Source organism: Dipodomys spectabilis, unplaced genomic scaffold (genome assembly GCF_019054845.1).
Source record: "Dipodomys spectabilis isolate Male_0828 unplaced genomic scaffold, ASM1905484v1 ptg000066l, whole genome shotgun sequence".
Taxonomy (NCBI): Eukaryota; Metazoa; Chordata; class Mammalia; order Rodentia; family Heteromyidae; genus Dipodomys; species Dipodomys spectabilis.
The window spans coordinates 5,734,744-5,876,828 of record NW_024870743.1 but is presented as its reverse complement, the minus strand read 5'-3'; the positions used below and the strand labels follow the sequence as shown (position 1 = coordinate 5,876,828).

Sequence of the window (142,085 nt, the reverse complement as noted above, 5' to 3'; positions counted from 1 at the left end):
CTGAGCGATAATGAACAACCACCCTTGGGGAGAGACATCCCTGGGAAGTTTAACAGCCATTCTATAGGCTTCCACATAGAAAAATAAATCGAGGTCACCTACAAAGGCCTAAGACTGTCAGGTGGTATGCAGAGGACATCAGCTGTTAGTAGGCCACGGGACAGCGTATTCACCATTCTGTGAAGATGAAATACCAACCCCAACTTCAAAATCCAACCCAGCAAGCAGGTGCAAAGCCAAATGAGAAGATTTACATGTATATCTCCTATCTATTTTCCTAGGAGGTTCGCTGGAAGTGTACCCTAGATTTTACTGTTTTAAAAGTGGTCCTGAGATTTGAACTCAGGACCCTGTGCATACCAGGCTAGCATAACACAGCTAAGTCACACCTCCTGTCTTTCACTCATTATTTTTAGGATGGGGGGGGTCTGGATTCACACCCAGGTGCATACCTGAGTCTCGATCCACCTACTTTTGGGTTTCCTGTCATTGAAGTAAGGAGGTCAGGTCTGGCGGGCGCCATATGCCATATGGTGGATGACAGGGTCTGGCATCTTGTCTTCATGGTGGGGGAAGAAAACACCCCCCCACCCCACCCATCACCTGCCTCCCAGGTGATGGGCGTGCGTGGACCCCTGGAGGCAGGAGTGGGCACTTGGCTGATAGGTTACTGAATCTGTCAGTCCAGTGCCTGGGACTGGGAATTTCCTGTGGATCTGCCCCCCTGCCCTGACCCTATTTAGGGCTGGACCAGTCTAGCCACCATTATGCCTTGCCACGTGTGTCTCTGTGATCGTGTCCTGCGTCCTGTGTCCTGTCTCCTGGCTCATCTCCAGTCATCATGGCATCCCAATTCAGCTCTCCATTGAAGCTGAATTTGCTTGTTGATAATTGTTTTTGTTATTTCTTTCCCCTTTAGCATGTTTCCTAGCTGTGTTCTGTGTATTGGGGGGCCTTTGTAACAATGGGCAGCCTGCAGGCTGTTAACTGTATAATAAAGACTCCAATATTCCATATTTTCCAAATGTGGCTTCTGGGATGATTCCCCTTACAACATCATCGCTGGGATAACAAATGTGTGCCACAGCCGCCAACTTCCCCTCTGCGCAGGTACAATCTCCAGGACTTTTCTGTCCTGCCTAGCCTCAGACCTTGATCCTCCTGTTCTCAGCCTCCCAAGGGGCTAAGATCACAGGCATGAACCACTGGCTTTACTTATTTTTAAGAAAGAAAGAAAAAAAAACACTAGCAACAGTGGGTGTTGGGAAGGCCTCCGAGGACAGCTTGGGGAAGGACTTTGGTGGAAGCAGAAGAGAAAGGGCTCTGGACAGACATATGAATCCCTTGGGTAAATCCCTGGACAAAGTTGTACTTCCTCCCCTTACCATCCTCCTCCCCCCCTCAAAAAAAAGAAGATAAAAGAAAGCGAGAAAACTAGAAAGCCCAGTCCTCTATGAAACATAAAGACAACAATAACAGTAACAATAAAATAATAAGGAATAAACAGATTCCAGTTTCCAGTAACCAGGAGAAGCTGGACTCCTGGGAATCCCGGCTCCTCTCTGGGCACGGTGGCACTCAGCTACTCAGCTGCCCTCTACAATTCCCAGCCTTGGCCCTCAGGGATCTGGGTGTGTCCTCCACGTGGAGGGGAGGGGCGGAGGTTTGCCTGTGGGTGGTGTATTCTGGGGATTTCTGCAAACTATAATTCTTCAGACATCCACTCTCCTGTTCTTCATGGAGCAGTCCTCGGGCCAGAGAGGAAGGAGGCCAGACAGGAAGGAAGGCGGCTTCTGGGTGCACTCTACTGCTGCCACCCAGTGCCACACGCAGCCCATCCCCTCGACGCAAGTGAAACCAGCCACCGCCCAGAACTCCCGGTGTCCCCGGCACCCAGAACTCTGAGCCTCCCAAGTGCTAGGATGTCCAGGCGCATGCTACCACAGCACAGGCTCCTTTTCTACCTTTCTTGGCACTAAACTTTTGGGGACTATATAAACCAGCTGCGGGAAGACAAAGGAGAGCAGTGCAGCGGTCGACCGCTGGGAGGAGAGGCTGGGCTGACACCTGCCTGTGTGCCGCGCTGCCTGCCGGGGAACAGTGCTCTCCTCAGCCCTTCCTCGCATTTCCAGGCCAGCACAAAGTCCCAAGCAGAACCTCCCCCCTCACCAGACTGCAGAGCCGGGCCTGACATCATCTGCGTCCTTCCGGGGACGATGATCCCCATGGAGGAGTCCAAGGCCCTTCGCCAAGTGGATGAGGCCACCCACTCATCGGCACCCATTGCCCCCTTCCTTCTGTTCTTCCTACTTTCCCTCCTCCTCCTCCTGCCTCCTCCTCCTCCTGGCTTCTCCTCTTCCTCTTCTCCTCTCCCCCTTCCCCCTCCTCCTTCCTCTTGCCTTCTTCCTCCTTTTACCTTCTCTTCCCTTCCCTCTCTTCCTCTTCCTCCTCCTCTTTTGTCAGCTACAGGACTTGAACTCGGGGCCTAGGAGCTCTTCCTGAGCTGCTCTGTTCAAGGCTAGCACTCTACCGCTTTGAGCCACAGTGCTTCTCAGCTCCTTAGTCAATTGCCAGTGCTGTCCACCCAGGCAGCTTGCTTTTCCTGGGGCTTTTCTCCGTAACCGCTCCTCCCTTCTCTTGCTCCCCTCGGGGACCGCTGAGATACTGACTCTACCTCTCCTCCTGTGGCTTGAGGTAAACAGCAACTGCTCCCTGCTTTTCTTTTTTGTACATCAGTTCTGAGGCTTGAACTCAGTGCCTGGGCGCTGTCCATGAGCTTTTTTTTGGTTAACAGGAGAGAATCTGTCTATAGACTTACTACCCAGGCTAGCACTGAACTACAATCCTCAGATCTCAGCCTCCCACGTGGCTAGGATTGTAGGCGTGAGCGGCCAGCACCTTCACTAAATGCTTTGGAGGAACCGATGCACTGGACACACAGAACTCGCTCAGCATTGCACACACAGAACTGTGACCGGGATCTGGGGCTCCATCCCCCGCCAGGCGTGGCAAGGATGCTCTGCCGTCTCTCCTGCTCCTGACGCCGGGCGTCTGCTTCGATGTCCTGCCCACTGCTGCCTGTCCTGCTAGCAGCTGCGCTCAGGAAGGACAAGGCAGCAGAGGCCCCTGCCTCTCCTGTGCGTCTGAGAAGTGGGCCTAGAAACCTGGCAGTGTTCAGAACGGGGCCGCAGCCACCGGAAGCCGCCTCGAGCCTCCTCTGTGATACCTGTGGGAAGGGCCACCTTCCAAGACTTCCCGCCCCCTCGCCTCACAGAGAGGGGCTCTTCACTTCTAACTGCCACTAACTGCCTACTGGAAATAGAATTTCTGCTGCTCACCCCGTCCTCAGGCCCGGCCTTGTGGGCCAATCTTCTCCACTCAACTCACTGAGGTCTCTTGCAGCCACTGAGTTAGCCTCAGGTATTCTCCACGAGCCCTTAGCCTGCCATTGGCCGCCCGGTCCCTCTCTGAGCTCATCGAGGGCAGAGACCACCTGACACCTGCATGCTTTTGGTACAGACCACAGGAGTCAGATAAGTCCATAGGCCTTGTTGATTTTTCCCCCATGGTGCATTGCAGTAGCATCCCTATCCCCGTCAAACCTGTTCTCTCCAGCCTGGGATGCAGGCCTGCCCATCTCAGGGCTTATCCACATTTACGATGCCACTGAAGCCTGAGGCCACGCTGGACCCTGGGAGCCGAGCTCTGCCACAGGGCTGCTCAGGTAGGATGACCACGTCCCAGAGCACGGGGGCTCAGAGAGCGGGTCAGAGGAGTCCAGGAGTGCTCAGGAGTCTCTGTGAGCATGCAAGAATGTGAATGGTGCTGGGCCTCCATGCACAGGCAAAGCCTGCAGTACAGCCTCAGACGCGAACTGAAAGAGCTAGGCCTGAGCCTTGCCGTCAGCCACAAGGACAAAGGAACCAGTGGATACCAATGACCAAGCAGGACCTGGAGAAAGTATAACTGCAGCAAAGACAACCACAGGGCCAGGGGCCAATGCAGACCTTTCTCCGTGGGCTCAAGGGAGCCCTGGAATGCTGATTTGTTAATAGGAGGGAATGTGCCCGGGGCAGGACGGATGGGATGGAGAGAGTAGGAGAGCTTTGAGCTACACAGAGTCTCAGAAGCATTTGCTGCTCCGGGGGCTGCATAAACCCTTGCGGGACACCAGCCCGTGTCAAGGAGGATTTTCACTCCCAAATGCAAAGATGCGGCAGTAAGAGCACATTCACGTCAGAGGAAGCACACTCACGTTAATGTTTGAGGGCCATACATTTCGGATCCACCCAGGGTCTCTCATGATTGGAATCTGCAAGACAGAAACGCCAGAAGTTCATCAGCAATGTGCATGAAACCAAATCGTCACATGGCTGCCTCTTCCTCCTCCTGCATAGCTTTGATGTCTCCGGCTGGAGCCGGGCGGCCCTGAGGGTTACGAGGCCTTGTGAGTGCACTACGAATCACTGGACTCGCATTGTCACACCGCTCATTTGCCGCATGTGAGCTGGATTTGGGGGGAAAGTACAGGATTTGGGGACTTTCCTTCACAATACCTCAGCTGCAAAGGATGCACAGCTAAGTCACAGACAGGCTGCCGCCACCTCCTTCCTCCATCCTCTCCTCCTCCCATCCCAGCCTCGTGGGGGATGATCAGGGGACCCGCACTCAAGTGCTGCCTGCCCTGAGCCTGCTCTTCCATCTGTAAAATGAAACCCACACCCATCTAACTGGTGGTTGAGTTTAGATCACCTACTGTTGTCTCCGTGAGATGAAGGACAAAGCCTAGCTCACGGCCAGCTGTCAGGACCCCACATGGAGTGGCATCTAGCCAGGAGGATCCCAGGACCCAGCTAACACTGCCCACCACTGCCACCACCACAGGGCCCCTTCCGAAGGGCCATCGCTGGTTGGTCCCGAGTCTTAGATTGTACATTAATGTTAATCAGACGTGTGCTTTGGGTTCCATGAAAACAATGGAGATAAACCCAGCAGCACGTCAGCCACCAACACGCTATCCCTCTGACCCAGCTAGTTTCTCCAGCCCATGCTTGTTGATTGACTAATGGTTAATGGTGATGTGTTGCATTATGTTGAGTGGCTTTGGGAGCCGTTGCTAAATACAGGGAACAGAGATGAGTGACAGAAATCTCCTCCATGAGTCACTTGCCCCTAGAGACTGGTAGGTGGTTAGAAGAGGTAGTGTGGCCAGCACTATAATCAAGACATGTCCGGGAGGCCACAGGAGGGCTGAGGAAGAGGTGCCCTCTGCCCGAGGGAACACAGAAGGCGCCGTCCCAGCCACCTGTTAAGGTGGTGTGGGAGCCCAGGAGAGAAGGGGAGCAGACACAGGGTGAAGGCTGCACCACGCGGGGCACAGATCGACTCAGAGAGAGGCGGCAGTGGTGGCAGCTGCAGACAGAAACCACAGCCAGGACCACAGAAAGCCGCAGCCCGTGCAAACTCGGGGAGCGGTGTGGGGCGGGAGGCCCAGGAGGCTTCCAGAGAGCTCAGCCTAGGTTTGCTCTAGGCCTTTTATAGCTTGAAGACTGACCTCTTCAAGCAAGATCTTTGTAGGAACCCATGGTGAAGACAGACAAGTGGAAAAGGACCCAGGAGCCCACTCCCTCCGTCTCTAGGCTACAGAAAATCTGGGGAAATCAGAGAGGTTCAGGTGGACGCCGCCACACAGCAGGGAACCACATTGCCCGGGAAGGTGACCCAATGAGCCTCAGGCTCATGCCGACCCCTGAGTAAGAGGATGCACTGGAGGCAGAGGGGCCAGCTTGAAGGTCACTTGAAGGTCATTTGGACAGTGGAAGTTCTCCTTCCTCCCCACTGTGGGCGGGAGGAAGGAGAGCTCTGAAAGACCCCAGGAAGCATTTCCTGGCTCTCACCTGAGTGACTAGTTCATTGATGGCATCATTAACCAAGTTAGAACAACAAGACAGATAAATTTGGCAAGGAGTGATGGTCTCTCCTGAAACCACATCTGTCCGCATCTTCCTCTAGGGCCGAGCCTGAAGGTGAAGGAGAGATGGCATCCTACCCAAACCCAGATTCATGCTGGGACAGCCGGAGGCGGCTATGGGTTCCTTTATGGAAATAGTGCTAGTCGAAATCTTCATTTCACCATTTCACGAGAACCGATGCGTTTGCTAACCACTCCCTCCTGCCCCCCCCCCCCATTGGCTTGCGTGGAGCATTCTGGCTGTTTTGGGAAGACATGCAACCTGCCCACGGGTGTTCCTGAGCATCCAACTCAAATTGTCCAGGGGTCACTCACAAGGCCACGCAGCGTGGGCTGGCCATAGCGGTTAGCTGGATCTCCCGCTCACGCTCAGCCTGGAAAGCTGCCAGTGTTCCAACTCCCCGTGCGTGGAGCCATGCTCACTCAAATGGACTCAGAAATCCAAGACCAAGTACATTCTTTTACGGCTAGGGAAGAATGCCTGTCTCCCCCACAACCCATGACCAAATTTGGTTTGGTTTCCAAGATTCTACACAAGAACACCAAAGACGGGGAAACAATGTGTTTCTCTGTGAGAATTTCTTGCAAAGCTAAGAAGAAAATCTCATTCTACCCCCAAAGTATTGGTTGCCTTTTGAAATTCACACACACACACACACACACACACACACACACACACACACACACACACACACACACACACACCCCTGAACCTATCAGCAGCTGGGCTCTAGACACCAAGCCGTTTGGTATAGCAGGAGCCAGAAATGCACTTGGGTTCGAATCCTAGATCTCACAAAGAGCTATGTGGCTTTGGACAAGGAATGGACCTTAAGCTTCCATCTTCTCGGTGTAAGGAGAAGCAGGCCACAGGACCACGCTGTCTCACACGGTGTTGGTGTGAGGAGGGACACCCAGACACTGCTGGAAGGAGACTCGGAAGAGGAAGGCACGGTGAGGATCTGCTGGCAGCTGGGCTCGCTCGAGTCTCCTCCGTAGACACCCAGCCACGCTTCTGTCCTCCTGGTGGGCAGGACCCTCTGACATACAGCTTGTTCGCCTCACTGTGGATTCAACCTCTCTCTTCCTTTAGTCACTTAAGAAGGCCCGAGTGAGCTCCAGCCTCCTGGCTCGTGTGTGGAAGCCCTGGCCTCTGACGGGACCAGGGTATGAGAGACAGGGCCTTGCAGAAGTGATTAAGTCGAGGATGGAGTACTACTTAAGGACTAGCATCCTGGGGGCTGGAGGTGTGGCTCAGTTGGTGGACCACCATCCAATGAGCAAAGTTGGAGTCCAGTCTTGGAACAACAAGAAAAGGATTAGTGTCCATCAGGACAAGAAAAGAAAGAGATGGTCCCCTCTCCACTGTGTCAGGGAAAACTGACCACCCCCAGAGGGTCCCCACCAGAACCCAGCCATGCTGGTGCCCTAGCTGACACTTCCAGCCTCCAGAACTATGAGGAATAATTTTTTTTCTTTGAGAGCCAAGCAGTCTATGATATTTTCATTATAGCAGCCCAAGATGGCTGAGCTAGAAATTCTGTTGTGTTCTGAGCTCTTTTATCTATGGTATATATACCCTTATATACTCCCAAAACAGCACCCCTGAAGTTCAGGCTGCTCCCAATTCTCAAATGGAGTATCTACTCGTATAATTTTCAAATGCAGCTCCGTGTGTTCCCCTAGATAGAATACCCCAGGCAGCTTTTCCAGGGAAGGGAAGACAGAGAAAACCACAGCAAAAGAAGGGATGGGCTTGCGGTGTACTTCCATAGGAAAGTTCATCTGCCATCCAGCCAAGGACTCTGTAGACACATGGAGCTTACCAGGGTATGTGTGAAGAAGCATAGAGACAATGTGGTATTAGTCCTGCTAGTCAGCTACCTGTTCTGGAATCCTGGCTTGTCCATCTGGTACCCAGGTATATCCTGAGTCATTTTAACTCTAAACGCATAAGCCTCCTAGATTAGGACTCCAGAACTAGCCCTGTACCCTGGATCAACAGGATGTGGGAGGAGGAGGAAGGGGAGGAGGGGGGAGGATCACACTGCAGGAGTAAGGACTTCATGCCACAGTGCTCGAACATCAGATTAGAACATAGGGTCCACAACATGGTCTTTGGAGTCAACTGATTGAGCCCACAACCTGCCATCTGTGAGGACTTAGGCAAATCAACATCTCGGAGCCTCAGGTGCCCGGTATAAAAGGAGAATTTGTAATCTCAGCTACTCAGGAGGTAGGAACAGGAGGATCAAGGTCTGAGGCTAGGCAGGACAAAAGCACAAGGCCCTACCTCAAGAAAACTAAAAGCGGAAGGACTGGGAATGAGGCTTCGATTCATAGGTGCTTACCTACAAGTGTGGGGCTCAGTACAATCCCCATTACTGCCTCCCAAAAGAGGGAATCCTGACAGTACTTTTGTCACTAAGATGTGAGGAGTAAAACATATTGAAAGCCAGGAGCTTAACACACATGATCAGTTAGCATCACCACAACCACCACCACCACCACCACACCACCACCACCACCACCATCATCACCACCATCATCATCACCACCACCACCACCACCATCATCACCATCACCATCACCACCACCACCACCATCATCATCACCACCACCATCACCATCATCATCACCATCATCATCATCATCATCACCACCACCACCATCACCATCACCATCATCATCATCATCACCACCACCACCACCACCACCACCATCACCATCACCATCACCATCATCATCATCATAGCACCACCATCACCACCACCATCACCACCATCAACATCACCAGCCCTTCCTTGAGATCAAGGCTGGATACCTCAGGCTATGTCTCTAATCTTGCTCAACCACCTTGTGACACCCTATCTCCTCTTGGCTTTCATTTTCATGATCTTCATCCACATCTGCTATTACATATTATTAGTTTCCTACTAAACACAGGACCTTCCTGTATCTGCTGACAGGTCCCCAGCAAGTAATAAAGCCTGCAGTTAACATCTCTCTAGTAATAGTCACCACGTAGGTATCAGTGTTGTTTGTGTGGTTGATTCTTCAAACCATTTCCTACACCATTTCCTACCTGCTGAATTTAATCTCTCAGACATAATCCCATTAGCCTTTCAACCCCTCTTCTTACTCCATCCAGCCACAGGGACTTTGCACATACTAGACCTTCTGCCTGAGACCCTCTTCAGTCCACTAGCTGCTTCTCATCTACAGACCACAGCCAAGGGTCAGTTCCTCAAAAGAGCTGTCCCTGGCATCCTCACACAGAACCATGGCCTGTGCAGATCCTCACGGCTCCTAGAAAACTCACCATGAGTTTGCTTGTGTAAGTCTTCAGCGAATGACAGGCTCCACCATCAAGGACAAGGCCTGTTCTCATCTCTATTTCCCCAGCTGGGTCTGGCCCATGGCAGATCAGTGGGAAAATAATGGTAGAAGTTTCTAGATCTGTAGATGAGGACACTGGAACTCAGAAGGTGAGATGAAGAGGCAAGGTTGCACAGCCAGCCAAGACGTAGGGGGCTGGGAGCTGGGAGGAGGCTGGGGTTTGCCTGGCTTCAAAGCATGAGCCCATGTCTCACGCCTGTAATCCTAGCTACTCAGGAGGCTGAGATCTGAGGATCACGGTTTAAAGCCCACGCAGGAAGTCTGTGACACTCTTATCTCCAATTAACCACCAGAAAACCAGAAGTGGCGCTGTGACTCAACTGGTAGAGTGCTTAGCCTTGAGCTGAAGAGCTCAGGGACAGTGCCCAGGCCCAGAGTTCAAGCCCCACAAAATGGGGAGGGCGGGGGGAGCATGCTAAGAAGCAGTGCCCAGGGCCTGAGTTCAAGTCCCAGGATGGACACAAATACAAAATGGAAAAAAGAAGAGGCCACAGTCCTGAAGGCTGTGTGGTTGGTCTCGACCTTACCAACTGCACAGCCCACAGCTGCGGGGGATGTGTCTGCCTGTTCCCCTGTCCAGCTATGAGCTCCACGTGCCTCACTGTTGACCAGCAATGCCTGCTCCACCCCCAGTGCTCAGCATCCCAGTAAGTGGACCTGGTGGGAGACTCCGCGGCTGGGAGCCCAAGCCAAGGAAGTTTCACAGCAGAGGAACCTGAGGAGGGCGCCCTGTAGGAACGCAGCAGTTTGCCCTGAGCTTCCGCCTAGTGTCCCCAAAAGCACTAAGAGGGCTGGGCTGGCCAGGAAGTGTACGACCCTGCACAGAGGGGACCCAGGCCTGAGAACACCACACAGGGCGCCCCAGGACCCGCAGCATGCCAGCCCTGGAAGGGTCTGCAGGGGGCCACTGCTCCTGGCCCCGCTGAACCCCAAAAGGGTGCTGAAAGGGAAGGCCTGGGCCCCCACGGGCTGTCCAAGCTCTGTGTGAGTGTGCACGTGTGTACACACGTGTGTGCGGTTAAAGACGGCCTCAGATTTTTTGCGAATCTCTGAACCAGCACCACATAGGACAAGAAATGTGTCCCCCCCCCCCTTGCCTTCACAAGATTTCATGTCACAGTGGCCTCCTCAGTCCCTCACGCTTTCTGGGGACCCTGGTCCCCGGGGGTGGGGGTAGGGGCTGGCTGGATGAGCACCCGAGGCCTGGGTGTGGCTCCTGTCAGGCTCCGTGCAGCCAGGCCTGCATGTGCCAGCGCCCCCGTCTCTCCAGACCAGTCCTTCAACTCACAGGTACCACTGAGTCAGCCCAGCCACCGCCACAAAGTGTCAGAGTCACCAGCCGGGCCCTGACCACATTCCTGCTGCAGTTGCTGGATTCAGCACTTCCCAAGCATTTGTCCCAAGGTGTGGACACGAGTCCATGCGAGTCTGTGGAAGATGACAGACTCTCGAGTGTGAAATCAAAGCCATGGCATTTACACCCCTGGCCCATGATGAAAAGCACCCAGGCCAACCATGCATGTATGCACATGTGTGTGTGTACACACGCATCCACACACACACACACACCTGTGTGGCAGGGAATCAGGCCAAGCTCAGACTCAGGACTCCGAGGCGCTCCAAAGCCCAGCCTCTGCGTGTGAAGGCGGGCAGCTGGCTGGCAAGGGCACCTGGGGGCCCCACGCAGGACAGCCTCCCAGGGGAGGGCGTGTGGGTCAGCAGTCAGTCATTACCAAAAAAACCCAGCTCCACAGCGGCCGGGGAGGGAGGCAGGGAAACAGCGAGATGAGAGAAGGACTGACAGGGAGGGGGAAAGAGACACAGACACCGAGACAGAGACAAGAGAGATGAGGGAGAGACAGACAGATGAGGGAGAGACAGAGACAGACAGAGATGAGGGAGAGACAGACAAGAGAGATCGGAGGGGTGAGAGATATGGAGATAGGGGGAGAAACCAGGAGAGACAGAGAGAGAAATAGAGACAGAGACCCAGACACAGAAAAGGAGCGATCAGGAGGGGAGAGAGGTAAAGAGAATAGAGAAATAGAGAGACAGGGACAGAGAGGAGCAGAGAGGAGGAGGGAGAAATATAAAAACAGAAGCGAGAGAGAGTCAAGGCCGGGCCGTGTCTCCTCCCCCCGTGGCCTGTGATAGTCCCATGGGCCTGCGTGAGCTGGGTTCTGGGTCTGCGTGCACTGGGTTCTGGGCCTGCGGGCGCTGGGTTCTGGGTCTGCTGCAGGCGCTGGGTTCTGGATCTGCGTGCACTGGGTTCTGGGCCTGCGTGCGCTCGGTTCTGGGCCTGCATGCGCTGGGTTCTGGGCCTGCATGCACTGGGTTCCAGGCCTGCGTGCGCTCATTCCGGGCCTGCGTGCACTGGGTTCTGGGCCTGCGTGCGCTGGGTTCTAGGCCTGCGGGCGCTGGGTTCTGGGTCTGCTGCGTGCGCTGGGTTCTGGGCCTGAGTGCGCTGGGTTCTGAGTCTGCTGCGTGTGCTGGGTTCTGGGCCTGCGTGTGCTGGGTTCTGGGCCTGCGGGCGCTGGGTTCTGGGCCTGCGTACGCTGGGTTCTAGGCCTGCGGGCGCTGGGTTCTAGGCCTGCGGGCGCTGGGTTCTGGGCCTGCGGGTGCTGGGTTCTGGGTCTGCTGCGTGTGCTGGGTTCTGGGCCTGCGTGTGCTCGGTTCCGGGCCTGCGTGCGCTGGGTTCTGGGCCTGCGTGCGCTGGGTTCTGGGCCTGAGTGCGCTGGGTTCTGAGTCTGCTGCGTGTGCTGGGTTCTGGGCCTGCGTGTGCTGGGTTCTGGGCCTGCGGGCGCTGGGTTCTGGGCCTGCGTACGCTGGGTTCTAGGCCTGCGTGCACTGGGTTCTAGGCCTGCGGGCGCTGGGTTCTGGGCCTGCGGGTGCTGGGTTCTGGGTCTGCTGCTTGTGCTGGGTTCTGGGCCTGCGTGTGCTCGGTTCCGGGCCTGCGTGCGCTGGGTTCTGGGCCTGCGTGCACTGGGTTCTGGGCCTGCGTGTGCTGGGTTCTGGGCCTGCGTGCACTGGGTTCCAGGCCTGCGTGCGCTCAGTTCCGGGCCTGCATGTACTGGGTTCTGGGCCTGCGTGCGCTCGGTTCCGGGCCTGCGTGCGCTGGGTTCTAGGCCTGTGGGCGCTGGGTTCTAGGCCTGCGTGCGCTGGGTTCTGGGCCTGCGTGCACTGGGTTCTGGGACTGCGAGCGCTGGGTTCTGGGTCTGCTGCGGGCGCTGGGTTCTGGATCTGCATGCACTGGGTTCCGGGCCTGCGTGCGCAGGGTTCTGGGCCTGCGTGCTCTCAGTTCCGGGCCTGCGCACTCTTCCCTCACTAAGCCAGGCCAACGAAGTCAAAGTTTATCTTTCTCAAGCGTCCCAGTTACTTAATAGCTCCTTCATGTTGTCTTCTTTTCTGCATTCTGGTACATTCCTTGGTCCCCAGGGCCTCGCTGAGCCTTACACAAATCAGCCAATCTAGAATCCAGGCCTAACCACCTCCTCTCCAGGGACTCTCCCAGTCCAGGCCACCCCCCTCCCACCCCCACCTGCCCTCCCCACCCGGGACCGGGTGTCCATGGAGAGTCTTCATACCACCAGTCCCACAGCTGCCAGCCCTGCTCAGCCCTTCTCTCCCAGGGATCCACAGTGCAATGTGTGGTCCACACTGTCCCTCCCTCCTTTCTTTCCTTACCCTCTGCCTTTTGACCCCCCCAGTACCCCTGGGCACCCACCCACTTGCAGTTGGCATGCCTTGCCAGGCCCAGTGACAGCTGACCTCTGTGCCCATAAAACACGTGACATCTGGGCCCGCAGAACTAGAGGCAGACCCTGGCGAGGCAGGACATGGACGATTACCAGCTGTTGGAGGGCGATACTCAATAGCTCAGGAAGAGGCTGAGCCCAGGCACTCACAAAGCGGAACCCCACTGACTGAAAGATACATAGCACAACAAGTAGTGCCGGTTGTGCCTGTAGTCTGAAACACAGGCTCTAGAATCTGGCCAGCTGAGCTCAGATCCCAGGTTGGCCACATGCTCTCTGTGCGACCTTGGGTGACTCATTTCACTTTACTAGGCTTCAGATTTCTCATCTGCAGGGAAGTGGGCTTGATGATACCTCCTTACTACATTGCAGTAAGAATGTGAAGCAAGTCAAGCACCATGGCTCATACCTGTCATCCTAACGACTCAGGAGCCTGACCTCCAGAGGTGGAGGAGGCGGGGCGTTCAAAGCTGTAAGCCTCTTGTGGACAGAAAAGTCCATCTCCAAAATAACTAGCAAAAAGCTGAGCTGGAGGCATGGCTTAAGCTGTAAGAGTGCCAGCCACGCCAAGTATGAGAGCTTGAGTTCAAGCCCTAATACTGGCACAAAATACAAAAACAAATCCACAGTCCATACTAAAAGAAATTTCCTAGCTTAGGAGTTCATTGCTATGGTCACTGCATATAGCTATATAATAACAGGATGAGGTGGGAACTCACTCCCATGCTAATCCTTCATTACGCCGCCTACGCCAGGTGCTCTGGACAATCTCAAGGCCATGAATAGAGAGAGAATAGAGAGGATTGCACACACCTCTCTCCCACTGCCTTTGTTTTGTTTTGTTTTTTTACTCTGTAAAGCTATCTGTACCCCACACCCACCCCAAAGACAATGGATGATGAATGGAAGTGTTGTCTTCCATGGCACAACATGCCTGCTCACAAAGTCTTTCTCGGCCCTACCCCAGATCTTTTGGGCAGGTGTCTGGCCCTGCCGTGATGAAGGTTTGGAGTTTGGACAGGTGAAAATTTCCAAGAGAAAGGGGTAACACTGTCCAAGAAGAAATGTAGCCATTACCTGACTTGTGTAACTGTAACCCCTCTGTACATCACCTTTACAGTAGCAATTTTTTTTTAATTCCTAGAGTAAGGTGGAGAGTGGAGGGAGGAAGACATCGCAAGAGAGTCAGACAAACAAGAGAGGTACAGCAAGGAAGAGTCAAGACCCCAGAGGCAGGGAGATGGGACATCTTGGTAGCACTGAGTGCCGACCAGGATCTTTGCTCCTCTTGCTCCCAGCTGGTGCTTGACCACTTGAGCCACCCCTTCAGTCCAGCTTTTTGTTGGCTAATTGAGATAGAGTCTCGTGGATTTTTCTGCCTAGGCTAGCTTTGAGCCTCAGTCCTCCAGGTCTTAGCCTTCTGAGTAGTTACAATTACAGTGATGAACCGGTAGTGCCCAGCTCAGAGTTTTGTCCCTGAACTGCAGGTGATTGTGACAGTGCTGCCAGCCCAGAGTCACACGTGGGTGGCCATTAGAGGTCACTGGTATAGCCTGTGGGCCACCACACAGGCAGATGGCCGGACACACAGTGCCCTCACCCTACAACGATTATGACAAGTGCTCATCACCAGATGCTGCGCTGCATGTACAGTTCATCTAATTCTCTGAGCATTGTGGGTATTACAGTCATGCTTGGGTTTTTTATTTTGTTGTTTTGTTTTTAGAGATGGTCTCACTATGTAGCTTGGACAGGCCTCAAACTTGGAATCCTCCTGTCCCACCCTCCCCAGAGCTAGGATTACAGGAAATCATCACCATGCTTGGCAACCATCCTTGTCTTTGTTTGCAGAGCAGAGGATCAAACTCAGGACCTTGTACTTGCTAGGTAAGTGCTCCTCCACTGACCTAAATCCCCAACCATCAAGGGTTTGTTTTGTTTTGTTTTGTCAGTCATAGGGCTTGAACTCAGGGCCTGGGCACTGTCCTAAGCTCTTTGCTGAAGGCTAGCGCTCTACCACTTGAAGCCACAGCACCACTTCTGGTTTTCTGGTGGTTCATTGGAGATAAAGAGTCTCATAGACTTTTCTGCCAGGGCTGGCTTTGAACTACAATTCCCCAGACCTCAGCCTCCTAAGTAGCCAATGCAGACACGAACCCCAGCACCCAGCTCATTGTGTTTTTTAGAGAAACCAAATTTCAAAAAGGTTGAGTGATTTTTCCCAAGGGGACATAGCACTACTTCCCTTTGCCCCACTGCCCTCCTCCCTCTCACCTGATACCATGAGTAAGGTCCAGATCACCAAATGTCCCTATCTGGTGTGTGTGTGTGTCTGTGTCTGTGTCTGTGTGTGTGTGAATGTGTGTCTGTGTGTGTCTGTGTGTGTACGTGTGTGTGTACCAGTCCTGGGGCTTGAACTCTGGGCCTGGGTGCTGTCCTGAAGTTCTTTTGTGCAAGGCTGGCTCTCTATCACTTGAGCCACAGTTCCACATTCAGCATTTTGGTGGTTCATTGGAGATAAGAGTTTCACAGACTTTTCTGCCTAGGCTGGCATCAAACCACAATCCTCAGCTCTCAGCCTCCTGCGTAGCTAGGATTACAGGTGTGAGCCATCAGCCTAAAAAGAGCCACCACGCACTATCTAGCGCAGCTCCTGCAGGTGGACAGAGCTGCTTCCACCACCGCTGGTTCACGTTACCAGGAGCTCTCCACGGGCCGCCCTGGCTGCTTCCTCTAGTTCTGCAGAGCAGGCACACACAGTGTGGCCAGTGGGCCCCGAGCTCTTGTTGGTGGCTTCTCAGCAGGGTGAGGGGCGGCATCTTCTCAGTGGCGCCCCCTGGAGGAGGAGGGGAGCTGCTCTCAAGCCTGGATGGCTGAGGAACTTCTGGAAGCTGTTGATGAGTTGGGATTGGAGGGAGAGGAACAGGCTGTGCTGTGGGGACGCTATCAGGAGGCAGGGGCCAAGGCGGGTGACAGAGGCTGGACCGCATCAAAAGAGCTTGTCAATGAGGACGACAAAAGAGCACGGAACCTTGTTCCAAGTGGGTTAGGAAGGGGGAGGGGCCCGGGGAGTGATGGGCGATCAACCGGAATCCATTACGTACACGCTTGGAAACGGCACCGTGAAATCCTTCCTTTAGAGCTAATGTGTGCTAATTACTAAATAATAGGGAAAAAAAAAGAATTAGCTAGCATCAGAAGGGATACAAGATCTGCCCTCGACTTCTTTCCCAGGCCCTCTTTTTCTCCATCATCCCCCACAAAAAGCACTTTGTACCCCTTAAAACTATGGTGCTAGTACAGTCATAGGGGTGGGTGACCCATAGAACTTTCCAGAAAGTGCTGAACACCACCTGACCCATTAAGTAAAACCTCATCAATTTGTACCCAGTAGAGGTGAGGTCAATTTGTCACATTCTTTATTCTTTTGAACTGAATGTAAGGAATTTGTCTTCCTCGAGTAAGGGCTCCCTGGAAGGTCACTGTGGATTTAACAAAGAGATTCAAGTTACGTGACATCATGCAGGTAAATGAAGGTACGTGAGGGCTTTTTATGGATTTCCAGCAGGAAGAACACGAATTTAGGGGAGAGACGAGCTACAACCACTGACACATGACTCACCTACCCAAAGTGGCAGCTGACACACACATTTTATACGCCAAGTTCCATGCCAAATCTGCTCACAAAATGTTCCAAGCCCTGACGGGTCTAAAACTCCAGCTTCCAGCTGGGTGCTGGTGGCTCACAGCTGTCATCCCAGCGACTCAGGAGGCTGAACTCTGAGGATCATGGTTTGAAGCCAGCCCAGGACAGGAAAATACATGAGATTCTTATCTCCAATGAACCACAAAAAAGCCAGAAGTAGAGCTATGGCTCAAGTGATAGAGCACTAACTAGCCTTGAGCACAGAAGCTCAGGAATCGCACTCAGACCCTGAGTTCAAGCCCCAGGTTCCACACAAAAACAACCCAGATGTGAAGAGCTTGCTGTTTTCCAGGGAGGGTATTTCAGTCCCTGCTTGTTACCCCTGCATTTCTAAGAAGAGGCGGGCTGGGTGGGGCCATTCCAGCAGCCCTGATTCGGGACAGGTTGTAAATAAAGAGCTCTGAGAAAGCTCCTGGCCCGGGACGTCCAGTCCCTCCTGCGAAAGCATCTGGTCCCCTGAGATCACCCCTGTGACACTGGCAGGCCTGAGGTCACCTGAGGTTGGCTGGGCCGGAGCCAAGGCCGGCAGGGGGCCGGGCAGTGAAGCCCAAGACTCAGCCAGAACAGGATGTGAAAATGGCAGCCGAGTTGCCTAACCCAACGGACAGTGCCCTTGTCCCCAGCGAACCAGGACTTGGAGGGGGTGAATGTGACTCTGGAGAAAATGATGACGCAGACCACATGGCACAGAGTGACAGCCCGCAGTGACCGCAGCCCCTCGAGGAGAAGAAGCTGCCCAAAGCCCAGGGGGATGACAGACCGGGGCCGTCCTCTCCTTCCCCCGGGGACCCCCTTCGGGAGAGCCCATCTCAGGGCCTGCTGGGTCGGTGGGGGTGGGGTTGCTTCTGGGCTGGTGACCCAGGGGGCGAGGAGCCCAGGAAAGCAGCCAGTGCCCATCCTGCCAGTGCACCCAGATGCCCAGAATAAAGGCTGAGTCCACGAGACTCCGGGTTCCACACACTATGAAGCCCACCTACCAAGCCCCTCTCCACGCCTCCCACTCGTGTACACATGTCCTTTTCCTGCCCCCAGCCCAGGCCACCACCGCTGGCGGGCAAGACAATGACTGATAGGTCACCGAGGCTCAGCAGACACAGCTGTCCACGCTGGGGAAGGAGGCTTGCTGGCATGGACACACACAGGGCAGCCGGCAGCTGCCTGGCCGGGCAGGAGGCAGCAGGCAGAAGCCCGCCTCCACAGGCCCTTGCTCCACCCCAGGGGGCTGGAGGAGCTCAGGAGCCTGGAGCCTGTGGCTCACGCCTGCAATCCTAGCTACTCAGGAGAGTGAGATCTGAGGACTGAGGTTCCAAGCCCACCATGGCAGAAAAGACTGCAAGACTCTTATCTCCAGTTAACTACCTAAAAACTGGAAGTGGAGCTGTGGCTCAAAATGATAGAGCACGAGCCTTGAGCATAAAAGCTTAAGAACAGTGCTCAGGCCATGAGTTCAAGCCCCATGACTAGAAAGGAAGGAAGGAGGGAAGGTAGGGAGAGAGAGAAAGAGAGAGAGAGAGAGAGAGAGGGAGGGAGGGAAGGAGGGAGGGAGGGACAAATGTTTCAGGGTACACCCAGCCCCATGGAAACTTAGACAATGTCTAGACTGATGATTCCTTCAGAGTAGTTTTACCCATAAGATCCCATTCAAGTCCCAGGACGCCAGCTCAAACATCAGAGATAAAAAGTGCCAGGACCTTTAGAAACTTCATGGTTCCCTCAAATCAAAGAATGAGGTTCCATCATTCTTCTCCTTGTTGAAAATTAGAACGAGGGGTAGAGATGAGAGGGAAAAGCTGGAAGAGACTGAGAAAAGGGGTGACATTACCCAAAAAGAAATGTGCTCTACGGGGCTGAGAAGTTGGCTCAGTGGTAGAGCGCTTGCCTTGCATGCCTGAGGCCCTGGGTCAATTCCTCAGCACCACATAAGAAAAAAGAAAAAAAAAAGCTGGAAGTGGCGCTGTGGCTCAAGTGGTGGAGCGCTAGCCTTGAGCTGAAGAGCTGAGGGACAGCGCCCAGGCCCAGAGTTCAGGCCCCACAACCGGACCCAAAAAGAAAAAGAAATGTGCTTTTTACCTGACTTATGTAAACATAAACCCTCTGTACATTACCTTTATAATAACAATTTTTAAAAGAAAAGAAAAGGGGGGGGGAGAGAGAACTAGAATCTCCTTTGTGTACACCGGAAACCCCTCCAGCCTCTTTCACTGTGAGAAAGTGACTGACTTGCTGGGAGAACCAATTGAAGCCAGCTTGTCTCCTTACTTGCCTCTGTAGAGTTGAACACGGCCAAGGAAAACATGGCGTCAGGCTGGTGACACTTCAAACGCATAACCACTGGATTGAAGTGTTCCTCAGTGCTGACCACTAATCAGGTGGTGTCTCTTCTTCCATCTCTTTACTACCCCAGTCTCCTAAAAAAAATCATCTCCAGTCTTCTCTTCCCTTACCACCACCACCTTCTTCCCCATCTTCACTCTGTCCTTCAGAGAGAAAACTTGTGCTGCTTCTGCTCTGTGAACTTCCATAGCAGGCTTTCCATAGCATCCTTTGGCCTAATTCCTGCGTGTGTACTCAGCGACTCTCCTCCCTTGTAATCTTTTACAATTTTCCCATCACAGTGAAACCCACTCTTCTCCTACTGGTTTGTTTGCGCATTACAATGCCTCCTCTTCACTCCAACTCCCCTGCTACCTCCACTCCGTGATTTGTTTTCCTCCAGCAAGCTGCCCTTATTTCCATGTCCATTTTTCTCTCTCAAAATTCCACTTGGTCTACAGGGCACCAGTGGCTCACGCCTGTAATCCTAGCTACTCAGGAGGCTAAGATCTGAGGATCAAGGTTTGAGGCCAGCTGGGGCAGGAAAGTCCATAAGCCTCTCTGGAGATGTGGCTCAAGTGGCAGACTAGATAGTTTAGCAGGGTGCCAGGATCACAGTGATCTTCTAGAAGCTCACAGATTCATCAGCCTGGGGGCATGTCACAATCACATTGGCAACTTGTTCAACACAGACACAGCTTACTGCTGGGAATGTTGATCCCACAGGGATTTGATCTGGGAATCAAGAGTCTTCAAAAAGGAACAAAAATTACTTTGAGGAGAAAAGAAAGAAAGAAAAAAGAAAAAGACTTTGCTCAGGTCCTTCTGATGACTCAGCCTTTGGACAAAACCAGCTTCCTGGCCCCTCTGAGGACCTGAGACTCTCTCGCGCCACCTACTGGGACTTCCGATGAACAGTCTAGAGAAAGCCTCTGGGGAGTTTGTCCTGTGTGAGAAGGAATGACCTCTGCCCCATTTCTCTCTGACGTCAGTTGCTTTCGGCACCCTCAAGTTCTTAGGCTGCAGTATGTGTTTGAGATCCTGGAGCAGTGCCAGAGTCCTGTTTATCTCTAGCGCACAGGGTTTAGCAATGGGTGCAGGTGATGATACGCCCAGTAGATGGGGAGGGGTTTAAATGGAAGCTTTGTGTTGGACACTGTCATGGTGTCTGAATCCTTTATGAAAGGAAATCGCCCACAGATGGGCAATTTTGGTGAGTTTTGTCCTATGTTTCTCCTCTGGCCCATGCTGGGTAATCCAAGGGCTCTGGGTGCTTCAGACAGAAGCAGAGGCAAGAAGCAAGGAATGGGTGGGCAAGGGGAGGAGGGGAACTGAGGTGTTTCTAGAGCTTCTATTAAACTCCGCGCACTGTTTGCTGAGCACCCTGCAATTCTGCACCACAAATTCTGAACTTGTCCTTTTTTTCATTTTTTAGTAGTCAGAATCAGCTGAAGAATTGCCCTCTATTATGAATTCCCAGCTGCCCCCCTCACCCCAAAATCCACTGAAGGAAGCCTCTGGGCTTGAACCCCGGGTCTCTTCAAAGCTGTTTGAGGACTCTGGTTTGGGGAACCACTCCATGGCATTGCTTAATTCTCACAGAAACCCAGTTTTACAGATGAGGCCCCTTGACCCCACGGAAACCCACCCAAGCCACACAGCCACGGACAAGGAAACCGGGCCAACTCCCACAGCAAGTGAACGGCCCCGATCCCAGGGGAGCAGAGGTGCCAGCCTTTCCTCGCTGAGCCCGGCAGAGTTGGCTAAGGACGCAGACATCACAGGTGTGTGCGCATCCCTCCCGTCACTGCCAAGTGGGTTACTCTCCGTCTTGGAATGCCAGAGATCTAAACTCCCTCTGAGAAAGTAGCAGCCACCAGAATTGGCAGAGAACCACTCTGCAAACACTGTGCTTTTCAAGGGCAGGTGCTACGGCTCACGCCTGTAAATCCCAGCTATTTGGGGAAGTGGAGATCAGGAGGATCGTGGTTCAAGGCAAACTGGTACAAAAAAAAGTGAGACCCTCCCTCCCCAACATACACACACATTTCAACCAATAAAGCTGGGTTGGATGACACCCATCCCCGTCACCCCAGATATGTGAGAGGTTTATAATAGATAGGTAGACTTGAGAAATACTGTCCACATGCACATTTGCACACACACCACAGTATATAACGGTTCCAGCAAGGCATTTGATAAAAGCATGAGGCCTTCAGGGCAGGCTGGAGAGCTTGGGTTCTTATATTCTTGTAACAAGGACAGCTAGTTGAACTTCCATTCCTAAGGAATATGGAAACCGAATCAGCTTGCACTGAGTCTCAAGATGTCACCCTGGTCCGGCTCTATTCTTACTCTTTCTCCATGAACATCTCATCCCTGCAGGGTTAGGAGAGATGCCGTGTCGGGCATGCAAGCCACCATTGGCCAGGGCCAGAGGAGGCTGGGACACCATGCAATACTTCCAGGCACCAAAGACAAGACTGGGAATGTAAAGAGGAGCATGGGGCTGATGTCCCAGGCCAGCGAACTCTGATCCCAAGGCACGTGGTGGCTGGGGAGTCACCTGACAGGAGACGCCCATCAAATAATTCGGAGAAGAGGCTTCCCAGGCCGGGAAAGAGAGACCAAAGCATTCCCACTGCTGAGCTGGGGCGGAGGTGACAGCCAGCAGCTGGAAGGCCAGCATGGCGCCTCTGCGAGGACCCCACGGGAGCTGTCTAACTCAGAGCCTACTCTGCAAATGTCCCAGCCTCCCTGGGTCACACCAGAGCTCTGCCCAGCCCTTGCAAAAGAAGGAAGGCTCTGGTGTGCTCCTGGTCAGGAGGCTAGCTGGTCAGGAAGAGTAGGAGAAGGCTGGGGGAGGGGCTGTTTATGGTAAGTGTGTGTGTGTGTGTGTGTGTGTGTGTGTGTGCGCGCGCGCGCGCACGCGCGTGTGCTTGAGAGACAGAGAGAGAGAGAGAGAGAGAGATCAGAAATAGTCTATTGAAGATGTGTCTCTCAGTCAGCCTTGATGTGGGGAGCCGAGGGCTGGCTGGGGCCTTGGTTCTATCTATTTTGACATGTACATTGCTGTTAACTGGAGTCACCCTGCTATCTTATCAGAGCCTCTTTCTTCTAAGTAACTTTGCACCCATTGTCTCCCCCTCTTCCCTTCCTCCTTCCTCAGTCTCTAGGAATCCTATCAATACAGATAACTATTGTATTTCCAGTAAAATATCTTAAGGAGGGGAAAAAAACCAATACAACTTTATAACCCACTCAAAACAAACTCTGGCAAAACTTCTAACACTTAGGAACTCTTTATGTGAAGTACATACAAAGTAAATATTTGGACTGTGGTTTTACACGTCTTCTTAGTTTACAACTTGACAATACGTTTTAACTATGAATAAGTAGGATGCATAAAAACATAGATTAAAAAATAACAGTGTTCCACTAAGAAGAGAAATTATAAAACCTGTACCCTGTAATCCCAGCTACGTGGGACACAGAGAAAGCAGGGTCAGAGTTCACAGTCAGCCTGGACAAAAAGTTAGCAAAGACTGCCTCAAAAAAAAAAAAAAAAGCTGGATGTGAGACTTCAATTACGTTAAACAATTCTGACTGAGCTTCTCCGTGGTAAACCAAAGTTAAGTACCCACTTACACAGTTCTTATGGAAATGACAAAGCCATTTCAGAAATCTAGATAGTACTCAGGAAGCCTGGATGTTTTATCACGCTGAAAGAACTTTGAGCTATCAAATTTGAGAATGCTGGGCATCGGTCACTTATGCCTGTAATCTTAGCTATTCAAGAGGCTGAGATCTGAGGACCATGGTTCAAAGCCAGCCCAGGAAGAAAAGTCCCTAAGTCTTATTTCCAGTTACAAAAAGTTGGAAATGGCACTGTGGCTTAATATGATAGCCTTGAACACAAAAGTGTAGGGACAATGCCCAGGCCTTGAGTTCAAGCCCCAGGACACACACACACACACACACACACACACACATACACACACTTTTTTTTTAATACAAAGAACCCTATTATTATACTCTTGGTGGAAATACAAACTAGTGCAGCCACTATGGAAGGCAGTTTGGAGATTTCTCAAAACATTAAACATAGAACATCATACGCTTTAATCCAGTGATACTACTTTTAGGCATTTATCTAAAAGAAGACAAATCAGTATACAGGGAAGACACTTCCATGTTTCTTGCTGCACTATTCACCATATTCAAGTTATAGAAACAGCCCACATGCCCTACAATGGACGATGGATCAAGAAAATATGATATATATGTATGGTATGTATATATACATTCATACATATACATACAATGGAATTTTCCTCATCTATCAGTAAGAATAGTATTATGTTATTTTCAGGGAAATGTATAGATCTAGAAAGAATTATGTTAGGTGAAATAAGCTAGGCCATGTTTTTTCTCATATGTGGCAGTTGGATCTAAATTATAAACATAATGAAAACATATACATGGATATATGCATGTATTTATGTCTATATAGAGACAAATTGACTAAAATATGGTCAACACAGAGAAGAATTCCAAAGGTGTCTAGCTTACAGTTTAACAAGATGAATGCCAGGAAGCTGAAACGGATTTTTGTCAAGGGGAGGGAAGAGGGTTGGTAGACAAACACGGTCATAATATTCAATGTCCATGTGTGAAAATGGAACCACCTAGGATAGGCATGAGTTTGAGAGAGATGAGGAAGAATGACAGAAGGTTGATGCTGATCAAGACATACTGTCCTCAGAAACTGATTGAAACCCCTTTGCAAAACTACCTCCAGATAATAAAGAAGTAAAATCCAAAGGAAATTGGGACTAAGTCATACACTTGCAAAATACAGTTTCACAAGCTGTCCGCTCAGACCCAGAGTTCAGCATCTGACACTAGTAAGCGCTTTCTCTTTCCAGCCTGTGACCTCTTCCCCGCTGGGCATTTCTAATAGGATAAAAACTTGATAGAAACTTGATCCCAATTTCCTCACTGATAACTATGAAGTGTCTATCAACTGGCTATTAATAAACTCAGCCTCTGCCTGGGTTAAATCGGGTAAAGGCACTAACTAGCCAAGTACCTTTCTCCTTTATTTTGAACTGCTTTGAAATTCAAATCACCTTATCCTTGAAGAGAATTCACTTAAAGACTGGCACCAAAACCCTTTTCTTGTTGGCTGAAAGTGTTTTATGTAGTAATTTTCCATTTTCCATTTGTCAACACTCCCCACCGCTCTAGGGTGGAAAGCAGAGAAGGGATTCCAGCCCTAGGGAGCCCTGGCCTGGGTGTCGGCTGACAGCGCCCTCTAGAGGGAATTCAGGGCTAGGACAGCAAGACTCGGGCCTCCAAGATCATTTCTATTTGGGGACTGCAATTTGTCACAGAAAATGAGAAACAGGCAGGGTTTGGAGAATATGATAGGGCATGAAAATGGGTTCTCCCCGCCACTGCCAGGCAGGCAGCCTCTGTTTTCCCATCAGAAGCCTAGGGACTGTTACAATAGGCGTATCCAGAAAGAAAACTGCCTGAGCTCCTAGCGTGGTGAACGTAGCACTCTCCCAAGATGCCCCTTCCATGGGTCAGGACACTGTATGGAGGCCCGGAGACTGTGGGAGGAGGGGTCGGAGGTGGCAGGGCTGATATGAGTTCCCTTTGTCTGTAGAAATTGCTGTGGCCTCATTTTGTAAGAGGGTCCAGTCCTTCAAACCAGGTGCTGGTGGCTCACAACTATAATCCTAGCTACTCACGAAGTTGAGACCTGAGAATCGAGGTTCAAAGCCAGCCTGGAAAGGAAAGTCTATGAGATTTTTAATCTCCCATTAACTATCAAAAAGCTGGAAGTGGAGGTATGGCTTAAGTGGTAGAGTGCTAGCCTTGAGCTAAAGGGACAGCACCCAGGCTCTGAGTTCAAGCTCTAGCACTGACCACTAATTCTTTGTTTGTTTGTTGGTCGTGGGGCTTGAACTCTGGGTCTGGGCGCTGTCCCTCAGCTCTTCAGCTCAAAGTGAGCGCTGTACCACTTGAGCCACAGCGCCACCTCTGGTTTTCTTGCCTGGCTGGCTTTGAACCATGATCCTCAGATCTCAGCCTCCTGAGTAACTAGGATTACAGGTATGAGCCACCAGCGCCCGGTTTAATTCTTTTTTAATAGGTAATTTTATTCCATACTTTTGGTTCCTATTTGCCGCTATCCTTTATCAAATCCAAAACAACAAAAAAGTTTTTTAGCAGCTTAAGGAATGAGGAAAATGTGATAGAATTGTTTAAAAACAGATCCAAAGCCAAGAAGTGGAATTGGATTTAGAACGGTGGGAACCAACAGAGAGAAATACTCCTGAAATCCAGACTAGGGATAATCTTTCCACTGAGCAGCAAATCAAACTCTGCCCCTCCCCACCACCATGGGGGGGGGGGGAGGGGCAGAGGTCAGCGGAGGCACAGAGCACCCTTTATTGGATGCGAGGCTGCTTCCATTCTGCACAGACACACATCCCAGCCGCAGACACCGAAGGCTGCTCACCCATTCTGGTGCCTTTCATCCAGGAGAGCTGCCCACAAATGCACCGCATGCAGCATCTGTTCAACAGCCCCTAGACGCCAGCCTGGGTCATCCCAAAGGCCCTGTCCAAGCCTGAGCCTTGGTCCTGCGCCAGCTGCTTCTTCCCCAGCGCCCAGCAGCCCCAGCGCCCAGCAGCCCCCGCCCCGCAGTCTTGACCAGCAATTCCACCTGTGGCAGTCCATTCTACACATGCCAATGTGTAGAAATGCCAATGCATTTCCTGACCTTCTATCAGAGATGGGCCAGCTAACCCCTCCACGAGGGACCATGCTTCCCCAAGGGGCAGCCAGGGAGCTGTGGATGATCGCCCAGCTACCAAGTACGCGGTGGGGAAGGCCTAGCACGTGCACGGAGAGCAGAGCTGATCAGGCTGACTGGAAGCTCCATGATAGGTGAAGAGAGGGTGCATGCTCCATAAAGGGGGTAGATGATGATTGGCGGGGCCCAGCTGCGCCTCCAGGGCAGCTGTCACAAACAGAGCACACGGGCACACGGACACGGCCTTACAGCACTACTGACCGTGTCTATCTTGCCCTGGCTGGTTCAAGTACTCTGTTGAGGTTGGTGAACCATGAAAGAAGAAATGCAGTTGGAAAAGAAGAAGGCCCTAGGGGGCAGGGAACTGAAGGAAAGAGGCAAACATCTGGAAAGGGGAAGCGGCACCTCATGGGTTCCAAATCTAAATGAGAAGTGCTGTCTGGATGCCTGCACTTCTCTGATGGAAGGTCAGGAAAGGCAGGCCTAGCTGTTATAGGCGGGCCTCGAAAAGGAATTCAGGACTTCTGGGGGGGGGTCTCAATCTGCCTACCTGTAGGGACTGCACCAGACCTGAGGTTCTCAAATCTATCGTTTAAGGCCAAGTGTGTATTTACTTCTTGCCTAGATTGCTCCTCAGCCTCTGTTACAAGCTAACACTGGCCAGGCACCAGTGGCTCCTGTCTGTAATCCTAGCTATTCAGGAGGCTGAGATCTGAGGATTGTGGCTCAAAATCCACGAGTGAGACTCTTATCTCCAATGAACCACTAGAAAGCCAGAAGTGCAGCTGTGGCTTAAATGATACAGTGATGCCCTTGAGTGAAAAAGCTCAGAGGCAGTGCCCTGGGCCTGCTATGTCCGGGTCCTAACCATTGTCTGTTGCGATTGAGTTTGCAGCAGGCTCTCCACCAGCCCTCTCACTTCTGGCCCGCCAGGGGGAGCCCGGGAGGCTGAACCTTTAGTGTGCACCTCTGAGTGATGTCTGCGCCCTGTCCTCCTGAGACCTCCCAGTCCTCATGTGACCTCCCTGGCCCGCACAGAGCCCTAACTCCACTCCATCTGCCTTGCTGCAAGTCATTGTCTTCCACCCCCCACCTTCTCCCCTCAACAATGGCTGCATCAGCCTCTTTACAGCCCACAGTCTTCCTGACAAAACAGGCCAGACAGCTGTCACCTCCCACTACGGCCATCTCAGCATCATTCTTAGCTCTGGAAAATGTCCAGCTCCAGCAGCAGGCTGGGTGCAGGGCTACTACAGAAAACAGACTAGTGAGACACCTGTCTGAAAGCTCTCAAACTTCCCAGTTTACACAGAATTCTCCATTAATTTCCTCTGTCCCCAAAGTATAAGTTCAGCAGTTGGGCAAAGGAGTTTAAGTTCAACATGCCAGTTTATGAGTACAATGCATCTGGATCAATTCTACATGAGAAAAATATTCTAAGAGCATAAAAACAACGTTTCCCTAAGAGAAAAACAATAATAGTAAGATTCTTTGCCAGCCTCATCTCATTTATCTTGACCATAAGATAATAAAACGGTCCCTGAGCCCTAATTCTTTGTTTTGTTCTGCTTCTGAGACAAGATCTCATTATATTGCCCAAGCTGGCTGAACTCACTCGCCTCCAGATTCAGTCCTCTGCATCCTCGGTTTATAGGCACGCACTACCATGCTGTGCTATCTTAGCCCTGCGGATAAAGCTGAAGAACCCATGGTTCCAAAAGCTAAAAGCAGCTGGGGAAAAGGCAGTGACTCTGTTTATAAGCAGCAGAGTTGGGATCCCATCCAGACCTATGGGCTCCACAGCCTAGTGTTGGACCACAGTGTGTTGCACCCCTATGCAACAGGACATGAATGTTAAATACCCACCACGAGAGGGAAAGAGGGGGTGCAGGCTCAGTACCCATCACGCCACAGTCTGATCCAGAGGACCAGCTGGGTCACTGGAAAACAATGCCCAGAGATTCGTCCCCTGAACTCCAACTCCACAAAGGGAGACGAGATCATTCTCCACCAGAAACATAATAAACATCAAGCAAAGAAAATTTGGACCAAAAAAATGAGAAAACCCCAGCATCCACCACTGTGAACTGGTTCTGGAAGACTGGGTGGGGCTGACAGACCCACCTGTCACACAAGGTGACCAATACGCCTGTACACGGAGCTTCTGCGTTCATCCTAACTTCTGCTGGCTGGTGAAAGTCTCATCCTCCTATCTATCCCCGCGTTGTGTTGCTGATGGGTGGATGCATTTCCTGCCTGCAATGGCAGAGTCCACCTCCAGGGGGCGCTTGAGGCCTCCCACTCGCCTGGAGCTGATGGAGAAGCAAGTTGACCAAAGTCCTCCACTTTCCACCAGCTCCCTGGGGTTGCCTCCCACAGGTTTCCTCTGTGTCAGGAATGGATTTGATTTCTTGTCTCCATTACCCTCTCGGTGCCAGCTGTGCTGCCAGCCACCTTGTTGGTGACTGAGTGCCAGGATGAATGGCTTCGTTTTACAGGTGAGAGAGCGAACACTCCACCATCCCTTCCCCGCCACCCCCGTGAGTGCTGCAGCTGGGTGGCCAGCACCCCGACCTCCACTCTGGGCTTATATTTGGCTCATGACGACTTGCTGTCTATCACAGCCCGGCTGCCCGGCCAAGACGAATGTCACTGCACACGTCCCCACGAAGGAGAAAAAAGATCCTCAGCTTGGGGGTGAACACCCTGTACTCTCACGCCGGGCCTCTGCTGGGGCTCCTCCGGCCGTGTAGAAGACACCATGGTGTTTGCTGTGTTTATTGAAATTCTACTCCTGCCCCTACACCCCAGCTCCAGCAGCAGCTTCACAGAGATGAATTTCTGTGCTTACCAGGGTCGGGCAGTCCCTCTCGATCCATCTCCAGGAGCTTATGGCTGGCTACAGCCGACTTGCTCACACTCTGCCTGACCTCCTGCGGGGGCCTGCCCCCCTCCACCCGCCCCACCCCACCAGGGACTCTGCACAGTCCTATGAGCCCAGAAATGTTTGTGGTCTAAAGGCCAAAACCAGAGTCTCTGGGAATGGCTGGAGCCAGCACCACAGGTGGGCGGTGCCAACTTAGCAGGTGCCCGGGAGGGCTCACGTTACTGCCAGCTGCCCTTTCGGAGACCCGTGGTAGCTGAGCCACTTTTACCCTTCCCAGAAGCCAGCCAGCCATACCTGGGCCCCTGGCCAAGGCCGCTGCAGCCACGCCCTCTCCCTCCCCGCTTCGTAGACCCCAGACAGCATCCTCCAAGCTTCCCTGCTCAGTAGCCAGCCCACCCTGGCTCCTGCCTCCGTTTCCAGAGTCACTGTGCCTCTGCTTGGGTGCAGTTCCTTAGGGAATTGTCCCAGCCTTAGCCCCCACCCCACCCTACAGCAGAGGAAAGCATCGGTCTCGCAGAGCCCCATGCCAGATTCTTCTAAATACCCGCCATGCCTCAGACACAGGCCCCAAGCTGACACTCCTGCAGGGAGCCAGGGCTACGGAGCAGTGGAGGCCGCAGGACTTCACAATCCACACCACCCCTGCAGCCACAGAGGCCCAGAAGGGCCCGAGGTGGGATTTCGGCCATTCCAGAGCTTTCTGCCTGGGGTTTAGAGTTTCCTAAGTTAACAGACAGACGCTGAAGGGACTCACAAGGGGGGGGGGGGGGGAGGAGGTCATGGAATAAAAGGAGCAAGAAGTTCTTCCTTTCTGCTGTTTTTCTAAGGGCCTTCAAAGAATGAGCCCTGATGTGTTGAGCCGGCTCCAGGCTTCTCGTGCTGAGGGCATTTACGTTCATGTTATCATCTTGTCTATACTTTCCTACCCACAATCCACCTTCCACGCTGAGCATGGGTTTTCGTTTCGGTTTGGTTTGGTTTTGTGTTAGTACTAGGACTTGAACTGGAGACCAAGGCACTGTCTCAGAGGTCTTTTGCTCAAGGCGGGTGCCCTACCACTTGAGCCACAGCTTCACTTCTGGCTAGTTAATTGGAGATAAGAGTCCCACAGACTTTTCTGCCCAGGCTGGCTTTGAACCATAATTTAAGATCCCTTCTGAGGAGCTAGGATTACAGGTGGGAGCTGCTGGTGTCTGCCTGGGCATGCTTTTATAATGATGGAAGCAGGTATGAAGCCGGAGCCTCCTCAGGTTATAGCCTGTGGATTTTCCCTGGAGGACAGGACAAGGCTGGGCTTTGCACCAGACGACCTGAGTTCCTGCCACATCCTTAGAAATACCCAATACCCACCCCGTTGCCATGGGCAGTGTCCTCGGCTGTCAGATAGAAGAGCAACTGCACATCTGCCTGGGCTGGGACAGAGAGGCGTGCCGTGACGGTGAGGCCATGGAGAATGTTGGCCATTATGGTACATGTGAAAGTGCCACGTGGGGAAGAAGGTTCTAGAATGGCAAACACCAAAGCCATTTTCATCCCTGACTATCTACAACACGGCTTTGTGCCATCATAATGTGGGTAGCCTTGAACTTCAAAATTATGAAAGGGATCAGTGAAGAACAGGAAGAAACACCTCTCCAAGCATCTGTCCATCCATCCATCCATCCATCCATCCATCCATCCATCCATCCATCCATCCAGGAGACACCTGCCCCAGGTGCCACGCGAGGGCAGCCTCCAGGTCCCCCTCCTTCCTCCAGCTCCTCTCACAGCATTCCAGCCTGAGCTCCCCCTCCCCCACTCAGGAGGACCTCCTGCCCCTGGGGGCCATGGGGCTTCCCTGGTTCTGAGCATGTGTCACCATCATCCGGGTACTAGCAGCCCGGAGGACGCAGAGCCCGGCCCCATTCGGCCTCCCTCTGCAGGATCAGCCTGTCAGAGGCAGAGACGGGAGCATGGAGCTCCACAAGGTAAGTGGTGATGGGGGCGGAGGGGAGGCACCCCTGGGGAGGGGGCTCACTCTTTGTCATCTCCGCGCCCCTCCCCCCAGCCTTTGGAGGCACAGCCCCACCTGGGTTTCCAGCCCAGCACCCCTCCCCTCGGGGCTCCTGGCCAGCTTAGGGCCCCTGGCATGCACCGTGCTGGCCACGCTTGCTGTGGGTGCTCAGAGAAAAACAACTGCCTTTGAGCCACCTGGCCTCCCCTGGCATCTTCCACGAGGTTGACAGCAGGCAGGAGCTGGCCTCATTGTCCACAGAAGACCCACATCACACACAGACGGCGTCCATCAGAGCCGCTGGCACACCCCGCCTCTCTCCTTGATGAAGTAAAACCATCAGCACCCCGGGACCAACGCATCCACCAAGCTCTGCCCACCCCAGGCAAAGGAAACGGCCTCGGATATGTGAGTGCACGCTGGGCCACCTCCGGAACGGGGTCGCGCAGCGCCTGTCTGGAAAATACAAGCACATGACCCTCCAGTCCCATTAGCACCCAGCAGCCGAGGGGACCCAGGGACAGCAGAGCCCTGACTTCACCCTACCAGCCCTTACCCACGACCACGCCGAGTCCGGGGAGCTCTTGGCGGGCGCGGTGGCCCAACTGGAGCAGCTGCGGCTTTGCTTCGCCATGCCTGGGCTTTGGGGTGCAGCTCCTGCTCACCCCAGCAGAGAAGTGTCCCTCAGCAGCAGCAACACCAGCTCTGAACTGGAAGGCCCGGCCAAGGGACACCGGAGCCCAGGGCAAGGCAGGCAACCCGTGTGTCCCTGTACACCCGTCCGGAGGCCCGGCCAAGTCACAAGGTCCCACAGACAGCAGTGTTGAGTTGCAAATCCTCTCCCACCTGGAGGATTCCAGCAGCCGCCAGCTTCCGCCCACTTCATGAGAGGCACCTGCAGAAGGGGCCTGAGCCCCACAACCCCACCTGGCAGCCGGGACACATGGAAGCTCACCATGGCCTCCTTCAGCCAGGAGTAACATGCATCAGAGACTGAAAACTTTCCAAGGCTGCACAGCCTAAGGTAGAACCAGGATTCCAGCCCAGGTGTGGTCCCGGGAGGGGTGCGAGGGGGAAGTTCAGCTCCCTCTCCATCACCCCCCCACCCCCAGACACAGGAGTCAGTCTTCCACCTCCCCAGTGCCTCTCATAGCCACGCCCCCTTGGGGGTCATCAGGGGTCAGGAAATCTCCATCCTAGTTCTAGCCAAACTGAGGCTGCAGGGGTCAACTGGATGAGTCCTTAGTCTGATGGATGCCCCACAATTCCTACTTGATTATGCATCACGTCGTAGCCATATATTTAAGCCCATGGATGGCAACCTTGCACATGCGCAGATCCCTTCCAAAACTCTGCTAATCAGCATCCCTCATTCCCCTAAGGCCAGCCCACTGCTGTTACCAGGAGCTTCTCCCACATTGCAAATCCTACGCCCACCAGAAACAGAGTGGCTCCTTGTCAGACCTTCAGTGAGACCCTGCTCTCTTGTGGGCCCCTCTGCACTGCCGTGGCCTGGCCTGGGGTCTGCAAGGTGGGGTTCCGAGGCCTCTGCTGAGCTGCATCTCTTCCCCAGCCGCCCCACCTGTCCCTCCATGGCTCTCTGCTTTTTTTTTGCACACGTCAGGAACTCTGTGCCGCACTGAAGCAGCCTGGATGATTTTGCCCTTCTAAGGCTACACACAGAAAAGAGATTAAGCAGGGGCCCAGTGGCTTATGCCTGCTACTGGGTCATGGTTCAAAGCCAGCTTGCTCTTCTCCAGTTAATTAGTAAAAAGCTGGAAGTAGAGCTGTGGTTCAAGTGGTGGAGCATTGGCCTTGGGTGAAAAAGCTAAGGGACAGCACTCAGGCCCTGAGTTCAAACCCTAGTACTGACACAAAAAAAGGAAGGGAAGGGAAGGGAAGGAAAGGAAGGGAAGATTAAAGAGAGGGCCTCGGGTCACGAAGCAGGAAGTGTCCGGTGACTTGGGAGATGTCCTTCAAGCCAACTGTAGGCCTCTCACACACCTCGGATCGTGCAGGGCTCAGGTGGCCTGCAGCAGGGTACAGGGAAGGACGGTCATTCTCGTACATTCTAGGGGAGGCAGGAGGCACAGGTAGAAAGGAGGCACCTGCACGGCAGGGCCAGAAAATGAGGGAGGGGCAGGTTTCAAAATAGCGAGCGCACCAGGGTAAGTTGAGGCCTGTAGCAAGAGCAGGGGGCGTGGTAAGGGGAGGCCTGTAGCAAGAGCAGGGGCCAGAGGCCGGCCAAGCGATGAGCCGGCTCCCCGCCCGCCCGCCCTGCGCACGTCCTCAAGGCCCCGCTGCCTGTGCACCTCCACCCAAGTTCTCTTCCTCTCTGCTGTCATGGTATTCCTGGCTCCCTCCAGAGGGGCCCCACCACGGGGGGCTGAGAATGTAGTGGGGAACCAGTGAAAGCTCCCTGCTTTACTACCTCACGCGTGACGCGTCAGCACCCTCACTTTGCTGGCTCGGCATCCATGGCTTTGCCAGGCGCTGTATCATGAGTCAAGACTCCACCCCAGGCCTCTGCCAGCCTGGGCCAGTGAGTCACAACTCTGCCACCCAGCGCTAAGGCCCCAGCCCTTACCCCAGGAAGGCACAGCGGACACAGCCTCAGAGCTGGTCCCTCCCCCCTGTCTGGGAGAAGCAGTGGCAGTCTGAATATCCCACACAGACTGCACGTGCAAGGGAGAAATAGTCAGCGCTCCTCAACCCTTTGCTGAGCAGGGTCACGGCCATCCATCCTCACTATTTTTGCCTATTCATGTGTTTTTGTCTTGTTTATTGATTTGCCAGTACCAAGGCTTGAACTCAGGACCTCATGCTTGCTTGGCTGGTGCTCTACCACTTGAACCATGCTCCTGTCTGGCTTTTTGATGGCTCTCTTGGAGACATAGTCTAGTAGACTTTTCAGCAGGGGTTGGCTTTGTTCTGTGATCCTCTGGACCTCAGCCTTCTGAGTCACTAGGGTACATGCATGAGTTACTGGCACCAGGATTAAATTTATCCTTTCTGTTTGGGGGTGGGGGAAGGGTTGTTTACTGTGTTAGAATTCAGGGCCACAGGCTTGCTAGGCAAACACTCTACCACTGAGCCACACTTCAGGTCCTCATTCTTACTATTTTTAATTCACCCTGGCAAAGTATTTTAGGAACCTCAGGCAGGAGCAGAGATAAGATTGCGAGGGGTCACGCTGGTCCAGTCCGGTGCTGGCGTGATGAACACAACACACAGGGCCAGGCGGCCATTGCCGGCCACAGCAGGGCTGGAGTCACTGCTACCTCGAGAAGACACGCCCGGGAGTCCTGGAGGATGGCCGCAGGCCACGTGGTGGTCAGGATCCCTGGCGCTCCAAGCCCAGGCCGGGCACCTCATACCCGATAGCAGATAAGCCAGAAGGCACAGGGTGGATGGCACATGCAGCTGGGAGCTGGCACTGGTGTTGATGGTGTGCCAAGAGATGGGGAAGGGGCGGGGCTCCGGCATAGTCCTTCCCCTCCCCCATGGCCCTGCCAGTGAATGCGGTGGACGGCTTAGGGGTGTGAGGTCAGGTGGCGTCCACCCACAGCAGCGGCTCACACAGCCCGCAGCACCTGCACAGGCCCCTTTCCGACAAGGTCCAGGACTTAGGCTTTTCTTTTTTTTTTTTTTGCATTCTTACAATGTAAACTGAAGCAAAACTTAGAAAAGTGTCTATTTTTAGCAAATAGTGATTCATGAACCAGGAAGCACTGAATTTGAAAACGGTTTGAAGTTTCCCAAAGAGAATCGGAACAAACAGCTTTCGGCCTGGGGAAAATACTTCACTGGACTCAATTACATATTGACCTATTTGGTTCAGATCAGCGGACAGTCCTTAATTGTTCAAATCATTCCTTTGCAGATCCTGGTTAGTTAAGCTGAAGTTTCTTCTTCAACAGAAGGACTTTACATGATAGTTTTACAACTTTCTATTATTATTATTATTTCATTCCGTGGTGATCTGAAAAGAGACACAGGATGCATCCTGTATGTTTACATTTATGACATGCGTTTGATGGCCCAGAATGTGTGCGGCCCACAGGAGTGTGTGTGGGTGAGTAGGGGAGAATGTGCAGTCTGCAGCTGTGGGAGGCCACCAGCTCCAGAGGGGTGGCGGCCCTGTGTGATCTTCAGCATGCTGAATCTGTTCCTTCTGAGAGAGGAGTTCAGAAACCTACAGACACACACACACACACACACACACACACACACACACACACACACACACACACACACACACACGACAGTGGACCCACGCATTCCTCTTTAGTCCCATCAGCCTTTGCCTTCCTTAGTTGTGTGTTGTTTGTCGGCTGCACATGCTTTTGGTATTGCTGGAGCATTTTCAAGTAGTACCCTCGGATTACATAAAGAGCCCTTTGTCTTTATGTAATATTCTGTTTCATCACTGGTAATTGTCTTTGGGAGGAAATGTTTGCTTTTGAAAATTAACATAGCTACTCTTGCTTTCTATTAGTTTTTTTTAATGTGTCCTCTATTCCTTATTTATTTATTTTTTTGGTGCTAGTCCTGAGACTTGAACTCAGGGCCTGGGTGCAGTCCCTGAGCTTTTTTGCTAAAGGCAAGCACTCTACCACTCAAGCCACAGCTCCACTTCCAGTGTTTTTGATCGTTTATTGGAGATAAGACTCTCCACAGACTTTCCTGCCCAGGTTGGCTTTGAACTGTGATAATCAAATCTCAGCCTCCAGAGTAGCTACGATTACAGGTGTGAAGCCACTGACTCCTGGCTCCCTTTCCTTAATTTGTATCTGTTTTTATATATAAAATGTCAGGTCTTGATTTTTTTTTTCTTATGTGGTGCTGAGGAATCGAACCCAGGGCCTCATGCATGCAAGGCAAACGCTCTACCACTGAGCCACCTTCCCAGCCCCAGGTCTTGATTTTTGATCCAGAGTGACAATCTGTCTTTTAGTTGGTGTTCAGACCACTCGTATTTAAAGTGGTATAGTTAGAGTGCTGTCTACTGTATTTATAACTAGAATTTGTTGTCCTTTCTTCCTTCTTATCTTCCACACATTTCCTGCTATTTGTGGTTCAAAATGGGCATTATAGGGCATTATAGGATGTAGTTTTTCTTCTTTAACATTTCAATAGGTGGGGGCGGGGGGGGGGGGGGGGGGAGGCTGGGAAGGGATGGGAAGGGTAAACAAAGGAGGAGGCTGCAATGCTTGATAAGAAATGTACTCATTATCTTGCCCATGTAATTGTAACCCCTCTGTACAGTATGTTCACAAAAAATAAAAATAAAAAAAATTTCAATAGTTCTTTCCTAACCCCTTCTCTTTTGTCTTTTCCTCCTCCTCCTCCTCCTCCTCCTCCTCCTCCTCCTCCTCCTCCTCCTCCTCCTCCTCCTCCTCCTCCTCCTCCTCCTCCTCCTCCTCCTCCTCCTCCTCCTCCTCCTCCTCCTCCTCCTCCTCCTCCTCCTCCTCCTCCTCCTCCTCCTCGTGGTTAGCATTGAGTGGGTAAGACAGCCCTATAGCTAATCCAAGCCAGCTTTCAGGGAACTCTCTCCATAGACCCCTATTCCCAGCCCTTCCCTCCACTCCCTCACCATCACCATCATATATTTCACAACTTTGGTCCCCAACCTACAGTGGTGTGCCTTATGATCTTATAATGCTGCAGGCAATTACAGAAACCAACATTTTCTCTTCTGATCTTCTCCCAGGCTGGTGACATGTAATCATACCAGGCTCTCTTGTGATTCTGGGCAGAGCAGTGACCACACAAACATGAGAATGAGCAACAATACTCCACAGGGCACTGCGCTTCCACTGTGCTATGATGTGGGCAAAGTTCTTCCTTGACTTAGAATATCATCAATTTACAATGTTAGGATGTAACCCCTTCCTAATATACATAAGTATATATAATCAAACACAGGTTTGCTATTATTATTTTGGGGGAATGTTATTGATCATTAAAACAAGAAAAATAAAAGCTTTTATCTTCATTTATTCTTTCTCTGACATTCTTTTCTTTATGCAGCAGTTTCTGATCTTAAATCATTTTTCTTTTTTTTTTTTTTTCTGCTAGGTCCAAGACCAGGACTCATACTCAGTACCTGACACTTTTGCTTATTGGCTAGCACTCTACCAATTGAGCCACACTTCCAACCCCAACTCATTTTCTTTCAATTTTCAATTTCTTTTAACATTTCTTACCAGCAGGTCTACTGCTGGCAAGAAATCCTCCCCTGCCCCAACAAGTTTTTGTTACTCTGGAAAAGGCTTTATTTCTTCTTTACTCTTGAAGTGCAAGGCACAAAATCCTAGGTTGATGTTTTCCTTTAACATTAAACATCTCACCTCTATTCTCTTCTTGCTTTCCTGGTTTCAAGAGAAGTCAAACATCTTTGCTCTCTTTATCCCTCTCTTCCAGGCTTCTGTCAAGGATCTTTTTCTTTATCTTTGATTTTCTGCAGTTTGAACATTACGAGTAGTTTTGGTGTCATTTTGAGCATTTATCCCGTTCGGTGCTCTCTGTGCTTTTTGCATTTATAACTTTATATCTGCTATGGATTTAGGGAAATTCACAGTCACTATCATCTCAAATTTTTCTCTCTTCCTTCCTACTGCTATCCTCATTATGCATAAGAACGCACATTCTTGGATATTCTGCTCTAAAATCTCTAAGTTCCACACCCTTCTTACCCTTAGATTTTAAATTTTGGAAATTAACCTTATCAGATACTCATGCCCAAGAACTCCTTCCTCTGCTGTATTCAGTTGTCAGAGAAATCACATTCTTCACCTCTGTTACAGTAGTTTTGTCTCTGGTCTTATTTTCCTTCTTTCTTAGAATGTCCACCTCTCCAGGGGCTGGGAAGGTGGCTCAGTGGTAGAGCACTTGCCTTGCATGCATGAGGCCCTGGGTTTGATTCCTCAGCACTACATAAGCAAAAAGAAAAAAGCCGGAAGTAGCACTGTGACTCAAATGGCAGAGCGCTAGCCTTGAGCTGAAGAGCTGAGGGATGGTGCCCAGGCCCAGAGTTCAGGCCCCATGACCGGACCCAAAAAAAAAAAAAAGAATGTCCACCTCTCTGTTTAAATTGCCCTGAAAGCCCCTAGTGTGTACTATTAAATCCACCCAGGAAAAACAGCCCTTTCTCTTGTTATCTGTCCTCGAGAAACTGCACGTAGACCCTTCCCCACTTTGTTCTCCCTGAAAGACTGCAAGAGGCCCTCCCTACAAGTCTCTGCCCAGCACCTGTAACCCAGTAACTGGTACACCTGAGGGCAGTGGGAGGTTTCCCCAGGCTCTGAGGGGTCGCTTCCTCATCCTCTGAGGTCACTTCCTCATCCGCCCAATCAGCCCTCTTCAGAAAGTGGGCAGTTCCCCCGGGCTCTGAGGTCACTTCCTCATACTCTGAGGTCACACACACACACACACACACACACACACACACACACACACACACACACACACACACACACACACACACACACACACACACACACACACACACACACACACACACACACACACACACACACACACACACACACACACACACACCAGCGCTCCTTCAGACAGTGGGAGGTTTCCAGGGCTCTGAGCTCAGTTTCTCATCCTCAGGTGCAGCCTGGCGATTTGGTTCTCCTAATAAGCTCTCCTCTGCCTGAACCACAGAGCTCTCCTTTCTCCAACCTTTGTGGTACTAATCATAGTTTTTTTAAACTTACTAATCTAAGAACTCCAACATTCTTGCCACATCTGAATGTTGTTCATGCCAGTCAAAATGTGATTTTTGTCTTTTAGAAAGTTTGGAAGTTTAGGGCATTTAGTGGGTTCTGGTAAACTGAAAGGTGGACATGAGGCCCTGTGTAAAAGGAACTAAAGTGAGGCAGGACCTGGTGGTGAAGGAAAGAGGGAAAGAAGCATTCTATGGAACACGCTTACTCCTTAGGCCTAAGTAACGTTGACACTCCTGCAGTTCCATCAGCCTTTGTGGTTGTAGCTTCTGTGCTGTTGTCAACACAGGGAGACTAGCAATGTCTTAGGACAATTGTCAAAAGATGTCACAGTGCAGGTGATCATCCTAATTCCATGCATCATTTTATAAGATAGGGGAAAAGAGGCACAGAAACATGATTTGTGAACTTACAACAAAATCATGGGAAAGGCTGGCTGTTGCCTCTCAGTTTCTCTTTTTTACTAGCATTGAAACTGGCCAAACTAGATGTGAGTATAAATAAACTCTAGAGTCTTAGTTCTGGCTGGAGTAACAAAATACCATCTGGTAGGGAGCTTTAGAAGAGTTGTTTCTCACGGTTCTGGAAGCTGAAGTCTGCAAGCAGGAAGCCAGCAGGCTGGGTGCGGGTGAAGCCTCTTCTCATGGTGCCTTCTGAGCAGAACAAGAACCTGAGCTCTCTGGGGTCCCTTTTATAAGAGCACTAATCTCCTTCTTGAGGGCCCCACCCTCATGACCTTATCAGTTCCTAAAGGCTCCACCTTTTAAGTGTTGGGGGGAAGGGGAGGGGTACTCCAGGAGGAAACATTGTCATTCAGTCTACAACGCCTGGTGAAAGGAAGTAAGGAAGTCCAAACACCACAGCTCCTCCCCTGAGCAGTGAGCGGAGGAAAGAAGGAGCAGGGAGACAGGATGCAGGAAAGGGAGTTGAGGAAGAGTTGCTAGGGTACCAGTCCCAGCCTCCTCACTTGCCATCTCCTCCCTGCAAAACATTCCTGTGAGTGAACACTCATTAAACGGTCTTGCAGTTATGTACAACACACATATACTGGGATCGCTGACACTGGACATGGACATCATGACAGAACATAGAACTACCCTGTGGCCCAGCAATTGCACTCCTGGGCATCTAATAGAACACAAACAAGGTTTGTGTTTAAAGTAAATCCACCAACACAAACCATGCTCATTACAGCACTATTCACCATAACCAAGATATGGAATCAGCCCAGATGCCCTTCAATGGATAAATGGATCAAGAAAATGTGGTATATATATACACAATGGAATTTTGCTCACCCATTAGGAAAAATTTTATTCTATTCATAAAGAAATGGAAAGACTTGGGAAAAAATATATTAAGTGAAGTAAACCAGACCCAGAGAAACAAAAGTTGCATGGTTTCCCTCATTTGTGGTACCTAGAATGTGCCTATAAATGTACAAGTAAACACACTCGGGTAGTATGGAAGTGGTTCCACATTAAAAAACTGAAGACTGTATGGAGAGCACAAATAACATATTTTAGAAAGACTAAGTCAGAGCCCATCGAAAAAAGAAAAAGAAAGAAAAGAAAAAAGAAAGCCCAGGAAATGGGTACCTGCAAGAGGGTGGGTGGGGCCAAGGAGAGAGGGGTAGATGAACGGAAGGGGGAAGTGGAGGTGGGGGTATTCAGTAGAGAATTCATTATATATACCAATGGAAGGGAAAGGATGGGTCAAAGGTAGGTGAGATTGTTGAAGCAGGTGACACTAATCAAGATGCATTGTATTCACAAACTGCTTTGTTAAATAGCATCTCTGAGCACCAGTGGCTCACACCTAGAATCCTAGCTACTCAAGAGGCTGAGATCTGAGGATCACCTTTTGAAGCCAGCTTGGGCAGGAAAGTCTGTGAGGCTCTTATCTCCAATAAACTACTCAGAATAAGTTGGAAGTCTTGCTGTGGCTCTACCACTTGAGCACAAAGAGGCTCAGGGACAGTGCCCAGGCCCTGAGTTCAAGCCCCAGGACCAGAAAAAAAAATTTTTTTAAAAAATGACATCTCTTTTGTACAAGTATTTAAACAGAATTTAAAAAATGTAAAGAAGTATAGAGGCGTGTGAGGGAAGAAGAGCCACTCATATCAGCCTTGAAGACAGCAGAGTAAATATCACACATGACTTTGGCTTGCCAGCACAAGAACAAAAGTGTCCCTATTAAAAGAGGGAGCAGACAGACAACAGAGTCATAGATTGTTTGATACTAATTCCCAAGTCACTCCCCAGCCCAGGCCTTATATACTGAACACAAATCCTACTGTAGCTGGTGTGTTCTGGGGTCCCCCTCCCCCCAGCCTGGCCCTGGTGGAGTCCTGGGGTAAGCACAATTGAGCTTAATCATGGCAGGGACCAAGTAGGGATGCACACGGTGACTACTATTTCTTTCTTTGCCTCACAGTTCACACCACAAAATGGAAGAGTAAAATGTATAGCAATTTATCAACCCATTACACCCTGCTAAATATGCAGGATGCAACACAAAATTCTTCTACCTTATGTCACAGGAGAAAGAAGACTTCATGGCCTCTCTTGTTCTCCGTGTATGTCTTTTCTCCTTGTGCTTCGGAGTCATGATTTCCTTGAGATCACAAGCAATCAACTGGAGAAAATCCTTCTTCGAAAATAAAATCTTGGGGGCTGGGAAGGTGGCTCAGTGGTAGAGCGCTTGCCTCGCATGCATGAGGCCCTGGGTTCGATTCCTCAGCACCACATAAGCAGAAAAAAACCAGAAGTGGCTCTGTGGCTCAAGTTGGTAGAGCGCTAGCCTTGAGCTGAAGAGCTGAGGGACAGCGCCCAGGCCCAGAGTTCAGGCCCCATGACTGCGCCCCCCCAAAAAAAGAAAATAAAATCTTGCTGGGCACCAGCAGTTCATGCCTATAATCCCAGCTACTCAGGAGGCTGAGATCTGAGAATTACAGTTCAGAGGCAGCCCAGGAAGACAAGTCTGAGAGACTCTTGTTTCCAATTACCCAGCAAAAAGCAGGAAGTAGGTGTGGTACAAGCAGCAGAGAGCATTAGCCTTCTGGGGGGAAAAAGCCAAGTGGGAGCTCCAGTCTCTGAGCTGAAGCCCCTATACACTCTCCCTCCCTTCCTCCCCCCTCCCCTCCCCCCTCTCACTCTCTTCCTCCCTATCTCTCTCTCTCTTTCTCTCATACACATACACAATAAAATCTTTAAATAATATTTTAAAAATACAGTAAACTATTAAAACTCTCAAATTCTGACAAATAAATCTTTCTTTGTTGCTTTGGTTTTGTTAACTGCAAAGTAAATCAGGTCCAGCTGTTGCTGGGCTGACAGCTGTTGCTGGGCTGACCACTCTTCCTCGGCTTGCTTTCATTGTGGGATGCTCTGGTTGGAAATTTAAAGAACCTGTTGCAGAATTTACAGCACTCGGAAGCAACTCAAATAGCAGAGCCCCTGGTTCAAAATTTCAAGATGACAATAGTAAAATGAATCCCAGAGCAGGGTCCAAAAGCCTAGGGCCTGGTTCAATGGCCCAGGTCACATACCCATGATAAATCCAGCCATTCAACAAATGGTGATTCCTGTCATTTGTGGTGTTCAACTCAATAGAGTCATGGAGCTATTTCCTTGTGCTTACTCAGCCTTTTCAGTACAGGAGCAGAAGTAAAAGTAAGTAATGATCTCAGTTTCAATGTGATCTGCCAGTATCTCTAAACGAAGATTCAATTAATTATGCATCGGCCAAAACAAGTTTGTAGAAGACAAAAGCCTAAATGCACTTTGGACCCCAATAATCACTGGGTATCTTCAGGAAGGGGGACCAGGCCTCTAGAGGGCCTTCCAGTTCTAAAGCTGTGGTGGTGCACATGAGCTTAGCAAAGGGAACGTTTTAAGACAAACTAAACACACCTCTCATTCCCTCCTGCCTGGCGAGAGTCAGACATCTCCTAGAACAGCGAGCGTGTGAGTGCAGGCGTGCACCTATCAGCGACAAACGTGTCCCTGAGGCTTAGTGTAGCAGGACACAGCCAGACCACCAGACCCTTGATGCCGGCAAAGGGCTGACGCCTGGCAGAGTCTTCCTCAGGTCTCCAGACTGCACACAGAAAAAGCCCACAGCCCGAAGCTCCATGCAGGCCCATGTGTGCTGCTGCACAGCAGGAGATTGCGCGCCAAGTTTCTTCCGTTAATCTGCACAGAAATTCCAGAGGGGAGTCAATATTTTAAAGTGGCAAATGTCGTTTGCAAGAAGTTAAAGCAAAAAGAAAATCCTCCAAGCCAGGCGCTGGTGGCTCACACCTGTCATCCTCGCTACTCAGGAGACTGAGAGCCGAAGACTGTAGTTCAAAGCCAGCAGGCACAGGAAAAGTCCGGAAGACTCTTATCTCCAATGGATCAGCAAAAAGCCCCAAGTGGAGATGGGCCCCAAGTGGTAGAGCGCTCGCCTTGAGCGGAGAAAGCTCGGGGCAGCGCCCAGGCCCCGAGTTCAAGCCCCACGACCCCTTCCCACCATGAACCACGGTTCTCCAGGCACCACGGCGGGCGGAGCCGCGTGACAGCCGCTGGCAGGCTGGGCTCCGGTCCTCCCCGCTCTGAAGGTGCCGGCGCGGAGGAGGAGGAGGAGGAGGAGGAGGAGGAGGTGGAGGAGGAGGTGGCACCGGGCAGCTCGCCCGGGCTCCGGGCAGAGAGGGAGAGGGAGGAAGCGCGGGCCGCGGGAGCGGGATGGAGCCCGGGAGCCCGCGGCCGCCCAGGCCGCCCCGCAGCCCGGGGCTGGGCGCGGAGCCGCGGCCCTGGGCGCAGGTGCTGTTCACCGGCCTCTACGCGCTGGTGCTGGCGCTGGGCGCGGCGGGCAACGCGCTGTCCGCGCGCGTGGTGCTGAAGGCGGGCGCGGGGCGCGCGGGGCGCCAGCGCCTGCACGTGCTCAGCCTGGCGCTGGCGGCGCTGCTGCTGCTGCTGGTCGGCGTGCCCGTGGAGCTCTGCCGCGTCGTGTGGGCCCACGACCCCTGGGCCTTGGGCGACCTGGGCTGCCGCGGCTACTACCTGGCGCGCGAGCTGGGCGCCGGCGCCACGGTGCTCGGCCTGGCGGGCCTGAGCGCCGAGCGCTGCCTGGCCGTGTGCGCGCCCCTGCGCGCCCGCCGCCTGCTCACGCCGCGCCGCTCCCGCCGCCTGCTGGCGCTGGTCTGGGCCGCCTCGCTCGGCCTCGCCCTGCCCATGGCGGCCTTCGTGGGGCAGAGGCTCGAGCCGCGGGCCCACGGCGGGGAGCCCGAGCCCGCCTCGCGCGTCTGCACCGTGCTGGTGAGCCGCGCCGCGCTCCGGGTGTACGTCCAGGTAAAGGAGAGGGCTGGTGGGGAGGAAACGGCCCGGCCTCCCCTCCCAAGGGTCCCGGGGAGGGAAAGGCGGCCTCCACTCCAACATTTGTGACCTCCAGGAAACGGCTCGTTACTCTTCTTAGGAAGACTAATAGAGACAGACAGACAGACAAGATGGATGGATGGATGGATGGATGGATGGATGGATGGATGGATGGATGGATGGATGGATGGATGGATGGATGGATGGATGGATGGATTGGTTGGGTGGGTGGGTAGGTGGTTGTTCTGCTCCTGAGTCTTGAACTCAGGGCCTGGGCACTGTCCCCGAGCTTTTGTGCTCAAGGCTAACGCAGTCCCACTTGAGCCACAGCTCTGCTTGTGGCTTTTTGCTGGTTAATGGGTGATAAGAGTCACAAGGACTTTCCAGAGCGGACTTCGAACCGGGATCCTTAGATCTCAGCCTCCTGAGTAGTTAGGATAACAGGCGTGAGCCACTGGGACCGGCTTACAAAGATGTTTAGAAAGGAGTTAAGCATGGAGGAAGCGTGGAGAGGAGCCCAGCTCTGAATTCAGAATGAACTCGGACTCTGTGTTCTTCCCCTCTCTTCGGGACTGGCGCTCAGATGTTCCTGGGTTTGTGTACCAATTGGCTGGCGGGCCTGTGAGAAAGCAGGCTACTCGGTCCCACCCGGCTGTAGCATCAGCAGCCCCCTCCCCCTGCCCGGTGAGGCCACTCCTAGCAGGCGACTCAAGAGCAGCCCAAGGAGGGAGGAGGGGGAGGAGGGAGGGGGGAGGGGGAGGAATATGCCCTGGCTCCCCTTCCTAGATCCCTCCTCCAACCTCACCTCGGCACAGGTGTGTGGCAACAGCCTGTCCGGCATCCTGCTACTTTCCCAGACTGGATCTCACATGGCTCACACCCTGCCTTGCTTTTCACAGGCCGTGAGTTCACATTTCCAGCACGTTTGGTGGAGCCTGGCCATCCTGGCTCAATGCAAGTGGGGAACTCCCCCCTCGGGAGCCCCAATGCCTGATGGGAAGTTTTTTTTTAAAGTTTGAACCTTTGTTTATAATTAATTTATTCTCAAAAGAACTGGGTATTTAAACCTTCAGACCCCATTTCTGACACTAAGGAACGCAGCCATGGTGGAGGTGGGGAGAGGCGGGAGGGTTTGAGTCAGGGCTCCGAACTTTGCAAGGAATTACACAACTAAGACAAAGGAAAAAGAAGGGTTTAGGGCAAGGGTGTTGGGGCAGGCCTGGGCTCTCTGGTCACTGTCAGGGGCTCCCTGGCTTCCAGGAGACCATCCACTTCCCCTCCCTGACTCAGGAAAAGGTGTCTGCTCACTCAGGTTTGTCTTCACAGCAAGAACTTGGTACAGCAACCCTTTGGAAAGTCATGTGTTCATGGGATGGTGCCCAGGGCACAGAAAAGCCTGTCCCACAAACATCCTGCTTTCCTCCACTTCTCCCCGCTCTCCCCCTGAGAGTTTATCCCTAGCTTTTCTTCCCAGCCAAGTACAGTGCCTTGCTCACAGGAGCACCGAACCAGGATGTATGGCTGTGCTGAACCAGGATGGCTGCCTCTGAACCTCCCTCTCTGCCTTCCCTCCTGCCGCTTCCTCTTCCTACTCTGCTCCCATCAGCCTCAGCTCCCTGTCTCATCATCGCGTTCCCTCCTTCTCCTCTCCCTGTGTCACTCCTGAAAACCTCAAACTCCATTTTGTAAGAAAAGAAAAAGAAGGGCTGGGAAGGTGGCTCAGTGGTAGAGTGCTTGCCTTGCATGCATGAGGCTCTGGGTTCCATTCCTCAGCACCACATAAGTAGAAAAAGCCAGAAGTGACTTGAGCTATCGCTATAGCTCAAGCGATAGAGCACTCGCCTTGAGCTGAAGAGCTGAGGGACAGCGCCCAGGCCCAGAGTTCAAGACCTGTGACTGACAAAAAAAGAATAAAGAAAAAGAACAGACAGACTCTACCACTCTACCGACCAACAGGTTTTATTCAGTAGGAAAGCTTGTGATGGGTAACCAAATATCCTTCAGCCTGGCTGGAGGGGAAATGGCATGCCTCCCTTACAACTAGGGTGCCTTTAAATATGAGGCAGAAGTGAAGTCAGGAAGGGCAAGTGGAAGCGAAGCAGCTGCAATGGAGGCAAGGTGGGAGAGCAAGCTTCCCTTGAGTTGGAAGGGTATCAAGGCCTCAACTGCATCTGTATCCTGCCAGGGGTGTCAGCCTCAGATCTGGCCTTGGTCAAAACTGCAGGGCACAGTTGTTCAGGGGGAAGGGGAGGGGAGATGACTCAGCGGGGTGGACAGCAAGGACAGTTCTAAGCTATGGCTGTCAGAGGGGAAAGGTGAGTGCTTTCAGTTTAACTTCTTCCATCATATTCACTTTCCCCAGAGTTACTTTATAACCAAAGCTGTACCTGTCCTCTGTGTGTGTGTGTGTGCGCGCGCACACACACGCGCACTTGCATGCCAGTCCTTGGGCTTGAACTAAAGGCCTGGGCACCACCTTTTAGCTTTTGTGCACAAGGCTAGTGCTCTACCACTTGATTCACAACTCCACTTCTGACTTTTTACTGGTTAATTGGAAATAAGAGTTCCACAGACCTTTCTGCCCACACTGGCTTCAAACCACAATTTTCAGATCTCAGTCTCCTGAGTAGCTAGCATTACAGGTGTGAGCCACCATCACCTGGTGAATAGGAAATATCTTAACTATGGTAAAGTTAATGTCCTGAGAAAGAAGGGTCCAATTTTCTGATCTTGGCTTTGCTCAGGTTTGTTTGTTTTTTCACTTGTATTTGAAACCTTTGGTAGGTTTGCATCTGGCAGTTATAATATTCTGATGGTGCTGAGCTCCAGAAACACCTATTGGAAGAAAGAATTTTCTGAAAGCTGCTGGTACCAGGACAGTAGGGTGTATTACTACAAAACTACCAACTTCAAGTGCAGTGTTTACTGTCATTTTTGTTGCTGTACAAAGCTAGACAGAACATCCAGCTTCATGGGTTTTAATGGGATTCTGCATAGATGTAATGGAGACCTAAACATCCAATATCAGGGAGGATTTTAGAGGAAATTCACATGTGACCTGTAGCCTGAACAAGTACATGGAATGAGAGAGAGAGAGAGAGAGAGAGAGCACTCCAGTCCTGGGGCTTGAACTCATGGCTTGGTGTGTCCCTAAGCTTTTCTTTCTCAATGCTAGCATTCTGCCACTTGAGCCACAGCTTCATTGCTGGCTTCATGATAGTTATCTGGAGATAAGATTTTCATACACTTTCCTGTCCAGACTGGCTTCAAACCATGATCCTCAGATCTCAGCCTCCTGAGTAGCTAGGATTACAGGCATGAGCCATTGGCACCCAGCAAAATCACATGTTTTGCAATCCTTTCGTATGTTGTGTTAGTATTGAGGCTTGAACTCATGGCCTCATGCTCTTGCTTAACTTCTTGGCTCAAGGTTGGAGGTCTACCACACCTCCACTAGTTAATTGGACATGAGAGTTAGTTGCTGGTTAGTTGAAGGAGATTTCACTGCCTAGGCTAGCTTCAAACTGGGGTCTCAGATCTCAACCTCCTTACTAACTGAGATTACAGGTGTGAGCCACCAGCACATGACCACATTTTAGAATTTTTAAACTGAACATTTTAAAACATAGGACATTCTTTAATAAAGTTGTTTTGCCTAAATTAAAAAATATCAAAAGCTGGAGTGTCCCTCAGAGGTATAGAATTACTTAGTATATAGGAAGGCTTGGGTTCAATTTCTGGAAACACACAAACACACACACACACACCAGAAAGCCAAGGCCTGTGATGTCTAGTAACAAATCCTGCCTGCCCCTCCAGCCTCTACATCATTCTCCACCACAGAGAAGTGGCATATCTGCCATCCTGGCTTTGTTTTCAGATGAGAGTCTTCTTAGCTTTTTGCCTAAGCTGTTCTCAAACCAAGATCCTCCTGTCTCTACTTCCTGAGTAGCAGGGATTATAGCCATGTGCCACTATGTGTGACCTAGGAAATATATTCTTGTAGCCTCCTGAGACCTAACAAAAAATCCACCAAAAAAAAAATAAAAGGAATTTTCAGGTCAGAAATTTAGTCTTCATGTTGGCCTACTATGGCTGGGTATAAAATTCTAAGATAGTTGTTTTTCCCACAAAACCGTGTAGCATTACTCATTATTTCATACCTTCAGCCATTGGTTTAAGAAGGCAATGTTATTCTAGTTCCATTTAGAAAGCATCAAATTGTTTCTTGAAGATTGTCAGGCTGATGAATGTTGAGCCTTGGTGTGGATTTGTCTAGCCACTGTTCCAGGCACTCAGGCAGCCTTTCTTTGATCTAGCAGCCCTGATCTTTTAGAAAAATTTTCTTTAATGTGGGTGTTCCCACGTATCATTCCCTCCCCTTTGTCTTTTCTGTTTATTTCCATTCTGAAACCTTTATGATTTAATGATGATGTGCTTACTAACCAATCCCAAATATGCTTCACTTGTCTTATCCTCTCCTTTCCAAGATCCTCCACAGCCTTATCTTCTGCCACTTCTGTCTCTAAATTCTGGGCCTGGGGAGCAGCCTAATGACCAGACCATGACCCTTGGACTTGCCTCCACAGGTGAGCGTGCTGGTATCTTTCGTGCTCCCTCTGGCACTAACTGCTTTCCTGAATGGGGTCACCGTAAGCCACCTGATGGCCCTCTACGCTCAGGTGCCCTCACCTTCAGCCCCCGGCAACACCATCCCCAGCCGCCTGGAGCTTCTGAGTGAGGAGGGTCTTCTGGGCTTCCTCACGTGGAGGAGGACCCTGGGGGGCCAGGCCGGCCTGGTGAGACACAAGGATGCCAGCCAGATCCACCGCCTCCAGCACAGCATCCGGGGTCTCAGTTAAGTCCTCTGTCACAACCACTGCCTCCCCTGCCCCTAGCCAGGCACTGTTAGCAAGTTACAACCCCTCTCTAGGCCTCCTTTTCACTATGCCCCTGGAGAGCTATCTACCCACCAACAGACTTCCTGCACAGGTGGTGAGAGAGTTAAAGCAAGAAGGGGAATTCCTTGAGTGGTGGCTCACACCTGTCATCCTATCTACCCAGGAGGCAGAGATCTGAGGATCATGCTTCAAAGCCAGACTGGGCAGGAAAGTCCATGAGACTCTTATCTCCAATTAACCACCTAAAAACCAGAAGTGGAGCTGTGGCTCCAAGTAGTAGAGTACTAGCCTTGAGCAAAAAATGCTCAGGGACAGCACCCAGGCCCTGACTTCAAGCCTCACAATCGACAAAAAAAAAAAAAAAAAAATGGCAGGGGGTGAGGGGTAGAATTCTGTTCACCAAGGCCCAATCTGCCTCAGGGAGCAGTACACACAGAGACCTGGCCCCATCTCAGGAAGCTGAAGTGTGGGGATGGAAACCAGGGGCAGCTACAGTGAAGAACTGCCACTCTGAACTGAGGACCCCAGAGGAGCTGGGTCCCTGCAGCTAGCTCCCCTCAACTCCCCCTTCCCATCCTACATCACACATCTGTTTGCTTACTTGTTTTGTAAGGAGCTGGGACAATTTAGCCTTGTAAGAGTATCTGCAAAAAGCACAGGAAGTTGGCTCTCTCCCTGCACCTGCTATGCCCCTAGCTTGTGGGAGTATTGGCTTAGAGACAGAGCTGTGCTCTCAACCATGTCAGGTCCTGAGCATGGACAGAGATGTACAATCTAAGTGCAGTGTGACTGACAGGGACACCACCAGCACAGGAAGGTGTCCAGCTTCACTGCAAGAGCCAGTGGCCTGGAGTGATAGGAGATTTGTCCTCTTTGAAGGATGGGCCAAATAGTGTTTCCAGACTTTGATGTTTGTAATGTCTCAACACAGAGTCAGACTTGGTAGATCTGGAGTGGGCCCAAGATTCTTCAGTTCTACCAAGTCACTTATGGAACATCAGCGAGTTGGATGTTGCTGCAGGAGCCACACTGGCCTAGAGAATGGAATGGCATGTTGAGGCAAGGGAGGGGGCAGCTGTTAGAGTTTGGTGGAGGGGAGACCCCCATCCCTATGGAGTAGTAGCAGTAGGGATGGGGCAGAAATGGAGAGGAGAAACACGAGGAGGATAAAAGAGGGAATAGAAAATTAAGAAGACTCTGCTTTGTGACTTGTGTGCTGGGTGGATGGTGCTGCCTTTAATCATCAGAAGAGGTGCAGCAGGAGAAGCTATCCAAAGCAGGGCAGACATTTACATCCTGCTGGATAGGAGGTTAGTCATCCCGGTGGAAGTATAGTTCCCCAAACTATGAATAGACCTCAGTAGCTGGCTGATGGTTCTGGAAATACATTGTCCAGGACCTGGTTGAAATGGACTTTCCCCTAGAAGACTGAGTAGTGAAAGGCTCAAGAACAAGCTCAGGGAAGTGGAGCGGTGGCTCAAGTGGTAGAGTGCTAGCCTTGGGCAAAAAGCTTAGGGAGGGATAGGGCCCAGGCCCAGAGTTTTAGCCCCACAACCTGCACTAACACAAGTAAATAAAAGAAGAAGCCCAGATAGGGATCTGTGAGATAACCAAGTTCCCTGCCATGACCTCCTTTGGCTCCAGGAATAAGTCCCAGGGATATGCTGTTGCCATGTGGGGCATCTCCCTTGGAGAGGAAGGAAGGAATATGTCTGCTCTGTCATCATGCCCTTCCTCTCCCATTGTCTCTCAGGAGCCATCGTGGCCGTGTATGTTATCTGCTGGATGCCGTACCATGCCCGCAGGCTCATGTACTGCTATGTCTCTGATGATGGATGGAGTGAGTAAGTGTGCTGAGGAGCCCTGGTCACAGGTAGGGACCCATTGGGATGGGCCTGGGGTCTCCACTGCTTCCCAGAACTGTTCCTGGTTGCTAGGTCCTCTGGAGCTCTGGCCTGCTGTCCAGCTAGTCCTGTGCATTCTGCACTCTCAGAATCTCCCCGAGAAGGTGGGGAACAGGGCATGATCAGAAAGTGCCCTACATGGTAAGGCCATATGAATGAGAACCTTCTGGAAAGTCAGTCAAGCAGGGGTACAATGTCCTGATGTCCAGAAGGAGAAAAGCCTCCAGGCTAGGGAATGAGGCAAGGACCATGGTATTAGGAGAGAAAAAGAAAGTCACAAGAAATAGCTCTGTGAGCAAATAAAAAGTCCCCTAAACAGAGACCAAAACATACACCCACTTTTCTGAAATAGAGGAGAGAAAATCCACTCTCTACAGTTTGGAAACCAATGGGCCTGGGATTATAAGAGGAAGCCAAGCATGCAACCAAGGAGAGCCCCACGTGGCCTCTGAGGACATCATCTCAGAAGCTAGCTGGTACCTCTTCCACACCCATGCATTCTCCTGTGCATGCACATTCCAAGCCCTTACCACCACAGAGCAACTCTCAACAAGGTGCAGGGCTTCTCAGGAAGACTTCCCTGTGTACATGTGTGTGTGTGTGCAAGAGAGAGAGAGAGAGAGAGAGACTGGGTTTGAACTCAAGGTCTGGACTCACAAGGCAAGCACCTCACCATTGATCCACAACCCCAGCCCTTTTGCTTTGGCTTGTTTTTCAGATAGGGTCTCACTTTTGCCCAGTCCAGCCTTAGATGATGATTCTCCTCCCTCCACTTCCCCAGGATAGCCAGATTCCCAGCATGAACCACAGGCCCAGCCCCTAAGACTTTGACCTTCTCTTTGACCCAGCAGCATGTCAGAGGCATGGATGGAAGTCCTGATTGTCCGTTCATTGTCCTGGCACCACACCAAGGGTGGCAAAGCACAGGCGAGCACAGCAGGGGGTGGAGGAGCGTGTGCTCAGTTCGCGCCCCCCCCCCCCACTTCCTTCCCTGCAGAAGGAGAGGCACTCTTCAGCAGGAGGGGCTGGCACTGGAAGGAGGCCTCTGTCCCCTAACCAGGCCTCTGGGTTTCTCTTCCAGCGCACTCTACGAGTTCTATCACTACTTCTACATGGTGACCAACGCCCTCTTCTATGTGAGCCCAGCGGTGACCCCCCTCCTGTACAACGCCATGTCCCCTTCCTTCAGGAAGCTCTTCCTGGAAGACCTCAGGTCCCTGTGTGGCAAACACCCCACCATGACGCCATTAGCCCCACAAGCCCAGAGCCTCACCCTGATGGATGCAGCGTCAGGTGGTGGGCAGACCCCCAAGGCGCTGATGGGGATGAAATACAAGAATAAGCAAGCCAGCAGGAGGACTGGCTATCCCATAGCTGATGGCTCAGCCAAGCCGCGCAGCCAGCAGGACCACAGCAAGGCAGGGCCGCACTTAACAGCCAGCACCTGCAGGCGCGCCACATAACTCCCTGAGGCCTCAGTTTCTCGTCTGTATAATGAGCTAAATAATAGAACCCAGTTCTCAGTATAGCTTAAGGTCAAAGTGATTCACACTGTGCCTGGAGCAGAGCCAGTATTCAATAAATCCTTAGCCGGTGCTGCTTTGCTGCTTTGCTGCGGTTGTTGTTTTGGTGTTATTACTGCTGCCGTTTCCCTGCGTCTCTGGAAGCCTTCCTCACTCTTCTGGAGTTTTCTGTTCACAGGATTTAGATTTTAAGAATTAAATGACAGCCCAAATATGGGGGAGGGGGGAATGTTTAGTGCGATAGCTAGCACCCCCAAGAGCTTTCTGTAGAGTAGCTGTCAAAATTAGAGAAATGCGGCGATTGCTAGGCCCCCAGGATATGAGGAAATGGGGAAGGAGGGAGGGAGAGAGGGAGGGAGGACTGGTTGGAAACCATGATCTGAAGGATTCATGCAGTGATGGAACTGTACTATATCTAAAACCGACAATGTCAAACCCCAAAGAGTGCACAGAATCTCCTCTTTTTTTTTCTTGTGCCAGTACTGGGGCTTGAACTCAGGGCATGAGCACTGTCCCTTAGCCTTGTTGTTCAAGGTTGGCACACTTGAACCACAGCTCTCCTTCTGGCCTTTGGTGGCTGACTGGAGATAGAAGTCTTACGGATTTTTCTGCCCAGGCCGAGTGCCGGTACTCAGAAGGCTGAGATCTAAGGATCACAGTCCAAAGCCAGCCCAGGTAGGAAAATCCGTGAGACTCATCTCCAATAAACCACTAGAAAACCAGAAGTGGTGCTGTGGCTCAAGTGGTGGAGTGCTCACCTTGAGCTGAAGAGTGCAGGGACAGCGCCCAGGCCCAGAGTTCAAGACTCCTGACCAAGAGAAAAAAAAAAAAAAATAAGCCTTACAGGCGTTAGCAGAAACTCCTTAAAAAAAAAAACAAACCTGCAAGTGAATCTGGAATCATTTCAAATTTTTAAAAAAGATGAATGAAAAAAAATCTCATGCTATTAGATTTTGGTGTATGTGTTCTGAAAAAAATTAGGTTCTGGACGGGCACACAGAGGGTCTGGGTACTGTCTGTGAACTTCTTTTTTTTTTTTTTGGTCAGTTGTGGGGCTTGAACGCTGGGCTTGGGTGCTGTCCCTCAGCTCTTCAGCTCAAGGTGAGCGCTCTACTGCTTTAGCCACAGCGCCACTTCTGGTTTCCTAGTTGTTTATTGGAGATAAGAGTCTCACAGACTTTCCTGCCCAGGCTGGCTTTGAACTGTGAACCTCAGATCTCAGCCTCCTGAGTAGCTAGGATTACAGGCATGAGCCACTGGTGCCCGGCTGTCTGTGAGCTTCTTTAGATTAGGTCTAGCACTCTACCACAGCCCCGCCCCACTCGTGTGTGTGTGTGTGTGTGTGTGTGTGTGTGTGTGTGTGTGTGTGTGTGTGTGTGGTTTACTGGAGATAAAAGTCTCATGGACTTTCCTGCCTGGACGGCTTTGAACTGCAATCAGATCTCAGCCTCCTGAGTAGCTAGTATTACCAGCCTAGATATCATTATTTTAAAGGGCAATCATAGGCTCCTTAGTGCTGAGTATAATTCTGTCTCAGCTGTCTATGTAGTTGTGTGGTAGTTGGCCTGACTGCTTGTTTGGATAAGACCAAAAGCAGTGGAAGTGTCCACTGACTGCACCAGCTCTGTCTCAGGGCCCTGACGTCATCAGTGTGCGTTTCCACTCTAGGGAGCTCTGGCCAGACTCTGAAAGACAGAGCAAGTGCTGCTCACCTGGGTCAGGTTCCTGTGGCTGCTTCTACTAAGCCACATGCACTGCACTGCTTAAGACAACACCAGTTACTCTCACAATTCCAGAGGCTCCGAATCTGACTCTGAGGGTGATGGCTCCTGTAGGGGCTCAAAGATCCTTCCTCTTCCAACTTGTCTCCTGGGTAAGCCGTGCCTTTCCCTCACCCCAGTCTCTGCTCCATTGTGCCATGGTGGAGTGCATTTGTGTTTCTCCTCTTTGTTTTTATGAGTTTCCTTCATTGCAGTGTCTTATCCTAGCTAACAGCCTTCATTTCAGGATGACTTCATCTAGTAACAACTCTATTTCCAAATAAAGTCACATTCTGAGGTGCAGGAGTAGGGAATAATCTATCTTCTGGGGGTTCAGCTCAGCCCTTGAACTCTCTCTTCAGAGTAAGCCGGGTTGCTTTTCCTGGGAGACACCACTTTATGGGGTAAGAACTAGCATTCGAGAGGCCCAAGGTCTCAGTTAAGAAAATGGGTGTCCTCCAGTTTCAGAAAGAAAGGAAGAAACTGGGGCGTTGTACTCGGTGAATGACAAATGCAGTCACACAATTCTAGCTTCTGCGCTGTGCGCCAAAGACTTTAAAAGTCTGCACCAAACTTCCCAACTGTTTTGTTCATTAAAATGCTAATCCCCTTGGAGCTGAGAAGTTGGCCAAGCCAGTAGACTGAGAAAGAAAACCAAGGAGCACCCTTGGTTTGCAATCCTCCCACAAATAAAAGCTGTCTGTAGACTGAAGCCAGAGCTAGCAAGCACGGAGCAAATTTCTTTATTAACAGATCTTTCTAAATGCCAGTGTTGGGTTGTCCAGACTCCTCCAATGCTATGTAGACTATGGGGTGTGTACTCAGAGCCAGCACCTCCAAAAAGCAACCTGATAACTGAGCTCCTTTAAAGTGCCTTCCCTTTCCAGGTGGCTCACACCCATGATCCTAGCTACTCAGGAGGCTGAGATCTGAGGATCGCAGTTTGAAGCCAGCCCAGGCAGAAAAGTGTGTGAGACTCTTATCTCCAATTAACTACCCAAAAAGCCAGAGATGGGGCTGTGGCTCAAGTGGCAGAGCACTAACCTTGAGCACAAAAGCTCAGGAACAATGCTCAAGCCCTGAGTTCAAACTCCAGAATCAGCACACACACACACACACACACACACACACACACACACACACACACACACACGGAAAAGCTCTTAGCTGGCCTTCAGTGGAAATAAACTGCTCACAATAGGAAGAAGCTGTAATGTTTGTGGCAAGGTGATTATACCTGCAGGCGTGACTAGCTGGTACAGAGTTGCTAAGCTGTGTGATCTTAGACAAGTTACTTAATCTCTCTGAGCCCTGGTTTCTTCTTCAGGAGGTTGAACCCGGTGATAGCTGCTTCTGAGTGTTCCTGTGTTCATGAAATTAAATAAGAGCTATTTAGTCACCTAGGAAGTGACTGGCAACATCACTGGAGCTCAGAAGCGTTTGCTACACTCTAATGTGTGCTTGGTGACTGACCCAATCTCTGGGTCTACTGCTTTCCAGCTCCCTGCCCCTCCCCTGACACAGCCTGCCTTGAGAATTCCAGAGCCTGTTGAAGAACAAATGTTGCTTGTTTGCAGTATTTCCATCTTCCATCATGACCTTCCCCTGAAAATGCTGGAAGGGTTCCGGGTTGTTCTTAGGGAACTACCTCTGCTGACCAGAGAAGCATCTGTGAGCCAGGATGGTAAGGAAACAGCTCTACAGCCAGCGTGGACGGGACCACAGGAAGGACTGCCCGAGCCGACCACAGGAGGGACTGCCCGAGCCTCCCAGAGCTGCCCCACCCACTGGGAGCCCCGGAGCTTTGCTGTTGGCTTTGGGCCACTGTTCTTGGGTTTTGAGGACTTTCTGGTTTCTCACATTTGAACATGAAACCATGGGGATATGAGGTACAGACTTGGGAGACGTGAGGGTCTCGACAATGGCGTGTTCTGGCTGTGTTTGGGCTGCCAGAGGTGCATGAACAGGGTTTCTGTTCAAAACCATAGAGACTACATGAGAGGGCCAGCCTTCATCAGGGTTGAGAAGAAATAAGCATGAAGCTAGAAGCTTCCTTCCCCAGAAAGGAGTCGGGTTCTACAGCACCAAGCAATAGCACAGTTAAAATTCTACCTTAGCCAGGAACCAGTGACTCACTCCGGTAATCTTAGCTACTCAGGAGGCGGAGATGTGAGGATCACAGCTTGAAGCCAGCCCAGGCAGGAAAGTCCATGAGACTCTTAGCTCCAATTAACCACCAGAAAACCAGAGGTGGAGCTGGGGTTCAAGTGGTAGAGCACCAACCTTAAGTGAAAAAACTAAGGGACAGTGCCCAGCTCCTTAGTTCAAGCCCCAGTCCTCCCCTCCCTCCCTCCTTCCCACATAACATATAGACAAAATCAAAAGAAACATGCCGTTTTCTCCTCCAGCTGAGTGCTTGCAGAATTACATTTGCTTTCTAATTGATGCTGAGGGCCGGCTCCATGACTATGTGTCATGCTCACCTTCTGGAAGCTACCATGTTTCCACAGTGAATCTGGCAAGCCAATCTCAACAAGGCACCTAATATATTTGCTTTGTGGGTACCACCCAGCTCACAGGCTGGATTGCCAGGTAGAACTTGCTCCCTGTGCACCTGAGCCTCAAACACCCCTGGCAGCCTGAGTGTTCCATCACCAGAAGGGTCCCAAAAAGATGGACCCCGCAAGGGTAGGTTTTGGCAGGCCTGACTGCATGATGGACACTACACATATTGGAACATTCTGGCAGTTTCCCTAGTTCTACCATGTGAGTAGCTGAGGACAACTGGTCAACCCCAGAAGGTAAACTCATGAACACTGTAGCTGTGAGGGGCTGGAATGGAGGCATCATCTTTGGGTTTTGCCCCTGGAATTTATTTATTTTATTTTTTGTTGGTCGTGGGGCTTGAACTCTGGGCTTGGGTAGCCCCTGGAATTTATGAGAGGAGTAATACTCATCTGTGATGGCATCTCTATTTTGTGGCATTTCATTATTGGGACATCTCCCAGGGCCATCAAGTGGCATAAGGCTAGAGGACATAGCTCACAGTGATTATTGGCCAAGAGAGGTTAAGCTGTGCTGAAGTAACAAGCCATCTCTGAAATCACAAGCTTCTCAAGGGCATGAGGCAGTGATACCTCCAAACACCATTGTTGGTGATAGGAGAGAAGAATCCAGACGGAATTTTCCCTACAAGGGAACCTCGTTGGGAAAGGTGCTCAGTTCAAGTTCAGACAACCTGGGACCCAGACCACAGGTGCAGACTGGCTTCCTGACACCGCCTAAACCGGGTCTCCTTCCCACTCCTTTACCTAAAAGTCCTCTGTGGTTTGAGGCAACATTGAATGTGTATTCTATTTTGCCTGAGAAAATACTTAATTGTCTTGCAGTCTAAATGTTATGAGGGAAAGCCCATTGGTAGGAGAATCTAGGATGATGCCTTGAACACATTGGGTCTAAAAGGCAGGGAACAGCAGCTGGGTGCCACTAGTGGCTCACGCCTGTAATCCCAGCTGCTCAGGAGGTTGAGATACGAGGACTGAAGTTCGAAACCAGCCCAGGCAGGAAAGTCCATGAGATTTCTTATCTCCAATTATCCACCAAACAAAGCCAGAATTGGAGCTGTGGCTCGAGTGGTAGAGCGCTAACCTTGAGCAAAAAAAAGCTCAAGAATAGATCCCAGGCCCTGAGTTCAAGGCCCCCCACCACACACACACAAAGTTAAGGAACATCAAAAAAAATTTCCACCTATTCACCTACCTCAGATGACATGGGAAGATTCATGCTTCTGAGAGTATCCAGTCTGCAGTCACTCAGAAAGCCCCAATTCTACCAAGCATCTAGCTGAGAAAATAACAAATGAAGTCAAGGAAGATAAGTTGGATCTTAGGCTTAAAGAATAAAGATTTCTTTGGAGTTTTAACTCCACTTTGCTTTTCATTGTGCTTCTTTTATATTTTAATGTCCTTGAATTTTAACTGAGAGACTGATTTTGTCCCTTGAATTTAGGCTATGAGAGGATTAGTACTCAGGTGTGGTGGCATCTCTATTTTGTGGGCATCTCAAGATTGGAACATCTCCCAGAGCCACCAGGTGGCATCATGCAAGTCAAGATAGGGTAGGCTGTGCTGAAGTAACAAGTGAGCCTTGCAATAGTTTAAAATTGTCCACTGGTTCTTCTCAGAGAACTTCATTCACAGGGGAAGGGGGGCTCTGTTCCAGGCTCTGGCACCTCCCATCTCCCTGCCCAGTCTTTAAAACATTACCTTTAAGTAACTGAATTCAACATGTCAGTTTATGAGTCTAGTGCATCCTGATCAATGTCACCCCGGCAACCACCCCCACATCTCTCCCAACACCACGCATTCCCTTAATGTTCCTAGCTCCGTTTTCATATACGTACATTGAATATTATGACTGCATTCTCCCACATTTCCCTCTCCATTTGCCTACCCCTCCCCTGGACCTCGCCCCTGATACCCAAGTTCCAGCTTCCTGAGATAGATCTTGTTAGACTGTAAGTTCGTTGTTCAAAGGACTTTCACCATTGGAACCCTCCCCTGCATATTCCAGAGTTTTGATGCCTTTGTGCATAGGTATTTATATATGCCTATGACCCTGTATATGTTTACACACATGTGTATATATTAGACTTAACTTCTCCATATGTGAGGAAACATTATCTTTTGTATCTTTGGGCCTGATTTGCTTCACTTAACGTTTTTCCCAGGTCCATCCGCTTTCTCTGCAAATGACGTAGTATCATTTTTCCTAACAGATGAATAAAATTCCTATGTATATAATATGAATATATATGTGTGTATATATATATATATATATATATATATATATATATCATTCTCTTGATCTACTCATCCAGTGAAGAATGTCTAGGCTGTTTCTGCACAACTACATTTTTACTGCACAACACACCATAGCCAAGTTATGGGAATATCCCACAGCCTCTCTTCTAAGTACACAGCCCTCAAACTGCCCTGCTGTTTCCCCTGTCCGTCATCCTAACAAAGCCTCCAGGCCCCACTTACCTCAGCAGGAAGCCCACAGTGCTCCAGACCGTCCTTCCTGGGTAGCAGGCAGTTCTGGTTGGGGCTCCCGTCCCCTCCGTCTTTGTCTTCTGAAGGAAACACTCTGTCTTCCTTTTCTCTTTCAGAAATTCCTCCATGTATTAATATAGACCACCGCTATAGTTGGAGGCTTCTTTAAGCAGGGAGTCCCCCAAGATTAGTGCCCACATGAATTCCTCCCAAAGTACCACAGCAAACACCCCCAAACAAACAAGAAGTGCATAATGGGCTTTATTGATAAGACTGGAACAGGCAACAGGATTACTCTGGGGATTTTCCCTCCCAAGTTTAAATTAACTAACAAAAATGGAGGAATGACACAGGAGCTGATATTTACAAAAGGACAATTTTAACTAAAGAAGGTCAGTTTTTAATCCAAAATAGGAATGGCATAAACAAAGTTATCCTTATATAAACCTTGATCTAAATATTTTATATTCGTAGACTTTTAAACGGAAGGGAAGATTGACAAATTCTTTGGCATCATCTTGTAAAACAGTTTCTTCTTGGATTATTATCAATCACAGTGCTTAGAAATGTCTCAGACGGACATAGAACACATTCTGATGAGTGTATTTTTTTAGTGTCTCTAAACGTTTTCCTTTTGCCCTGGGCCACTTCAAAAGCAGTGTAGGGTGGGGACCTGGACCGTGGAGTCCAGAAGCCAGGAGTCTGAAGTGTGCTTCTAGTTCTTTCCAGCAGTATGACCTTGGTGAGCTACACTCTTTAGCATCCCAACCCTTGCATCTTTGAAATGGGAGCTGTCAGATGGCCACACAAGGCTGTGCAAAGGATTCAAGATAAATCGTGTACCAGCATCTGGCCCATAGGTGGCGCTCTAATATGATGCTTTAAACAGCATCCTGGCCTAGTTGATTATGAATAGGAATTCATGGCACATACCAGCTCGCTTCTCTCGGGACAGGTGAGCCTCTTCCCAAAGGAAACAAGCACGAATAAGAGAAAACTAGTTAAGAAACTGAAAAAGAAACTGAGCTTCAATAAATTATAATCATAAGTCTAGTTCTTAACTATCTTATGTATCACTTTGGTTGCTTTTAATTGTTTTTAATCAAGTAAACAATTTAATCGTCTTTCCTTTGTAAGGCAAATTTCAGAACCAACTCAACCATTTTAATTTCCTCCGTAAAGCCCTTTTAGTTTTCAAGAAAGCTACTTTGCAATTTGGCCCTTTCTAAGAGGTAGGGTATTTGCCCTCCATTATTTTAATAGAATCTTATTTTCTTTGAAGTAAAACAACTCATTTTACCTCAGTGAGTTTGATGCCTTTGGGCTAGCTTCTTACAGGAGCAAACTTGTAGACAATTAAATAATTCTTATGAAAATGAACCCCTTTTTGCTTCTTGTCCCTAATCTCTATGGTGAAATTGTTCCTTTGGAATATTGCTTTGTAGAAGGCTGTAGGGAAATCTACTTACTGAAATCACATCTACTGCCTGAATACTGGCACCTCAATGAGATATCTCAAGATTCTTTAGATCAAAAAGTCAAGTGTGTCGTGGAAGCCTAGGAACGGCAGGACCACAGGGGAAAACTTCATTCTTCACAAATGCTAAACAGCCTAGGGCATTTGGTTTGGCCCAGAATGGAGTTCTGGGCTTTCAGTTCTGTCCAGTGGGGACCCATCCTCACGCTGTCTGTCACCCATGCCTGGGCCTGCATGTCACGTGTGCCCTGAGCGGCTGCAGAGCGACGGCCTGGGTCTATTCCAGTTCCAGTACCCCGAGGTCCAAGACTTCCTTTAGCCTAGCAGTAGGAGGGATCTGAGCACCCCACTCCGCTAGGAGCTCCTCTAGGAGCTCTGCCGGCCTCTCTCTCTCTCTTTCTCTTACTCCTGAATCTCAGATGTGCCGTCCAGTGAGAAAAAAGAGCGGGCGGTCCTCCTTTGCGTTGGCTGTCTGGAACTCATCCCGCAGCCGGAACTGCCACTCATCTTCCAGCTCCAGGCGGACGACGGTCTGACGAAGTGAGTTCCGGTCCTGACAGATCACGCACAGGGTGGCACCTGCAATGGCGACGGCAGAGGGGTGAGTTTTTCCCAAAGGACACCTGCTGCAAGGTCCCATGGGCGATGGCAAACAGGAGGACATGGGAGGCTGTGCAGACAGGAAGAGCCGAGGGCTGATGGCTCTCATTCCTCCGAGTGATTATCCATCCCAGCAAGACGGACAGTGGGACCAGGGCCTGTCGGGTCAGCCTTGGGGAGAGGACAACATGGAGGTCAAAGAAAAGCTGAAGAGCAGGGCCGGCCACCGGTGGTTCGCGCCTGTAATCCTAGCTACTCAGAAGGCTGAGATCTGAGGACGGCAGTTCAAAGCCAGCCTGAGAAGAAAAGTCCCCAAGACTCTATCTCCCATTAGCTTCCAATTAACTTGATCTGTGGCTCAGGTGGTAGAGCACTAGCCTTGAACAAAAAAAGCTTAGGGACAGGGCCCAGACCCTGAGTTCAGACCTTAGTGCTAGCACGCACACATGTGCACACACATGCACGGACACATGCGCACACACACACACACACACACTCACATTAAAGAGCAGCACAGAGGAGGCAAATAGAAGGAGAGCGACATGTCTGACTGCAAATCAAGCAGTATGGACACCCGCTCTGGGCTGACACACCTGGTCCATCCCCATCTTCTCTGCTGCCTTAGGCCTGGGCTGATTCCTACCTTCCCCCACGTGCCCAGCTAGGAGAATTCCTCCCCCCACCCTGCAACGGGCACACAGCACACCCATCATTCAGAGTTCGGTGTTCATATTCCCACAAGGCTCTCTCCCTCCCTCCCTGCGTGTCCAGTCTTCGCTTTGGGGGCTGTTTCCTGAGGGCAGAGGTAGTGGGATGAACTTCACACTACCCCCCCCCCCACCCCAGGCCTTGTGCTGCCCTGCTGGCTCCTCGAGCACCTGCTAGAGTGGAAGGCCAGCCCTGCACACGGAGGCCCACTGAGGACCCGGATGTGACTCATAGAATGAGTATCTGTGCGTCTCATCCACTCCAGTAGGAAAGGAGAGGGGCTAGAGAGAGCACACCACAGTGGCCCTGAATGCTGACAGAAAGCTCTGGAAGGGGAAAACGACACAGGTGAGACTATCTGCCAGTCACCCCAAAGAAAGGGGATGTGTGTTTGTCTCTGCTCAACAAGTACAAGGGGAAGAACCCCAGGAAGCAAATCACAGCTTTCTGGTACTCTCCCCTTCCTGAGCCTCAGTTTACCCAGACAGGGATCAAGCCAGAGGTCCTGCCATCAAAGATGTCAGCTCATCAAGTCAAGAAGCAGGACCAGAGTGTTACCTTTAAGAAAATGAAACTTTTTCAAGAAGCTGGCTCCCACAAAGGAGTCGCAGAGGTAGAGCAGGAGCCCGCTGAACTTCAGCTCTGAGCAGCTGGCATTGAGAGAGTGCGGCCTGGAGCTCACATAGCAAACGGAAATCTGAAAAAGAACGGACCCAAGACTAGCGCCACTTCCATGCAGCGCTCGGCGACCAGGGGCTCACACCCAACAAACCTCTTGGCCAAGGTCAAGATCGGTAGAAGGTGAGGGTGAGGGTTGGGGAGGCGGGGGAAGAATGGAGATATAACACTGTCCTGCTATTTCCAAACTCATATCTAGGAGGTAGATCCAGACTTGTTACATTCATGAATTGATCTGAGATTCAGAAATGTCATGCTGTCAGAGTTGAGTGGGATTGAAAGCATCTTCTATTTAGGGATGGAATCCAGTTCGCTCAGCCTCGTTCTTGCTCGTTACCAGGCAGGGCTAGACAGCTGAGACGCGGGGTTCAATGCGGGTGGCCCTCAGAACCCATGGGTTCCCTCCCCATCCACGGACCCAGCGAAGCACCAATCAAAAATATCTGGGAAAACTCAGGCTCATGCCTACATAATCCCAGCTAAATGCTCTGGAGGCTGAGATCTGAGGATCACGGTTCAAAGCCAGCCAGGGCAGACAAATCTGAAAGGTTCTTATCTCCAATTAACTAGACAAAAGCCAAATGTGAGGGCATGGTTCAAGTGGTAGAGATCCAGGTGTGAGAGAAAAAGTCAAGCAAGATGACAAGGTCCCAAGTTCAAGCTCCAGTTCTGGCACAAATATGCATGGATGTATACATGCATTTTTGGTATGCATGCATGCATGTATGTATGTATGTATGTGTGTATGTATAAATATATGTGTGTACATATAGACATAGAGAGAAAAAGCTGTGAAAAGTTGTATGTTACTGGACATGTGCAGGCTATTTCCCTATGCAATATAGTATTTGCATGGGCTTTGGGCGAAATAATGTAGCGATGGTTTAAAGTGCCCGGACGTGGCTCAGTGACCTGCCAGTGTTGTAGCAGTGTCTGGTGTGCACAGGGTACTGGGTCTGTCTGGTCAGTCCCCGTGGGCTCCATCTGGGATGCCAACCCACCTCTGTTCCCAGGGGTCCCTCCACCCCATGGGTCCCGTGGCGGGCGCTACCTGTGATCCCAGGTTGAGGTAACAGTCCACGGACAGCACGGGGTGGCTGCGGTTCTTCAGGGACAGTGGGAAGAAGCGGGGACTGTGATACTGGAGGAATTTCTCGAGCAGGAGCTGGGCTGGGGCCGCCAGGAACGTGTGTTTGCTGTCCGGGGCACAGATGTACTGGGCCGGCACAATGGCCACGGAGCTGTCAGACACCTGCCAGGGAGAGCGGGGTGTGGGCGTCAACCGAGCTGCTCAGCCATGCCATGAATTAAGAACACAAGCCTCAAGTCAGGTGCCAGGGGCTCATGCCCGTAATCCTTGCTACTCAGAAGGCTGAGATCCGAGAATCACTGCCCCAAGCAGGCCCAGACAGAAACATCCAAGCCACTCAGATTCCCAATTAACCAACAAAAAGCTGGAAGTGAAAGCATGGCTCAAGATGTAGAGTACTAGCCTTGAATACTAGCTAAGCAAAGGTACAACAAGGCCCTGAGTTCAAATCCCAGTACTGGCACAAAAATACGCACACCTCAAGGATAAGATTGCCATGAAGAAAAATTAGGCTTTGTGGAAATGAGGTCTGGAAAGTGACCGATGCGAGGGGCGGGGGTTGTAGCTATGGGGTCTCCCATGCAGAAAACTGAACGAATGCTCCGTAGGAAACCAAAGAAACCACAGAGACGCCTCCCCAGCACGCTCCTGGGGGTAGCCACCCTCACCCCAACCTCTGGACCTGCGCTACATCATGTCCTCCTCCCCGCCCTCCCTCCAGCCCTCAGAGCCCCCCAGCCCTCGCCATCACCCACACGTCTCCCATACAGACTGTTCAGTAAGTAAAATGGAACAGATCCTCTGTCAGAAACACCACCACGGTTCTTTGTTGCTTCTACCGAAAAGTCTAGATCTTTCCCATGCTGGCAGCAGAAACACGTCTGGCTCTTCCCTCTCACCCGGCCTGGCTTTCCAGGCTTCCCGCTCGGGGATCCGCCCCGGGGTTGCCCTGTGGCCTTTGCACATGGACCTCTCCTACCCCAAGCTTCTCACCACGGACTTGAACCTAACCTCTGCCTCAGCTGCAGGCTGCGCACATACGGGTGACACATACATAAGTGGCAGCAATGAAGTGATCTCACTCCCATGAAAGACCACAAAATAGTTCACGCTTTCCTCCACAGAACCAATGTGGAACGTAACCTAATAGAAAATAACATTATGTTCAAGATTGAAATGAAGATTCAGAAATGACACTGAGGAACAACAAAAAAAAATTAACAGTTTTAAAGGTATATCAATCAGAAGGGGTGACATTGTCCAAGAAGAAATGTACTGGTTACCTAACTTACGTAACTGTAACACCTCTGTACATCACCCTTCTAATAATAATAACACCAGCTGGGTGCTGGTGGCTCATTCCTGTAATCCAACCTGGGCAGGAAAGTCCATGAGACTCTTATCTCGAATGAATGAGCAGAGAACCAGAAGCAGCACTGTGGCTCAAAATGGTAGAGTGCTAGCCTTGAGCAAAAGAGTTCAGGGACAGCGCCCACATCACCCCCCCCCAAAAAAAAAGGAAGAAGAACAAATATGATAAAGATCCCAATTCTTCTCAATTGGAACTATAATTCCAACACAATTTCAGCTGACGAAGCCCCAGTGGTGTTGCCTTAGCTCAATGGCTCCTAAGTTCTCCTGTGAGGCCTCCTAGTTTTAGGGGCTGCTATGCCGTATAAGAAATGAGGGTGGGCTGTGGGGGGGGGGGGGTGTGGAGCTAATGTCTGAATCTAGGCCTGGCCCAGCTCAGCAAAGAGCCGGCAGAGACCAAGAAGGGCAGAGACAAGGCAAAGAAGCTGGTATTGGAGCTAAGATTCAAGGCTGGCTGCAGGTGATAAACAAGGACCTTCAGGCAGAGATAACAAAACTCTGGGACTCTCTCCATGTCACCTTAAACTGCCTGCACCTGCCGAGTCAGAGCCGTCTCCATGTGGTCTCTCGCGGACAGCTCCCGCACTAAGCAGCCTGTAGGGCCAGGCTAATGGCTCCTGGCCAGGCACCATCCCAGGGGCCCCTGCCATTCCTGACCCAGCGGCGTGGCCAAGGCCCACCGCAAAGGCTGTTGGTGAAGGCCGTGCATCGAGTAGCAACCTAGAACATCCCGGTTAAAGTCCGTGAGGAGAGTATCTTTGCTAACCCCTCCCAGGGGTCCCCAGAGAGACCAGGAGGCGCCCGCCATGGCTCGCTCCTCAGCTCTCACGTCCCACGGCCCAGCTGTGTCCTGGCCTCGTGCCGGCCGCGCACCGTGCTCACCTTGGACGTGATATGGAAGGACCTGTGTCCACCCACGGCGATCTGCTTCTTCATCACGCTGAAGCGGTTGAAGCGGCAGAGCAGGAGGCCGGCGCTGTGCAACCTCAGGTTGAAGTCCACGTCGTCACATGTGAACCTGACCGAGCAGAGGAGCCCATCGGACCGGCCCAGAGCCCCGGCCCACCGCCACTCCCTCGAGGCCTGCAGCGAGGCCGGGTCATGGGGGCGGGCGGGCTTTGCTCCCATCTCCAGGCCTTATTCTAGGGGACTACTCGGGAGGCTGAGCGAAGGGAAGGGGGGAACCAGCACAGCCCCAGGGTAAGCGTGGGTGCTTGTTCTAGCTGAGGGACAGGCTAGAGAGAAGGCGCCTGGCTATGCTGAAAGCTGCCAAGTGGCAGGAGGCAGGCCGCAGGCAGGTGGCCAGCCCACACCCCTGAGCGGACCGGCGTGGGCACATGCCACTGCCTGGCCTATGAACACACTCAACCGACGTATTTCCACAGCTAGACACCAGAAGCTACTCATGGAAATTATTTCATTGTTTTTTCCAATGGGGATGCTCTTTTTGAAACAAAGGGGACATATTTGTACCCAGGCACCAGTAACTCACACCTGTGATCCTAGCTACTCAGGAAGCTGAGATCCGAGGATCTCAGTTTGAAGCCAGCCCAGGCAGACAAATCCATGGGACTCTTAGCTCCAATTAACCACCAAAAGGCTAGAAGTGGAGCTGCAGCTCAAGTGGAAGAGCACCAGCAGCCTTGAGTTGAAAAAGCTAAGGGGCAGCTCCCAGGCCCTGAGTTCAAGCTCTAGGATCAGAAAACAGACACAAAAACGAAGTGAGGTATTTGAAGAGGGAGCCCCAAACACGCAATACACAGCACAAGTGAGCTGATGAATGAAGCAGAATAACTTTATGGAAATAGGCAACCTTATACAGCACTGGATATGGGTGAGGACTGGAAGCCAGGCCAACGCTGTGGGCAGAGCCTCTGTTGGGCTGTCCTACAGGTGGAGGTGCGGGGACATCTGTGGGGTCTGCCCAAGGCCCTCCCCGCGCCCACCCCATGCTCAGGGCCCCAGGGAGCGGCCGCCCTGCTCCCCTCGCCTCGCCCAGCTGGAGCCCAGGGCACCCCTCCTCACACCCACGCTGGGCTCCTCACACGGGGCCTGGTGCTCACCGGTTCTGGTTGTACTGCACATTCTGTGTGAGATCCACATTGAGGATGATGAAGTCGTGCACGTGGCAGTGGGAGAAAGGCTCTCGCACCTGGCTCTGCCTCGTCTTGCTGGCCCATTTCCGCAGGCCGATCAGGGCGTAGTGCGTGATGTTCGGGGAGGCCTCGATGTGCTGCATGATGTGCTTCAGAGAGACGCTCCTCTCCGACCATGAGAAGTCCCTGCGGGAGGCGTCCGTGATGCCCCAGGCTGACGGGCCTCTGGGCGGCAGGGTGGCTTCGCGCTTGCAGGGTTGGCGCAGACCGCGGCCACCACCGGCCTCCAGGGGCAGGCGCCACGCCACGCATTTCACCTTTGTGGTCATTTCCTTCTGTGGCACAGGCTCTCACCCATGTCCTTAACTTAGGTCGTAAATCAGTTAAGCCTCACAAGAAAGGGTAGCCTGGGTATCAACACCCTCAAAGGTGATGAAATCAGCCCCCAAAATGATCTAGTTGCTGATGTGAAGTCACATCACAGGCCTAACAAAGCCAGGAGCTGGCGTCACGTTAGCAGGAGAGCCCGATGGAGCCAAGAGGGGCATCTCTGGAATTCTCATGTCTGCTCCTTCATATGGGTTTGATTAAACAGGCGTGCTCAGTTTGCGAGAACTTCTGTCTATCTATCCTAAGTATGAACCTTTCCTTCTTCTGAGGGGACTGGGGTTTGAACTCGGGGCTTTGTGTTGCTAGGCAGGCGCTCTACCCTGTAAGTCACACCTTCAGACGTTAATGCTCTAGCAATTTTTTGTTTGTTTGGTTTTTGTCAGTCGTAGGGCCTGAACTCTGGGCCTGGGCGCTGCCCCTCAGCTCTTTAACTCAAGGCTAGCGCTCTACCACTTGAACCACAGCGCCATTTCTGGCTTTTTCTGTTTATGTGGTGCTGAGGGCCTCATGCATGTGAGGCAAGCAATCTACCACTGAGCCACCTTCCCAGCCCTATGCTCTAACAACTTTTAAGACAGGGTCTCATTGTTAGCCTGGCCTGCCATGGAATGACAGGTATGTACTGCCTCCGCCAGCCTTTCTCTGTTAAGGTGGTAAGTGGAGAATGCTTGCCATTGCTGGCCTTGAACCTCAATCCTCTTGATGTCAGCCTCCCATGTGGCTGGGACAACAAGCATGAGCCACCACTGCCTGGCTTCTTTTCATTGTGTGTGTGTGTGTGTGTGTGTGTGTGTGTGTGTGTGTGTGTGCATGTGTGTGTACTATAAACATGCACTTACTGTACATGCATATACTTACTATATACACATATATTTACTGAATGTTATTTACCATATGCATATGTACCTATTCAAGACATATACAAACATATGCATGTGTGTGTACACACAGTAACTCTACAGTGCCTATGTATTCTGTGCCTTGGTAATGGATTGGAAGGATGTGAAGAAAGCTGGGCTGGGTTTGGAACATGGGTCCTGCCACAGGCAGGTGGTGGGGTCTTCCTCAAAGGTGACACAGGCCCCTGGCTGAGGGCTCTGTGCGTGGATGGAGGCTGTACCCCTGGGCCCCTCCCTGCCCCGCTCCCCGGGGCAGCCCACGTCCCCCCATCCCCCACGTCCCCCTCCCCTGCCCTGCTCCCCGGGGCAGCCCGCATCCCCCCATCCCCCACGGCCCCCCATCCCCCGCGCCCCCCTCCCCTGCCCAGCTCCCCGGGGCAGCCCGCATTCCCCCATCCCCCACAACCCCCACATACCCCTCCCCTGCCCAGCTCCCCGGGGCAGCCCGCGTCCCCCCCATCCCCCACAACCCCCCAGTCCCCGTGCCCCCCTCACTGACCCCGCTCCCCGGGGCAGCCCGCATCCCCCCATCCCCCACGGCCCCCCATCCCCCGCGCCCCCCTCACCGGCCCCGCTCCCCCACGCAGTCCACATCCACGGCGTTCCACATGACACAGGAGTCGTCGGAAATCACGATGAACGGCCAGATGTCCTGGGGCTTGATTCCAAGCTCCTCCTGCCGGCTCCGCTCCAGCTCCAGGTTATGGTAGGACAGCTCCTTGATCAGGAAGTGGGCAGCCCCTGGAACGAACGGACATGTCCGACGCGGGTCTGCCCTGTACTCTCACGCCAGGAAGGACCTCATCCCACACCAGGCCAGCGCCATGTCCTTCCTCCACTGCCCGCCGATGAGGAAAACGCCCCTCGCCAGCCTGCTCACGTGGTAGAGTACCTGCCTAGCAAGTGTGGGGTCCTGAGTTCAAACCCCAGTGCCGTGAAATGGCCAGCCAGTGGGGGTGGGGGAAACACCTACCAACGCCAGCACTGTTGAAGATGCTCGGGAGCACCAGCATGATGTGGTTGGGCCAGTACTTCTTATAAATGGCCATTTCATACTCCTTGACCACCAGCACGTGCAAATGGCTGGCTCCGTCCATCGCGTGGTACAGATTAAAGAGCCCGTGCTCGTGGCGGCCCGTGGTTGGAGTGAATGTTGGGCTTTTGATGCATTCGTGACTCTGCAGAGGAGAAGCATGCGGTGAGCGTGTGCAAACTCTCCCCCTCCATCCTCGGAGGATGGGGTCTCACTTCCACACCCCTCAAACCCCAGGGAGATGTGCGACTCCACTGTACCAATAAAATGCAGCAAAAATGATCCGGTGCCAGTTCCGTCGCCCGTGAGGGAGCCTGGGCTAGCCTGGCACGAGAGGCTCAGCAGAGATGCCAGGCCCACCCCAGCCAGCTGCCGGCCCCCTCAGCCGGCTCAGACGCAAGAGTGAACACAACTCAGCCCCGAGGACACGGCCAGTGACCCTCACCCAGGCTGCAGATCCCCGGAAGAAGCAGCCAAATACTGCTGGGTTCAAAAACTAGCCCCTATCCACAAACCAAACCCATTGCCCTCTCCTGTGAGACTTCCAGGTTATAAGTCTGTTTTCTGGCTGCGTTAGGGCTTCTCCCTCTGAATCTCTCAAAGCGCCCGCTGTGCAGGTGTGTACGCAGCCGATGCTCATGGCTGATGACTGAGAGGCGGTCATGGGTAAGTGTGTCCTCTTCTGACAAATCCACCGACATGGCTGGGACAGCCTTATCCCCAAGGGCCCTTGGGAGCTTGGCACAAGATGGCCAGTGCTCACAGGTATCTGGCATTAGGGAGGAGGAGGGGCAGTGTCCTCCATGGGGCCTGTTTGTTCCTTGGGGCTGGGTGAAAAGCTGGCAGTGGACTTTGGGCTGTCACACTGGACCTGCCGGCCCAGGAGCCCAGCGAAGAGCATCTGCAGAGGAGGAATGGCATCCGGGGTCAGGGGTCAATAAGGACAGTCTCTTCATGAGATAAAGGATCTGCTAAGCCATGCCCTGAAGTCCTTATGGGTGAGTGGTAGATGCCAGGGATTTGCCTCCAGAGATACAGGAAGAAGAGTGAAGAGAGAAAACACACGTAGCTGTGAGTGACTGTGGAAGTTGGGTGATGGGCTCCTATTCTCTCTACCTCAGCCTGTGCGGAAGGATCTACCATGAAATTACAGCAACGAGGAATGACGGGAGGCTGAGATCTGAGGATCATGGTTCGAAGCCAGCCCAGGCAGGAAAGCCTGTGACATTACCTTCAACTAATCACCAAAAAAAAAGCTGAAGCAGAGGTAGAACTCAAGCGGTACAGCACTGTCCTTCAGCAAAAAAGCTAAGCGAGAGCGTAAGGCCCTGAGTTCAAGTCCCAGTACTACCACACACACACATAAAAAGAAAAAAGAAGAGGGATGAACATCTTATTAACTCTGGACACCTTCAGTAACAGTGCCAGAGCTTCTCAAGAATTACTCCCCAACTGTACAGATGAGGAACCTGGCTTGGATATGAAGTGGCAAGTTCCCCTGAATCTAGTGCGCGGCAGCGCACGCCGAGCCTCGTGTTGTTTCTGGACTTGTCAGGGGGCCATGCAGCTGGGACCCCAACTCAGGGATCCCCTGCAGCTGCTCCCAGGCGCCCCGCAGAGCCCAGGCCGTACCTTGTCGGTGACGAGGGGCAGGCGCATGCTCTCCAGCTGGCCTCCGGGTTGGCTGAAGACAAAATGATGCTCCTTGGACTTGGGGATGATGAAGTGGAGCTGGATTTCCTCTCCTAGCATGGAGTAAGAGAAGGCAAAGGCGTGCAGGGTGGACTCATAGAGCTGGGGTGTGAGGGAAAGGACAGAGCTTGCCATCAGAGTCCGGCTTATTCCCCAGAACCCAGGGCCTTCCTGGCCACGACCATCCCTGCCCCGCAGCACAAGAAACCCAGAGGGCGGCTCAAGTATAACTGACGCTCAGGTCCAGCACCCGGCAAGTGCGCCCAGGCCACGCCCATCCCCATCTGGAACCCAGATCAGGCTCCACCCCATCCTGTCACAACACCCGGCCTCACGCCCCAGGACTGTAGAGTTGACATAGGGCCTCATTCTGGGTTGTCAAATAAAGCATTCATGCCCGAGAGTTCATTTTTTTTTAAAGTTAGCTGTGTGTTTTTCCATTGTTGGCACACTGAAACCAGCTCTTAATAAGACAATAATAGCCAGGCACTGGTGGCTCACGCCTGTAATCCTAGCTACTCAGGAGGCTGAGATCTGAAGATCATGGTTCAAAGCCAGCCCAGGCAGGAAAGTCCGTGAGACTCCTATCTCCAATAAACTACTCAGAAAACCGGAAGTGGTGCTGTGGCTCAAGTGGTAGAGCGCTAGCCTTGAGCTGAAGAGCTGAGGGGCGGCACCCAGGCCCAGAGTTCAAGCCCCACAACCGACAATAATAATAATAATAATAGCCAGGCACCAGTGGTTCACATCTATAATCCTAGCTACTCAGGAGACTGAGATCTGAGGAGCATAGTTCAAAGCCAGCTAGGGCCAGGGCAGAAAAGTCAATGAGACTCTTATCTCCAATTAACCACCAAATAAAAATATAAAAAGCCTGCAGTAGAGTTGTGACTCAAGTGGTAAAGCGTTAGCCTTGAACAAAAAAGCTCAGGGACAGGCTCTGCATTCAAGCCCCAGGACTGAACCCCTGACAACAACAACAACAACAATAATAATAACCACACAAACTAGCACATTTGTGGCAGGCACTAATGGTCCTAAGGTTGATCATTCAGCCTCCTCTTCCCAGCCACGCCCGTGTCTGAGCTCTTCCCACCCCGCGCCCTGTGTCTGCGCTCTGCTGCTCTGGCATGCCTCCCTGCCTGGCTTTGCCCTCAGCTCAGGCAGCCTGTTGCGGGTCCCACACTGACCCTCAGCTCTCAATGGCAGGCCTGGTGGGGGTACTTGGCATCCCCAAGGCTCAGAGGAAGGCGGGCGCCTGGCACGTAGTACCTCTGAGCCTGCCAGGGTGCTACTGTTCCTTTGGGAACAGTTTGGCTCTAGGGCTGCAGGTGGTGAGAAGGATGCAAGTGAGGATGGGAAGGCTTGGGGGGTGCAGAATAGAGAAGAAGTGGGGGGCACAGGTGCTGGAAACAACAGTCAGGGGCTGTCAGGGGCCTGGTCATCGCTTGCTGGACTGGCTCTCTGTCTGTGTCCCCCAGAGCCATGTGTCACGTGACCACAGGCCAGGTGTGGCCCAGACAGCACCCGCCCCACCCCGCCCCGCCACCCCCACCTGCTCGCTGGCCTTCCACTTAAGCAGCCCAACAGTGGGCTTTTAAGCCCACTTTGTTTTAAGCAAAACAAAAAAATCACGGTTGAAACTTACTGATCAGTGACTAAACCTGAGTTTCAGAATCAAGAAAATATTTTCACACGTATATTTTTTCTTTGAAGGAAAAACTTCACCTCCAAGCTGAGAAAAAAATGATAAAAGGGTTTCTGGTTTCTCTTTGGTCAATGGGGTTAATGCATAATTTGATCCTTAAAAAAATAAAAATATTCAAGCCAGGTGCCAGTGACTTCCGCTTATAATCCTAGCTACTCAGGAGGTTGAGATCTGAGGATCATGGTTCAAAGCCAGCCTGGACAGGAAAGTCCGTGAAACTCTTATCTCCAATGAACCACCAGAAAACCGGAAGTGGCGCTGTGGCTCAAGTGGTAGAGCACTAGCCTTGAGCTGAAGAGCTCAGGGACAGCGCCCAGGCCCAGAGTTCAAGCCCCATGACGGACAAAAAAAAAATTGCTCAAGTGATCACGGGTGTCTCACACTGTAACTTTAGCTATTTAAGAGGCTGAGATCTGAGGGTAATGGTTCAAAGCCAGCCCAGGCAGCAAAGTTCCTAAGACTCTTATCTTCAATTAGCCATTTGACAAAAATAGCTGGAAGTGGAACTGTGGCTCAAGTGGTAGAACACTACTCTTAAGCTAAAAAAGCAGCTGCTCAAGGATTGTGCCCAGGTCCCAAGTTTAAGCCTAAAGTCCAGCACCAATAATAATAATAATAACATTCAAGATAAACCAGGTTCTGGTGGTTACTCATGCCTGTAATTCTAGCTACTTAAGAGGTTGAGATCTGAAGATCACTAAAGTCAGCCCTGAAAGAAAAGTCCTATGAGATTCTTTTTGGCTTTTTTTTTTTTTTATCTGCGCATGCGCAGAACTCACTGGGTATCAGCCTCTTCCGGTGTGGGAAGGGACTTCCGGGATGGCCCAGTGGCTCCCCGTCGTTGGGGAAGCCGAGGCTGGAGCTCCCTATGAGATTCTTATCTCCAATTAACCAGTAAAAAAAAAGTCAAAAGTGGACCTGTGGTTCAAATGGTAGAACACCAGCTGTGAACAGCAAAAAAAAAAAAGTAAGAGTATAAGGCCCTGAGTTCAAACCTTAGTATCCCAAATAAAAACTATTCATATGCAGTTCTAATTTCCTCTACAGTAAAAGTGACAGTCTTCAAGTTGATTAGCTCCTTAGAGCTCTATCTGAAAAACCCCCATGTCTCTCTAGTCCCTGAGGCCTCTGCGGCCTGGTCTCCACCGTCTTCCCAGCTACCTTCCCCCAACCCCAGCCCCTACACGTCTTTGCTCCAGCAATGCCCGACCACGCCCTCTTCTGCATGTACTGGTCCCTCCCCTTGCCCCGGCCAGGTCCAATCTCTCTAAGCCCTCTCTCTCATCCCCACCAGAACAGTGAAGGCTGCACATGGTTTATCTGAGCTGCGTGGCGGCAGCAGGATTTCAGGTCTGGGAATATCGAGTGGGTGACAGGTTTGGGATTTTTCTGAATGGGGATGCTCCACCTGTGTCTTCACTCATTGAATGAGGATCTCAGCAGATTTAGGTGAGGATGAAGTAAGAACCTGACAGGGCGGCTTCCTAGCCTGGATGGAGTACCCAGGTGTGATTACACCTGCTAACCAGCCAGAGCCGGAGCCATCTGGGGCCCTGGGCTGGGAGCCGGGTCCATATATGCATATCCAGGTCAAATATTGTCTCTCCTGGGAAGGGGTGGGAAGGGCTGGTGCATGGGAAGTATGCAAGTGCACTGCCTGGCATCTACTAGGTCCCCAATAATGACAGTATGTCCCCTTATCTCCATCATTCCGCTCTCCTGAAATCTGGCTCAGGTGTACAGCTTCCTTGTAGGCTGTGAGCCCCAAGGACAGGGACAGGGACAGAGTTCCGTGTTCCAGGACTTGGTTTGCACTAAGCCCTCAGGAAGTGTCCGTGGCACCAGAACTAACGTCTGGAATTGCCAGGACAAAAGACAACCATGACCCCCTCCGCCACCCAGAGAACCTGGGAGAGTCACTGCTCTTGTGGTATGAATAGCACGTTCACCAGTGAGCATCAGAACCGGGGATGAACCATGGGCCAGGGAGCCAGGGGTCCCCAGACTCCAAGCCCCCATGCCGGAATGAAAGCAGGCCCCACGGCCTACCTGGTAGCGGGGATGGAAGCCCATGTACTGGTGGCACTGCTCGCAGTGGTGGTAGGTGTTATACGCCGCGTACTTGGACAACCTCATCCGGGCCGTCTGACGCCGCACATAAAGGTCCTCGGGCTTCCGGGACATCCCTCTGTCTGCACAAGATTGCCCAGTGTCAATGAGCAGCAGGAGTCCACACGAAGATGTCACCCATGCCTACTCAAACCCCGGGTGACCTAGCTGCTCAGGAGGCTGAGCGCCGAGGATCAAGGTTCAAAGCCAGCTGGGGCAAGAAAGTCCATAAGACTCTTACCTCCAATTAACTACCAAAAAAGTGGTAGAATGCCAGCCTTGAGTGAAAATGCTAAGGGACAGTGCTCAGGCCCTGAGTTCAAACCTCAATACTGGTGTGTGTGTGCGTGTGCCCATGTGCAAGCACACCCCTCCACCCCCACCATAAAAGCAACAGGAATCCAGGCAAACATTTCCCAAATAGAGTGAAGTGCAAAAGATAAGAACCATGAGGGTCCGTGAGGACTCTCCTTCCTGACTGACTCAGCTGCTCAAAGGAGACACAGTGTCTCTGGGGGAAACTGAGGAAGACACAGCTCATACCATGTCTCATGAAATGTTTCATAAACACATTTAAGGATCCATTATACAGCCAGCAGAATTGATTGCGACTAAATATGTGAATCTCATAATGCTGGGGAGCTGCCTCAGAAATTTTTTTTCAAATGATGTGGCGATAATAATATAAGTTATTTTGGGGGGTGATGGTAGAGGGGTTTGGTGCCAGTCCTGGATTTTGAACTCAGGGCCTGGGCGCTGTCCCTGAGCTTCTTTGCTCAAGGCTAGTGCTCTACCACTTGAGTCATAGCTCCACCTCTGGCTTTTTGGTGGTTAATAAAGAATCCCACGGATCTGTCTGACCTCAGCCTCCCGAGTGAGTACAATTACAGGCATGAGCCACTGGCTCCCAGCTTCCATCTTAGTTCTGAGCCGGCCATGGTGGAGCACTGGTTACCACCAGCCTTCATCACTACCAAGGTGCAGCACAGCACAGCAGAATTCCATCTGTGTGTGAAAGGCTATGCCCAGGTACTCGGCAAGCAGGGCTGACCTTCGCTCTTCACACTCTGATGGTGGGAACAAATCAGACTGGCGTCCTCATACTTCGGGTCATGGATGACATAGTCGAAAGGTATCTTCCGGAAGAGCTCCAGGTCCGGCCAGGGGTCCGTGAGCTGGAGGTAGCACCAGTCCGATTCCTCCTGGAGGTCTGCAAGATTGGCACACACAGATACAAGTGAGACAAAATAGGAGGTGAGAATGAGTGTTTTTAAACTGTGGCCGAGGATGATGCATGGCGTGTAGCTCTTAGTCATCTGTGGGTTCCCAGGAAAACCCATCCTATCAGGAGCTTCTGGCCCAGCTGAACTTCGGCATGGACCTAAGAAGGCAAGCATGTGCATGAAGTGCTGTGTCCAGAGGCCCTGAGCTGCGCCCTATAAGGCGCCCTCTGCCCTTCATGTTAACCTTCGCCCGTCCCAGAGGCCTGCCAGACCGCAGACCTGCGCCTCTGCATTGGCTGCCTCTTCTGATACCACCAAATGTGGCCCAAACCACATGTTTACCATCTCCCACCAAGACAGGTACAACCTGTGCTGTGCTGCTCACCAGAGCTTGCTAGCTAAAAAAGGAAAACAGGCCCACCTGCCCAATTCCAACGGTGATGTACAGACAGGATGAACCGTATTACACGCGTCACGTATTCACCCAAGCGCGCATACAAGGGGAGGATTCCAAAGGTGTAACTCCTTTGAACAACTAACTTACGGTCTAACCAAATCAATACCTGGAAGCTAGAGCTTCGAGGGGGGGGGCACAGGAAGCAGGCGGAGAGGGGACGGTGGGAGAATGCAGTCATGATAGTCAATGTATATATGCAAATGAAATAGGAAGCTGAAAGGATGGGCGGGGTTGGAAGAAACAGGAGAATGGTGAAAGGAGTGACATTGATCAAGACGTGTTGCGTTCTCCTTTGTACAACTACTTAAAGACACGAAGCAAATTAATGTGTATTAGTGTGTTACTAATATATTGGTGCATTATATTATTTAATATTGGTATATTGATACATCAATGTTTATATGTATATATATACAAGTAAGTCACATACATTACACACTTCCTATTATGGGCAGTATACAAGTTCAAAAGAAGGAAGCGGAGGAAGGACTTTTATATATTGGGTGGCTGCTCAGAAATCAGGAATCATTATCAATTTGCAAGAGAAAACTGGGTCAACTGAGAATTTAATAGGCTTTGATGTCTGGTGAAGTGGTTTCAAACTCTGTCTTTTATATTTGGCAGATCTTAAGAAAGCAGAATGACAGAAGTGCGACAATCCTGCTCATCTTCGTCGGAAATACTGCCCAAATACAGTGGGGGAAAGCCACGGAAGCTCTGAGCTCAGCTGAGGACCCTCCCCCTCCCCCCCCCAAGCAGGAGCACTGGCTCTGAGCTCAGCTGAGGACCCTCCCCCTCCCCCCCAGAGCAGGAGCACTGGCTCTGAGCTCAGCTGAGGACCCTCCCCCTCCCCCCCCCTCCAAGCAGGAGCACGGGCTCTGAGCTCAGCTGAGGACCCTCCCCCTCTCCCCCCCCCCAAGCAGGAGCACAGGCTCTGAGCTCAGCTGAGGACCCTCCCCCTCTCCCCCCCCAAGCAGAAGCATGGGCTCTGAGCTCAGCTGAGGACCCTCCCCTTCCCCCCCAAGCAGGAGCACAGGCTCTGAGCTCAGCTGAGGACCCTCCCCCTCCCCTCCCCCCCCCCAAGCAGGAGCACAGGCTCTGAGCTCAGCTGAGGACCCTCCCCCTCCCCCCCAAGCAGGAGCACAGGCTCTGAGCTCAGCTGAGGACCCGCCCCCTCTCCCCCCCCCCAAGCAGGAGCACAGGCTCTGAGCTCAGCTGAGGACCCTCCCTCTCCCCCTCCCCCCCCCAAGCAGGAGCACAGGCTCTGAGCTCAGCTGAGGACCCTCCCCCTCCTCCCCCCCCCAAGCAGGAGCACAGGCTCTGAGCTCAGCTGAGGACCCTCCCCCTCCCCCCCCCCAAGCAGGAGCACTGGCTCTGAGCTCAGCTGAGGACCCTCCCCCCCCCCCCCAAGCAGGAGCACAGGCTCTGAGCTCAGCTGAGGACCCTCCCCTCCCCCCCCTTCAAGCAGGAGCACAGGCTCTGAGCTCAGCTGAGGACCCTCCCCTTCCCCCCCAAGCAGGAGCACAGGCTCTGAGCTCAGCTGAGGACCCTCCCCCTCCCCTCCCCCCCCCCAAGCAGGAGCACAGGCTCTGAGCTCAGCTGAGGACCCTCCCCCTCCCCCCCAAGCAGGAGCACAGGCTCTGAGCTCAGCTGAGGACCCGCCCCCTCTCCCCCCCCAAGCAGGAGCACAGGCTCTGAGCTCAGCTGAGGACCCTCCCTCTCCCCCTCCCCCCCCCAAGCAGGAGCACAGGCTCTGAGCTCAGCTGAGGACCCTCCCCCTCCTCCCCCCCCAAGCAGGAGCACAGGCTCTGAGCTCAGCTGAGGACCCTCCCCCTCCCCCCCCAAGCAGGAGCACTGGCTCTGAGCTCAGCTGAGGACCCTCCCCCTCCCCCCCCCAAGCAGGAGCACGGGCTCTGAGCTCAGCTGAGGACCCTCCCCTCCCCCCCCTTCAAGCAGGAGCACAGGCTCTGAGCTCAGCTGAGGACCCTCCCCCTCCCCTCCCCCCCCCCCAAGCAGGAGCACAGGCTCTGAGCTCAGCTGAGGACCCTCCCCCTCCCCTCCCCCCCCCAAGCAGGAGCACAGGCTCTGAGCTCAGCTGAGGACCCTCCCCCTCTCCCCCCCCAAGCAGGAGCACTGGCTCTGAGCTCAGCTGAGGACCCTCCCCCTCCCCCTCTCCCCCCCCCCAAAGCAGGAGCACAGGCTCTGAGCTCAGCTGAGGACCCTCCCCCTCCCCCCCCCCCAAGCAGGAGCACAGGCTCTGAGCTCAGCTGAGGACCTGCCCCCTCCCCCCCCCCAAGCAGGAGCACAGGCTCTGAGCTCAGCTGAGGACCCTCCCCCTCTCCCCCTCCCCCCCAAGCAGGAGCACAGGCTCTGAGCTCAGCTGAGGACCCTCCCCCTCCCCCTACCCCCCAAGCAGGAGCACAGGCTCTGAGCTCAGCTGAGGACCCTCCCCCTCCCCCCCCAAGCAGGAGCACAGGCTCTGAGCTCAGCTGAGGACCCTCCCCCTCTCCCCCTCCCCCCCAAGCAGGAGCACAGGCTCTGAGCTCAGCTGAGGACCCTCCCCCTCCCCCTACCCCCCAAGCAGGAGCACAGGCTCTGAGCTCAGCTGAGGACCCTCCCCCTCCCCCCCAAGCAGGAGCACAGGCTCTGAGCTCAGCTGAGGACCCGCCCCCTCTCCCCCCCCCCCAAGCAGGAGCACAGGCTCTGAGCTCAGGACCCTCCCCCTCTCCCCCCCCCCAAGCAGGAGCACAGGCTCTGAGCTCAGCTGAGGACCCTCCCCCTCCCCCCCCCTTCAAGCAGGAGCACAGGCTCTGAGCTCAGCTGAGGACCCTCCCCCCTCCCCCCCCCCAAGCAGGAGCACAGGCTCTGAGCTCAGCTGAGGACCCTCCCCCTCTCCCCCCTCCCCCCCAAGCAGGAGCACAGGCTCTGAGCTCAGCTGAGGACCCTCCCTCTCCCCCCTCCCCCCCCCAAGCAGGAGCACAGGCTCTGAGCTCAGCTGAGGACTCTCCCCCTCCTCCCCCCCCAAGCAGGAGCACAGGCTCTGAGCTCAGCTGAGGACCCTCCCCCTCCCCCCCCAAGCAGGAGCACTGGCTCTGAGCTCAGCTGAGGACCCTCCCCCTCCCCCCCCCAAGCAGGAGCACAGGCTCTGAGCTCAGCTGAGGACCCGCCCCCTCTCCCCCCCCCAAGCAGGAGCACAGGCTCTGAGCTCAGCTGAGGACCCTCCCCTCCCCCCCCTTCAAGCAGGAGCACAGGCTCTGAGCTCAGCTGAGGACCCTCCCCCCCCTCCAAGCAGGAGCACTGGCTCTGAGCTCAGCTGAGGACCCTCCCCCTCCCCTCCCCCCCCAGCAGGAGCACAGGCTCTGAGCTCAGCTGAGGACCCTCCCCCTCCCCTCCCCCCCCCAAGCAGGAGCACAGGCTCTGAGCTCAGCTGAGGACCCTCCCCCTCTCCCCCCCCAAGCAGGAGCACTGGCTCTGAGCTCAGCTGAGGACCCTCCCCCTCCCCCTCTCCCCCCCCCCCAAAGCAGGAGCACAGGCTCTGAGCTCAGCTGAGGACCCGCCCCCTCTCCCCCCAAGCAGGAGCACAGGCTCTGAGCTCAGCTGAGGACCCTCCCCCTCTCCCCCCCCAAGCAGGAGCACAGGCTCTGAGCTCAGCTGAGGACCCTCCCCCTCTCCCCCCCAAGCAGGAGCACAGGCTCTGAGCTCAGCTGAGGACCCTCCCCCTCCCCCCCCTTCAAGCAGGAGCACTGGCTCTGAGCTCAGCTGAGGACCCTCCCCCTCCCCTCCCCCCCCCAAGCAGGAGCACAGGCTCTGAGCTCAGCTGAGGACCCTCCCCCTCCCCCCCCTTCAAGCAGGAGCACAGGCTCTGAGCTCAGCTGAGGACCCTCCCCCTCCCCCCCCAAGCAGGAGCACAGGCTCTGAGCTCAGCTGAGGACCCTCCCCCTCTCCCCCCAAGCAGGAGCACAGGCTCTGAGCTCAGCTGAGGACCCTCCCCCTCCCCCCCCTTCAAGCAGGAGCACTGGCTCTGAGCTCAGCTGAGGACCCTCCCCCTCCCCTCCCCCCCCCAGCAGGAGCACAGGCTCTGAGCTCAGCTGAGGACCCTCCCCCTCCCCTCCCCCCCCCAAGCAGGAGCACAGGCTCTGAGCTCAGCTGAGGACCCTCCCCCTCTCCCCCCCCAAGCAGGAGCACTGGCTCTGAGCTCAGCTGAGGACCCTCCCCCTCCCCCTCTCCCCCCCCCCCAAAGCAGGAGCACAGGCTCTGAGCTCAGCTGAGGACCCGCCCCCTCTCCCCCCAAGCAGGAGCACAGGCTCTGAGCTCAGCTGAGGACCCTCCCCCTCTCCCCCCCCAAGCAGGAGCACAGGCTCTGAGCTCAGCTGAGGACCCTCCCCCTCCCCCCCCTTCAAGCAGGAGCACTGGCTCTGAGCTCAGCTGAGGACCCTCCCCCTCCCCTCCCCCCCCCAAGCAGGAGCACAGGCTCTGAGCTCAGCTGAGGACCCTCCCCCTCCCCCCCCTTCAAGCAGGAGCACAGGCTCTGAGCTCAGCTGAGGACCCTCCCCCTCCCCCCCCAAGCAGGAGCACAGGCTCTGAGCTCAGCTGAGGACCCTCCCCCTCCCCCCCCCAAGCAGGAGCACGGGCTCTGAGCTCAGCTGAGGACCCTCCCCCCCCTCCAAGCAGGAGCACAGGCTCTGAGCTCAGCTGAGGACCCTCCCCCTCCCCCCCCAAGCAGGAGCACAGGCTCTGAGCTCAGCTGAGGACCCTCCCCCTCCCCTCCCCCCCCCCCCAAGCAGGAGCACAGGCTCTGAGCTCAGCTGAGGACCCTCCCCCTCCCCTCCCCAAGCAGGAGCATGGGCTCTGAGCTCAGCTGAGGACCCTCCCCCTCCCCTCCCCCCACTCCAAGCAGGAGCACAGGCTCAGGGCTAGACAGCAGAAGGCCCCAAGCCATTGCAAGTGCTCATGGCCAGGTGGCAATAGCTCGCACTCAAGAAGGGTCTTCCCGCGTGGGTGGCAGTCATCGGCCAGACCAAGGCCACAGCCCCCAGGCAGTGGGGATGCGGTTCACTGAGGCTTAGAGCCAGGCCTGCCTCAGGCACCCAGGTCTGTTCAGGAAATGGGATTTGCTCGCATGTCACACACTTTGGATTGCCCCCTCTAAAATGGCCCCCTGGGCTCAGCTGCCTGGGCTCCTCTCCCCCGATGGAGAATCTGCATGCCCAGCCCCGAGCCTGTCACTCATCAGGTGAACGGGACAAGTCACGCTTAACAACATGGTATAGAAGATCAACCATGGAAGTTTCTGTGACACACGGTGTGTGTTTGACAGGTGGCAGGGACTCAGTCATCACTGCCTACTCTGCCATTAGACACGTACCCCTCTGAGTTCTTTCTCTGTGAGAGACGCAATTCAAGTCACCGAGGCCACTGATGGAGGTGACCAGCCAAGCCCAAGCCTCACGGAGCAGGCCACTCACCGATATTGATCTCTTCTTCGTCGTAAACATCCACTTCAGTCAGCCGAATGAGCATCCGGGACAAAATGCTGAGAAACTGCAGGTAGGCACCTGTCTTCCCAATCTGTGAAGACACTGGGATTGGAGCCTACGGGCCTGCCCCTGGACCCGATCGCCCAGGAAACTCACGTTAAGAGAAAAAGAGCCTCGTGGATACACCACGAGGGCCCCCAGCCTGAAGCAATGGGGCCACTGGACACACGGACACCAGGAGTGGCGGAAATGCCTGCCCTTCGATCACCCCAGCGTGTCTCTCCGCATTGCAACAGGCACATTTATTAAGGAGACTTTATCAGAAGCAGAAAAAAAGCTTGTGTGCTCCCTTACTTACTGACTTTGCTTACTGACTGATCGGCAGTATTGGCGTTCTGAATTCAGGACTTCACCTGCCTGGCAGGTACTTTACTGCTTGAGCCATGCCTCTAGCCCTTTTTGCTTTAGTTATTTTTGAGACAGAGTCTCCCTTTTTGCCTGAGCTGGCCTAGACTGTGATCTTCCCACTTAGGCTTCCTATGTAGCTCGGGTGAAGGTGTTTGCTACCACACCCAACTGTTTCTGTACAGATGGGATCTCATGAACATTTTTTCTGTCCAGCCTAGATTGGAACAGCAATCCTCTCGATCTCAATCTGCCCCATATCTGGAATGACAGGCACACTCCATTATACTCCCTATCTCAGCCTCCCAAGTAGCTATTAGTGCTCAGCAAAGGCTTACTCTTTTAAAAGGAACTGACCAGCAGCACGCCAGTGGCTCACACCTGTAATCCTAGTTACTCAGGAGTCTGAAATCTGAGGATTGCATTTTGAAGCCGGCCCAGATAAGAAAATCTGGGAAACACTTATTTCCAATTAATTGCCCCAAAAAAGCCAGAAGTGGAAGCTATGGCTCCAAAATAACCAGCAAAAAGCCAAGCCAGAGGCATGGCTCAAGTAGTAGAGTACCAGCTGAGGCAAACAAAGCACAAGGCCCTGAGTTTAAACCCCAGCACACCCCACAGAAAATAAGAAATTGATTAAAAAGCAGAATAGTACAAACCCAGACCCTTTTCAAGGTAGATCTAGTAGTCAGCCTCTCCAATATTTTTTAAGGCATGTTCACACGTATAGTGATGTTTTTCCTAACTGATATTACATCACATATACATGCATGTCTTATTCTGCACATTGATTCCGATTTCAGTACCTTGGAGACATTTCAATGGCAACATAAAGAGATCTCTCTTAAAATTTCTGTGGCTGAATCCAGATTTATTTAACTGAGACGTGGCTAGAGGAATCTGTTTTCATGAGCTGTGCATGCTTTGTGGGTTTGTACTAGAGGGCGGATTTCTGGGGAAGGGGCAAGCTGATTCCAGGGGGCCGTGGGTCAAAGCGAGAGACGAGGGCAGGATTACAGGACGGACATTCGCATCCAGCCATCTGCATGTGGAACAGGCCTCTCGGGGCCTTCCATCTGTCCTACACTTCTCTCTTGGGTGCAAGGTGACCTTAGAACAGAACATGGGTGCTGGTGGCTGACGCCTATACTCCTAACTACTCAGGAGGCTGAGATCTGAGGATCGCAGTTCAAAGCCAGCCCGGGCAGAAAAGTCCCCATGAGACTCTTCTCTCCAATGAATAGCTCAAACACCAGATGTGGTGCTGTGGCTCAACATGCTGGAGCTCTGGACTTGAGCAAAAGGGCTCAGGGACAGCACCCAGGCCCTGAGTTCAAGCCCCATGACTGACAAAAATAATAATATCAAATAAATGAACTCCATCCCCTGAGCTGGCCCAGCTTCTGCTGGGTCCGAATCACCCCCTCTCCTCCACACCTGTCTTCTCTGGCCACTGTGAGCGGGGAGGGAGGCTGCAGAGGGAGGACTGCAGCCCGAGGCTCCTCATCCCCACCCCAAATCTTCCGGCACACACAGGGGTGAGGAGGCTGCCCACGGGGGCCGAGGGCCGAGGGCGACCACACCACCAGGGAAGGGCGACTCTCCCTCAGAAGGGGTACAGTATCTCCCCAGCGTTAAAAGAAGAAAACAGCTCAGACAACGCAGTAACCTCGCGGGGAGAGTGGCCATTCACCACTCCAGGCCATTCGGGAAGATTGCAGGGAGTGAACGAACAGATACCGTCAGCCCAGCGCTCTCCCACTGGCCACAAGCACAGGGCCGATCCCCGAGTCCTGGAGCACACTGAGCCACACACCCACCTGCGGGGGCCCGCTGAGCAGCAGCCTGCGGGGATGGAAGCCGTCCGGGCGGCCCTCAGCCCGGCTGCCGTAGTCCATGTGGCTGGGCCTGGGCACGGTCCACTGGCGGTAGTAGAGGGACTGCTCGGTGGAGGTCATGGTCTTGCTCAGCAGGGGGCGGAAGGAGCTGGTCCACATGACGGACGGGGCGGGCAGGAGGGAGGCGGCCTTGGGCAGCCCGCTGCTGTCGGTGGCCAGCACCATGTCGTACACCAGCTTGGGCAGGAAGACCACAGGAGGCTGGCGGCTGGCCTTGGTCATGGCGCAGGGCGGGGCCTGGGGCAGGAGGGGCCCAGCCATGGGCGGCAGCGGTGGGCCAGTGGGAGATGAGCTTGAGGACGGGGTGACCGCCACCTGCAGGCTCCGCTGGCTGGGGGGCGGCGGCGGCCCGGGGCTGTGCCCGCTCACTGCTGCTGCTGGGGCCCCCTGACTCACTCGGGGCCCCTGCCTCTCGCCAAGCATCCTACTGTCCTCCACAGGGCCGCACGGTGTGGGGGACGCAGCCTGCTCCCCCAGAGGGGGCCCAGGGTGAGCCAGGGGCTCACTGCCACCGAGCACGGAGCCTGGGGAAGAGACATGCCTGCTCAGTGATATCCAAGGACATCCAGGGACATCCAAGGTCATCCAAGGACATCCAGTGACATCCAAGGGCATTCCAGGACCTCCAGGGACATCCAGTGACAATGCACCATACCCGCCAACACCCCCTTCCTGCTCAGGGGCTGGCTGAGGCCTCTGGCTTTGGTAGCTGAACCCTCCTGGGAATCCGAGCTGGCTTCAGTGACAGCATGCCAGGCGAGCAGAGGCACGGCCCCGTGTGCAGGGGACCCCAGCCTACCAGGCCCATGGAGAAGAGAGGAAGCCACCGGCCCTGCAGGGCCACACTCACAGCCTGTTGGTGTCTCAGCTACTCGGAGCACTGCCTGCACCTGCACCTGCACCTGCACCTGCACCTGCACCTGCACCTGCACGGAGCACTGCCTGCACCTGCACCTGCACCTGCACCTGCACCTGCACCTGCACCTGCACCTGCACCTGCACACCACACCCTCAGCCTCCCTGCCCACACCTGCGCCCTGAGCCGTGGGGCCCCAAATGCTCCTGCCACCTGCGGAAGGGGCCCCTCCCCAGGTGGCAGAAGACACAGAGGACCGCTTACTTCAGTATAGAGAGGGTTTCAAAAGTGCTTGTCGTTTATGATCTGCCTGGTTATTATTTTTATTCCCAACTGGTTTGCTCTCGTAGAAGACCTGCCTTTGACTCGAGTGGGCGTAGTCATTGCTACACACACGCACAGTGCAACAGGTGGAAGTTGGTGAAGATTTGCAGAGCCCTTGGTGAGGCTCTGTCCCTCCCCTTAGTCCTCCACAGAGCCTGGCACCGCACGGTGAACAGAGGCTGCTGGAAGAGCACTGTGAAAACAGGAGCGCTTCATGCCTGGACCAGCTAGAAAGCAGGTGTCCTTCACTTAGGAAAAGCCTTGTGAGTTATATTTTGTTTCTGGAATCTAGTACATCTGCAAACTTGATGTCTTTGCATCTGCTGGGCTTGAGGAAATTGTTCTCAAGACTTCTCTGGCTTCCAGGAGAGTAGAAGTTTGGTTCTGAATCTCCCAGAAACTACTCTCCTTTAGAAGTGGTAAGACAGAGGTGAGGAGAGAATTTATAATTTAGCCTGGGCTGGGGGGCATAGCTCAATACAGGTTTTTCTCTAGCTCAATTCCCAGTGCCACCAAAGGAAAAAGCACTATGGCCTATAATACAAATTGTAGGCAGCCGTACAGGGATTTTCCTGTCTACCAGGCTCAGACTATGCTAAAAATTACACTGAAGCTGGGCATGGTTGTACATGCCTGCAACCTCAGCCCTTACGAGCTGATGCAGGAGGATCTGGAGTTCAAGGCCAGCCCAGCCTAGACAGCAACTCCGAGGCCAGCCTGATGTGTATAAGACATGTCTCCAAAAAAAAGAAAAAGAAAAAGAAATTGAGCTGAAAGAGCAAAACAAAATTCTTCTCAGTTAATCCAATTCCTATACATGAAAAGTCCCCTAACCAACATTAGGAATAAAATACCCGAAGGCCTTTCGTGCACATTTTACACATTAGTCACCATACCCTGCATGTGAATGTCACCTGAGCTTTGTACAGGCTGGTGACACTATTTCTCAGTGATGAGAGGTGACAACCCCTCCTCCATCCGACCCGAAGTCAAGCGGATGGGCTTTTATTCTTTTGAATCACTCTAGGAGGTGAGGCTGGTGCGACTCTGATTGACTTCTTCAGATCCAGGGATTTAAATGTAACCCGACGGCTGGAATTTCACTGTTGAAATTCTATGCGCATCGATACTTGCTAACTCATCTGTAAGTTGTAATAAAAGCGTCTGCGATCGCTACGAGAGGAGGGGCGTGTGGCTGAGAGCAGGCTGCGTGCGGGCAGCCCCAAAGCCGCAATCCAAGGCTTCTGATAGGGAAAGGGGCGGAGCCTGTGCAGGAGGACTGGCCCGCCATTTCCCATAGGATGGGCAATGAGGCCCAGGAGCCCTCAGGGCGGAGCACAGCCCTCCCCATTCCCCCCTCCTCTGTCCTCCCTCCTCCCTGCTTGCTGCTTCTCCTACGACATCTCCCGTGTCACCTTCGCTGTGAGCCCCATCTCCGCTGCGTCCTCCATGGGCAGGGACTGCCCGAGACAAAAGCCATGTACACAGGCCGGTCCTGCAGTCAGCGCGGCTGGACCCTGGACTCTGACCGCCTTCAAGATCCCAGAGCCCAACTCCCTCACATGCTCCTCAAGAGCCCATTCTTTAAGGCTGTCCCTTCCCAGTCCTGGCTGGAAGCGCAGGATCTGCAAAGGCCCTGTGCATCCCCCCTGCCCCACCCTGAAATCTGGAGCAGCCTGTCCTGCTAACCTTCCCAGGCCAAGACTCACCAGATGCTCTGGAGGAGAGGGAGGAGGAGGCCGAGTCGTGGGACCGGGACCGCTCCCTCCGCGCGGGGCTCCTCTTCTCCGAGGGAGAGCCTGCTTCAAAAACACACTGAGAATGCACCCGAGTCCCTGCGGTTCTTTCTCCCAGCAGCCAGCATGATCATGCCTCCCTACCTGCCCTAGCTTCAGGCCCCCCTCCCCCTGCAGCCCGCTCCCCACCACACTGACCTCAAGTGGAGCTGAGAGGAGCAAAGAGTGGAACTGGCCTGGTGAGGCCAGGACAAAGCAGGAGGCGTGGTCACACCACAGGCAAAGGGAATGTAAGCATTCAGTATTTTTTTGGGGGGGGTCCAGTCGTGGGGCCTGAATTCTGGGCCTGGGCGCTGTCCCTCAGCTCTTCAGCTCAAGGCTAGCACTCTACCACTTGAGCCACAGCGCCACTTCCGGCTTTTTTTCTTATGTGGTGCTGAGGAATCGAACCCAGGGCCTCGAGCATGCAAGGCAAGTGTTCTACCACTGAGCCATCTTCCCAGCCCTGAGCGTTCAGTATTTAGATCTATACCACGTTCCAAAACAGCGCCTGCAAGCCTAACTATTCCAGAGGCAGAGGTCCGGAGGATTACAGCTCGAGGCCAGCTCAGGCAAAATGTCCATGAGACCCCATTTCAACCAACGGAGAAAGCTGGGCACCATGGTGTGTGCTTGCCATTCTAGCTACACAGGAATCGGCAAGTCCAAGACAGCCTGGGTATAAAGGCAAGACCCGTGTTTGAAAAATGATGAAGGAGAAAGGGATTGGGGATGGGGCTTAAGGGGTAGAGCACCTGCTTAACAAGTGCAAGGCCCTGAGTTCGAACCCCAGTTCCACCAGAAGAAAAAACAGAGCAAGTAGTGTATAAATATAACAAATGGGGCCAAGCCACGAAACTCTCAGTTTATAGAGGATTAAGGGGTAGGTGGGGGGCACAGAAAGGGAGGGGGGAAAGGTGAACAAGTGTAATCACGCTATTCAATATACACTATACGGAAAATTAACTTAGTCCCTGTGGGCAGGGACCTTAAGAGGGGCAGAGTGAAGGAAAGGGTGACATTGTCCAAAAGGAAATTAACTCATTTTCTGACTTATTTAACAGTAGCCTCTCTGTACAAAACCTTAATAAAGGGGCTGGGAGGGTGGCTTAGCAGTAGAGTGCTTGCCTAGCATGCATGCAGCCCTGGGTTCGATTCCTCAGTATGACACACACAGAAAAAGTTGGAAGTGGCGCTGTGGCTCAAGTGGTAGAGCGCTAGCCTTGAGCAAAAGAAGCTTGGGGACAGTGCCCAGACCCTGAGTTCAAACCTCAGGACTGACAAAAAAAAAAAAAAAAACCTTAATAATAAAAATACAATTATATTAAAAAAATAAAGCCATGCAGACTTTTAAGAGTCTGCAAATGAACCCGACCCATTTGCCACAATCTCACTGCTGAGTTGATTCACAAAAAGAGAATAACCAGGTGAACCTTATTCCACTAATCATGTGAATAAAGCATGAACCTGAATCTTCAGAAAGCACACCTTTTTGTGTGCTGGAACTGAGGCATGAACTAAATCTCATGGATTTTCCTGCCCTGGCTGGCTTTGAACTGTGATCCTCAGATTCCCAATCTCCTGTGTAGCTAGGATTACAGGTGCGACCTGCCACTGGTGCTCAGCAGAAAGTAGAATGTTCTTCCTATGTTTTAGGAAATCTAGAGCCTGGAAGAACCTTCAGGGATTTCTATCTTCCCACACCACCAAAAAAAAAAAGTGGAGAGATTGAAAAAAAAATCAGAATTCCCTACGCACTCGTGCCTCTTGGAGACAGCGTTCTACGCAGGCGCAGGACCCCAGACCCTGTGGACCTGCGGCAAGAGCCCCGTACCTCTGGGCCACCCTCACCTTCTGCTCCCGGCTCCTCATCCTCATTGTCTGTGCTGCTCAGCTTCTCCCCGTCACTCTCCAGGGCCTCGTTCCTGGCCCCCTTCTCCAGCGGCATCTCACTGCTCACGAAGTAAGCGGCCAGGCCCAGCTCCTGCTCCAAGGCCGTCCTCACCAGGCAGGAGGAGTTGATCAGACGCAGGTCGCAGTACCGCAGGGACCTGGGAGGGTGCAGAGGGTGTTTGCACGGGCCTTCCTCTGGGGGGCGCTGTCCCCACAATCCTGTGGGACCACAGCCACTGCCACACACATATACATGGGACACAGGCCTCCTGCACTTGGGACCACAGGTCCCCGCACGTGGGAGCCTTCTGTGCCTGCTCATAACACGGCCAGGCGCACAGTCTGGCTCCTGGCACCTGCCATGCGTTCTTCCCTGTGGGGTCTGAATTCTAAGGATCACGGAGTTGAAATGGGACCGCAAGCTCCTTTCCAGAGCGAGAAGCTTTGCCCAAGCTCCTTTCCAGAGCGAGAAGCTTTGCCGTGCTGTGCAGCTGCTCTGAGGCTCTGATTATTTTTTCTTTGAGATGGAATGAATCTCAGCAAGCAGCAGGGTGCCGTAAGGTCGGTGACAGCGGAGGCAGGCAGCCGTTGCTGAGCCGGTGGGCCTCTGTGACTCGAATTTCAGCAGCACGGCTATCAGGGCAGTCACTCTCTGAGGCAACTGCCCCCACCACGGGTGCAGTGGTCCCCCACGGCCCCTGAGAGGACTGAGAAATCATCCAGACTGTCTTGCCACCTGCTGGAGGACCCCGTGGTAAGCACCAACTGTGGGTGGAGCACCAAGGGCGCCACCTGGAGCTGGGCAGTGGTAGTGCATCCCAGGTTCCAGGCTAAGGAGAGGCAAGCTGCTCACTGCTGCCAGGGCCCTGCTCCAGGGCCCCTGCCCGGGGCTCACCTGGGCAGGGACTCCCCGTGCGGATCTATCCCACTAAAGATGAGAATACACGGCAGGCCTTCCAACTCCAGGTAGGTCTGAGGCCTCCACTCCGCATCCTCGATTTTCTGCCACATCTGCAGACAGGACACAGAGAGAAAGCTGGAAGCTTCTACACCCCAAGGAGCGCCGCACTGTCCTCCTCCAGAAGGCTCTGGAAAGTCCTTGGCAAAAAGGAAGCGTGTACGTGTTCCCCCGTATGGGGAAGTTAGATCTAAAATATAACTGGACAGGACAGACGTTCACACAGAGTAAAGGAGAATGAATGCCCTGAGGGGAGGAGCCAAGAGGTTCTTCTGCACACCCAAAACAGTGTTCAGTGAAACAAATTCCAGGAAACGGAAACATGGGTTTTGGTGGTGGTGGTGGTGCTGCTTGGTTTGTTTTTTTTGTCGTTTTCTTTTGGGGAGTGGCAAAAAGGGAGGCGTGGAAGGGGAGGAAGGGGGAACAAATGAGGCATGGTATTCGGTATGTAATGTAATATAATTCGGTTTGTAATGGAATTTATGGGCAGGGATGAGAGGGGAAAATTGGAGGAAAATAAAGGAAGGGGCAACACTGTCCAAACAAAGAATTGCACTCATTGCCTGACTCAGGAAATGGTAACCCTTCTGTACACCTTAATAATAACAATAAACTTATTTATTTTTTAAAGGAAACGCATTACACTGTGAACAAGCGCGTGTTTTTGTGGCGAGTGTGAGTCCAGGCCCTCATACTCCCCAGCATCGGGGGCCAGCTGCGGACCCGCCGGTCCTCCGGGAGAAACAGATCCTCATTTGTTTCTGCCCCTCCAGCTACATCCTCCCTCCGTTTCCCACAGGTTCACTCTGTCCATCTTCCTGCCCTGAGCCTTTGTATCCTTTGTCGAGCAGTGATAATCAACAAATGGAGCTGGCACTGCCAGGAACTTGGGGTACAGAACTTGGGGGGGGGACCAGGTGTGCGGGAAGGTGGCTTTCTGAAGGGACCCATATGTACCTCCAGAAATATAAAACACCTGCAATCCATACAACTATTGGGGGCACACCAAGGGTGCCACGAGGGCCGGGGGTGAAAACAGGGACACAAGAGAGGACATGGGGGCAGGGGAACTGGATCCTGGGGTCACCCTGGGCCCCTGGAAAGACCAGCTGCCTCCCTCCAGAGCGCCCTCTGGAGGCTGCCTGGCAGCCCGGGGGCCTCGGCGTGGGCGCCCACCTTGAGCTGCTTCACGAAGTGCTTGCCCACGGTGATGCCGGAGCTGGGGCTGCCCAGGATGATCTCGAAGTGCTCCTCCAGGGCCAGCCGCGCCCGCACGTGGGCCAGCCGCTCGTAGGCCACGGCCGCCAGCGGCGAGCAGGGCACCCGCAGCAGCACCATGAACCCGTGGCCGCACGGGCACTGCTTCGGGGAGTTGAGGAGGTTCTGCGTGATCTCCAGCGTCTCCACCGACGTGTGGTTCTTCATCTGGGGGAGGCCGCTCACCGCCATCATGGCCGCCGCATAGTGCTGGACGAGAACAAAGGTCCTGATCACCGCACTGTGCAGGCGGGGAAACCTGCAGGGAACACAGAGACACCCGGCCGTGACCCCAGGCCCAGGCCGGCCGCTGCCAGCACAGCCTTCCCAGACGCCTTGGCCTTCACAGACAAGGAGCGCAGCCCAAAGCCCACAGAAGCCCAGGTGGAGATGCCCTCGTTCCTTCCAGCCAGGAGACAAAGCCTCCGCCTGTTGTTGCCGCCCTTAGCATTTTGTAGCTGCCCAGTGTGTGTTTCTGCCCCTTCTCATCTTTCAAACATGACAAGTATCATTGGTCAAAGTGACTTGAGCACACAAGAAACCAGAATCCCCTTCATGGGGAGACTGAGTCACACCCTTCCTGGAAGCCACAGTGGGTGGCCCGCACCCCCGCTCTCCTGCTCCAAGCCCTGAGCACGCGGCGTAACTCCAAAGTGACATCCGTACCTTTTTCCCAGGGCGGTCACCATGGCCTCGAAGGAGCTGTCATATCTGAGCAAGGGGAGGCTGTGTCCCGACAGGGTGGACTCGATGAACTCCGACAGCCCGAAGTACTTCTTACTCTCCTGATACAAGTCCACACCCTGAAACACACCAGAGCATCTGTCACGCACAGGAAGTCCAGCTCAGGTGCCAGGACTGCAGGTGACCTGGATGGGCATTGTCATCTGACCCTGAAGTCCCCTGGGCGGCCTTCTACCACCTTCATTCTGCATACCCAGAGTAAAGAGCCGCGGGGCTGTAAGGACAGTTCAATCCCAGCTTGCCATTCCCATGGCCAAGAGACTTCGCTGAAGAGATCCACCTTATCTTTTCTCTTCTTTTGTCCATTAAAAATGTAATCCTAGCCAGACACTGGTGCCTCACGCCTGTAATCCTAGCTACTCAGGGGCTGAGATTTGAGCATCACTGGTCAAAGCCAACCTGGGCAGGAAAGGCCATGAGACTTATCTCTAATTAACTACCAGAAAACCAGAAGTGGCGCTGTCACGCAAGTGGTAGAGCACTAGCCTTGAGCTGAAGAGCTGAGGAACAGCGCCCAGGCCCAGAGTTCAAGCCCCACAACCAACAACAATAACAACAAAAATGTAATCCTAACCTGGATCTCAGGAAGCTGAGATCTCAGGATCACGGTTCAAAACCAGCCTGGGCAGGAAAGTCGTGAGACTCTTACCTCCAATAAACCACCAGAAAACCAGAAGTAGAGCTGTGACCCAAGTGGTATAACATTATTAGCCTTCAGCAAAAGAGCCCAGGGACAGTGCCTAGGCCCTGAATTCAAGCCTCATGACTGACAATAACAACAACAACAACAAAAAGTAATTCTAGCCACTTGGGAAAGTGATATCTAAAGAATACAGTTCAGCTGGGCGCTGATGGCTCACACCTATAATCCTAGCTACTCAGGAGGCTGAGATCTGAGGATCTCGGTTCAAAGCCAGCTCAGGCAGGAAAGTACGTGAAACTCTTATCTCCAATAAACCACCAGAAAACCGGAAGTGGCGCTGTAGCTCAAGTGGTAGAGTGCTAGCCTTGAGCTGAAGAGCTGCCCAGAGTTCAAGTTCAAGCCCCATGACCGACCAAAAAAATAAAATTTTATATATATATATATATATATATATATATATAGGGCAGAACAATCTGAGAGCATCTCATCTCCAATTAACCAGTATAAAGAAGGGAGAGAGGTGTGGCTCAAGTGGTAAAGCACTAGCCAGAATGAAAAAAAACACAAGGCCTTGAGTTCAAGCCCACGACCAGCACAAAAAAAAATTCTTTTTTAAAAAACTCTTCTTTCCATAACTTTAAGCTAGTTTTAGAAATAAGCAAATAAACTAGCAATTTCAGTAGGAAAAAAATTCCTCTAACCCATCTTACACTGACATAAAATTCCAAACAAACACTGGAGCATCTCAGAGTTTAAAGCATGCTAAAGCTGGAGGACACCGTTAAAAATACCAAGATGTGAACTTGACTCAAATAGCAGAGCAGTTAATCAACAGGACCAAGCAGCTAGCACCTGGGCTACATCCCAGCTCCACATACATGGTCTTGGGCAATCAGTCCATCCCTCCTTATCCTCTTTCCCCATCTATGTGTCAAAAATCTTCCCAGCTTGGGCTGGGCAGGTGGCTCAGTGGTAGAGCGCTTGCCTTGAGGCCCTGGGTTTGATTCCTCAGCACCACATAAGCAGAAAAAAGCCAGAAGTGGTGCTGTGGCTCAAGTGGTAGAGCGCTAGCCTTGAGCTGAAGAGCTGAGGGACAGCATCCAGGCCCAGGGTTCAAGCCCCAAGACCGACAAAAAAACAAACAAAACGACATCCTCTCCCTGGAGTTCTCAGGTGTAAAGCCCTTAGCAGACGGTGTCCATCCACCACTGATGCCACCCTCACTGCTGAGTTCTGGCACTGAAGCCGCACATCCGCGTTCTTAAAAGGCCTCGGGTGCTCTCAAGAATTCCACATTACTCACTCTTTAAGCAACTAGCTATAGAATCTAACCAACCAGACTTGCTTTGGTCCTTTACTTTGAGGAGAAAATGGCAGGTAATAAACTAAAACCAAGCCAGGCACCGGTGGCTCACGCCTGTAATCCTAGCTACTCAGGAGGCTGAGATCTGAGGATCTCGGTTCAAAGCCAGCCCAGGCAGGAAAGTTCATGAGACTCTTATCTCCAATAAACCGCTAGAAAACCAGAAGTGGTGCTGTGGCTCAAGCGTTAGAGTGCTTACCTTGAGCTGAAGAGCACAAGGACAGCGCCCAAGCCCAGAGTTCAAGCCCCACGACTGACAAAATAAATAAATAAATAAAATAAAATAAAACCAAACTCCCAGGTGCATGTTCAGTCTGCTAAAGGAGATTGTGAGGCCAGCTGTCCACAGATGCAGGGTAGAAAATACAGGAACGGCTGGGTACCAGTAACTCACATTTGTAATCCTAGATACTCAGGATGTGGGAGATCTGAGGATCTCAGTTCAAAACCAGCCTCGGCACGTAAGTCTGTAAGACTCTTACCTCCCAGTTAACCACCAAAAAGGTAGAAATGGAGCTGTGGCCTAAGTGACAGGGTCCTAGCCTTGAACAAAAGAGCTGAGTGCAAGACCCTGAGTTCAAGCCCCAATACTGGCAACAAGAACAACAGAGTAAGAATTTAAACCTACCCTAATCCCAAGTCAAATCAAAGATCCACTCCTCTCCAACCACAGGACTCAAGACTTCTGATAAATGCAACTTAACTAAACCCAAAGTGCCATATTCTGCACGCACTCACGTTACTGTAGGAGACGGGCCAGTGGATCTCGTTGTAGGGGCTTATGAGCGTGTGCTGTGTCTGCAGGGCGTACGGGAAGGAAGTCACATGAAGGGTGACAATGTTGGGAGCCTCCTTCACCTCCCTGCAGTTGAGCAATCTGTCCACCAAGCCCACAGTCGGGTCACTTTGAGAATAGAGATTATGAACAGCGCTACTGAAGGGGGAAAGGAGAAGAAAGAATAAGTAGAATTATCAACAGTGTTTTCCAGTTCTACAAATGTGTAACTGGCCCCCATCTAAATCTACAATTGAAGCCTATGGCTTTGCCTGTGACTAAGAAAAGAAAAAAAAAGTGACTGAACTTTAGGGACCTGTCTGGGATCTATCTACTCAATACTTACAAGTGGAAAGCCGTGATTATAAAGGATTTCCTGCAGAGTACACAGTCTAACTACTCCTACCCTAGAGCGCTTGTGACTCTCATTTGATCCAATCTGATTATGGGCCTATCTCCTTAAAGGTGGAGAAGCAGAAGCAAAAGGAACGAGGCCTGTGGACCTCTGGTGAGCCTCTTCCTGTCTTACTGACAGGACACACACGATTGGAAACATCCTAGTTAGAGGAAACAGGAGGCACGTTGGCCCAAGATCTATAAGTCAGGCCCTGCTTAGTATCCTCTGTGGGGCAGTGGCCTTAGCACTCTATAAATCTAGAAGACTGGAGAAAAAAAAACTATCAGTGTATTAGCTTCCAGCAGCTGGAAGTCACTCTGAGAAACCTACCTCCAAACTAGCGTTTTCTATCATTTTAAGACTGTTATAATTTTCTACAACTTAAAAGACTGTTCGAATCTCTGGGTTATAAATTATGGCCAGCTCTAAGTGTCTGTGAATCCATGGGAACCAAAGCCCAGCTCTGTGACCTGGTCATCCTGTGGCTCTCATGTCCACCTGTACAACCTCAGCTTGCTTCCCCGGAGATGACCTTCCAGAACAGAGCCCGTGGCATGCTGGGCGGCCGGCGTGAAACTTGTCTAGATTGACATTCATCTTAAATCACCCCTCAAGCAGGGAAGGCAACAGCCTGGACCCCGAGACCCTGCCACTAACACCCCTGCCCCACCCAGCCCTGACTCTGAGCACAGTCAGAGTCAGCTCCAGCCCTCAGCCCCTCTATCGGGAAGTTTCTAAGGTTGCAGCAGGTGAACCCTAAGATAGTGCCTGGAAAACACTCATGACATCTGCTGACTGTGCCCAGCCCCACCCATGTGCACAAGCCTCCTGCCCTCAGCCCTGAGTGACACCCAGACTTGGAAGGCAGACCATGGACCCGCCATGGACCGGTCGATCTAACCTCACAAGATCCCAGTGGGCATGGTCGTGGATCAGGACAAAGAGCGTGTGAGGGTTCTGGAAGGAGTTTTGCACAAAGGCCTTAAATTTTGTCTGGGCCTCTGCATCCAACTTCAGAACATACTGTTCCACTCTCTGCTTGGTCATGGGCTCCTTTTCCAGGCCGAGCTCCAGCAAAACCCCTGAAAGCAGGAAGACACATCAGTGACTCTGAACCCACCCCTGTGTCATCCATCATGGACACCTGGGCACCATCCCCCCCAGGGCCAGCGCTGCGCCGGTCCAAGCTGCAGAGATGGGACAAGCAGAAGGCTCCTTGGCAGAGGCCTGCCTCCTACCTACAGGGGTGGGTGGAGGCCTAGATGTGAGCATCTAGCTAGCTGTGCATCTAGACATGTGCATCTAGATGTGGCCTGTCCAGGGGGGCTAGCCAAGCCGAGTCCCCAAGCAGCTGCTCCAGAGCAGAGTAAAACAAAGGGAAAAGAAAGGCTCTGACACAATTAAAAAAAAAAAAAAAAAAAGAACCTCGGGGAAGGTAGGGAGGGAAGGGATGGTAGGGAGAAAACAATGGAGGGGGTAACAATGCTCAATAGGAAGTGTACTCATTACCTTACTCATGTAACTGTAACCCTCTGTATAGTATCTTTACAATAAAAAATTTTTAAAAAAAAGAAAAGAAAGGCTCTGAGCCGGGCACTGGTGGCTCACGCCTGTCATCCTAGCTACTCAGGAGGCTGAGATCTGAAGATCGCAGTTCAAAGCCAGCCCAGGCAGGAAAATCCAAGAGACTCTTATCTCCAATTAACCAACAGAAAACCGGAAGTGACACTGTGGCTCAAGTGGTAGAGCGCTAGCCTTGAACTGAAGAGCTGAGGAACAGCGCCCAAGCCCAGAGTTCAAGCCCCATGACCAACAACAACAACAAAAAAGGCCTAGCAAAATCATCTCTGAATGTACACAGCAGGCCCCATAGGAGGCCAGGGAAGAGGGACACAGCAAAGGTTCCAGGCTTGGTTTTACCAGGGCTGGGGAGCCCTTATTCTGCCAAAGGTCATCAGGATATTTATAACACCACTCAACACATTCACAACACAGGCAGACAGCCACAGGCCGCCTGTGAGAAGCAGCACAGGAGAAGCACCTGTCTTGTCATTTGCCAAATGATCTCATAGAACTCTCCCACCCCACGCAGATGCTACGATCCTGGGCAAAGAGATCACGGTCTCTGAGCATCCGTTCTGCAATATGTAAAGTGGGGGCCGTAACACCTGCTCCAGCTAGCCAAGAATGGTGTACACTTTCACGTGAATTTAAGTGCGTCTGGAATCTTCTCCCCAGTGGGCCCTGACCTGAGTGCCAGACATGGAAGACTGTCTGCTGGTAGGTCACTTCTGATGGCGGGATGCAAATGAGAAAGTCCACCTTCTCGAAGGATCCTAAATCCAGATTTTGGGTGCTGGAATCCGCGATGGAGCACACATGGGAGAGAAGCTTCTGGGCCACAGCCAGCTGGAAGGGCCCCACACCGCGCGGCTCAAGATGGTAACCTGCAGGCACAGGTGGACCAGGAGGGGGAGAGAGATGAGGGAGGCAGAGGCAGCTTTGGCCCAGCCCCACCCCTCCCTGCTCCAGGGGAGGTGAGGAAGGGCAGCAGCCCCCACACAAAGCAGTGCGGATGCAAGACAGCAGAAATAAGTCCTTGAAGGGCCTTCCTCGGCTCCTCCCCACGGGGCTCACTTCTAACGCATCTCCACTGAACACTAAAGTGGAAGCCAGGGGCCAGGGGCTCATGCCTGTAATCCCAGCGACTCGGGAGGCTGTATTCTCAGGGGCATGAGTCAAAGCCAGCCCACGGAAGACAGATCTAAGAAACTCTTAGCACCAACTAACCAGCAAAAAGCTAGAAGTGGAGCTGTGGTTCAAGTGGTAGAGTACCAGCCTTGACCAACAATGCTAAGGGATAGTGCCCAGGCCCTGAGTTCAAGCCCTCTACTGACATTAACTAGTGAATTAATGAATGAATTAAGTTGAGAAATGCAAGAGGAAGCTGTGGCTGTTTTGTCTGGGGAGATGGCCCTGACCCTGGTCTTCAGAAGAGTACTGCAGGTTCCCCAGAGGGGAATGCAACCATCACGGCTTCTCAGAAATTCATGTGAATGTAAACTCCCCACAATGCTTTTAAAGGTAGGAAATTGGTACAGAAGATGCCCTCTCTTGTATATGTCAGGACGATGACTCGAGATGGCTCTCCCTCCAACTAGAGTCAAGTTCAGTTTTAGGTCTACTTCAACGCTAAGGTGAAGCTATGTCTTCTACCAGCACCTCTGCCTCTGTTTTGGCTTCCAGTCCAGTGCAATACCCATGCCTGGCTGAGACTGGGCCAAGACTTCGCCTTTTGGAGGTCCTCTGCACACCGATGCCCATTTCTCTCTTCCCACCTCTCTCAGTGCCCACCTGTGCCAATTCCCCTCCCTCCCTCCCTCTCCACGTCCACTCGTGCCCATTTCCCTACCTCCACCTCCTGTGCCCACTGTTCCGACTCCTTCCTCCCCAAGCCTGCTCAGGCCCTTTGTGCCACTCACTTGTACACACAGGGGCCCCGCTGACATCCAGGGCTGCTGCGTTAGTCACAGAAGAGACAGTGAGCGAGGAAGAAATATGGCCTTGGTTTTCCTGATGAAATTTGTCCAGCAAAAGATCAATGTCACCCTCTGCCCAAAACAGAGAGAACAAACAGGCATGGGTTTCCAACCGAGTGAAATTCAGACCCACGACTACGGGCTCATAGCGTGCAGGACCCACGCTGTGCGTGGAGCCAGCCTGGCCTCGGGTGACAGGGTGAAGAGGCTGACACGTAGACCCAGACCCAGACAGGCTCACGAGGCGAGGCGGGCCATGATGTGGCAGAAGCCGGGGCACAGTAAGAGGGTAGCAGTCAAGGACAGAGAGGAAGAAGCCCAAGTCTATCCAAGACACTGAGAGGAAAAGGCACTAAAGACAGGAAACCCTGCCTGGTGCCGGTGGTTCACACCTGTAATCCTAGCTGCTCAGGAGGCTGAGATCTGAGGGTCACAGTTCAAAGTCAACCTGATCGGAAAAGTCTATGAGACCGGCATCTCCAATTAACCACCAAAAAGTGTGAAGTGGAACTGTGGCTCAAGCGGCAGAGTGCTAGTCTTGAGCCTAGGCTCTGAGTTCAAGCTCCAGTACTGACACCCAAAAAAAGGAGGGAAGGGAAGGGAAGGAAAACCTCAAAGCCCCCCACCCCACCCCACGCCTGAGGAGCTGCGAAGCCCACGCGGAAGCAGCTGTCAGCCAGAAGCCATCAAGCAAGAGGTGGGAACCGCCCATCATCCGTGCGTAGCCTCAGCGGGTCTCGGCCACCTCCTGCTCTGCTGCCTTTTCAATGCATGCATGCAGTGTCCTGCAAACCCACCTGGGCAGAAGGTGCTGAAAAAGGCCCCCAGGGAATCCACTTGACCGGTCACCAGTTCATAATGGACCTCCCTCTGGTACTCCGCGGGGCTAAGCAGGCTCTCGGAGAGGATCCGGGCTTGGTATTTGCCTGGAAAGCAAGCAGCAGCTAGCTGTCCCTGACGCCAATCCTCCACTCTGAGGTCAAGCTCGGGGCTTCTCTGTTCGCACTCAAGCCCTGCACCAATCCTGGCAAAGAGCAGGGGTTCCTGCGTGTTCAATGAGACAGCTTCCTACTTCGTCCAGTCCCCGTAGAAACACTGGGAGGGTGTGAGCAACTGAGAAGGGGAGATCATAGAGACTCCTCTCTCCTCCCTGATGACCTGTGAACCGGAACTGGTCATCCAGCCCTCTCCGTCCATCCCCTCCTCTGCCTGAGCCGCAAATGGCCTCACAGGCCTGTTGGGAAGTGACACACATGAACCATGCCGACACACGGAAGAACTGCTCAGGCTCGGGGACAAAAGTTCATCAAAAACAATTAATTTCATATCAAAGAATGCGGGAAAACAACCACGGCACAGCCCAGGAGAAGGAGCATTTCTTTTAGAGAAATAAAACTAGTACAAGCCAGGAACCACTGGCTCACGCCCGTAGTCCTAACTACTCAGGAAGCTGAGAGCTGAGGATCCTGGTTCAAAGCCAACCTGAACAGGAAAGTCCATGAGACTCATCTCCAATTAACCACCAGAAAACCAGAAGTGGCGCTGTGGCTCAAGTGGTACCGTGCTCGCCTTAAGCTTGACAGTGCCCAGGCCCAGAGTTCAAGCCCCAGGACCAACAACAATAACAACAGCAAAAAGCAGTATAAAAATGTACCACACTCATGAACACTTAAAACAGTCCAAAAAAGCTAGGCACTGGTAGCTCACACTTGCAATTCCTAGCTAGTCAGGAAGCTGAGATCTGAGGATTATGGTTCAAAGCCAGCCTGGACAGAAAAGTCCCTGAGACTTTTATCTCCAATGAGACCACCAAGAATCTAGCAGTGGAGGTGTGATTTAATTGGAAGAACTCCAGCCCTGAGCTAACAACCCAAGTAAAAGTATAAGGCCCGAGTTCAATCCCCAGTACTAACACACACACACATGCATACACACACACATACACATACACACACACACACATGCATACACACACACACACACACACACACACACACACACACACACACACCAGTCCAAAAAAGCATGTGCACCTCCCCAGGTGTGAACCCTCATGCCAGGGACAGTTCCCAGCCCAGCCCCAATAGCTGTTCATAGCAGGTTTTCAAGGTCACTTTTTTTGGGGGGGTCCGGTCATGGGGCCTGAACTCTGGGCCTGGGCGCTGTCCCTCAGCTCTTCAGCTCAAGGCTAGCGCTCTACCATTTGAGCCACAGCACCACTTCCAGCTTTTTTCTTTTTGCTTATGTGGTACTGAGGAATTGAACCCAGGGCCTCAGGCATGCAAGGCAAGCACTCTACCACGGAGCCACCTTCCCAGCTTCTCAAGGGTTACTTTTTGTGCTAACTTAGGTTGGCTTACTGTCACACAGCATGATCAGGGACTTGTTTCTTATTTCCCTTCCATCCTTGGTGCAGAAGGCTAAGCCTGGTGCTGGGGGCTGGGTTCTGAGTCAGGTCTAGTCAGAAGTCAAGGCTGGGCCAGGTCCCTGGGGCGGGAACGGGAGCTGCTGACCCCGCCATGGAGATCAGGCATGTGACTCTACCAAAGTCCCTTATCTGGGGCCCACAGCTGCCCCCTGCCTGGCACCAAGGCCCACTGCAGGCTCGAAGCCTTCCTACAAAGCCACCTGTTCTGGTTTCCTGCTAGCCAGGAGGCAGCCAGGGCTCACCCACCGGTGACGGCGATGCAGGAGTCAATGGTGGCGTTCCGGCAGGCGCAGATGATGACCACGTAGTTGGTCTTGGCCAGCTTGCCCTCGATGAGCAGCCGGAACATCTCGGCCAGGCCCTCGGCCAGGGAGGATGCGCACTCGATGACATGCACGCTGTCATTGCAGGAGCTGGCGGCCAGGCCGGCGAGCCAGGGCAGCTGTGCCGAGGTGACCGGGGCCACCATGCCGGGGCCCGGGGCGTAGGGGGGCGGGGGCGCCTGCTGATACTGGCGGATCTCCGTCAGGTGCGACTCCCGCCAGGAGCGCAGGAAGATCTGCTCCAGGTCCTCCATGAGCGGCACCTGGTCGGCCGCTGCAATACAAGTGCACAGGGCATCGGTGTGTGTGTGCACATGGTGTGTGTGTGCGCGCGTGCACAACACCAAAGCTGTGGCCAACTAGGCTAACACAACCTACAACCAGAAGCCCCAGCATGAGCAAGGAAGCTGAGTAAGAGCACAAGACCTGAGTTCAAGTCCTAGTACAAGGCACAGCCACAACTGCACCATTCTAACAGAGACACACAATCTCTATCCCTCCCTCCCTCCCTCCCTCCCTCCCTTCTTCCTCCTCTTCCTGTTCCTCCTCCTTCTTCTCTCTCTCACTTCTTCTCTTTCTCTCTCCCTCTCTGCTCTCTCAATGGCTTGTTACTTTTTAATTTATTTTTATCATCACTAAACGGTTGTACAAAGGGATTTCAATTCAGCCTGTCAGTTTCCGAGGCCAACACATCTTGCTCAGTGTCATCCCTTCCCTCCTTCTCCCCCATCTCTCCCAGCCCCGCCACCACTTCCAACTTTTTGCTGGTTAACTGGAGGTAAGAGTCTCTTGGATCTGTCTATCCTGGGCTTCAAACTTTGATCCTCAGATCTCAGCCTCCTGAGTAGCTAGGATGACAGGCTTAAGTCACTGACGCCCAGCTCCTCTGGCTTTTCCACCCTAATCTGATGTTCCAGGAGCTGAGAGGCGCCGCCAGCTTTGTATTTAGCATGCATCTTCCAAACCAGCTGTCCAGCGCTCACCAGCGGACCCTAGCTACCTCACCGTACGGCACCCCGTCCCTGAAATGCACTTTGTAAATTACCTCCTGCACAGCTCGTGGGGCCAAAATACATCTTTGTTACATAAACGCGATTGGCAACAGCTATTTGAACGTGGTGATCACACTGGAATGGGACCGGCTTAGCTGTGTCCGCTCATCTTTTAAACTTTTCCCTTTGAGCCCACATTTCCTTCTAGAGCCAGCACCACCCCGCAGAGTTCCTCGCCAGACTTGACTTCACCCCACAAACGGCTTCCCCTGCTCTCCTCGTGCGGCCCCCTCCATCCAGGTGGCCAGTCTTCCACATGGCCACCTCCACTGTCAGCCACCAGAGTCCCTCCTCGCCACTCCAGCCACGGGGACAGGTGTGGGGGAGCCCGCCTGTCTCCCCCTAGGGCTCCGGGGCTCCCTGGCTGGGGGCTGGGGGAGGGGGCGTGGGGCTCACCCAGCTGGACGAGGTAGTAGACGGTGAGCAGCAGCTGCATCTCTTCAGAGATGGGCTGGACGGAGGCGCCGTACTGCTCATAGGCCCTGGAGACGGACTGCGAGTTCTGGTAGCATGCGTGCAGCAGCGGGCTCACCACCACGTCATTCAGGTTCCCGCAGAGGTAAGGGAAGGTCCCATGACCTGCGGAGGAAGAAACATGGGGTCTCGGCAGCCAGCTTGGACCTAATTCTCCACATTGGCGGGGGGGGGGGGGGGGAGGGCAGGTGAACTGGACTGGGAGGGTCTCTTGGGGGCCCTTTTTTGGGGGAACCTCAGATGCACCTGCTCTGCACTCCTGGGACACAGCTGGCTGCAAGCTCTCATTAGCACCGGAGCTGGGGTATTTGTTGTGGGGTTCAGTGCCCTTAGCTCACTAGGACGTGGGCTAGGGCTGCTCTCGGAGCCTCTGGCTTAGAACTGCTCTGGAGTAAGCCTGTCAATTCTCAGCTCTGCTAGAACCTTGCGCTGGAGGCCACAGCTGGCAGCAGCTGCCTATACATACTGATAAATACCATGTATCAAATGGCAGCACCCTCCTTTTATTTTTAATTTTTATTGTTATTATAAAGATGAACCCAGAGGGGTTACAGTTAAGGCAATGAGTACATTTTGATTTGGACAATGCACCCTACTTCTGGAATATGACATCCATTGTTTGTGGTTGGGCGGAGAGGGGGGAGGGTGGGATTCTAGACTATGCCAGGTGCCAGTGGCTCACGCCTGTTATCCTGGCTACTCAGGAGGCTGAGATCTGAGGATCAAAGTTCAAAGCCAGCCCGGGCAGGAAAGTCCAAGAGACTCTTTTTTTTTTTTTTTTTTTTTTGGGTCCGGTCATGGGGCCTGAACTCTGGGCCTGGGCGCTGTCCCTCAGCTCTTCAGCTCAAGGCTAGTGCTCTACCACTTGAGCCACAGCGCCACTTCCGGCTTTTTGCTTATGTGGTGCTGAGGAATCGAACCCAGGGCCTCTGGCATGCAAGGCATGCGCTCTCACTGAGCCACCTTCCCAGCCTCCAAGAGACTCTTATCTCCAATGATCCACTCCAAAAAAGTGGGAAGCGGCACTGTGGCTCAAGTGGTAGAGCGTTCGCCGGGAGCGCCAATGCACATGGGCAGAGTCTAGGCCTTGATTCAAGCCATAGAGCCAGCACAAAGACAAAAACAAACAGTGGATTGTTTCCGGCACTTTCTTGCCACAATCCCTGCCTCCACTGCCCACGCCTGCCGGTGGCTGCTCAGGGGAGACCAGATGTGTGGCCAGGCATGCGAGCGCCAGCCCCGAGCCAGCCCTGGCTGGACCCTCAACACGCTGCCCTGCCGCTCCGCTTGCCTTTAAAGATCACGGGCTTGGCCTTGCAGATTGTCAGCAGATTATCCGGGACAGACACAGGCTCGCCGGAGGCCACCACGGGCAGGGTCACGGACGCCGGCCCCCCCAGGCCGGCAGGGGCCACACAGGACATGCCAGCGCCTTCTAGAAATACGCCAAGAGCGTTAGGAAAACAGGTCACCCACAGCATCTCCCCAGCCTCTGCCGACCCACCGCAAACCTGCCACCGGCTGACCCCCATCGGACCCGTGAGCCACCAGTGACCCTAAGAAAGCCAGGTCCCCCCAAGGATGTGATCGTGTCCCTTACAAAACCCCACAGGAAGGCCAGAGGAGCTGCTCTTCCATCTTGCAAGCATCAAGAAACTTCCATTCCACAAGACCCTAGGCCTCGTGAGCCACTGAACCGGGAGCTCTGCCGTCAGTCTTTGCAGACCTGCCCCTCGCTCCTGGCCTGAGGATCTGGGCGAGGCCCCAGCCACTTACCAGACTTAGCCCTGTGCCCGCCGCCCGGAGGGCAAGTGCCATCTGGAGCAGATGGTGATTCCGGAGACCACCCTTTGTGGCGCTTCTTGGGTGGCCCTGAGTTTGACAAAACACCTAGGCAAAATTCAGACCATAATTGACAAGACACCCAGGCAAAATTCAGACCATAATTAGGCTGCTAGTAGAAATGAGCTTCAATAAAATTCCCCCCAATCTAGAAAAAACTTATTTGGCATTTTCTTTAAAAAATTGTAGTCTTGCACCAGGCACCAGCGGCTCACGCTTGTAATCCTAGTTACTCAGGAGGCTGAGATCTGAGGATCAAGGTTCAAAGCCAGCCTAGACAGGAAAGTCAATGAGACTCTTATCTCCAATAAACCACTAGAAAACCAGAAGTGGCGCTGTGGTTCAAGCAGCAGAGCGCTTGCCTTGAGTTGAAGAGTTCAGGGACAGTGCCCAGACCCAGAGTTCAAACCCCATGACTGAAAAAAAAAAAAAAATGTAGTCTTAAAATGAGTGTTTAAGTATCTAGTGAAATATCTAGGAAAAAAAGGAAACATCTTGCCAATCTTTATAAATGCTCCCCTCCAAAGATGTGCAGGTGTCTGACTTTTCTCTCTCTCAGCCTGAGGTTCATTAAGTCTTTCAAGTACAATGAAAAAGACCTACTCAGAGCAGGGAGTGGTAGCGCACACCTATAATCCCAGCTACTTTGGAGGTGGAGATAGGAAGATCATGGTCTGCAGCAAAAGCAAGAGACCCTAGCTGTAAAGTTTAAAGGGGACAAAGGTAGAATAGGGTTCCAGGGGTAGAACACTTGCCTAGTAGGTGGAATTCCCTGAGTTCAAAACCCAGAACCACCAAGAAAGGAAAAATAAAAACCCTACTTGTCAGGTGGTTGCAGCAGCAGTAAAAAGAATGTGGGGGGGCTGGACTGGTTCTCAAGATGGCGACGGGGCAGTAGGGAAACGCCACAGCTCTCTCCAACCAAAAAGAGAGTTCGAGTTCCAACCTTTAATCTCCCCAAGAGACCGACAACAACAAAAAGACGAACACTCAGAGAAAAACCAGAGGTGGAAAATAACAAAAAAAGAAAGAGAGGAAAAGAAGAATTTCAGAACAGAGAAGAGCGAAGACCCCTCCCCCAACCTTTACTGGCCGCGCGGCAGTGCGCCAAGCCGCCGGCCAGCCGGCCCAGCAGGGGCTGCCGGAGCCACAGAGACACAGGGGGCTGCTTGCAGATCACCAGGTACCGGATTGCAGAACAGCGGATCGCCAGGAACAGAGAAACCTACCAGCCGGGAGTCTCCAGGAGGATCCCACCCCACCCATCACTCTCCACCGGAGCGGAGAGGCTCCATCCCGCCAAAGCCGCCCGGCACCAGCAGCGCCACAAAGGGACCTGTCGCGATCGCAACGACCCGGCGGGGGGCCGCCCAACCCAGCCCGCAACCACCCCAACTGAACTCGGACTGCAACAACAACTGACGGACTGCAACAACAACTGACGACCTACAGGGTGAGTACCCATCAGGGGACAGGGAATCCATCAAGGGAGACCAGAGCTGGAGGGAATCCCCAGACCCTGACCTAGACTCCCTACCCCAACACCCGGACCACAGGACCCACTAAAACTGGGAACTGTTCGAGAGCCCCACCAGCCGGTGGAGCACACTCTGCTGGCCAGGCCAGAGCAAGAGCGCCCCGGGAAGGGAGCTTAAATGCTCAAGCCAGGAACAGTGCCCCTGGGTCAAGACTACCAACAGTAGAAGAAATTTGAACTGTGTCCTCCAGGCTGCATAACCAAGGTGGTATACACATTAGCACAGGCCTAACGAGCGCGCTCCAGGCTGGGGCCGGAACCAGGCCAGGGGACCGGCACCTGAACAAAGCAAAAAGGGTCAGAAGTGGGGCTGTGGCTCAAATGGTAGGGTGCCAGCCCTGAGCTGAAGAGCTGAGGGACAGCACCCAAACCTAGAGTTCAAGCCCACAGCCAGCCCAAAACAAACAAAAACACATCAGGAGCCCATAGCAGACTCCAGTATTTGGGAGAGTGCATCCAGAGCATCTGATCTTCCCAAGAGCACCCGCAGGAGCAAACACAAGCAGTCTAGGCTGCTCAACCCTTCCAAAGGCGGGAATTGCTACAGCAGAGAGCTGAGAATCCTAAGTGAATAGCAGCTGGAAATAGGCTCCCAACAGAATCCAGATCAGACACAGACTCTCTCTACCAATAGAGAATCAGCAACCAAGCAAAGACAGACACACCAAAACAAGATTGAAGAGCAGTCTCCTGAACCCCCATGCGAAAATCACAGAGAAAAATCACAAGGTTTACCACTACCCAGGACAGCAAGCTCACCTCAAAAGCCAGCAGCCACGCAGGGGAGAGCCCCAGTGGGAGCAAAGCAGGAATGGAAGACAAAAACTACATCCAAGGGTTGCTGGAGGCAATGACTCAAGAAATAAAGCGAGAAATGGATCAGAAATTGAAAGAGCACAAGGATGAACTATCAAAAGATATACAGGATATCAAACAAAAATTGGATGCAAAAATAGAAGCTGCACAAACCTCAGTAAGAAGTGAGATAAACGCCAAATTAGAGGTAATGCATACTGATATCACCTCATTGAGAGGTGAGATCAGTACTCTGAGAACCAACATTGAATCCATAAAGGGATCCATTTCCATCATGCAAACCACAATAGAAGCCACGGTCAACAGAGTGAATGAAATGGAAGGTAGAGTGTCAGATACAGAAGACAGAATACACCAACTGGACCAAAAAGTGACAGATATGGAAAAATCACTCAAATTAAACCAAAGGGAAATTCAAGAGCAAGCAGATAATGCTAAAAAATTTAACCTTCGCATAATCGGAGTGGACGAAGGTGAGGAATTCCAGAGCAAGGGAATGCAACACCTATTTAACAAGATAGTCAATGAAAATTTTCCCCACCTCAAAAACGACCATCTTAACTACATCACAAAAGCTTATCGAACACCCAACAAGCAAGATCCCAGGAGAAACACTTCTAGGCACATAATAGTAACAATGATGGATCTGAATAATAAGGAAACAATCCTGCATGCAGCAAAAATGAAGAAGGAGCTATACTACAACGGGAAAAAAATTAGAATCACTGCAGATCTCTCCACACAAACAATGAATGCAAGAAAAGCCTGGGAAAGCACCATACGAGCCCTGAGAGCCAATAACTGCCAACCCAGACTGATATACCCGGCAAAGCTAGCATTCACATTCGATGGAGAACTGAAAACTTTTAATAGCAAAGAAAAACTAAATGAATACATAAACATTAAGCCAGCATTACAAAGAATTCTAAGAGGGGGGACACAACCTGAAGAAAGCAACCAGGAACTGGGACCTGCCCCAAACAGGCATTACTCAAAGTCTAACTGAGCAAGCACAGGAGGAAAGGAAAGAAGAAAAACTTAGGAAAACGGAATGGCAGGGACAACAATGCATCTCTCTATACTTTCTCTTAATATAAATGGGCTGAATTCGCCAATTAAAAGAAAACGAACTGAGGACTGGATCAGAAAACAAGACCCATCCATCTGTTGCCTTCAGGAGACCCACCTCTCAGCCAAACATACAAACAAACTCAGAGTGAAGGGGTGGAAAAGGATCTACCAATCAAATTCCCCCAATAAGAAAGCAGGTGTAGCTATCCTGATATCTGACAAAATAAACTTTTCATTAAAATCAGTACAGAAAGACAAGGACGGACATTACATATTAATAAAGGGAACAATCCAAGAGGAGGATATAACCATCATCAACTTATATGCCCCAAATATCGGTGCACCCAGATATGTTAAACAAATGCTCTCAAACTTACAGAATAAAATAGATCCCAATACGATAATACTAGGAGACTTTAACACGCCACTCTCACCAAAGGACAGGTCTACCAACCAGAGGATTGGCAAAGAAGCTACCGAATTAAGTGAGGCCATACTTCAAGCGGAATTAACTGACATCTACCGAGTATTTCACCCTAAAACAACACAGTACACATTCTTCTCAGCAGCTCATGGAACTTTCTCCAAAATAGACCATATCATAGTTCATTCAAGGAACTTAAGCAAATACAAAGGGATCGACATAATCCCCTGTATCCTATCTGACCACAGTGGAATCAAGCTAGCTCTCAATAACAAAGCATACCGCAGAAATTTCTCTAATACATGGAAATTGAACAGCACACTCCTTAACAAGGCCTGGGTAACAGAAGAGATCAGAGAAGAAATAAAGCATTTCCTAGAACTCAATGAAAATGAAAACACCTCACAAAGAAACTTGTGGGACACAGCAAAAGCAGTCCTGAGGGGCAAATTTATTGCCCTCAGTGCCCACATCAAGAGAATGGAGACAGACCAAGTAAATAATCTCATGTTGCAACTAAAACAGCTAGAAAAACAAGAAAAAATGGGACCTAAAGCTACTAGACGAAGCCAGATAACCAAATTGAGAGCAGAGATTAACCAATTAGAAAATCAGAAAACCATAACCAAAATAAACCAAACAAAAAGCTGGTTCTTTGAAAAAATAAACAAAATTGATGGCCCGTTGGCAAGATTAATTAAAAAAAGAAGAGAGGAAACCCATATTAATAGGATTAGGGATGCCACGGGAAACATCACAACACGTACCCAAGATATCCAAACAATTCTAACAGACTACTTTCAAAAGCTATACTCTCTAAAGGAAGAAAATCTGGCGGAAATGGATGCATTTTTAGAGAAATACAAGTTACCCAAACTGAGCAAAGAAGAAGTTAACCAATTAAATAAGCCAATATCCTATAATGAGATACAGGAAGCTATCAAAAGTCTTCCAACAAAAAAAAGCCCAGGACCAGATGGATTCACAGCAGAATTCTATAAGACCTTTAAAGAAGAACTAATACCCATACTCCTCAAGCTCTTCAGAGAAACAGAGAAGGAGGGAGCTATCCCAAACTCATTCTACGAAGCCAATATCACACTCATCCCCAAACCAGGCAAAGACCCAACCAAAAAGGAGAATTACAGGCCAATCTCCTTGATGAACACAGATGCAAAGATCCTTAACAAGATTCTAGCTAACAGAATCCAGAAACACATAAAAAAAATAATACACTATGATCAGGTAGGCTTCATCCCAGAGACACAGGGATGGTTTAACATACGTAAGTCAATAAATGTAATCCAGCATATCAACAGAGCCAAGGTCAAGAATCACATGATTATCGCCACAGATGCAGAAAAGGCCTTTGATAAAATTCAGCATTCATTCATGCTAAAAGCTCTGGAGAAAATAGGAATAGAAGGAACATTTCTAAAAACAATAAAAGCCATTTATGACAGACCAATAGCCAATATTATACTTAATGGGGAAAAGCTACAACCAATCCTCCTAAAAACAGGAACAAGGCAAGGATGTCCACTGTCTCCACTCCTCTTCAACATAGTCCTAGAACCCTTAGCCAGGGCAATAAGGCAAGAAAAAGACATTAAAGGGATCCGCATAGGGAAAGAAGAAGTGAAACTATCCCTTTTTGCAGACGACATGATACTATACCTCCACGATCCCAAAAACTCCATCCCCAAACTTTTAGAAATCATAAGTCACTTCGGCAAAATAGCAGGATACAAAATAAACCCACAAAAATCAGTTGCCTTCCTATACACTGATAACGCACAGGAAGAGAGGGAAATAAAGGGAGCAACCCCATTCACAATAACCTCCCAAAAAATAAAATATTTAGGAATTAACCTAACCAAAGATGTAAAAGAACTATTTAATGAGAACTATAAAAAGTTAAAGAAAGAAATTGCAGAAGACACTAGGAAATGGAAAGACCTCCCATGCTCCTGGATAGGCCGACTTAATATAGTAAAGATGGTGATACTTCCAAAACTAATATACAAATTCAATGCAATTCCTATTAAAATCCCAATGACGTACATCACTGAAATACAGAAAACAGTCCAAAAATTTATATGGAACAACAAAAGACCTAGAATAGCCAAAACAATTCTAGGGGATAAAGACAATATGGGAGGGCTATCCATGCCGAACTTCAAACTCTACTACAGAGCTATAATCACAAAGACAGCATGGTACTGGCACAAAAACAGACCCGAAGACCAATGGAACAGAATAGAAGATCCAGATATAAATCCACAGGCCTACAGCCAGCTGATATTCGACAAAGGAGCCAAAGACATACAATGGAAGAAACACAGCCTCTTCAACCGCTGGTGCTGGGAAAACTGGGCAGCCACATGCAGAAAACTAAAAGTGGACCCCAGCCTATCACCATGCACCAACATCAACTCAAAATGGATTAAAGACCTTAACATTAAACCTGAATCTCTGAAACTACTGCAGGACAGAGTAGGAGAGACACTTGAACTAATAGGCACAGGAAGGAACTTCCTGAACAGAGTCCCAGGGTCACAACAAGTTGGAGAGAGACTCGACAAATGGGACTACCTTAAAATAAAAAGCTTCTGCACAGCTAAATCTATCGCAACTAAGCTAGAAAGACAACCAACTAATTGGGAAAAAATATTTACCAGCAATATATCAGACAAGGGGTTAACATCCTGTATATACAGGGAACTCAAGAAACTAATCCCTCCCAAACCTAACAAACCAATTACTAAATGGGCAAGGGAACTAAAGAGGGACTTCTCAAATGAAGAAATAAAAATGGCAAAGAAACACATGAGGAAATGTTCATCATCCCTGGTGGTGAAGGAAATGCAAATAAAGACAACCCTGAGATACCACCTTACCCCAGTCAGAATGTCCCACATCCACAAATCAGCCAACGACAAATGCTGGAGGGGATGTGGAGAAAGAGGAACCCTATTACACTGCTGGTGGGAATGTACACTTATACAACCACTTTGGAAAGCAGTCTGGAGGGTCCTTAGAAAGCTAAAGATTGACCTCCCTTATGACCCAGTCATACCACTTCTAGGCATCTACCCTGAACAACAGGAACCAATATACAAGGACACGTGCACCTCCATGTTTATTGCAGCACTGTTCGCAATAGCTAGGATATGGAAACAACCTAGGTGCCCCACCACAGATGAATGGATCCAAAAATTGTGGTATCTATACACAATGGAATATTATGCAGCCATTAGAAATGACAAAATAATGGCATTTGCAGGGAAATGGATGGAGCTAGAAGGAATCATGTTGAGCGAGGTAAGCCAAGAACGAAGAGACAAACGGTACATGGTCTCCCTCATAAGTGGATGCTAAATCCAAAAGGTTAGTGATACGACAAAACTAACAGGACTTAAGAAACAAAGAACTCCCGCTCATCTGGTTGAACCACTACTAAATATCCTCATGCTGCTGATCACAAATATGGTATATAACATGTGAACACTGTTATATATTACAGACTGTGGTAGACAATTTGCTCCAGGGAAGTTAGAATGAACTTGTGACTTTGAAATTATGTAATCATTTAATCACAATCAAAAAAAAAAAAAAAAAAAAAAGAACCTCGGGGAAGGGAGGGAGGGAGGGGATGGTAGGGGGAAAACAATGGAGGGGGTAACAATGTTCAAGAGGAAGTGTACTCATAACCTCACTCATGTAACTGTGACCCTCTGTATAGTAGCTTTACAATAAAAAAAAAAAAAAAAAAAAAGAACTCTAAAAAAAAAAAAAAAAAAAAAAAAATGAATATCAACTAGTAGAAATTCAATAAACTATTCTTCCTTTGTAACATAAAAAAAAAAAAAAAAAAAAAAAAAAAAAAATAAACGGTGCTGCAGTCTTGAGCTGCAGACCTCCCGACCCCAAAAAAAAAAAAAAAAAAAAAAAAAAAAAAGAATGTGGGGGGATATATATGCACATGTGGTATGGGCTCAGTACCTGGCAGTCAGCACTGTTACTTATCTATATATGTGCATCTATATACACAGATGGGCTGAAGGAATTCTGTTGTTGTTTGGTGGGAGTTGTTTTATTTTTAATTTTTTTCTGATTCTGAGGCTTGAACTCAGGGCCTGGGCACTGTCTCTGAGCAACTTTTACTCAAGGCTAACCCTCGCACCCTACTACTTGAGCCACCATTTCCAGCTTTTTCTGTGATTTAATGAAGGTAAGAGTCTCACAGACTTTCCTGCTTTGGCTGGTTTCAAATCACAATCCTCAGATCTCAGTCTCCTGAGTAGCTAGGATGACAGGCGTGAGCCACTGGCACCAGGCTTGTCTTCATCTCCCGTTTTTTTGCTTCCTGGGGATGGATGTCAGTGCCTCACACCTTCTAGGCAGGTGCTCTTCTATCTAAGCTATGCCTCCAGCCCTTTTGTCTGATATTCCGTTTTTGAGAATGAGATAGAGTCTTGTTAACTTTGACTCTAGCTCTAGATTCCTCTGCCGCTACGTCTCAAGCATTTGGAATTACAGGTACTCCCCCTCATGCAATAGGTATTTTTGTTGGTTTTTTCTTTGTTTGGCCTGTTTTTGTTCTGAACCTGAGGCTTGAACTCAAGGCCTGGGCACTGTCCCTCCGTTGTTTTTTGCTTAGGAATAGCACTCTACCACTTTGAGTCACAGCTCCACTTCTGGCTGTTTGGTGGTTAATTGGAGATAAAAGCATTTCATGGACTTTCTTGTCCGAGCTGACTTTGAACGGTGATCCTCAGATCTCAGCCTCTTGAGTAGCGAGGGTTTCAGGCCTGAGCACTGGCACCTGGCTACAATACGCATCTTTGGAGAGCTAGAAGAGGGAAAAAGTGCAATCCCAGAGTGCACCTCCAAAGTCTCACCACCTGGGGGAAGTAATGACCCACCTGCGCTCCCCTCCCTAGCCCAACCTGGAACTTCAGATGGAAAGAGAACCAAAGTTGGATTCACCGCTGCTGTAGAATAACTCCTGCCCACTCTAGATAAAAGCATGCACACGACTCCATTCCCACTACCTGCCACAGACTAGGGCTCAGCAAGCCCCTTTAATCCAGCCTAGACAGTGGCTCTACAGGCCGACTTTCCCAAGCCAGGGCCATGGGGCCCAGGCTGAGGGAGCGCCTGGTACCCTTGGTACCAATGGGGTGCAGGCTGGGTGCCCACAGATCTCGACTCAGGGTGGGCGCCACCGACAGCACGGGCTGCCTGTGCTCAGAGACTGGGTCAATCAGTCACGTGGCTGCCCGGAATCCAACACCCAAAGAAACAGCCACAAGAAAAAGACAGTTGCTGGCAGAGACAGAGTCCACAATAGAGACCTCGACCAGGACAAGGGAGTCCAGGGTTCTGTCCGGCAAATGTGTTTGCTCCCCGCACAGAGGCCTGCCTGGGCCAAAAAGATGTTCACCAACAGAGCAGACACAGCTCCCAGGGCCACCCTGAGGCCCAGCCCCGCCCTGAGGCCCTGCCTCCCTGCCTCCCTGCCCGCAGCCTCTTCCCCACCCCTGTCCAGCTGGATGGTTTCTTTTGCTCTCTTCTTTGAAATCCCAAGAGTACAGCCATCCCCGTCCCTCCCTCCACCATCCTTTCTTCCCGCAGGCCTCTACTGACCACTTCCCCAAGCTACAATGCGGCCAGCAGCAGCTCCAGGGCTAACTGGACGGAGCAGCCTGTGAGACGGAGCAGCTGAGGCCGACAGCCGGTGCTGGCCCAGTGAGCAAGGCCTCCGGGGGCTTCACCGCCCTCACCCAGGCCCTGCGGGGCTCCCAGCTCCCAGGGAGGACACGGGAGGTCACAGAAGGCTGGGCCCAGGTCTCTGGCTAGCGAGAGGCAGAATGGGGCTTTAACTGTATCGGCTTCTGACATCCGTGTTCTTTCTCTAAGCTTCCCAGCCCTCCTGAGCCCGGGCCACGAGCGATCGCTGTCAGCAGCTGGTGGCGTGTGGCCTGACCCATGGGGGGTCTCGGGCACTGCCAGGATCCAGGCAGTGATTCGGGGGCTCAAGGGCCCCCACCAAGCTGGCCCAGCCCAGTGGCCCCCCAGCTCCCTCCAGCCCAGGCCTAACCCCCCCAGGCCAGACCAGGCCAGGCCTGGCTACCTAAGGCTGAGGGCCGAGGAAGGGCCAACAGGCTGTTCTTCGCCGGCTGCTGGTGCTTGGGGGAGCCTTTGCCGTTGAAGACGGCTGGAGCTGCAGCTGCGGTCACCAAGGCTTGGTCACAGGCTGGTCCTGCAGGCAAAAAGCAGCAAGGAGCAGGTCAGTGCACCGCGGCTCTGAGCCAGGCGGAAGGAAACGGTTTCCATCTTTACAACCACCTCTGTATGCTTTGTGTGGGCCGGTCCTGCCAAGCCAGGGTCTCTCTCTCTCTCTCTCTTTCTCTCTCCCCCCCCCCCCAGTACTGAGGCTTGAACTCAGGGCCTGGCTTGTCCCTTGATACTCTACCACTTGAGCTCCACTTCTGGCTTTTTTGGTGGTTAGTTGGAAATAAGAGGGACTTTCCTGCCCAGGCTAGCTTGGAACTTCAGTCCTCGGATTTCAGCCTCTTGAGTAGCTAGGAGTGCAGGCGAGAGCCCTGCAACCACCTGACTCAGCCACTGTCTCAGGCAGGAGTGTTGGTCTGTCACATGCCTTACTGACACGCCTGTCCACGCACGCGTGTGCACGTGCGCGCACACACACACACACGTCCACTCGTATGCACACAAGCACACATGCACGAATGCATACACACATCTATGTGCACACACACACAAACACACACGCACATCCATGCAGATTCCTGCCTACCCACAAACACACACGAACACATGCGCACGCACCTTTGCCCACACGTCAGTGGGCACAGCCTGGTGAGCAAAGGACCAGGAAATACAAGTGGCCAAGGCTCCCCAGTGACTCCTCCCTCCCCGTGCACCCTCTAGAGTTCAAGTTTGTATCAAACCACAGCTAAGGAAACCTTGGGTTTCCCCCCTGAGTCTGGGCTGCTCACAGGGCCAGTTCCCCAGATAACTCTCAGGGTAGCCACAGGTTCGGGTACCCTGAGGCTGCCTGACTGTTTAAGTTGCCCAAGCCAAATGTAATGGCTTACATCTGCTATCCTAGCTACTTAGGAGGCAGAGATGAGGAAGATCTTGGTTGGAGGCCAGCCCTCACAAAAATGTCAGTGAGACCCCCATCTCAACCAGTAAGCCAGACAGTGGTGGTGTATGCTTCTCTTCACAGCTACATGGGAGGCTGCAGGTAAGATGACTGCAGACTGAAGGCAGCCTCTGGTCAAAAAAAAAATAGATTTTATCTGAAAAGTAAAGCAAAAAGCTGAAGGCATTGCTTAAGTAGTAGGGTGTGTTCCTAGAAGCACAAGGTCCTGAGTTCAGATCCCTAGGAAGGAAAAATAATAATAAACTGTCCAAGACAGTCAGGTATAACGGCCTGGGGGACTTGAGTCTGGAGTGACACCAATGCGTTTCTGTGGCTGCAGCAGGCCAGGGGTAGGAGGCAGGGAGCGGGGTCTGAAGCTGGCGGGCCGGTGTCTGAATTCCCGGCCCACTACCCACACGCTGCAGGAGCTGAGACACGTACTGCGCCTCGCCACGCCTCACCAAACAGGGCAGCTGGTGACCAGGACCCAGAGCCTCTGGGCAAGGTGCCAGGAAGACAGAGGAGCCGGTGCCCTGCGCAGGGCCGGGGAAAGAGCAGGCTCTGCAAGCATCCCATAGCACTCGTCACACGCAGTTCTGAAATCACCGGCAAGCTGGACAGACATGATCCAATCTCCCCCAGCATCATACATGGGCGAAGGGTGGTGGCTCAAGCCTGGGATCCTAGCGACTTAGGAGGCAGAGCTGGGGGGATCATGGTTCATGCATAGCCCAGGCATAAAACTTACAGAAAGTGCAACTCAACCAATGGCTGGGCACAGTGGTACCCCCGTCTGTCACCCCAGCTTTGGGGGACACAATGGCTGGGTGTGTGGTGCACACCTGTCATCTCCAACAACACAGGGAAATGGAAGCAGAGGAGAGGGCTCTCAGTCCAGGCTGGCCTCAAAAGCCATAACCAGCCGGCACCGATGGCTCATGCCTGTAATCCTAGCTCCTCAGGAGGCTGAGAGCTGTGGATCGCAGTTCAAAGCCAGCCTGGGCAGGAAAGTCCATGAGACTCTTAACTCCAAGGAACCACCAGAAAAAAGGAAGTGGCGCTGTGGCTCAAGTGTAGACCACTCACCTTGAGCTGGAGAGCTGAGGGACAGCGCCCAGGCCCAGAGTTCAAGCCCCACGACCAACAAAATAAATAAATAAATAAGAGTTAGAGCAGCCTCAGGTCACCCGGCAGAGGTGGCGGTGCCTGACTCTAGCTGAGACACTCGGAGGGCAGAAGCCTGGCACGCCTCAATCCACCACGGCAGAGGTACCCGGAGCATGGGGCAGAGGCCCGTGGCACCCACCACAAGAGGGCATCGAGAGCCCTACCCATGTGAGGGACGGGCCAGGCAGGCGCAGAACCTCCCCACGGCGTCTGGGCAGGAGGTGGACAAGACGGTCAGCCATCTTCCAGAGTCTTCCAGAAGGCTGGAGTCTCTGGATAACAGCTGCCCTGTTGGGCAGGTCTACTCTGCGTGGCAAGTATGTGATGCAGAAAGCGTACGGCACTGACTCTGCTCCCACCACTCCCGACCTGGGAGGCCCAGGCTCAGCCTCTTGAGCCTCAGTTTCCATCACTGGTCTTGTTAGGCTGCAGCGAGGTACTGGGTGGGGAGGGAGGGCGCAACACCAGCGCACAATGAGCGGCTCCAAGCTAGGCAGTCTTCTCTGCCCTCCTAGAAATCCAGTTCAAACACTGACTTAGCTCCCACTACCTACTGAGCTATAAAACCTGGGGGAGGAGGGGCGCTAGGGGTGAGGGTCACCCTTGAAAGGTCGCATTTCCTATCAGACAGAGGACAGGGAAGCCTTCCAAAGGAACAACACAAATTCCCAACGCCAAGTTCACAATGACCGCCCGTGAGGGGAAAGCTAATGCTGTCCGCCGGACCGGCCGTCCGTGGCCGCAGCCTGGGGCGCCTCTGCATCACCTCACCTGCCTGCGGCGCTCCCACGGGGAGGCCGGAGGTCGCCCCCAGCACAGGCTCGCTGGGCAAGGCAGCCGCGGCCCCCGCGCTCTCCAGAGGCGGGAAGAGGGAGCTGGAGCACGTGCTGGCCGAGTTCTGCCGACTTCGGAACTCTAGGAGGACAAGAAGCGCAAGGGAAAACAGTGAGTTTCAGACTAGAATTTGTTCTCCAGGAAAACAGAACACATGCACAGCTATAAAAGACACTGCATCACATATGCCCAGGGCAGGGGCACAAAGCTTTGCAGTGGCCCTGGGCCACCGGGTCAGAATTGAAAAGCAGCGTACACAGGTGTAGAACAAGAGAGATTATGAGCTGATACAGGTGGCTTACACCTGTAATCCTAGCTGCTCAGGAAGCAGACATCTGTGGATCACAGTTTGAAGCCAGCCAGGTAGAAAAATCCATGGGACTATCTCCAATTATCCAGCAAAAAGTTGGAAGCTATGGCTCAAGAGGTAGAGTGTTGGGGCTGGGAAGGTGGCTCAGTGGTAGAGCGCTTGCCTCGCATGCCTGAGGCCCTGGGTTCGATTCCTCAGCACCACATAAGCAAAAAGAAAAAAGCTGGAAGTGGTGTTGTGGCTCAAGAGGTAGAGTGCTAGCCTTGAGCTGAAGAGCTGAGGGACAGTGACCAGGCCCAGAGTTCAGGCCCCACGATTGGACCCAAAAAAAAAAAAGAGGTAGAGTGTCAGCCTTGAATTTTAAGCCAAGTAAGAGCTCAAGGCCCTGAGATCAAGTACAGACACTAATGTACAGAGTACATACACAATCTATACTCAGATACAGAGAGAGCGCAAGTGCTCATGCACACGCGCACGCGCACACACTAGATTATGCAAATGAGCTTGAAAATCCAAAGAGAAGGGTAACATGACCCAAAGTACAAATGTAACCAGTCCCCTCCTCCATCACTAAGCCGGTTACTTTCTCAGGGGCCAACAATGCAGATCTGGTCTTTCTGGTCAGAATTTGAAGTAGTTCCGAGCTGCAGGGGGCGGAGCCTGTTTCAGGCCAATCCTGAGTCAGGCACCTTTGGGACCTGTACTCTCCAGCCTGGGACATCCCACGCATGCACTACAGGGCCTTTCCTGACATCCTCACTTCCAATACCTAGGTTCTGGGAGCACACGCCGGCCACAATAATCAACTATCACCCCCGGGGACAAAACTGCTGCCCCAAATATCTGCTGCAAAGAATCACAGCACAGCGTGGCCTTCTGTGAACTCTTAAATGTCCCATCCACCTTGTCTGTCGCTAGAACAAACACAGTGAGCCATCACAGTCACGTGGGTCTGCCTTCCAGCTGCGATCTGTCATGGGACGGGAAGCGGGGCATCTCCCCAGCCTCTCACCATCCCACTGTGGCCCACGGAGGGAGGGTACTTCCCGCATCCGCCCTCCCCGGCCAGGGCCCAGCCTCTCACCTGAGCCTTTCCAGCAAATCAGAGGGCCTTTGGTCAGAGCCCCTTGGGCGTTGCGGACCAGGTAATACTTCAGGTGCTTCTGCTTCTTGGGCTGGGTGGTCAGTTTCAGGTTGATGTGGTTGGAGAATTCGGTGAAGTAGCAGAAGCCTTTCTTTCCACAGCCAACACAGTTCCCAGAAAAACCTGGAGGAGGAAGCAAAGTGTGAACCTCCCTGACCACCACCTCCTCCTCCTCCTCCTCCTCCTCCTCCTCCTCCTCCTCCTCCTTTGCTCCTCCTCCTCCTCCTCCTCCTCTTCCTCCTCCTCCTCCTCCTCCCCCCCCCTCCTCCTCCTCCTCTAATAAAACATCCAACATGGCAGAGACATGGAGAAAAAAGGAACCCTACAACACTGTTGGTAGGACTGTAAACTACAACAACCACTCTGGACAGCAGTCTCGAGGTTCCTCAAAAAACTAAACCTAGACCTTCCCTACATCCCAGCCATACCACCCCTTGGCCTCTACCCTGAATACCTTGAGCCAGAACACAATAAGGGCACCTGCACAGCCATGTTCATGCAGCATTATTCACCACAGCCAAGATACAGAAACAACCCAGATGCCCCACAATAGATGAATGGATCCAAAAAATGTGGTATCTATACCCCAGGGAATTTTACATAGCCATTAAAAAGAATAAAATAATGTCGTTTGCTGGAAAATGGATGGAACTAGAACAGATCCTGTTAAGTGAGGTAAACCAGGTTCAGAGATAAACCACACATGTTCTCTGTGATATGCAGAAGTCAGATGTAAAATACACGGGCATATGATAAATTATACAAGATTCCGGTCACTCACACACCATGAGACCAAAAGAAGAAACTCTTAGGAGAGAAACACAAAGGCACCATGCCTAAGTGTCTCTTCATATTTATATAAAATAACATATATATTGAAATGAACTCCAAGATATGAAAATAAGAGACCTCTCTTTTTCTTTTTTTCAGTTTTTAGTTTTTGGTGATTCTGTCTTCTTTACCTTATGGTGTATTCACATGTATATACATGCATATACATAGGGTGTATTCAAGTGCACAACTTCAGAAGGGGTGGGGAAAGGTAGAGAACTCGAGGGGAAAAGGGTGAAAATTACAGCAGTGGAACTCACTGGACACTGATGAAAGTGAACTATACAACTGGTGGGTGGAGGCGGGAGGGAGGGACTGGGAGAGAGGGAGGGAACAGAAGACAGGAATGAAAGGAAATGTACTCATTACCTGACGCATGCCATTGTCATCCCTCTGTACATCACCTCTATAATAACAATAAAGTAAATCAATAACTAAAACATACTTGAATCATATAAAAACCAGAAAAAATTAAAAATACCCAACATGCACTCTTCACCCTCACCCAGAGGATCTGGAGGTAGGAAAACGACGATGACGATACAGGGCAGCGAAGAGTCCTGGCACGCTAGACTGGCCCAGGAGGTTAAGACAGATGGGCCAGGAAGATTCAATCCTGGGAACGGGCCAGGCAAGCTGGGAAGATTTGACTTGCTCACTGGCATATTTAAAAGCCTATATGTCTGCCAGGAGCTGGTGGCTCATGTCTGTAATCCTGGCTATTCAGACGGCTGAGATCTGAAGATTGCAGCTCAAAGCCAACCTGGGCAGGAATGTCTGTGAGACTCTTATCTCCTAATTAGCCACCAAAAAAGCTAGAAGTAGAGTTGTGACTCGAGTGGTAGAACACCAGCCTTGAATGAAAAAGCTAAAGGTTAATGCCCAGTCCCTGAGTTCAAGCCCTAGTACAGCCACATAAACGAATACATGCATTCATGCATGCATGCATACATACTACATACATATATACCGCATACATACATACATACATACAACTCATACACAAAGTATACTTTAAAGAGTCAGAGCTATCCCACTCAGCTGCCCACAGGGATGGAATACCAGGACTGACTTCCCATACCCCTGTTTCCTTGGCCCTGCCTGGCTGGTGAGAATGTTAAAGCAAATAGATCGGTGAGTCAAGGCACGTGGGGAGAGGTCTGGAGAGTCCTGAAGGCCATCCTGCAGTCAGGTTGATCGCAGGAGTTGCTGAAAAGAATCGAGAGCTTCAAAAGGTACAACGGGGACCAAAAGTGCTCCGAGGCACTCGGCCGCCAGCAGTGCAGGGTCACGCAGGAGAGCGTGGCTGGTTTGGGAGTGGGGACGTGGCGGGAGAGTGTGGCTGGTTTGGGTCAGTGTCCTTCCTCCAGGCTGGACAGGACCTGCCAGGAGCTGACCCACCAGCTCTAGGCGAGTCGCCTGGAGCATGCTGACATCTACACACCCTTCTGCGAACTAGTCAGCGTGCCATGTGTATGTACATTAAAGGATGCTTCCATACCGCAAAGGCCCCGCACACTGCAGTGGCCATTAACGAAGAGCAACGTGATGCTTTCGGCTTCTCTGACAATGGAAGCTCATCGCTCTTGCAAGAAGCAGGATGTGTTTTCTTTTTGAAGCTTACAGATAATGGAGATAAATTACTAGTGAAGCAACACACACACACACACACACACACACACACACACCCCTAAAAGAAAACAAAATCCTGAAACCCCACACTTGGCTCATAACCTTTCCACTTCCTCAGACAAAACCCATCCGTGCACTCAGAGCCAGTAAAACAAGACCCCTGAAGGCACTGCTTCCTCCGTGATATTCTACAGCCTGGGTTTTATAGATCACTAAAAAGCACAGAATCCGGCCACTGCGGGGTCTCAGGGACCACCTTGTCCTATGCAGCCATGTGGGGGCGGGGAGAAGAGGGGGGAACTAATTGCAGGAAACCTAAACAGTGCTAGGTCTACAGGAGGAGGGCATAAAGTTATTTTCAAAGGAGAAAGCACCGGTTATTACCAGCCAGCCCTTGTTACCATTCCAGATGGCTTTTTGCAAGCAATTAACAAATCTCCTACTTCCTGGGCACTGGCCTGCCTAGGGAGGAGTGGGCAGGCATTTCGTCCTTAGAGAGCAGCGAGGAAGGCGCTGGAGCCTCCTAGGTTTACCTGATTTACTACCCTGGCAATTCCCTGTCAAACGGGTGGAATTCAAACAGAGCCCCCGGCCACACAGATCAAACACTCCCAGGACCCTTACCACCAGCACTGGTTAAGCAAGCCCAGCTCAAGATCCAATGACTCCACAGCTTCCTGCAGACAGTAAGTGTTCCAGGTGCCAGTGGCTCACACAGGTAATCTCAGCTACTCAGGAGGCTGAGAACTAGAATCGCAGTTCAAAGCCAGCTCAGAGAGAAAAGTCCGTGAGACTCTTATCTCCAGTTAAGCAGCAAAAAGCCAGAAGTGGGGCTGTGTCTCAGGTGGTAGAGTGCCAGTCTTGAGTGAAAAAGCCAAGTGAGAGTTCCAGGCCCTGAGTTCTAGCCCCAGTACTGGCATTAAAAATGTTTTTAAAAAGCTGGGCACCAGTACCTCATACCAGTAAACCTAGCCACTCAGGAGGCTGAGAGCTGAAGATTGAGGTTCAAAGCTAGCAGGAAAGTCTGTGAGACTCTTATCTCCACTATCCTACCAAAAAAGCTAAAAATGGAGCTGTGGCTCAAGTGGTAGAGCACCAGCCTTGAGCAAAAGAAGCTCAGGGTCAGTGTCCAGGCCCTGAGTTCAAGCCCCAGGACTAGCATGCACAAACAAAAGTAGACCAAAACAAAGTTTTTTTAAGCATTAGAACTGGCTTCTGTAAGTGCACACACCTGCCTACAGGCAGTGGTTAAAACTTCTTTTTCCCTCTGTTGACTTTAGGCTGTGCTGTTCCTCTGTGAGCAGTCACCTGCCTTACTCTGGAACTTACACACAGCTTTTTTTTTTTTTTTGGTGGGTTGTGGGGCTTGAACTCTGAGCCTGGGCTCTGTCCCTCAGCTCTTCAGTTCAAGGCTAGCGCTCTACCACTTGAGCCACAGTGCCACTTCCGGTTTTCTGGTGGTTAATTGGAGATAAGAGTCTCAAAGACTTTCCTGCCCAGGCTGGCAGGATCTCAGATCCTCAGATCCTCAGATCTCAGCCTCCTGAGTAGCTAGGATGACAGGCGTGTGCCACCAACACCCAGCCAGACATGGTATTTCTAACCCAGAAGTGAATCCCATAACTTGCTTCTACAGTGCCAAGTGTCCAGTGCCACTCCAAAGAGGACACCAGGCTAGCTGAGGGGCAGATACCACACAGGAAGGGGCTGCCAAAGGCCTGGGCTACACAGAGAAACCTCCTCTTCCCTGCCTGGTACACGTCAAAGCCAGAAGTCCATATGGAAACCTGTGGGCAGACAAGGGACTAGAACTCAGATCGCTGGGATCTCCCCTATGTTGTTGGACATCAGAGGAGCATGTGGAGTGGGTCCTGGCACACAGTGTCAAGCAGTGGCTAGGCTCGGGCAGTGGAGCGGTGACTGACAGACCGAAGGCTAGAAGGTCCTGTGGCCTGAAAGGAAAAGTAAGTCCCCAGCCTGGTCTTGACATCACACAGCCCAAGTAGAAAGGCGATTCAAAGGCATAAGTCAAGCTGGGCACCAGTGGCTCATGCTTGTAATCCCAGCTACTCAAGCAATGGAGACCTGAGGAATCATGGTTCAAAGCCAGCCTGGGGCAGGAAAGTCCGTGAGACTCTTATCTCTACTTAACTACCAAAGGGGCTGGAAATGGAGTTGTGACACAAGTGGTAGAGAACAAGTTCTTGAGCACAAAAGCTCAGGGACAGTGCTTGAGACAGGCTCTGAGTTCAAGCCCCAGGCTTGGTACCAAAAAACAAAAGGTAGAACTTAGAGCCTGGAGGACTTGAGTTTGCTTTCTGGCTCTGTCTTCTTCTCGAATGCCCTTGGTCAAGTTCATTAACCGTCAAGCCGTTTGCCGAGGTGGAACAATGAAGACCAGCTGCAGAGGTGAGCCACACACCAAAGGGAGGGCAGGGCAGTGGCTCAGGACACAACATCCCGTGGGCAGACACACACACTGGGCCTTCCCCGAGAGCCAGGTAGTGAGTGGCCTGTTCCTCACCCACATGAACAAGTAGGAAGGAAAGGTTGAGAACAAGTTAGGAGAAACCTCAGGCTAAGCAACAGCTCTTCTATGAGAAGGCAGTTTTTTGTGTTTTCAAATAGATCCCACAAGCTGGGAGCCCGTGGCTCACGCCTGTAATCCTAGGTACTCAGGAGGCTGAGATCTGAGGATCATGGTTCAAAGCCAGCCCTGGCAGGAAAGTCTGTGAGACCCTTATCTCCAATAAACCACTCAGAAAAACAGAAGTGGTGCTGTGGCTCAAGTGATAGAGTGCTAGCCTTGAGCTGAAGAGCTGAGGGACAGCGCCCAGGCCCAGAGTTCAAGCTCCATGACTGACAAAAAAGAAAAAAAAATAGATTCCACAGATAAGCAATACCTATATGCCTGTTTATTTAAGTTACAGATATAGATATTGATGTATGTATATGAACTCCAAGATAGGGAAACAATAAATCTCTCTCTTATTTTTGATGATCCTGTCTTCTTGTCTTTATGCACAGTGTATTCGAGTGTATCTTCTGGAGGGTAGGAAGGAGGGATCAGAACTTGTGGGAAAAAAGGAAAAAAGTGCAGCAGTGGAACTCACTGGACACTGATGAAAGTGAACTATTCAACTCGTGGGTGGAGGCGGGAGGGAGGGACTGGGAGAGAGGGAGGGAACAGAAGACAGGAATGAAAGGAAAGGTACTCATTGCCTGACCCCTGCCATTGTCATCCCTCGGTACATCACCTTTACAGTAACAATGAAACATCAATCACACAGATCCCCATTTCATCCTATTCCACCTGTCCAGTAGAAAGGCAAACAGACTGGCACGACCTTCCACGTGTCCTGGGCACCTCTGTGTGCCCCCCACCCCGTCCTGCCCCACCTGCAGGGAGCCCCAGAGAAGGGCAAAGGAGAACTCACCGAGCAGGGCGTTGTGGCCATTGTCGTCGGGCAGGAACCTCTTGTCGACCGCGCATACCAGGAGATGCTCGGGCAGGCTGGGGGCCTTGGCCCCCACCAGGAGGAAGCCCGTGGGGACATCTATGGGCTCACTGGAAATGGAGACAAGGCGCAGGTCCTTCCCGGCCTGGCAGAACCCTAGGAGGGATGGACAGAACGCACATAGTGCCTGGAACTTTCCAGAAGCAGGGACATCAGAGGAGAACGTGTTGTTCCAGGGTTGGGCAGGAACAGCCTTCCCCTCTAGGTTAGGGTTCTGAGACAGAGCTGACATCGTGGCACTCCGTAACACCCGTCACTCCAAGTATCTGTCGTCACTGAATACGACACGGATGGCGTCAGCAGCGCAGAGGAGGCAAACCCACAGGTGCGGAGGGCGACCGAACATCGTTGTCAGGCCTCTGGTTGCGCTGTGCACGGTGCTCTCCAGCTGTGCCAGGCTGCGCTGCTCTCCATGAACTTGGGGGAAGCAGCCCCTCAGCCCAGGGTGCTGCCACCTTCTGGAGAGCCGGGGGACGCGGCTGTGGCAGCCCGCGGGTAACAGCCAATTCTATGGCAGCCACAGGAACGGACCCCATGGCCCCGGGGGAGTTCGCCATCTTGGAATCACTTCATTGGTGGACATACAAGTTCCATCCCATCAGGCCACGGCTCTGACTCTCCTCCCCCGCCCCACCCCCCAGCAGCATCCCCAGAGGAGCTGAACCCCGCCCTGCCTCACTCAGGGCCAAGCCTAGGCCCCCAGGAATGGAGGGAGGGGAGCCCCCATACCCAACCTGACTCCTCCTCCAAGCCAAGACCTCTACTTAAACCATGGTGGCTCCCCAGGTATTTAGGGGAATGGCTGCCCGGGCTGTGCGGTCCCTCTCTAAGCCTTTGCCCCTGCCCTTTCCTTCATCTGGAAGTTTCCAGCTTCTCCCTAATGAGACTCTCCTGCTAACTCCTACTAGTTCTTCAAACCCAGAAGAAGAGCCACCTCCTCCAAGAGGCTTCGCCTCTGTTCCCATGTCCCCCGCTTGTCCCCCCCCCCCCCCCCCCACGTACCATGCTGGATGCAAAGCTTTCCCCATTCGACTGGGAGCTCGCATCTGCAGCAGTTCCAGCTCAAAGACTCCACCACAGTTAACCACTAATTAAATGTGCAACAAGCACCACCCACCCCACCCCGGGGTTGCTACAGGGACCCAGGATGTTTGGCTAAGGCTGTCCAGAGTAGCTGAGGGGCTGGAAGCTGGCTCCATGCCCTGTGGGGGGGGGGGTCTCACTTGGGGGGGGGGAGAGCTGGGGGGGGTCTCACACTGGGGGGGGGAGGGCTAGGGAGGGAGCACAGGGCAGGCAAACAATCCCAGTGGCACCTAAGTGCAGATTCTGGGCAGGGAGGCTGGGTGCGGCCAGCAAAGCCTTACCGTCTGTGGTACAGCATCCTTCAGGCGCAGGGAGCAGCTGGTAGGGATTTGGGGGGCTGCTGGTCTCCAGCCCTCCTTCCCCCTCTTCCTCTTCTTCCTCATTATCCACTCGGCTGCCACCTAGATGTAGGAGGGAGAGCGAAGGTATGTAAGGCAGCTGCCAGCCAGGTGCCCCTCCTCCAAACACCACCTGCCTTTTAGGAAGTACTCGGTCAGCCTTAGCTACCTGGGAACTCATCAGTTCTCACTCCAGAAGCTGGGTACCAGTGATTCATGCCTGTAATCCCAGCTACCCACGAGGGTGAGACTGGAGAAGGATCACAGTTCAAAGCCAGCCTGGGCAGCAAAGTCCATAAGGTTCTTATTTCCAACCAACTACCAAAAAAGAGGAAGTGCAGCTGTGGTTCAAGTGGTCAAGCACTAGACTTAAACAAAACGAAGCTCAAGGATAGTACCCAGGTCCTGAGTTCAAGCCCCAGGACCAGGGAAAAAACAAAGCCAGAAATGGAGGTGTGGCTCAAGTAGTAGAGTGCTAGTCTTGAGAAAAATGTTCAGGGACAGCACCCTGGCCCTGAGTCGAAGCCCCAGGATAGGCATGCACGCACACGCACACACACACACACACAACACAAAATGAGGCACCTGGCATTGGATGACTCTCCCAACGTCATGTTATAAACAGACTAAACTCAGAGTCTGGGCTCGTGACTTCAAATTCAAGTTGAGCCAGGCGCTGGTGGCTCACACCTGTAATCCTAACTACCCAGGAGGCTGAGATCTGAGGATCGAGGTTCAAAGCCAGCTGGGCAGGAACATCCGTGAGACTCTTATCTCCAATAAACCACTAGAAAACCAGAAGTGGCGCTGTGGCTCAGTAGTGCACTCGCCTTGAGCTGAAGAGTGCAGGGACAGCGCCCAGGCCCAGAGTTCAAGCCCCATGACCAACAAAAGAAAAAACAAATTCAAGTTGGCTTCTCTTCCATCTACCACAGCTGTTCATGCTGCAACACTAGACACTGAATGCACGTATAATGATTTGGTAAGCACGTGCCAGATGCCTGTGGCTTATGCCTATTATTCTAGATACTCAGAAGGCAGAGATCAAGGATCCTAGCTCCACGCCAGCCCAGGCAGGGAAGTCTGTGAGATTTTCATCTCCAACTAACCAGCAAAAGTAGAAAGTAGAGGTGTGGTTCCAATGATAGAGTGCCTGCTATGAGTGAAAAAAAACTAAGCAGCAGCACTCGGGCCCTGAGTTCAAGCCCCAGTATCGACACAAAAAAATAAAAAATATTTCCGAGGCAGGGCCCAGAGTATAATTTGCAGACCACTAAGAAAAGAAACTGAGGCTCAGAGAGATTCAATGATTGGGCCTCTGATTTAGCAGTGACGCCCGCACAGAACCTGGAAGTTCTCCCCCCGTGTCTGATGCCCATGCTGCTGTCTCTCCACTAAGCTCCACTGCTCTCGTTTTCCTTGTGCTACTGGGATTTGAACTTAAGACCTCAGGCTTGGTCAGCTTCCTTGCTCAGCTGGCACTCTACCACCTCAGCCATGCCTCTAGCCTGGATTTCTTTTTGCTAGTTATGTGGTGATGGAGTCTCACAGGCTTTTCTGCCTAGGCTGGCTTTGAATTGCAATCCTCCAGATCTCAGCTTCCTGAGTAGCTAGGATTACAGGCGTGAGCCACTAGTACCCACTTCACTGCTTATTTTAGAATAGAAAATATGAGTATTAGAAACTAACTCTCTTAATATCGTCTAAGGGCTGAGTGCCAGTCTATAACTCTAGCTACTCGGGAAGCTGAGATCTGAGAATCACAGCTTGAAGCCCATCTGGGCAGGAAAGTCTATATAACAGCAGAAAGCCAGAAATGGAGCTGTGGCTCAAGTGGTAGAGCACTAGCCTTGAGCAAAAGAACTCAAAGACAGCACTCAGAATTGGCACAAAAATAAACAAACAAAAAAAGATAGTTGAACGGAGTTTTAAACTACACATGATTATTTCTCTCTAAGGGAAGAATGTATATAGACATTACTAGAAATACAAATACATTGAAACAAATGTGTCGCACCCCTATTCAGGAAAATAGCCATTGCAGAACAGTCTAGAACAGGACTGTGCAAGTTGTGGCTTTAGGAGACGCTTTAAACCAAAGTTCTTTTTTTTTTTTTCTTTCTGTCAGTAGTTTGGCTTGAACTCAGGACTTGGGCGCTTCCCTGAACTCTTTCACTCAAAGCTAGTGCTCTACCACATTGAGCCACAGCACCACCTCTGGTTTTTCAATGGTTAATTGGAGGTAAGAGTCTTATATGGGGACTTTTCTGCCCAGGCTGGCTTTGAACCATGAATTACAGGAGTGAGCCCCCAGCACCAGGCTCAAAACAGTTCTTAAGAGGAATGGCATGAGGAACTGACCGGGGGAGCCCAGAATCACCATGTGAGCCCCGACTGCCTACAGCATCCTCCCTCATCTCCCCACAAAACACCTCCTGCAGGAACAGTGCTCTGCAAAGTCCTGCCGCTCTGAGGTAAGACCCCAGGGGAAGATCCCACTCGCCAGCAGAAGGCAGGGATTCCGTTTAGGTCTCTTTTAGGAGGGGGTGTGCTGGAGTTGGGGCTTGAATTCAGCACCTGGGCGCTGTCCTTGAACTTTTGTGCTCTACCACAAACCCCAGCGCCAGCTCAGGTCCCTGTGCCACAGGGGACCAGGAAGTCTGTGTGCGAGGCTGACCCTTGTCTCTGAACCAGTGCTTGTGAAGGGATGGGAGACCCCAGCAGCTTTAAGCTAAGTTCTTTCAGGCACAGCCTGCTACACCAAGGACACACGAACCGGCAGCACACTATTCTGCCAAGCCAAAAAGACCAGGAATTCAGGCTCAGCAAGAAATGGAGAGAACAGGCTCTTAAGCCTCAGCCTGTCAGAGGAAACACACAAAAAACCTCCAAATGCAGTGGGTAAGGAGGGAGGATTGAGGGTCAAAGGTCTCCAGCAGGCATTCCAGGGCCTTTGATGGAGGCCTTAGGCAGACACAAGATAAAGAGCTGCTTCCAGCCAGGGCAGACTAAACAGACGTGTTTACCCACAGCCGGCTGGCAGGATGAGAGCTTTTAAAGTGTCCTTAGACAAAACCAAGTGGGGATGGGGGAGCATATAATAAAACACAGGAACCCCCAAGCCCTGTGGCCCCACTGGCCAGGTCGGTTCACATGAATGTTTACAAGCCCTGTCTCTCCAATCCATCAGAACCCCATATGGCATGCTGAACAGGTGGAGTTTACTCAATAAACCTTCCTGTTTAATTAATACATAGGTATTCCGTAAAGCCAGAGCCTTATCCGCTTTCTTGGCCTTTCTCTCACAAAATCAATATGGTCTAAAGGGCTTTTCCCCGGGCTTTTTTCCCTGGAAGGAAGGAGTCGGTAAGGGCCCTAATCCAAAGAACAAAGCAATAAAGTTCTTAATTACCCCCACAAATGCAGAAAATGTTAACAGATCCTGGGGGTATTCAAGTCCCCGCATGGCATCCTGTTGGTATGCATGGGTGATTGCCAGGTCTGAAGAAACCAAGCATAAGATAAGAGGCCCCTAATGAAGAGACAGCCAGACAAAACAAGACTCAGCCTGTGCCGGCATGGGCGCATCCCAAGCGAGCACACGCAGAAGGCTGGGGCTAGTGCTGAGGGCTCAGGTTAGGGTGACATTTATCAGACACAAGGGTCTCATTGCTCCCGCCAACTGCACTCCCTCCCTGGGAACACAGGAATCTCAAAGGACAGCTCAGCACTGTCAGCGGGGCGGGGGGGAGAGGGGGAAGCACAGAGGGGGCTGCCTCCGGCCCTCCTACAGCTAAGCAAGTCCCCAGTAGCTAGCAAGCACCTTGGATGCTCAGGATTGAACCCAGGGAAGTGCTGTGCTGCCTGGGGTCTGGGATGTAGCTCAGTGGTGGAGAGCACTTGACTAGCATATAGAAGGTCCCGGGTTCCAGGACCAGTGGCTCATACCTATTATTCTAGATACTTAAGAGGCTGAGATCTGAGGATAACAGTTCAAAATCAGTCTGGGCAGGAAAGTCTGTGAGACTTTCCTCCAATTACACACCAAAAGCCAGAAGCAGAGCGGTGGCTCACGTGGTAGAATGGTAGCCTTGAGCAAAAAAAGCTCAGGGACAGTGCCCAGTCCCTGAGTTCAAGCACCAAGACTGGCAGACGAATGGAAGGAACGAATGAACAAACGAAGGAAGGAATGAAGGAACGAAGGAGAAGGAGGGAAGAGGAGAGAGAAAAAAGAGAAAGGGAAAGGGAAGGAGTAAAACTGTGCCTTCTGGGAAGCGCCACAGGCATCCTGAGAAAACGCAGCCTCCCTACTGGAGTGGGTCAGGGCTGTGTGCAGTTTTTAAGCAGACTGGGAATCCTCCTTGGCTTTCTCTCTCTCCAGTGGGCATGGGGCCCCAGAACAAGTCCCTGACTCTGTCCACTGCCACCCTAGTGAATGGAATCTGCAGACACCAGACTTCCACCTTCCCTAGCCACAGCATTGGATGCCTTAGGACGTGAGATTTGGCCGATGTTAAGGATCCATGCATTTGTAATAATTCACCCGGTCACTGTTATGAGTTGACTATTAGCCACAGAGCCTTTCCACATGCTGCGTTATTAATGATCATGTTGCGCAAACACCACAAAAGTCTTTCAGCTCATCTAGCAAACATTCTCTAGTGAAGTCCCTAGGCTGGGAGACCTGAGAACTCCCGAATGAATACCACAGATGCTTCAGCTTTCCTACTTCGTAGTTGGGAGTGCCAACTACTTTCTCTGAGACTCAGATCCCATTCTTTCAGGTCCCTTAGCTGTGCCATCTGCAGGGTAAATTTACTAAGAATGAGCTACAGCGACCCAGGAAGCCCTCCCCCACAGAAGGAGGGCACCAGCCCATGCCAGCTCAGGGCTCTTCCCCAGCTACCTGTCTCATTTTTCTCCAGCCTGGTGTCCCCATACCCTACCCACCTCTCTCCTTTCCCTCTCCCTGTCCCTCTCCTTCCCCCCCCCCCCCCCCCCGCACTCTTCCATGCACCCAACAGAGCACAGATCCAGAATACTATGTGATTTCTTTTTTAATCAGTTAATCTGCCCTAAGCCATAGCCCTTTTCATGTCCAAAGCTAAATGAAAGCCAGCTGCTGGTGGCTCACGCCTGTAACCCTAACTACTCAGGAGGCTGCAATCTTAAGATCACAGTTCGAAGCCAGCCTGAGCAGGAAAGCCTATATTTATCTCCAGTTATCCACCAAAAAGCCACAGGTGGGGCTGTGGCTCAAGTGTGCTAGCCTAAGTGAAAAAATCTCACCGACAGTGCCCACTCCCCCCCACCCCAGAACAAACACCAGGACTGCATACACACACACACACACACACACACACACACACACACACACACACACACACACACACACACACGCTGCACATAACTTTAAATCAAACATAGGAATTTACAGAAAGAACTGCCAAAAGAGTAGCTGTCTCATAAAACCTACATGGTTATTTTTTAACACAAACATTTTAATTTTTTTCCCTGAACAAGGTAGATCATGAAGTCATCTCTGTGCCTGAAAGTCACTTTTATTTATTCCTGATATATATTAAATTCATACAGGTTTATTCATGGTGTTAAAAGTTTCCAGAGTCCTTGGACCTGTCAGTCAGCACAAAGAGAAACGATCTACACTATTTTGCAAATATATATACATATATATATTTACATCAAGTGTAGATTAAAATTTCTTACCCATCAAAAAGCAAAAATGTCAAGCCTTCTATAAAAGTAGCAACTGTTTCAAAACAATCTAACTTAGCCTGTCCTTTTCTCCTGGGAAGCTAATCGGTAATGGTCTTCCTTACAACTTCATGGCTAAAATGCACTGTGTTTTTGGCTCAGTAAGAACTTTGGTGCAACTCTTTTCCTAATGATTCTTTTCCGCTCAGACTCACACATCTCTTCCCCGGGCAGCTTCCACCGCGAACGCGACCCCGCACACTGGACCAGGAACACAGGAGTCACCAAGCCTGCGTCTCCTACCTTCCAGGGAGTTCAGCTTCTGCTCGGCCTCCAAGTAGAGCTGGGAGAAGATGGGCCGGGGCACCAGGTTATTGGAGCGCAGGGATGCCTCAATGGAGTTGTGCAGAACCTCCTCGAACCGAGTGGTCTTCAGCTGTCCAGCGTATGAATTTCCCATCTTCAAAAACACAAAAAGCAAAACAACAACAAAAAAAGAAGGCTGGAGTCTTCTATCTACAGTGGCATTTCAGTTCTGATGAGGGGCTGCCACGGGAGGTAAGCCAGCCAGAAGCTAGGAGGAAGGAAGAAGGGGGGAACGCAGGGCAGGAGAGGGGAGCTGCCTGCCTGCCTGCCTGCTCCGCAATTGCAGGAAGTGATTTAGGTAACAGCTCTCTCTGATGTAGCACCACAGCGCCTGACACCTCTGAGAATATTCCCCCAGGAATTGCCCCTTAGCCATCCCACTTCTCCCAGAAATGTGATCCAGCCTCCCGAGTCCCCAGTCAGGTGACGTTTGCTTTTCCACGCCTCCCTCACCAAGTGACACCCTCAGACTGTTCAGCCTCCTGGGACAATCAGCCCAGATGTGAGGGTTACTGGAGTGGCCATCTTCACCGCACCCAACAGGAAGCCAGCAAGGCTGTCGCTGCCTTCCCCTAGCGAGAGTTCAATTATTAACACCCTTCCTTTAGGGGGTTGCTTATCGAAACACCATTAGACAATACAGAAAACACGGGAAATCTGGAGGTCACAGAAGAGGTTGGAATCACAAGAGAAAAATCACCAATATTTCCAACCCCAAGATGACTGCTCTGATTTTTTTTTCCATTACTTTTTTTCCCCCTGTGTCAGTACTGGAGTTTGAACTCAGGACCTGAGTGCTGTCCTTGAGCTGTTATTTTTCTGTTCAAGGCTGGCAGCTCCACACCCAGGTTTTTGCTGGAGATAAGAGTCTCACCAACATTTCTGCCGCGGCTGGCTTTGAACCATGACCCCAGAGCTCACCTTCCTGAGTAGTTAGGATTACAGACTTGAGCCACTGGGCACACACTTATTTGGCTACTGATACTTCTTTCTGTCATGACTTAACTGAGATATATACAATGTATACAACTCAGTGTTTATAATGTATCCACAGTGCTGTGCAAAGTGCACACAATTTGGCACTTCCTTCACCCCCAAAGAAACCCCATTGCTGTCGCTGTCCAAGCCCTCCAGTCCTGGGAGACAACTTGCTATTTCTATCACTGCAGCTTCTCCTTCTCCATCCATTTCATACGAACGGTTGCATTTGGTGTTCTGCAAGGGTCTTTTGTCAATCAGCACAATAAGTGACAGATTCCAAGATTCACCTGGCTGTAGCATAAACCACAACTGCATTCCACCAAGATTTTTGTTTGTTTTAGTTTATTTTTAAGTGACTTTACCCAAGGTGTTATCTTTTGATTTGGCTGGGGATCGAACCCAGAGCCTCAGTAGTAGAGCCACACTCTACTACTACTACTACTACAGCCCCCTTGCTACCCCACCACCGCAATATCTGATATATTTCTGTACACTCATTCCTCAGTGCTGGGGTGAGATGGAATGAGACTAAATTCACACACAGAGTTATAGCAGCATTATAATGCAACTTTTTCACTTGATGTAAGGATGTCATACAACCTCTTAGAAATGCTCTCAAAACAATTTAATGGTTATATAATATTCCACTGAGTCATGTCTCATTGAAGTATGCATTTTAATCATATACACAGTGACAATTCTATTTCTGGTCCTCCTCAAGAACGGGCATTTGAATGGCCATTACCTAATGGCAGCGGCTTCCAGGGAGAGACTATGGCGTTAATTTTAACTCCTTTCTACACATCCTGCTTTCTATTCCTCCTTGGCTTAATTTGTTGTACTTCTTACAGCCCTTGAAAAATGATTCTGTGCCAGAGGCTGGTGGCTCATGTCTATAATCCTAGCGACTCAGGAGACTGAGATTTGAGAACTGCAGTTTGGAGCCAGCCAGGGCAAATTCTTGAAACTCTTATCTCTAACTAAGCTGCAAAGAGCAGGAAGTTGAGAAGAGGCTAAGGGGTAGAATGTCACCTAGAATGCCAACTGCAAGCAGAAAAAGCCAAGGAGAGCCCAACATCCTGAGTTGAAACCCCAGTACTAACACATATTAAAAAGACAAAAAGGTTATGTTATCACTACCTCTTCTTTCCTAATTACTTCTTCAACAATGGCATTTAAGGCCCTTCCTCCTTGGGCAGTTCTTTTGCTACGGCACCTGGCACCTACGTTTAGTAGAAAGCATTTTCCTTTGTGTTTTCCTAGACAGTTCAGATCTCTTTTTGTTCTCTTTTCAATACAGTGGTTACAGCAAAATGTTTCATTCCTAAACTGTCAAGACTAGGGAACATCTTATATTACTTCTTTTATTTTCATTGCATTGTAAGCAAAACTGCATTCTTAAACTCCAACTTTTAAGCTTACTGAGGGTTTCTTCTTCACTGATGCTGGTGGGGTGTTTGGGACACATTTTGCGGACGAGAAAAATAGGAACTCTTTGCGAGTTGCAAGGAGATGGGTCAGATTATTTGACTTCCTATCTTCCTGTGCACTTCTTGCTTACTATATTGTTAATGTGTCGTGTCTGGATGTATCATTAACATGCAGTGTCCTGCTGTATTGTTAACATGTAGTGCATGGCTGTATCCTTGACATATGGTGGTGTCTGGCTGCACCGCTAACATGTAGTGTCTGGCTATCTTGTTAATGTGTAGCGTCTGTCTGTACTACTAATGGGTATTGTCTAACTGTATCACTAACATGTAATGTCTGACTGTATTGCTAATGTGTAACATCTGGCTATATTGTGAACCTGTAATGTCTGACTGTATTGCTAACATGTAGTATCTGGCTGTATTGCTAACATGTGGTATCTGATTCAGGTGCTGCAACATCGCCCTGGGACATGAGCCGGCCCCGCCTTCAGTGACAAGTGCACACACTGGTGAGGAAACAGCTTCGCCTCCCGGAAAACAACACCGCCACATCCTGATTCCAACACTGCCAAGCAAGCCCCTCTCCCTGCGCCGTGGGTGGCAGTCTTAAGCCATCCTGGCGCCCTGGACAGTGCCAGCTGCCCTCCTGCAGGGGACACACTGCACCGTGGCTTTTCTTTCTCTATTGTAGGGAGCCCAGCTTCCCTCTTCTGCTGGAAGTCAAAGAAAACCATTAACCACTTCCAGCCTGAGGCAGTCATTGCTGCCCACAGGACCCAGGGGCAGCTCTGCTGGCGGCCAGGAAATGAGCTGGGGAGGGCACTTCGGGAATTAGCCCAACAAAGACACCAGGCTGCTGCTCAGAGGGTCAGCTGCCGTGAGACTCGGACCTCTGTACAGGACAGGGCTGTGTCTGCAGGTTCTCCTGGCCTGAGGCATACTCACACATTCATCAAGGGCTAGCAGACACACTGAGGGACCCTCAATTGGAGTGGGCCACCTACCACTGCCACCCACTAACACCCATCACAAGCACCCTGAGTTCTGTAGTATCGAGCCTGTTGATCCTAGCTACTCAGAGGCTGAGATCTGAGGGTCAGGGGTCGAAGCCAGGCAACAGGAAGGTCCATGAGACACTTATATCCAATTAACCAGCAAAAAGCCAGAAGTGGAGCTGTGGCTCAAGTGACGAAGTGCCAGCTTTAAGAAAAGCTAAGGAGTAGCATCCAGCCCTGAGTTCAAGCCCCGGCACTGGCTCCAATAAAGCAAAAGCAAAAGAAAAGAGAAAGGAGCATGAGGCACACAGGAAGGAGTAGATATCCACCCACCAACACAGCCCTGCAGACCCACCCTACCCATGGCCCGGCCAGCCCAGCTGATAGCAGGCAAATGAGCACCCGGGGCCCAGGGGCCTCCAGTCCCCGCATGGTGATGCCCAGAGGTGGACAGGCAGGACAGGAGAAGGGGGTGTGCAAAGTTCTGGCATTTCTTCTACTTCACACTTGTGGTAGCCATGAGCTGGGCATGATGCTGCCTGCTCTATTGGTTGCAAATTACTTGTAGAGGTACCGAGTCAGAAGGAACTTTTGTTTTTGTTGATTTGTTTTGTGATTGTTGTTGTGCCTAACTTGGGGCTTGAGCTCAGAGCTTGGGCGCTGTCCCTTTGCTTTGTTACTCAAGGCTGGTGCTGGACCACTTGAGCCACAGCTCTACTTCTGGCTTTTTGGTGATTCATTGAAGATAAGAGTCTCACAGACTTTTCTGCTTGGGCTAGCTTTGAATAATGATCCTCAGACGTTAGCTTGCTGAGTAGCTGGGAATACAGGTATGAGCCACAGGTGTCTGGCCCTGAAGGAATCATTGTTGAAAGAAAAGAATCAGAAGGAAGGACAGGGGGAAGGGAAAGACATGAATCAAAAGACAACAGCAAAGACATTTGCACGTCCAAATATGGAAGCGCATCTTACCAGCCTAAACTGTACCCGATTATAACACCCCAACAGGCACACAGGCAAAGGAGAATGAAGAAAGGAGAATGGAGGAGGGTCTAAATGCTGTCAATCAAGTTGTGTGTGAACTTCCCACAAGCCACTGTGGAACTCTGCCTGGCCCCAGCAGACAGGACCTTTGAGGTCTCTGTCTTCTTTCCTTTCCTCCACTTGGTCTTTCCTAACAAAAGCCACACCTGCCTGGAAGCCATCTGGCTCTCTAACTATTCACTTGACCGATGGGGAACAAAGCACCCAGAGAAGCGAGGTCAGGGTCAAACAACTCCTAAACACCCAAGGCCTAAACAGGAGACAGGAGGCCTCCCAAGCTGACTTCTCCCCCAGCCGCAGCTCTGCTGACCCACCTGGGTGCTTTGGTGGTTCAAGGCTGTAGTCAGCCTCCAGGATTCCCCGACACGGGTACCCAGTGCCTGCCTCCCAAGACCAGGACCCCTGCCCACTCCCCAGACTGGACACTCTCCAGCCATGGGATCTGAGGCCCTGCCTGGAAGAACAGAGGTAGCGTCAGACCATGGCCCTGAACTAACACATAGATGTCTACTCCAAGCCAAGGGGTTTCTTCTCTGGGCCTCAGTCTTTTTGGCTGTAGAAAAGACTCTTAGGGGGCTGGGAAGTTGGCTCAGTGGTAGAGCGCTTGCCTTGCAGGCCTGAGGCCCTGGGTTCGATTCCTCAGCACCACATAAGGAAAAAGAAAAAAGCCGGAAGTGGTGCTATGGCTCAAGTGTTAGAGCGCTAGCCTTGAGCTGAAGAGCTGAGGGACAACGCTCAGGCCCAGAGTTCAGGCCCCATGACCGGACCCAAAAAAAAAAAAAAAAAGACTCTTAGAAGGACAGGCTGTTACGGTGGAGACTTAAAAACAGTGTGAAAGTCCCTAGCTTAGTGCTTGGTAGTCTGTTCATAATCATTAATTTCTATCTTCACTCTGAACCCTCTCACATGAAGAGATAGAATTTCAGATCATATAGGTAGGGCATGCCTGCCATGCAATACTAGAGGCAGAGACTGGAGGATTATGGTTGGAGGCCAACTTGGCAAAGATGTAATGAGACCTAATCTCAACAAACAAACTGGGTACAGTAGTTCATCCTTACGATCCACTTATGTGGGAAGCATAAGTAGGAGGATCGAAAACCAAGCCAGCCCCACATCTATCTAAAAATAATAAGAGTAAACCAGGCACCAGTAGCTCACACCCATAATCCTAGTTACTGGGGAAGCTGAGATCTGAGGACTGCAGTTCAAAGCCAGCCCAGGCAGGAAAGTCTGTGAGACTCTTACCCCCAGTTAGCTATCAAAACACACACACACCAAAAAAATCCAGAAGTAGAGCTGTGGTTCAAGTGGTAGAGTGCTAGCTCTGAGCAAAAAAGCTCGGACACAGTACCCAGGCCTTGAGTTCAAGCCTCAGGACAGGCACAAAATGATACTAATAATTATAATTACTAAAGCAAAACAGGAAAGGGCTAGTGGTGTGGCTGAAGTGGTAGAGTGCCTGCCTAGCAAGCATGAGACCCTGCATGCAAACGCCAGTCTTGACAAAATAATAATAATTACGATAATATAAAGTACTTTTAGCTAGGACAGAGATAAGTCGGGGCAGCTGGAAGGGGCAGAAGGACGCTGCAGCTCCCGGCAGTGGCTGCGCTTACTCCTTACTGCCACAGTGGTGGAATAAAAACAAACGTCATTTTAAACAGGCCACACCCAGAGCTGAAGGTTGGGAGGGAGAGATTTTGGGTGACAAAGGTAATATTTAGGGCAACTGGTCAGACAGGGATGCCCTGGTCAATCAGAAGGATGATGGCAAGGCAGAAGCCTGGTGTACACCGGGATGACTAAATGTTCAATCCTGCTCATATAAGAATGAGGCATGCCGGGCGCAGGTGACGCACACCTGTCATCCTAGCTACTCAGGAGGCTGAGATCTGAGGATTGCAGTCTGATGCCAGCCCAGGCAGGAAAGTGTGTGAGACTCTTATCTCCAATGAACCACCAGAAAACTGGAAGCGAAGCCATGGCTCAAGTGGCAGAGCGCTCGCCTTGGGCTGAAGAGCTTAAGGTCAGCGTGCAGACCCAGAGTTCAAGCTCCACGACTGACCCAAAGAAAGAATGAGGCACAAAGCTGAGTGCCCATGGTTCATGCCTGTAATCCTAGAGGAGGCTGAGATCTGAGGGTGACAATCCAAAGCCATCCTAGGTGGGAAGGCCCATGAGAGACTCATCTCTGGAACAGAGAGAAGTGGAGCTGTGGGTCAAGGGATAGAGGACTAGCCCTGAGCAAAAAGAGCTCAGAAACCATGCTCCAGGACCACCAGTGCATGCGCGTGCGCGCACACACGTGTGCACACACACACACACACACACACACACAGGTAGGGAAGAAGGAGGGGAGAGGATAAGGGAGGGGAGGGGAGGGGAGGGGAGGAGAGGGGAGAGAGAGGCATAGGAAGTGGCTAAAAAGCATCCCAGAGAGGCAGCCGGTGAGCTGGTGAGCTGGCCAGCCTCACAGGCGCTGATCTGAGCTGAGGGTTGACACCAAATCACCTCAACTACAGTTGTCGGTCAGCTCAGACCCCAGAGCCCACAGTTTGCCTCCATGGACCCTCCGACCCCAGAAACACCTGCAGATGTCCCAGATGAGGCAGACAGGCCCAGGTGGGTGTGGAGTCTCCAAGTGGGCAGACCAGGCCATTCTCTTCCCTGTCAATCGTATCTCTGGGCAGAGCAGAAGCTTCAGTACAATAGGCACAGAGCAGAAGCTGAGGACGGTACCAAGCAATCAGAAGTGGGGATGCAAGGGAGGAGGGTTCAGTGGCATGAACCCCACCTCAGCGCTGCTCCCTCTACAGACCCAGGAAATGGAGGAAAACTCCGAATGTCTGTGGACAAGACATGTCAGTGATATTTAGGTGAGAAGCGAAGACATGGGGCCAGAGACCGAAAGAAAAACTAAACCCAGTCCTGCAGGGAATGAGGTGTCAAAAGAATAAACCCCAGACCCACGGCAGAGCCAGGGCAGGGGAGACTCCAAACTCAGGGGGGTAGGGGTGCTGAAGAATGCCCCCCTCCCCTGGTCCTCACTGCTGGCCCTGCTGAGCCCAGAAGTTTCCCCAGGACAAAGTCAACCAGAGGGCAATCTGGACTCTGGACAAAGCCGACAGACAAACCACATGACTAACACAAAGTCCACATGCCGAATGGCCCTCCAGTTACCCCCCTCCCCGTGGAGCCCCCAGATGCAGTCAGACGTAAGATGGGCTTTGTGTGTGCACATGTTTGTTGGTGTGTGCATTATGGGGGGGCACTGTGCATGTGACTTTGGGGTATAAAGGTAAGCATGTGCAAGAATGTAGAAGTAGCACTCTACCACTCTGAGCCACAGCGCCACTATCAGCTTTCTGGTGGTTAACTGGAGATAAGAGTCTCATGGACTTCCTGCACAGGCTGGCTTCCACCTCTGATGCTCAGATCTCAGGCTCCTAAGCTGCTACACCATGACAGACATAAGCAGCCAGCGCGTGGCTAAACGTGCTTTTTAAAAGGGTTGGTAGGAGCTCAGGAGAGGAAGACAGGCAGGGAGAGGAAGATGGGCAGGGAGAGGAAGATGGGCAGGGAGAGGAAGATGGGCAGGGAGAGGAAGATGGGCAGGGAGAGGAAGGCTCTCCATCAGATCAGGGTGAGGATGGTGAAGAAAGCCTTCAGAGGATCCACGCCAGGCCCACCAAGTGGGCACAGGAGGTTGTAATGCGGGGCCTCGCGATGTCCACCCCTCACCTACACGACACTGCTGGCCTCTGCGCCACTCAAAGCCAAGGGCACCACCCCACCCCCCTTACCTGCACTGGCCTTATTGCGTCTGAACCATCAAGGCCTTTTCTTCCTTCAGCTTCTCCTCAAGCCCAAGGAACGCCTCCTTCCGCTCCCTGCACGGCCCCTCCCCAAGGCTGAGGTGCATCTGGGCTCCCAGCTCTCCCGGGAACCCATTGCAGGAAGCAGCAAGGACGTGCACTGCCTGTTCCCCTGGAGTCTAGGACTGAGATGACCCCGGCCCCCCAGGCCACCCACCCCCAGGCTCCGGGAGACCATGCGGCTGGCCATGAGGGCCTCGAAGCCCGGTTCAGATGGCTGGTCTGTCCCCAACCCTGGACGGACAAGCCCCAGCCTGGCCTGGCCCCACTCTCGTGGGAAGCACCGGGCTTTCCCCTTTCAGGACCATGGTTTGGCCTGGGGCCCAGGGCTTCCCCCAGCCTCACAGGTGCAGGGCAGAAACACTTCATTCCCACTGGACCTGAGGGGCTGCATGCAAAGGTCAACCCCCCCCCCCCCCGGGTTGCTCAGGTACCAGGGTGAGGAGGACCGCATGGTCGTGGCTGCGGCTGAGGCAGCTCCCAAGAAACCCCTTCTGCGGAAGGACGCGGGGCAGGCTGCCTAAGTTGTTCAGGAGAGACAGGGGAGGACCCCAGAGAGCATGAGGAGCTCTGCGGGGAGAGGGAGAAGGAAGAATGGGAAGAGGAAGCAAGCAAGAGGAAGAGGAGAAGGGGAAGAGGAGGAGAATGGAGGAGGAGGAGGAGTAAGAGGAGGAGGAGGAGAGGAAGGAGCAGAGGATGAGGGAGGAAAGGAGGGAGGAGGGGAGGGAGGAGGGGGAGGAGGAGGA

The 142,085-nt window shown here is 51.9% G+C and overlaps 2 protein-coding genes across 4 annotated transcripts; one reads left to right on the top strand and one right to left on the bottom strand.

Moving 5' to 3' along the window:
• Positions 1 to 43,319: 43,319 nt before the first annotated feature.
• On the top strand, positions 43,320 to 52,217 carry Ntsr2 (neurotensin receptor 2). Its single transcript, XM_042680777.1, has 4 exons — positions 43,320 to 43,925; positions 48,539 to 48,806; positions 50,604 to 50,694; positions 51,836 to 52,217. Exons 1-4 carry the CDS (start codon positions 43,320 to 43,322, stop codon positions 52,215 to 52,217), a joined length of 1,347 nt encoding a protein of 448 aa, XP_042536711.1.
• A 7,119-nt stretch (positions 52,218 to 59,336) lies between these two features.
• On the bottom strand, positions 59,337 to 133,102 carry Greb1 (growth regulating estrogen receptor binding 1). Of its 3 annotated transcripts, none has more exons than XM_042680854.1 (32): positions 132,946 to 133,102; positions 126,871 to 126,990; positions 125,426 to 125,602; positions 119,466 to 119,648; positions 118,009 to 118,152; positions 115,033 to 115,161; positions 104,980 to 105,093; positions 104,495 to 104,638; positions 103,126 to 103,308; positions 101,601 to 101,951; positions 99,724 to 99,852; positions 98,870 to 98,998; positions 97,637 to 97,834; positions 96,289 to 96,469; positions 94,954 to 95,149; positions 92,132 to 92,268; positions 91,385 to 91,724; positions 90,146 to 90,261; positions 89,192 to 89,408; positions 87,292 to 87,397; positions 84,325 to 84,926; positions 82,088 to 82,190; positions 75,994 to 76,152; positions 74,883 to 75,025; positions 71,066 to 71,227; positions 69,374 to 69,578; positions 68,967 to 69,141; positions 67,079 to 67,297; positions 65,898 to 66,033; positions 63,606 to 63,806; positions 62,435 to 62,573; positions 59,337 to 61,147 (listed from the first exon to the last, which is right to left on the bottom strand). In XM_042680854.1, exons 1-32 carry the CDS (start codon positions 133,100 to 133,102, stop codon positions 60,984 to 60,986), a joined length of 5,859 nt encoding a protein of 1,952 aa, XP_042536788.1. In that variant the 3' UTR covers positions 59,337 to 60,983. The 3 variants fall into 3 exon arrangements, with proteins under 3 accessions (XP_042536788.1, XP_042536789.1, XP_042536790.1); XM_042680855.1 differs by having other exon boundaries at positions 87,292 to 87,381; positions 89,209 to 89,408; XM_042680856.1 differs by having other exon boundaries at positions 97,637 to 97,750.
• Positions 133,103 to 142,085: the final 8,983 nt, after the last annotated feature.

What these genes read in the sequence shown, in the direction of transcription:
- Ntsr2 (XM_042680777.1), top strand. Translation starts at nt 43,320, where the DNA reads ATGGAGCCCGGGAGCCCGCGGCCGCCCAGGCCGCCCCGCAGCCCGGGG. An exon ending in GCACAGCATCCGGGGTCTCA is followed by an intron (nt 48,807 to 50,603) that starts GTTAAGTCCTCT and finishes ATTGTCTCTCAG; the next exon opens with GAGCCATCGTGGCCGTGTAT. An exon ending in TCTGATGATGGATGGAGTGA is followed by an intron (nt 50,695 to 51,835) that starts GTAAGTGTGCTG and finishes TTTCTCTTCCAG; the next exon opens with CGCACTCTACGAGTTCTATC.
- Greb1 (XM_042680854.1), bottom strand. Translation starts at nt 133,102, where the DNA reads ATGGGAAATTCATACGCTGGACAGCTGAAGACCACTCGGTTCGAGGAG. An exon ending in CGTGGGAGCGCCGCAGGCAG is followed by an intron (nt 115,162 to 118,008) that starts GTGAGGTGATGC and finishes TTTTGCCTGCAG; the next exon opens with GACCAGCCTGTGACCAAGCC. An exon ending in CGAAGAAGAGATCAATATCG is followed by an intron (nt 76,153 to 82,087) that starts GTGAGTGGCCTG and finishes CCAATCTTGCAG; the next exon opens with ACCTCCAGGAGGAATCGGAC.